This window comes from Rhinoderma darwinii, chromosome 4, assembly GCF_050947455.1.
Source record: "Rhinoderma darwinii isolate aRhiDar2 chromosome 4, aRhiDar2.hap1, whole genome shotgun sequence".
Taxonomy (NCBI): Eukaryota; Metazoa; Chordata; class Amphibia; order Anura; family Rhinodermatidae; genus Rhinoderma; species Rhinoderma darwinii.
In genome coordinates, this window is record NC_134690.1 from 403,008,970 (window position 1) to 403,153,148 (window position 144,179).

A 144,179-nucleotide genomic window follows, 5' to 3' on the forward strand; every position below is an offset into this window, starting at 1 on the left:
ATTAATACAGCTATTTAATGGTGATTGGGCAGTTATGTAAAATTTTTGTCATCTTAACCCCCCCTCCCCCATCCGAGCTTACAATGACAGTAGGTAATACTATACTATCTATAGCAATCTTTTCTCAACAGCTTATTTAAGCTTTCTCAAACAGTTATTTAATAGTGGCATTGTTTTGGCACTGTATGGCGATATTATTTTATATTCTACATGTCATAGAATGCCCAATAGTAATCTCATAGAGTGCCAAGAATGGCCACCACATAGTAAACACATAATACCACCATATACTGAGTGCTACGTCCATGGTCGCTGACCACGAACTCCTCCCATCCTGTCGACGCCCTTCTCTCCAGAGATGTCTGCACATGTGGCCGTTCTGTTCCGCAGTGACTACTAGGGTGCGCTCGCGAGCTCAGTCCAGCCTTGGAGCCAGAGCGCACACCTGTGTGAGATTGAGCTGATTGCTCCCAGATCACCCTGGACTATAAGAAGGGCTCTGCCCCTTACTGCATTGCCTGTGCATTGTTGTCGTTACCTAAGTTTGTCTCTGCAAATGGTCTCCTAAGTGTCTCCAGTTCCCAGTGTTCCCGTTCCTGCTACCTGTATCCCGTGTTATCCTGGTCCAAGTGCCGTATTCAGTTGGAGTCGTGCTGCGTTGACTACCTTGCCTGTCCTGCTTCACCACGCCTGGTGCCTGCCTGCTGCCTAGTCCCATCCGAGCCTGTCTTGCTACTGTCTGAAGCTACCGCAGGTACCCTATGTGAACTATAGACTTTGACCTGTGTCCTGTTGGCCAGCTGCCATACCGTTAATGCGGTACGGCCCAGTGGGTCCACGCACCCTTCGTGACACTGAGCTTACAATGACAGTAGGTAACACTATATTATCTATAGCAGTCTTTTGTGAACAGCCTTTTAGTGATATTATGTAGACACTTTTATTTGAGCATTCTATAGTGGCATTGTTTGGGCACTGTATGGTAATATTATTTTAGATCCTACATGTCATAGAATGGCCAAAAGTAATCTCATAGAGTGCCAAGGACCACATATAGTAAACACAAAATAAGTAGAAATCTCACAGAGTGCCCAGAAAGACCACCATATAGTAAACAAATAATAGCGCCATATATTAAGTTTAAAATGACAGTAGGTAACACTATATTATCTATAGCAGTTTTATTCTCATCAGCCTGATAGTGATATTATGTAGAATAGAATGCCCATTAGTAATCTCATAGAGTGCCCAGAAAGGCCACCATATAGTAATTACCTAATGAGCTTATAATTACAGTAGGTAATACTTTACTATCTCTAGTCCTTGCTCATCAGCCTTATAATGATATTACAGGTGGGATCTTCCTTAAGTTTCCTCTTATCTCAACATATCCTGAGATGTGTGGCGCGAGATAATCAGCTTTAAAAAAAATATGATTTTGTGATACTCTGTCATGAGATGTCTATGCTTTATGGGACTGTATGTTGCCACCTAGTGGTTGTGATGTGAATTGCCGTCTTCTAAGGGTTTTTCTAGCATGTCACGATATTGTATTGAATTTTCATTTATTTCAATTTCATTTAGTTTCATGATAAAATGCAGTCCTTAACCAAATTCAAGCAAAGATAAGGGTGGACACATCTGTATTTAGGTAATATTATTTGAGCATTGTATCGTGGTATTATTTGGCCACTCCACGGTGATGTTATTTTATATCCTTCTTGCCATAGAATGCCCAATAGTAATCTTAAAGGTTGCCCAGAAAGGTCACTATATAACATTCACATAATACCGCCATATATTGAGCATACAATTGCAGTAGGTAACACTAGATTATGTATAACAGTGTTTGCTCAACAACCTTATAATGATGTTAATATTAGGAGCTGTTATTTGGGCATTGTATAATGGTATTACTTGGGCACTACATGGCAATATTACGTGGTTACTATATGGACATATTTGGGTGCTGTAATACAGTATTATTAGGTATTGAAACTTCTGATATCACTATGACACCTCAGAGGTTTTTGTAAATCATAGTGACACTTTATTCTGAGAATGGTTAAACATGCTGAGCAATTGTGTCTTAGTGCTCCTGCACACGACCGAGTTTGGGCAGTGAGAAAAGGTCCGCGTGTCGGCTGGATTTCCCGGCCGGACTCCTGGCATCATAGACATTTTATAATGCTAGGAATCTCTGCCTCCCCACGGAACTGCTGGACCTGCACCGCGGTCGGGCCAGGAAATCCGGAGGACAAACAGACCGTTTTTTACGGCCGAACTTGGTCGTGTGCAAGAGGTGTTAGTGCATTTGACATTTGCAGTCGGTGTGCAGTATTTTGCATTATTAATCAGTTTTGTGCATTATTGTGCAGTATTGTTCATTATCGTGCAAGAATTGAGCAGTATTGTGTAGTATTGTTTTGTATTGTGCAGTATTGTTCAGTATTGTGCAGTATTGTGCAGGATTGTTCAGTTTTGTGCATTATTGTTCACTTATGTGTAGTATTGTGCAGTATTGTGCGGTATTGTTCAGTATTGTTCAGTATTGTGCAGTATTGTTCAGTATTGTGCAGGATTGTTCAGTATTGGCAGGATTGTTCAGTTTTGTGCATTATTGTTCACTTGTGTAGTATTGTTCAGTATTGGCAGGATTGTTCAGTATTGTGCATTATTGTTCAGTATTGTTCAGTATTGTTCAGTTATGTGTAGTATTCTTCAGTATTGTTCAGTATTGTTTAGTATTGGGCATTTTTTAGCATTATTGTGTAGTTTTTTACATTATTGTGCACCAGACTTCTCTCCCTCTTCTTACATTTGTACAATGTGTTTCAGCGTGAGGGTCTTCGTCATTCCTCTTGTCTTCCATAGTAGATCTCCTCGTGCTCTTATGAAGATTATATGTTGCTGGTGGGGGGTAGAATGACCCGAGGCTCGTACGGTCTGATGAGCCAAGGCGTAATAGAGTTTGATGACTAGTATCGCATAATTATACATATGGGTTATGCAAAAAACCCAAAGGCTCAATGCAAGATTAATGGCGCAATATTGTAAATTACCATTATCTCGGATGCAGTTGGCAAACAATGCAATAGAGCAATGAAAAACAAATTGTTCCTAATGACGAGTTGCATAATAACTTGCACTAGACGTGAGATAATGTAAAGTGGGTATTAATGTATGTGATGTACCTTGCTCTCCGCAGAGATAGAAGGTCTCCCATGTATTATCACACATACATATACAATTCTAGATTCTCCCCAGCAATACTGAACCTATTAATACCACTGGGAAAGTCAATTCATTGTGCAAGACATGAAAAATGTACAAAGCAAAAAGGCATTTGCATGTTGTGATGAATTCCCTGAGTCTTAAAGGGGTATTCCTACAATAGGGATATGTATGGTATATGCACACAATGTCTGAAATATGGGGGTCCCACTTTCCGTGACCCTTGGTAAAGCAACCACCATATTCCGCATCCTGGTGGAGATTTCTTCGGATCTCTGTAACTTCCATAGACTTAACGTGTGCAATCTCCTTGTGCCATCTGATAGGACGTGGCGGCCACCTTACCTGGCCGCCACTTCCACCTTACCTGGCCGCCACTTCCACCTTACCTGGCCACCACTTCCACCTTACCTGGCCGCCACTTCCACCTTACCTGGCCGCCACATCCACCTTACCTGGCCGCCACATCCACCTTACCTGGCCGCCACATCCACCTTACCTGGCCGCCACTTCCACCTTACCTGGCCGCCACTTCCACCTTACCTGGCCGCCACTTCCACCTTACCTGGCCGCCACTTCCACCTTACCTGGCCGCCACTTCCACCTTACCTGGTCGCCACGTCCACCTTACCTGGTCACCACGTCCACCTTCCATGGCGGCCACCTTTCAAACCTTTGCCACAAGGTGGAACCCCATCTATAATGGCATATTATGTGTATGTGGCATATATTACTATGACATGTCAGGAGTTTTCTGTAATATTAAAGGAGATTTCCAACTTAGACATTTATGGTATACCCGTATATCCAGCTCTGGAACCCGTACCTATATAGGCAATGGGGCTCCCCCAACCCGCACTTTGCCTTATGCAACAGCCACTGGCCCCAATTTCCAGGCGGGAACCAGCATGTGAGCATCTCTCTCCATCCTACTCTATGGGTGTTACGTAAACAGTCGAAGACTGCGCGGCCCCCGCTCCACAATAACCAGCTGTTACGCGCGTCTATCAATGCCATATCCTGTGAATAGGCTATAAATGTCTAGGTTGAAAATACTCCTTGAATTTGTGACAATTTAAGGTTGGTGGAGGTCCCATGACAAGACAGTGAGTAGAACCCTTCCTCCTACTTGTCATAGAATGCCCAATAGTGACTTCAAGGAGTGCCCAGAAATGCCACCATATAGTAACCACGTAATACCGCCAATGTATAGAAGTATTATATCAGATTATTATTGGGCACTCTATGGCAAGTAGGAAACCAAATAATACCGCCATACACTTTACAAATCTCAAATAAAACAGTCTAAATAATAACATCGTATATAGGAATATCCTGTGGATATGTCATAAACTCCTATGGTAGGAAAACCCTATTAAGGAAAAACTATGGTTAAAAAGAAATAATCCTCGTTCCTATAGTGTCTGAAAGGTCTCATCGCCTGCGAGAAGAAAAGTCTTTGTGTTCCCTGTATTTATTGTTACAGTAAAGTCTCTACATAATAGCAGCTTGTAGCTGATATCTCTCTGACACCTATTTTCCCATGACAGCCAATATGTGTCAGGCTCCACCCCCTTATGCTATTTCTCCCTACTCAGCTTTAAGATGTCAGATGTATATGTCCTATGACAACTAAGCTCTGCACAGAGAAGGAAACATTATGGTAGTTGGAATTGATGCATAACTAAAGTAATAATATATATAATACATTTCACTTCTGACCATCAGTAGGGATCAATAGGGATCAATGGGATTGTGATGCCGAATTATTTTCCTTATGTAAATCTCAGCATGAATTTGACTATACCTAAGGGTCTCAAGCTGGTAATAGCCATGTAGAACTTCTTTCCTGCGATACAGTCACGGGGTAAATGATAAAATTCTAGTTTCTGGAAGTCGTCACTAGGGGGAGCTCACTACAAAATACTTATACAGCTCCCATTAAGTCTGTTTATAGTAAGCTCCCTCTAGTGGCGGCTGCAGGTAGTCAAGACATTTTCATGTAACTCTAAGGCTGTGTGAAGATAAGTAGAGGATTTGGAGCTCTGTATAAGGAAATAAAGAGCTCCAGCCCCTATAAAGATATATTATGAAATTAATTAGCACAGAATTTTAGACCTAAGAATATAATGGGATGAGAAGGTGAATGTAAAGGTGCACATACCCTTTAACATATAACGCACAGTGATATGACATTGTGTTTTCTCTAGTTTTCAATAGGATTGAAGTTTAACTTTGCTTCGCTCGTTGAGAACTAGACACAAAAGAAACATTGCATTGTCCAGTTCAGCTCTGCTACATCTGAAGTGAACAATGAAGTTAGATATCTTTTTTTTTCTAGCGCAATAAATTACACACTCCTGAAATTGAGACATGTTCTGTGCTAAAGCGATTTTATCCTCTAGTAAAGCCTTATTATCGACCGTCATTCATAGTTTGTTACCTGCATCTCACTGAGATTCGCACAATCGACTCGTTCTAGTGTTAAATTTCTCCTTTCTGAAGGTTCTTAATGACAAATTGGCATTAATTCACGCAGTGCTTGACACGTGAAGGGAGAGGTAAAAGTAGGGTCCGTCCTCTGTCCAGTGTGACCCAGTGACAGGACACAAGAGCAAGATTTAATAGTTAACGTCAACGTCCACCTTTTAACACAGGCCATTTTTTTTAAATCATTTTTAGGTCCAAAATTCTGTGCTGATATCTTTCCTAATATATATTTATAGTGGCAAAGAGCAAAAAAAGGTTGGGTCCAGCGCTGGTGTAGATAAAATGGAAACTGTTTCCAAGTTTTATCAGGTCATTTAAAAAGGATCAATAGGCTGAAATCCTAATGTGCAAGGAGGGATATCCATCCAAAGGGGAGCCTACGCGTTTCAGACGCCTCATGCGTCCTTAGTCATGGCTATTGTTAGTTGAACTGAGAGGCCTTGTTGGTTTATATATCCTGTATAACACCTGTACTCTGATTGCGTTCCAGGTCACGTGGAGCTTATGGAACGCAAACAGGAAGGGGTGGAGCTTACATCAGCTGTGCTGCGAATGTACGATGCGTCCTGCCGTGATTGGTAAGTAAAGATAGAAACAAGGGAGTGTATCATCTTAGATAGCTCTTGTCATGTGAAAAGTTGTATTTGTAATATAGTTGGGACAGGGTACTGTATTTATTTCTAATGGGCTATTCGGCAGTTGCAACAGGTGTATCAGTCCGTCGCTAGTTACAATTCATATTGTGCTATTTTAGGCAGTCAGTAATGCGTTTGGGATTGGAGTCTGATATAGGAAAAGAGTGTGGGGAAGGAAGAAAGGGATGGCTAAAAATATATATATATTTTTTTTACATGTCAAAAAGCATATGTTATGCATGTAAATTGTGGGTTAAAAATAGTGAATGAACTTGGAGAAGCAGATTCTGTGAAAAATCTTATAAATGGTATTGTCTATATGTACCATGTGGATTATGCACTTTCTGTTTCAAAGAGCGAATATATGGTATGTCGTTATTACTAAGGTGTGGCAAGTTTTAGTACTGGAACATTAGTTCCTTTTTCAAATTGAGACCATCAGGCAGGGGCGTAGCTAGGGGGGGGGGGGGGGGCAAGCGGGGCATGTGCCCCGGGCACAGTAAAGAGGGGGGCGCCAGCGCCCCCTCCTCCTGCACTATAATTGTACCTGTGTCGCAAGGACACAGGTACAATTAGAAGCAATGAAAGCCATTCAGCGCCTTTCCACGAATGAAGCGACTGGTACCTTTTGTACCAGTGACGCTTCCGTCGATGAAAGGCGCTGACTGACTGAAAGGGAAAGTCATCCTGCCCAGCCAATCAGCGCCTTTCATAGACGCCACGTTCAACCCCCTGGAGACCTGCGCAGAAGAGAGCAGGAAGAGAGCAGGTCTCCATGGATGCCGGACGGCGTGGGAGCGGGAATAAGGTGCGTTTGAATATTGTTGTTTTTTTTTGTTTTTTTTATTGTAATAGAAGTGTGTGGCTGCATCTGCGGGGGGACTTTGTCTACACGGGGGGGGGGACTTTGTCTACACGGGGGACTTTATCTACGGGGGAGGCTGTCTATCTACAAGGGGACTATATCTACAGGGCTGGGCTATATACAGGGGGACTATATCTACAGGGCTGGGCTATATACAGGGGGACTATATCTGCTGGGCTATATACAGGGGGACTATATCTACAGGGGGACTATATCTACAGGGGGCTATATACAGGGGGACTATATCTACAGGGGGGCTATATACAGGGGGACTATATCTACAGGGGGACTATATCTACAGGGGGGCTATATACAGGGGGGCTATATACAGGGGGACTATATACTGGAGTGGGCTGTCTATAGAGCACCATATACAGGGGTGGGCTATATAGTATATAGCCCACTGTAGATATAGCCCACCCCTGTATATGGTGCTCCATAGATAGCCCCCCCTGTAGATATAGCCCAGCCCTGTAGATATAGCCCAGCCCTGTAGATATAGCCCAGCCCTGTATATAGCCCCCTATGTATAGCCCACCCCTGTAGATATAGCCCCCCTGTGTATAGCCCACCCCTGTATATAGCCCCCCTCTGTAGATATAGCCCCCCTGTGTATAGCCCACCCCTGTAGATAGCCCCCCCTCTGTAGATATAGCCCCCCTGTGTTTAGCCCACCCCTGTAGATGTAGCCCCCCTGTAGATGTAGCCCCCCTGTAGATGTAGCCCCCCTGTAGATGTAGCCCCCTTGTAGATGTAGCCCCCCTGTAGATGTAGCCCCCCTGTAGATGTAGCCCCCCTGTAGATGTAGCCCCCTGTAGATGTAGCCCCCCTGTAGATATAGCCCCCCTGTGTATATCCCAGCCCTGTAGATATGGTCCCCCTGTAGATATAGCCCACCCCTGTATATAGTCCCCCTGTAGATATAGCCCACCCCTGTATATAGTCCCCCTGTAGATATAGCCCACCCCTGTATATAGTATCCCACAAATAGCTCCCCCTATAGTGCTCCACAGAAAGCCCACCCCTGTATATAGCCCCCTTGTACATGTAGTCCACCCCTGTATATAGTGCTCCACAGATAGCCCACCCTTGTATATAGTATATACAGGGGTGGGCTATCTGTGGAGCACTATATACAGGGGTGGACTATCTAGTGGAGCACTATATACAGGGGTGGACTATATGTACAAGGGGGGGGGGCTATATACAGGGGTGGGCTATCTGTGAAACACTATATACAGGGGTGGACTATATGTGGAGCACTATATACAGGCGTGGGCTATATCTACAGGGGGCTATATACAGGGTTGGGCTATACGTGGAGCACTATATACAGGGGTGGGCTATATCTACAGGGGGGCTATATACAGGGGTGGGCTATATCTACAGGGGGACTATATACAGGGGTGGGCTATCTGTAGAGCACTATATACAGGGGTGGGCTATATCTACAGGGGGCTATATACAGGGTTGGGCTATACGTGGAGCACTATATACAGGGCTGGACTATATCTACAGGGGGCTATATACAGGGGTGGGCTATCTGTGGAGCACTATATACAGGGGTGGGCTATATCTACAGGGGGCTATATACAGGGGTGGGCTATCTGTAGAGCACTATAGGGGGAGTTATTTGTGGGACACTATACAGGGGTGGTCTGTATGGGGGCACTATCTACAGGGGGCTCTATGGCAGGCACTATCTACAGGGGGCACAGTGTGTGTGTGGGACACGGTGTATGGTGCTATTATAATTAGAGGTGCAGTGTATGGCGCTATTATATTTAGGGGTGTAGTGTGTGGTATAATGATAACTTTATATTTATTTATAGGTGCAGAAATGTTGGAAAAGTGAGAAGCTGAAGACATCTGAGCGGTAAACTGCAGAAATGGGCTGTGACCGGGAGAAGTCATCATAGAGGTCTGGACCAAATGGAGAAAAAGAACTATAATCTGAGACGTCACCGGTGAGTCACTTAATGTAAATGTTTATTCTGCCTCTGATCAGCACTGTAGTCACTGTATGATCTGCAGCGAGATGATGGGTGGTGTGATTATGATAGGATTTATTTTTTGTGAAACGGCATCTCCCAGCATATCCTTATCATTGTTCAGGCCATGCTGGGAGCTGTAGTTTTACGCCGTACAATCCTATACGGCAGGGGTTGCACTAAATTGAGCTGTATTTGTTCTGGGGCTGTATACATGTATCGAGCTTGCTTCTGGTGTTGTGTATAGAACCATATTGCTTGTGAAATGTACAAATAATTTTATGCTCGCGTTACATAAAAAGAAATGACACGTCGATTGGTAGAGAAAACAAACACGGCGAGGGGGAAGGAGATGTCGGGAAAGAGGTTGGGGGGGGGGGCAAACTGAATCTTTGCCCCGGGTGCTGGAGAACCTAGCTACGCCTCTGTCATCAGGGACTCGTGTTTTGAGTCTGTAGATCCAGTAAGCTTCCCTTAAGTGGGTCTTATGTTTTAGATCACCCCCTCTTTTAGAAAGATGATTTTTTCTATTGCATAACATTGTAAAGTTTTGATTGCTCTGTTGTGGTGGTAAATTAAATGTTTTGCCGCATTTGAAATGTTACTGATATTCGGGTTTCTGACGTAGCTAAGATGTTCTAGTATTCTGGTCTTAAGTTTTCGATTGGTACATTCTACATATTTTAGGTGACACTCTGTACATTCAATCATGTATATGACAGATTCAGTGTTACAATTTATGTAGTTTTGTATTGTAAATGTGTCCGAATCAGTTGAATTGGAAAAAGTTTTTGTGGGGCGGGCATAGGAGCATACTTTACAGGGGTGTTGTCCACATTTATAAAAACCTTTACTTTCTAACCATGTTGTTTTAATTTCATTTGAAGTGAAGAAAGATGGAGAAAGAAGACTGTCAAGGGAGGGCGCTTTTCTGGCTAATACTCTGCATCCTCCCTTAAGAATGGATCGTAGATTATCATCTTCCATTAGGATGGGTAAGTATCTATTCACCATTTGTTTGATTTCTGAGAATTGGTTGCTCTGTTATATTTATATTTATAGTGGTTGGAGCTCCATTTTCCTGATACAGAGCTCCAAATCCCCTGCATAGACATAGAGTTACATGTTAAAATGCTGACTGTCTGCAGCCACCACTAGGGGGAGCTCCCTGCACTTTAATTTACTATTGAATGATTTGATGTATTAGCAGTTTGCAGTAAGTATGGGAGCTAAATAATCTGTCTGCAGTGAGCTCCCCCTAGTGGTGGCTGCAGACAGAAGATAGATAGATATGAGATAGATAGATATGAGATAGATAGATAGATAGATAGATAGATAGATAGATAGATAGATAGATAGATAGATAGATATGAGATAGATAGATAGATAGATAGATAGATAGATAGATAGATAGATAGATAGATAGATAGATAGATAGATAGATAGATAGATAGATAGATATGAGATAGATAGATAGATCTAGATAGGAGGAATATTAGGAGATAGGAGGAATATTAGTCTGGTACAAGGAGGAGCTCCATGAGCAGATCAAAGCCGTGAAGCGAGGAGACAGCCACATCTGGATAAGAATAGGCAGCTCCATCCTCACCTCTCAGTCTGACATGTATCTCTGCGCAACGTACATCGCACCGCCAGAGTCCCCGTACTCCAACCCAGACAGCTTTGAGATTATACAAAGGGAAGCAGCCCATTTCCAGACCCTGGGCAGCGTTCTCATCTACGGAGACCTCAATGCAAGAACGGGGAGAGATAAAGACTACCTGACCAATGATGGAAACATCTTCATCTTTGGAGCAGAGGCCGACTGTCATAACTCCCTACAGAAAGAGAGAAACAGCTATGACAGCACCGTCAACAAAAGCGGGAAAAAACTACTGAATCTATGTCGAAGCTTAGGACTCCACATACTGAATGGCCGCACCAAGGGAGACTCTTTAGGAAGGTATACACTAAACTCCCATGTAGGCAGCAGTGTAGTAGACTATGCCATCACGGACATGGACCCCGCAAACATTGGCGCACTCATAGTCACTCCACAAACGCACCTGTCAGATCACAACCAATTACTTCTATACATCAAATCCACAACCAAACCATCTGCACAAAAACCACATCAAACCGGCCTCTTCAACCTGCCCCCATCTTATAAATGGTCCAAAACGTCAACTATAAAATATAAAGAGACAATGAACAGACTAGAAGTGCAGGAGATGCTTCACAACCTCTACAACAAGGTGTATGAGACAAGCCCAGGAGGGGTCAATCAGGCCGTAAATGACCTCAATAATATATTCTATACCATGGCAGAGAAGTCTGACCTGAAAAGATGTGACTACAAGAGGCCACAAGAAATACATCCTAACGGTTGGTTTGACCGTGAGTGCAAAGAAGTACGGAAGACCCTAAGAAATGCCTCAAATAAGAAGCACCGAGACCCAAACAACACCGGTCTGAAGGAGGCCTACAGCAACATACAGAGGCTATACAAGACCATCCTCCGAAAGAAAAAACAAAGGCACATCTCCACCAAACTTACCCAACTCCAAGACGCCCTCAATGACAACTCGTTCTGGGAATTATGGAAACACATGGGCAAAAATTGCAAGAAAAACAACCTTCATATCCAAAATGGCAACATCTGGCTCCAATATTTCAGGGACCTCTACAAAGATATCCCGAAAGACGGACAAAGCCAAGAACAAAAACAAATAATATCAAAATTGAAGGCGATGGAGGAAACACTTAAAGATTCTCAAAACCCCCTGGACGCACCAATAACACTGCAAGAAGTAACAGAGAGAACCTCAGACATAAGGTGTAAAAAATCCAGCGGCCCAGACAGAATCTCACCAGAAATGATAAAACACAGCCCGCCAGAAATACAGGCCGCAATAGTAAAACTATTTAATATGGTGCTGAGTGCCGGCTACTTCCCGCAAATCTGGAACCAAGGCCTTATAACACCAATCCACAAGAGTGGGGACAGGTACGACCCGGCCAACTACCGAGGGATATGTGTCAGCAGCAACCTGGGGAAACTGTTCAGCAGCATCCTGAATAAGAGAATCCTCAGCTTCCTCACCCAGCACAATGTCCTCCACCAAAGCCAAGCTGGGTTCATGCCAAACCACCGCACCACTGACCACATCTACACCCTGCGCAGCCTCATCAAGAGCCACGTCCACAATACAAAGCATGGGAAGATTTACGCCTGTTTTGTTGACTTTAAAAAGGCCTTCGACTCAGTGTGGCACCCGGGCCTATTCCTGAAACTGCTGGAGAGCGGAATAGGAGGTAAAACCTATGACGTCATCAGAAGCTCCTACACAGACAACAGATGCAGCGTGAAGGTGAACGGGAGAAGAACGGCTGATTTCCAGCAGAGCCGAGGAGTCAGACAAGGCTGCAGCCTCAGCCCAACGCTCTTCAACATCTACATCAATGAACTGGCCACAGCTCTGGAATCCTCCTCAGCACCAGGTCTCGCCCTCCATGACACCCAGGTGACATTCCTGTTGTATGCAGATGACCTTCTGTTACTATCACCAACCGAGAAAGGTCTCCAAGACAACCTGCAAATCCTAGAAAAATTTAGCTCCACGTGGGCACTACCCATCAATGCCAAGAAAACCAACATCACGGTGTTCCAGAAGAGAAACTCAAAATCCCCCAGGCACCCGACCTTCACACTAAATAACGCCACACTCACAGCGACCGACAGGTACACTTACCTGGGCCTGGAAATCAACCAATCAGGAAGCTTTAAACAAGCCATAGAGATTCTGAAAGACAAGGCGTGCAAAACCTTCTATGCCATCAGAAGAAAACTCTATCATCTCAAACCACCAGTAACGGTCTGGCTGAAAATCTTTGACTCCATCATCTCCCTAATCCTCCTGTATGCCAGTGAAGTCTGGGGTCCGGACACATACCCAGACTGGTCAAGGTGGGATTCCAGCCCAACAGAAATCTTCCACCTAGAATTCTGCAAACACCTTCTCCAAGTCCACCGGAGCACCTCAAATAGTGCCTGTCGGGCAGAACTGGGCAGATTCCCACTACACCTCACAATCCAGAAGAGGGCGCTATCATTCTGGGCCCATCTACACGGCAGCAGGCAAAGTTCCTATCACCATAAAGCCTTGCTACACCAAGGGGTCCCAGGTAAACCAGGCCCCCCAGAACATCTCACCCTGACCCGGCCTGAAGAAAATGTCACTCAGCGCGGCCTCACAAAAGCCGAAATCAAGGAGACAATAAACAAAGGCCAAGAGGAGTATATCAGTGACTGGAGGAACGACATAAAGACATCCCAGAAACTGACAATATACCGGAGTCTACAGCGGGAATATAAACTGGCGCCATATCTGGAGAAACTGCCAAACCCCAGAGACAGACAGATCCTGAGCCGCTACAGACTGAGCGCCCACAACCTGCTCATCGAATCCGGGCGCCACAGACAAACCTACCAGCCCAGGGATAGATAGATAGATAGATAGATAGATAGATAGATAGATAGATAGATAGATAGATAGATAGATAGATAGATAGATAGATAGATAGATAGATAGATAGATAGATAGATAGATAGATAGATAGATAGATGATAGAGAGATAGACATGAGATAGATAGATAGATATGAGATAGATAGATAGATAGATAGATAGATAGATAGATAGATAGATAGATAGATAGATAGATAGATAGATAGATAGATAGATAGATAGATAGATAGATAGATAGATAGATAGAAGATAGATAGATAGAGATAGATAGATAGATAGATAGATAGATAGATAGATAGATAGATAGATAGATAGATAGATAGATAGATAGATAGATAGATAGACATGAGATAGATGATAGATAGATAGATAGATAGATAGATAGATAGATAGATAGATAGATAGATAGATAGATAGATAGATAGATAGATAGATAGATAGATAGATAGATAGATAGATAGATAGATAGATAGATATGAGATAGATAGATAGATATGAGATAGATAGATAGATAGATAGATAGATAGATAGATAGATAGATAGATAGATAGATAGATAGATAGATAGATATTAGATAGATAGATAGATAGATAGATAGATAGATAGATAGATAGATAGATAGATAGATAGATAGATATTAGATAGATAGATAGATAGATAGATAGATAGATAGATAGACAGATGATAGATAGATAGATAGATAGATAGATAGATAGATAGATAGATAGATAGATAGATAGATAGATAGATAGATAGATAGATATGAGATAGATAGATAGATAGATAGATAGATAGATAGATAGATAGATAATAGATAGATAGATAGATAGATAGATATTAGATAGATAGATAGATAGATAGATAGATAGATAGATAGATAGATAGATATCAGATAGATAGATAGATAGATAGAGATAGAGATAGATTTTAATTTAAATTGTTTTCAGTAAAGTTACTAAAAAATAACAGTGCAAAAACAATTACAATTATTCTTGTTAGACTTTATTAAATAAGTACCACACAACAGTGTATAACATTGGCATCTGTGATATAAACTTAAACACATTATTTTCGGTGATCAGTTAACAACATAAAAAAAAATGTCACTCTTGCTTTTTTTACTGCATTTAACCCGTATGAAAAATGAATACAAATTAAACGCTTATTTATGTACATGGAAAAATTGCGCCTTAAATGCTACAACTGCAAAAAAAACAAAAACGTATATAGCGATGCTGACATAAAAGTAAAACTGTTATGACTACAAATGCAGGATGGCAAAAAAATAAAATCATTTTTTTGGCCATCTGATCATGTAAAGAACCTACATTTCCCAGCAATTAAAGGGTTAAATTCAAACTTTGCGGCGCCTCTCTCCTTCTAAAGGAATTTCACTTTTTTTTTTCGATGTTCTTTGGTTCTATGTCAGTTTTACAAAAAAAAAAAAAAAAGTCTGCAAAAACTGACAAAACGTCCCTGGCAACAATATTATACTGTGTGAATGAAAGAAATGAGGCATAAGGGGCCACTAACTGCAACACCCAGGAGCCCAAGTACATACAGTATATCAGGAAATGGTTCAGCATGTTGAATATACATTGTATCTATTGGTTGTTGACTATACATTGTATCTAGTGACTGTGGACTATACATTGTATCTAGTGACTGGACTATACATTGTATCTAGTGACTGTGGACTATACATTGTATCTAGTGACTGTGGACTATACATTGTATCTAGTGACTGGACTATACATTGTATCTAGTGACTGGACTATACATTGTATCTAGTGACTGTGGACTATACATTGTATCTAGTGACTGTGGACTATACATTGTATCTAGTGACTGGACTATACATTGTATCTAGTGACTGGACTATACATTGTATCTAGTGACTGTGGACTATACATTGTATCTATTGGTTGTTGACTATACATTGTATCTAGTGATTGTGGACTATACATTGTATCTATTGGTTGTTGACTATACATTGTATCTAGTGATTGTGGACTATACATTGTATCTATTGGTTGTTGACTATACATTGTATCTAGTGACTGTGGACTATACATTGTATCTAGTGACTGTGGACTATATATTGTATCTAGTGACTGGACTATACATTGTATCTAGTGATTGTGGACTATACATTGTATCTATTGGTTGTTGACTATACATTGTATCTATTGATTGTGGACTATATATTGTATCTATTGGTTGTTGACTATACATTGTATCTAGTGATTGTGGATTATACATTGTATCTAGTGACTGTGGACTATACATTGTATCTATTGATTGTGGACTATACATTGTATCTATTGATTGTGGACTATACATTGTATCTATTGGTTGTTGACTATACATTGTATCTATTGATTGTTGATTATATATTTTATCTATTGGTTGTTGATTATATATTGTATCTATTGATTGTGGACTATACATTGTATCTATTGATTGTGGACTATACATTGTATCTATTGATTGTGGACTATACATTGTATCTATTGATTGTGGACTATACATTGTATCTATTGATTGTGGACTATACATTGTATCTAGTGACTGTGGACTATATATTGTATCTATTGATTGTGGATTATACATTGTATCTATTGATTGTGGATTATACATTGTATCTATTGATTGTGGATTATACATTGTATCTATTGATTGTGGATTATACATTGTATCTATTGATTGTGGACTATACATTGTATCTAGTGACTGTGGACTATATATTGTATCTATTGATTGTGGATTATACATTGTATCTATTGATTGTGGACTATACATTGTATCTATTGATTGTGGACTATACATTGTATCTATTGACTGTGGACTATACATTGTATCTAGTGACTGTGGACTATACATTGTATCTATTGGTTGTTGACTATACATTGTATCTATTGGTTGTTGATTATATATTTTATCTATTGGTTGTGGACTATACATTGAATCTATTGAATGTTGATTTCTATTTCATTCATTTTATAGTGATCTTACTCTTCAACAACGTCATAAAAATCTTCTCATCATAAAATAAATTCATCCTAAACACGGCTGTAAACTCTCATTGTGTTCTGAATATCATCGCTTCCAATATTATTGCAGATTATCTGCCAAATTAGTTTCAGGTCTCAAAAGTGCAACATTAATTGCCTGGATTTTGGCAGCCGAGCCGTCTGTCGATCTGTTATTCCAGCTCCTCAGTAGGAGCCGGTGACAATCTGAGATATTATTTACAAACTGTCTTCTGTTTAGAGCTGAATTTTTACACTTTTCTGCAGATATTGGGAAACATAATTGTGTAATATTTTATAGTGTCCATATCTGGATTTAGTGTCATTAATATATAAAATGACGGTGACGCTTCAGAGACATACAAACTGTATATTTATTCCTGCAATATAACGGTGTATGAATGGGGGGAGCAGAGGATGCCGTGGCACAGTAAGCAGCACACAAATGTAGGGGGGTCTCTGGTACAGAATTTTTATTAGGGCCCAGGAGCTTTAACGTGAGTTTCCACCCTTCAACGCAGGGGTCGGGAACGTCCAGTCCGCGGGCCATATAAGGCCCGTGCGATCATATGGTCCAGCCCGACCTCACTCAGACCACGCTGCCGCCACATCATTCGCTACTGGGCTCCCTGTAGATAATGCGCCACACAGTCCCCTGTAGATAATGTGCACACAGCCCCCTGTAGATAATGTGCCACACAGCCCCCTGTAGATAATGTGCCACACAGTCCCCTGTAGATAATGTGCCACACAGCCCCCTGTAGATAATGTGCCACACAGCCCCCTGTAGATAATGCGCCACACAGCCCCCTGTAGATAATGTGCACACAGCCCCCTGTAGATAATGTGCCACACAGTCCCCTGTAGATAATGTGCCACACAGCCCCCTGTAGATAATGTGCACACAGCCCCCTGTAGATAATGTGCCACACAGTCCCCTGTAGATAATGTGCCACACAGCCCCCTGTAGATAATGTGCCACACAGTCCCCTGTAGATAATGTGCACACAGCCCCCTGTAGATAATGTGCCACACAGTCCCCTGTAGATAATGCGCCACACAGCCCCCTGTAGATAATGTGCACACAGCCCCCTGTAGATAATGTGCCACACAGTCCCCTGTAGATAATGTGCCACACAGCCCCCTGTAGATAATGTGCCACACAGTCCCCTGTAAATACTGTGCCACACAGCCCCCTGTAGATAATGCGCCACACAGCCCCCTGTAGATAATGCGCCACACAGCCCCCTGTAGATACTGCGCCACACAGCCCCCTGTAGATAATGCGCCACACAGCCCCCTGTAGATAATGTGCCACACAGTCCCCTGTAGATAATGTGCCACACAGCCCCCTGTAGATAATGTGCCACACAGTCCCCTGTAGATAATGCGCCACACAGCCCCCTGTAGATAATGTGCACACAGCCCCCTGTAGATAATGTGCCACACAGCCCCCTGTAGATAATGTGCCACACAGTCCCCTGTAGATAATGCGCCACACAGCCCCCTGTAGATAATGTGCCACACAGTCCCCTGTAGATAATGTGCCACACAGCCCCCTGTAGATAATGTGCCACACAGTCCCCTGTAGATAATGCGCCACACAGCCCCCTGTAGATAATGTGCACACAGCCCCCTGTAGATAATGTGCCACACAGCCCCCTGTAGATAATGTGCCACACAGTCCCCTGTAGATAATGTGCCACACAGCCCCCTGTAGATAATGCGCCACACAGTCCCCTGTAGATACTGTGCCACACAGTCCCCTGTAGATAATGCGCCACACAGCCCCCTGTAGATAATGCGCCACACAGCCCCCTGTAGATAATGCGCCACACAGCCCCCTGTAGATAATGTGCCACACAGTCCACTGTAAATGTGCCACACAGTCCACTGTAAATAATGTGCCACACAGTCCACTGTAAATAATGTGCCACACAGTCCCCTGTAGATACTGCGCCACACAGCCCCCTGTAGATAATGTGCCACACAGTCCCCTGTAGATAATGTGCCACACAGTCCCCTGTAGATAATGCACCACACAGCCCCCTGTAGATACTGCGCCACACAGCCCCCTGTAGATAATGTGCCACACAGTCCCCTGTAGATAATGTGCCACACAGCCCCCTGTAGATAATGTGCACACAGCCCCCTGTAGATAATGTGCCACACAGCCCCCTGTAGATAATGTGCCACACAGCCCCCTGTAGATAATGTGCCACACAGTCCCCTGTAGATAATGCGCCACACAGCCCCCTGTAGATAATGTGCCACACAGCCCCCTGTAGATAATGTGCCACACAGCCCCCTGTAGATAATGCGCCACACAGCCCCCTGTAGATAATGTGCCACACAGTCCCCTGTAGATAATGTGCCACACAGTCCCCTGTAGATAATGTGCCACACAGCCCCCTGTAGATAATGCGCCACACAGCCCCCTGTAGATAATGCGCCACACAGCCCCCTGTAGATAATGTGCCACACAGTCCCCTGTAGATAATGCATCACACAGCCCCCTGTAGATAATGTGCCACACAGTCCCCTGTAGATAATGTGCCACACAGTCCCCTGTAGATAATGCGCCACACAGCCCCCTGTAGATAATGTGCCACACAGCCCCCTGTAGATAATGTGCCACACAGTCCCCTGTAGATAATGCGCCACACAGTCCCCTGTAGATAATGCGCCACACAGCCCCCTGTAGATAATGCGCCACACAGCCCCCTGTAGATAATGTGCCACACAGTCCCCTGTAGATAATGCGCCACACAGCCCCCTGTAGATAATGTGCCACACAGCCCCCTGTAGATAATGTGCCACACAGTCCCCTGTAGATAATGCGCCACACAGCCCCCTGTAGATAATGTGCCACACAGTCCCCTGTAGATAATGTGCCACACAGTCCCCTGTAGATAATGTGCACACAGCCCCCTGTAGATAATGTGCCACACAGCCCCCTGTAGATAATGTGCCACACAGTCCCCTGTAGATAATGCGCCACACAGCCCCCTGTAGATAATGTGCCACACAGCCCCCTGTAGATAATGCACAGATTTAATAATGTATAGACAGTATGCAGCAAGCTCTTAAGCTCCCTCTAGTGGTGAGTGCCGGCAGATAGACTTTTATCATGTCTATACAGAAGATTTGAAGCTCTGTAAAACAGAACTCCGAGCCGCATAAAGTTCTATTAAGAAATTAATCATCACAGAATTTGGGCATATTTAAATTAAGAAAAAAAAAGAAGATGAACATTCATGGTTGGAAATTCCCTTTAAAGGGACTGTCCAGCTTGGAAAACCCATTGTCATACCCCTTATTAGTGAATTATGAGTTAATAGGGGGGGTCCTCTGTTCAGGATCCTCATCTCTTGGTCAGAAAGGAGAGCGGTTACATAGAGCGTCTCTCTCTCTCTCTCTGGAGGACCCGTCCTGTATTACACACACAACACATTGATATGAATGGACACTGTGTAATACTTAATTTTCCCTGTGGTGGCGCTGCAGGGAAATTGAATACTTACTGCCAGATTTCCCTACACATTACAGCTGATCGCTGGAGGTCCCAGCAGGAGGACACTTTGTGATCACATTATTGTCAAGGGATTCTTCTAACAAGTAGGGATTGTCCAAAGCGGAGACCCCTTTAAGCTAGACCTCTGATTACATATGTCTTAGAACAGATACCGAATTTCTTACTTACTAAATTTTTTGAAGATGTGCGCCATTTGTGGACGCAAATTAGTGTTGTCCGTGTACTCCAGCCAGGAGGTAGCGTTGAAAAGTGTCTAATGCCCTGATTACATCACATTCAGCAGATTCACTCTTGTTCTTGTCTTTAGACCGCAATGAGGATCGGATCACGGCACAAGGGAAAGAGGAAACGGAATGTGATGTAACACGCAGCCAAATATATTATACCACGTGCGCCTATTGATGAAGTTGATGCAATTTGTTTCAAATTTCGTCACCCTATGATACTATTAATATATCGCCCTCATTGGGTTAACACTGAGGTATTGAGTTCTATAGGTGCCTGCTATGTATAATAATAGGGAGACGTCCAATACACAGCCCCCAAAAACATAATAACTATAACCTGAGAACATGTAACATGTTGTTATTTTGTTATTTTCTGTCTGTCCCTATAGCTGTTCCTCCTGGCACTTGAACTTCAGTCCTTCATACTTAGGGTATGTTCACACGGCGGGGGTCCGTAACGGCTGAAATTACGGGGATGTTTCAGCCTGAAAACATCCCCGTAATTTCAGCCGTACCGGCATGTGCAGGCGCTTGAACGCCGCGTCAATTACGGCCGTAATTAGCGCTGCTATTCATTGGAGTCAATGAATAGCGGCTCCAATTACGGCCAAAGAAGTGACAGGTCACTTCTTTGACGCGGGCGTCTAGTTACGCGCCGTCATTTGACAGCGGCGCGTAAATATACGCCTCGTGTGAACAGACAAACGTCTGCCCATTGCTTTCAATGGGCAGATGTTTGTCAGCGCTATTGAGGCGCTATTTTCAGACGTAATTCGGGGCCAAAACGCCCGAATTACGTCCGTAAATAGGCCGTGTGAACATACCCTAAATGATCCGCGCTTTTTTCTACTTAGTGGCTTAAATACCTAATTTTTCATCTAAAATCGGACTTGTTAGTATTAGAATTTGCTTCATTAGTTTGCTGTAATTAATCTCCTGATACTTCAGCTTCGCCTGTGACTAATTACTAGAATTATATGAGTCATGTGTAAACCTACATTGGTTCCATCAGTCGTGACAAGTGTTTAGCTCCATGGTGACGGAGTACGGGTTCTCCTCAAAATGATGAGGTAGCAGCACGAAGACGCTCCCTCTGAACATATTCCACTCCTTAAAAACCTCTGAAAACGAGAAACGTTTTTCAATAACTGCTTCATATTTAAGGTCCCGGTGTTATGGCAGGAAGAAGGGGAAGGGGAAAGTGAGCCCTAATCTACCCACCGCCCTGTCCCTGCCTACTTGCAACGACCCGCCCTAGGCGACGGGGTACAACTGGGCGGCGGTCCCTACGCTGACTAAGTGCAAGGGAATACAAACAGGGAACAAGCAAGGGAAGGGGCAGTAGCCCATGGAACACCGTGAGGAAACCAGAGTGGTCAACGAGCCAGTCAGAAACAGGATGTCACGAAGACTACGAACGCAGAGCAAGGAGCAGGAAGCAAGCCGGGGTCAGAGCGAAGCAGGATAAGCGGAAGCTGTAGCAAGGCTGAAGCAAGGCGGTAGCAGGCTGGAGCAAAGCTGTAGCGGGGCCAGGAAACCAGGAAGAATCACAAGCAATGAGGAAGAGAAAAATGCAGGTATAAATGGACTGGGGGCGGAGCTAACTCTGACTGACCAGGCCGCGATAGGCTCTCCCACTCCTGAGCCTGCCACCCTGATTGGTGGGAGCCGGAGTCAGTCTAAGAGGTCCGGCCTCAGGTGTCGATTGATTAATCCTGGGAGTATCCACAGACGTAGTGCCTGGCAGATCCTTTACAGTACCCCCCCTTTTATGAGGGGCCACCGGACCCTTACTAAGAGGACCTGGTTTAGTGGGGAAGAGAAGGTGGAACCTCCTGACCAATACCCCAGCGTGAACATCTCGAGCAGGTACCCAAGTCCTCTCCTCCGGCCCGTATCCTCTCCAATGGACCAGGTACTGGAGGGAACCCTGGATAACCCTACTGTCCACAATCTTGGCCACCTCGAATTCCACCCCCTCAGGGGTGAGAATGGGGACAGGAGGTTTCCTCGAGGGGGAACAGGACGGGGAGCAGCGTTTAAGGAGGGAGGCATGAAAGACGTCGTGTATGCGAAAGGATCGGGGCAGCTCCAGACGGAAGGATACAGGGTTGAGGACTTCAATGACCTTATAAGGCCCAATAAATCGGGGAGCAAACTTCCTGGACGGGACCTTAAGGCGCAAGTTCCTAGATGACAACCACACCAGATCCCCGACGACAAACCGGGGGTTAGCAGAACGTCTTCTATCAGCCTGAATTTTTTGTATGCTCTGGGACGCCTCTAGGTTCTTCTGAACCTGGGCCCAGACTGTGCACAGTTCCCGATGAACGACCTCTACCTCGGGATTATTTGAACTACCAGGAGAAACGGAGGAGAACCGTATATTAAACCCAAAATTACAGAAAAAGGGGGAGACCCCTGACGAGTTACTGACCCGGTTATTCAGGGAAAATTCGGCGAGGGGAATGAATGAGACCCAATCAAATTGACAGTCAGAGATGAAACACCTTAAATATTGTTCCAGGGATTGATTAGTCCTCTCCGTTTGGCCATTGGTTTCGGGATGGAAGGCGGAGGAGAAGGACACATCAATCTCCAACTTTTTACAAAAGGCTCTCCAAAATAAAGAAACAAATTGTACCCCTCTGTCAGAAACGATATTGACTGGGACCCCATGGAGACGCAGAATGTGTTTAACAAACAAAGAAGCTAACGTCTTGGCGTTAGGTAGTTTCTTAAGGGGCACAAAGTGGCACATCTTGCTGAAGCGGTCTACTACCACCCACACCACCGACTTGCCTTGAGATGGAGGCAAATCGGTGATAAAATCCATGGAGATATGGGTCCAAGGTCTCTGGGGAATGGGCAAAGAACGTAGTAAGCCCGCAGGTCGGGACCTAGGGGTCTTAGACCTAGCACAAACCTCACAAGCGGCGACGTAAGCCCTAATGTCTTTAGGCAACCCAGGCCACCAATAGTTTCTGGTAATGAGGTGTTTGGTACCCAAGATGCCAGGATGACCAGATAGTGCGGAGTCATGGTTTTCCCTGAGTACCCTTAGCCGGTATTGCAGGGGGACAAACAGCTTGTCCACAGGGAGGTTCCCGGGAGCTGAACCTTGATCAGCCGCAATATCAGAGACTAAATCAGAATCAGTGGCAGAAACGATAATACCGGGGGGTAAAATACAAGCAGGATCCTTCTCCGAAGGAGGATTGGCCATGAAACTACGTGACAGTGCATCAGCCTTAATATTTTTGGACCCAGCCCTATAGGTAACCAAAAAGTTAAATCTGGTAAAAAATAGCGCCCATCGAGCTGGTCTAGGATTAAGCCTCCGGGCAGATTCTAGGAAAACCAGATTCTTGTGGTCTGTAAGGACCGTTACCTGGTGTCTGGCCCCCTCCAGGAAGTGACGCCACTCTTCAAAAGCCCATTTAATGGCTAAAAGTTCGCGGTTGCCAATATCATAGTTACTCTCCGTGGGCGAAAACTTCCTGGAGAAGTAAGCACAGGGACGGAGATGGGTGAGGGACCTGGTACCCTGGGACAAGACAGCCCCCACTCCCACCTCGGACGCGTCAACCTCCACGATAAATGGCTCCCTTTGGTTGGGCTGAACCAGCACTGGGGCCGAGATAAAGCACTTCTTCAAGGGGTCTCAAAAGCCTGGACGGCCTCAGGAGGCCAGTGGAGGACATCAGCACCCTTGCGAGTGAGGTCCGTAAGAGGCTTAGCGATGACCGAGAAGTTGGCAATAAATCTCCTGTAATAGTTAGCGAACCCCAAAAAACACTGTAGCGACTTCAGGGAGGCAGGTTGGACCCATTCCGCCACAGCCTGAACCTTGGCAGGGCCCATGCGGAATTCATGAGGAGTGAGGATTTGACCCAAAAATGGTATCTCCTGTACCCCAAACACACATTTTTCGGTTTTCGCAAACAGATTATTTTCCCGGAGGACCTGGAGCACCTTCCTGACATGCTCCACGTGGGAGGACCAGTCCTTGGAAAACACCAGTATGTCATCAAGGTACACTACAAGAAAAATTCCCAGGTAATCTCTCAGAATTTCATTAATAAAATTCTGGAAGACAGCAGGGGCATTACACAACCCAAAGGGCATGACCAGGTATTCGAAATGACCTTCGGGCGTGTTGAACGCAGTCTTCCACTCATCCCCCTCTTTGATGCGGATAAGGTTATACGCCCCCCGTAGATCAAACTTAGAGAACCATTGGGCCCCCTGAACCTGATTAAAAAAGATCCGGAATCAAAGGAAGGGGATACTGGTTCCTTACGGTGACCTTATTCAAGTTACGATAGTCAATGCACGGCCTAAGACCACCATCCTTCTTCCCCACGAAGAAGAAGCCAGCACCTACAGGAGAAGTAGAGGGGCGAATGTAACCCTTGGCCAGGCATTCTTGGATATACTCCCTCATGGCTTCACATTCAGGACATGAAAGATTAAATATCCTACCCTTAGGAAGCTTAGCACCTGGTACCAATTCGATAGCGCAGTCGTAATCTCTATGAGGGGGCAACACCTCGGAGGCCTCCTTAGAGAAAACATCAGCGAAGTCCTGAACAAACTCAGGTAGCGTGTTCACCTCCTCAGGGGGAGAAATAGAGTTAACCGAAAGACATGACGTCAGGCATTCACTACCCCATTTGGTAAGCTCCCCAGTATTCCAATCAAACGTGGGATTATGCAACTGCAACCAGGGAAGACCTAATACCAGATCGGACGATAATCCCTGCATCACCAGTACAGAGCACTGCTCCAAATGCATGGAGCCAACAAGGAGTTCAAAAACAGGAGTATGCTGAGTAAAGTAACCATTAGCAAGAGGAGTGGTGTCGATACCCACTACCAGGACAGGATTAGGCAAATCAATAAAAGGCATCTTTAGAGACATAGCAAATTCCACAGACATGATATTAGCAGATGAGCCTGAATCCACGAAGGCACTGCCGGTGGTAGGCCGACCACCAAACGAGACCTGAAAGGGAAGCAAAATTCTATTGCGTTTCATATTAACGGGAAATACCTGTGCACCCAAGTGACCTCCCCGATGATCACTTAGGCGCGGAAGTTTTCCGGCTGCTTATTCTTGCGCCTGGGACAGGTGTTCAGTTGATGCTTGTCATCCCCACAATAGAAGCAGAGACCATTCTTCCTGCGGAACTCTCTACGTTGTCGGGGGGACACGGAGGCCCCGAGTTGCATAGGTACCTCCGAGTCTTCCGTGCAAGAGCGAGGAGACGGGACCTCGGGGGGAATCGCAGGGAAGTCAGAGGGGAAAACACTGAAACGTTCAAGCTGTCGTTCCCTGAGACGTCGGGCAAGTCGTACTGCTAAGGCCATAACCTGGTCTAGGGAGTCAGAAGAGGGGTAGCTAACAAGCAGATCCTTCAGGGCGTTAGATAAGCCTAACCTAAACTGGCACCTTAGGGCAGGGTCATTCCACCGAGAAGCTACGCACCACTTTCTAAAGTCAGAACAGTATTCCTCAACCGGTCTCCTACCCTGACGTAAGGTCACCAGCTGACTCTCGGCCAAGGCAGTCCTGTCAGTCTCGTCGTAAATGAGTCCGAGGGCAGAGAAAAAACGATCAACGGAGGAAAGTTCAGGGGCGTCAGGAGCCAAGGAGAAGGCCCACTCTTGGGGCCATTCCTGGAGTCGGGATATAATGATTCCCACCCGCTAGTTCTCGGAACTTGAGGAGTGAGGTTTTAGACGGAAGTAAAGTCTGCAACTCTCCCGAAAGGAGAGAAAGGTCTTACGGTCCCCTGAGAACGGGTCAGGTAACTTGAGGTCAGGTTCTAGAGGTGAGGCGAGGGGCACTACTATGGCAGCGTCAGGCTGGTTGACCCTCTGAGCCAGGGCCTGGACCTGTAGGGAGAGGCCCTGCATCTGCTGGGTCAGGGTCTCAAGGGGGTCTATGATAGAGTAGGAGAAAGGGTAGACTAGGTATAGGCTTGTGATTATGTTATGGCAGGAAGAAGGGGAAGGGGAAAGTGAGCCCTAATCTACCCACCGCCCTGCCCCTGCCTACTTGCAACGACCCGCCCTAGGCGACGGGGTACAACTGGGCTGCGGTCCCTACGCTGACTAAGTGCAAGGGAATACAAACAGGGAACAAGCAAGGGAAGGGGCAGTAGCCCATGGAACACCGTGAGGAAACCAGAGTGGTCAACGAGCCAGTCAGAAACAGGATGTCACGAAGACTACGAACGCAGAGCAAGGAGCAGGAAGCAAGCCGGGGTCAGCGCGAAGCAGGATAAGCGGAAGCTGTAGCAAGGCTGAAGCAAGGCGGTAGCAGGCTGGAGCAAGGCTGTAGCGGGGCCAGGAAACCAGGAAGAATCACAAGCAATGAGGAAGAGAAAACGGCAGGTATAAATGGACAGGGGGCGGAGCTAACTCTGACTGACCAGGCCGCGATAGGCTCTCCCACTCCTGAGCCTGCCACCCTGATTGGTGGGAGCCGGAGTCAGTCTAAGAGGTCCGGCCTCAGGTGTCGATTGATTAATCCTGGGAGTATCCACAGACGCAGTGGCTGGCAGATCCTTTACACCCGGCCCTTTAAACAGTTCCTGCAGAGACTGAGCTGGAACCATGATGATGATGATGGTGGTGAAGAAGATGATGATGATGGTGATGATGATGATGGTGATGGTGATGATGGTGATGGTGATGATGGTGATGATGATGATGGTGATGATGAGGATGGTGATGATGATGGTGATGATGAGGATGGTGATGATGATGATGATCGTGATGATGGTGATTATAATGATGGTGATGGTGATGATGATGGTGATGATGATTGTGATGGTGATGATGGTGGTGATGGTGATGATGGTGATGATGGTGGTGATGGTGATGATGATGATGATAGGTAAATGTGATAAAATGGGATGAATGCTTTTACAACTTCTTCAAAATAACTTCATTTTTGTGCCTTGTTGAAAAGGAAGTTGGTATAAATTGACTCTTTTAAAGGACACAAGAATCTAAAGTGTAAAACTCTCTCTACACCAAGCAAAATCAATGAACTTGTTATTTCTTGATAGAAAACACGTTTAGAAATTTTTTATCTTATCACTTCACTTGTATTTGGGAACATCTAAGAAATCTCTTACAACCCAGCTATAGCAATACATCTCTAAGGCTGTATTCACATCTGCGCTAGAGCACCGTTCCGACATTTCGTCTGAGCTTTCCGAAGGATTGGAGTCCTGACAGACACAAATGGAAACCAAAGTCTTTTGTTTTCATCGCCATTGATTTCAATGGTGACGGATCCGGTGCCATTGGTTTCTGTGAGTCTCAGTTGTGCAATGGTGATGGAAACAGAAACCTATGGTTTCCATTTGTGTCTGTCAGGGCTCCGTTCCGACGGAAAGCTCAGACGGAACGGTGCCTAGCGTAGATGTGAACGAAGCCTTATTTATTTTATGTCCTTAGGCTCTATTTGCACGACAGGGTCCGAGTGTCAGCCAATAAAAACAGCTGTTTTGGTCTGTTTTTCTTGGTCGTTTTGCATCCGTTCCGTTTTGGGCTGTGTTTCTGTTTTAACTGCCGATTGTGCTCCATTTTTTCCTTGTTCGTTTTAAAAACGGATGTAGGTAGAGCGCCCCACCACAGCCCCCCCGTAGATAATGCCACACAGCCCCCCGTAGATAGTGCCACATAGCCCCCCGTAGATAGTGCCACACAGCCCCCCGTAGATAGTGCCACACAGCCCCCCGTAGATAGTGCCACACAGCCCCCCGTAGATAGTGCCACACAGCCCCCCGTAGATAGTGCCACACAGCCCCCCGTAGATAGTGCCACACAGCCCCCCGTAGATAGTGCCACACAGCCCCCCGTAGATAGTGCCACACAGCCCTCCGTCAATAATGCCACACAGCCCCACCATAGATAGTGCCACACAGCCCCCCATAGATAGTGCCACACAGCCCCCCCATAGATAGTGCCACACAGCCCCCCGTAGATAGTGCCACACAGCCCCCCGTAGATAGTGCCACACAGCCCTCCGTCAATAATGCCACACAGCCCCACCATAGATAGTGCCACACAGCCCCCCATAGATAGTGCCACACAGCCCCCCCATAGATAATGCCACACAGCCCCCCCGTAGATAGTGCCACACGGCCCCCGTATATAGTGCCAGACAGCCCCCCCATATATAGTGCCAGACAGCCCCCCCATATATAGTGCCACTTGTAGATGGCACTCCCCCCTGTAGATAGCGCCACTGTAGCTCCCTGAAGGAGCGAAATCCCGAGGCCAGAGGGATTCCGCTCCTACAGGGAGCTACATTGGCGCTACAGGGGGGGTGCCATCTACAGGGGGGTGCTATCTACAGGGGACGCTAGCTACAAGGGGGCTCTGGCACTACCTACAGCAAAAAAATCTCCTTCTCTTCACATGCACTTCACACTGTGGGGAGGAGAGAGCGAGCGACAGAAAGTATGGCCGTCACGCAGATCACATCCAAGTGACTCCTATGCGGCCATGAGAATAGACCAAAATAAGGCATATTCCATTTTGTAATGGCCCAGTTTAGCGGGCCATCAAAAAATCGGCCGTGTGAACAGCCCCATTTGGGGTGTATTGTTTTTACTGCGGACGTGTGATGGTCGTTAAATAAATGGCCGTCACGTGGCCGACTATCCCTGCTGTGTGATTACGGCCTTACTGAAAGCAAATCTATTTGCTCCTCCTTATTGAAGCTCCTCCCCTGCGTCAATGTGAAGCAGCTATAATGGAAATCAGCTTTCCATGCACTGACATCCTGGTGGAGAGCTTGTGCTTCTATGCAGCAGCCAACCTGAACAATCAGAGCTGCAGTGTAAAATTTAGGGAAGGGAGAGAGCAGCAGCCGGAGCCTGTGATAAGACTAAACGTGCATTTCAGACTGTGTGAGACTCCAATAGATAATGCAGCTAAGCTGGAGTCATTGATCATAGCTGGTATGTAACGTGAAAAAAAATAAAATGGCAGGTAAGAAGTCCAAAACTCGACATGTACTTTAACCCTTTCACTAATGGAAATTTGGTGATCAGACAATTTTTGCTATTTTGCTCTGCATAAAGGCAAAGATCAGAGAAAACTTTGACCTCGGCCATTTAAACCATACAAAGGAAAGGGGAATCCCTGTGATGCAATCAGGGCCAGTACCTTGTATGAACAGCAGTAGCGTAGCTAGCGAGGGGGCAGGGGGCCCCTGGCTCACAGAGGGGGTGGAGCAAACTGCAATGATTTTGGGTGTATGTGCAGAGTAGGTTCCCACCTATGGAGGACACCTTGTCGTGGCAGGTGGGCTCACACAATTTGATCAAAATGTGCGCTAACAACCTCCCCAGTGTAAGTAGATTTAGCAGTAATGCATATTTATTTATATTTAGCGGCTTAGGTGACATTGGTGCTTGCAGTGTGCTGTCACCATTTTTTTGTGTGCTGATTGACGGGGCAAGTCATTCTGCCCTGCCAATCAAACCCTTTCAACGACACGCCGCTTGCGTTGTTCAGCCCCAGCAGACCAACTGAGAAGAGAGCAGGCCTGCATTGCGAGAGGACGGTGCGGGAATAGGATAAGGTGAGTATGTAAAGTATTGTTTTTTTTCACTTAAGTGTGAGTGGCATTATCTACAGGGGGAGCTATATGTAGAGCACTATCTATAGGGGGGGCTATATGTGGGGCATTATAAACAGGGGGGCTATATGTAGGGCACTATCTACAGGGGGGCTATACGTGGGACACTATTTACAGGGGGGCTATATGTGGGGCACTATCTACAGGGGTGGCTATATGTGGGACATTATATACAGGGGCACTATATGTGGGGCACTATCTACACGGTGGGCTATATGTAAAGCGCTATCTACAGGGGGCTACATGTGCGGCACTATCTACAGGGTGGCAATATGTGGGGCACTATCTACAGGGGGCTGTATGTGGGTACCATATATGAGGGACACTATCTACAGGGGGCTGTATGTGGGTACTATCTACAGGGGGATCTATCGGGGCACTATCTACAGAGGGCTCTTAGGTGGGCACTATCTACAGGGAGCACTGTGCGTGTGTGCTCATCTAGCAGAGCACACCTCTAACGCTGCCCGCCAGAGAGGAACAGAAGAAGCCTGCGTATTAGAAGAGAGGGTGAGCAAGCACCCCTCCTCAATAATGAATGTATACAGGGATAATGGCTGATAATACTAATAATAATAATAATAATAATAATAATAGTAATAATAATAATAGTAATAATAATAATAATAGTAATAATAATACTAATAATAGTAATAATAATAATAATAGTAATAATATTAATAATAATAATAATTTTGCCCATAAATTAAGTCATTTAGCAAACAATCTCTTACCGTTTTGTGTGTACAGCTCCTATACAGACCTTTATAATACAATGGTGGTACATGGTATGAAAGTAAAGGCATGCAGCGGTAGAGAAGGGCCTTATAGAAGCCATAGTAATAAAGAAATGGATAAAAAAGTGGATTTTCCCTCTGGCGCAGCCTTAGGTGATGAGTAAAAACGGGCTTTATTAGGCTATGTTCACACGGGGTATTTTGCCGAGTTTTTTGACGCGGAAACCACGTCGCAAAACTCGGCAAAAATGGCCCGAAAATGCCTCCCACTGATTTCAATGGGAGGCGTCGGCGTCTTTTTCCCGCGAGCAGTAAAACTGCCTCGCGGGAAAAAGAAGCAACATGCCCTATCTTCGGGCGCTTCCGCCTCTGACCTCCCATTGACTTCAATGGGAGGCAGAGAAAGCGTATTTCGCGCTGTTTTATGCCCGCGGCGCTCAATGGCCGCGGGCGAAAAACGGCGCGAAAAACTCCGCAAAAATCGGCATGCAGGGAGAGGAATATCTGCCTCAAAGTTCCAAACGGAATTTTGAGGCAGATATTCCTCCTGCAAAATACCCCGTGTGAACATAGCCTTAGAAGTACAGGTACAACAAAAAGTACCAAGATCGAACCGATCTCTTCCTCAGGCAGTGTTTGAAATTAGAGAACAGTCTCTGCTTTATATCACAGACGGGGAGTTAACTTGAGAACTGCACTGCCTGAGGAAGAGATCTGCTCGATCTCGAAACTTTTTGTTGTACCTGTACTTCTAACAAAGCCCGTTTTTACTCATCACCTAAGGCTGCGCCAGAGGGAAAATCCACTTTTTTATCCATTTCTTTATTACTATTGATACGTCGAGCCTGTTCACAGTCCTCGAATTGGATCCCCGACTGCACCTAATCCTAGCTGTCATCGCCACAAAAAGACCTTCCTTTCCTACTTCTGTGGATGTTATGCTCCTAGCATAACTCCGCAAGGTGAGCATACCTTCATACCATTTATCTGACCAGCAACCCCACTGGTTCATGCACTATTGTGCGCTTTGTGTTTTTCTTTTGTATTCTATTATAGAAGCCATAGGTTTAATACTGATAAATGGAAGGTTATGTAGATGGGAAGGGAGAATTCATGTCACATTCCTTATTAAATAGAGAAAACACCGGTTAACACTGACATGGAAAAGGGCTTAGGAGTTTTAGTTTACAGTAAAATAAACTGTAGCAACCAGTGTCAGGCGGCTGCTGCCAAGCCAAATAAGATCATGGGGGCATCACAAGGGGCAGAGATGTACATGACGAGAACATAGTTCTACCACTTTATGAACCCTAGTCAAACCGCACATGGCATATTGTGTACAGTACTGAGCGCCAGTGCACAAGACATAGCAGAGCTGGAGCACTGTAAAGCTGGTGACCATAGTAATACATGGAATAGTGTGTACAGTAATGAGCACCAGTGCACAAGACATAGCAGGGCTGGATCACTGTAAAGCTGGTGACCATAGTAATACATGGAATAGTGTGTACAGTACTGAGCGCCAGTGCACAAGAAAGACATAGCAGAGTTGGAGCATGTTCAAAGGCAGGTAACTATAGTGATAAATGGAATGGGCGGACTACAGTACCCAGAAAGATGATCAAAATGAGGTTTATTTCATTTAGAAAAAAGAAGACTGAGGGGCGACCTAATAACTATGTATAAATATATCACAAGTCAGTACAGAGACGTCTCATCATCTATATATACCCAGGACAGGAACTATAACAAGGGGGCAACCACAAAATCTAGAGGAAAGAAGGTTGTTCTACACACATAGAAGGGGATTCTTTACTGTAAGAGCAGTCACACTATGGAACTCTGTACTGTAAGAGTAGTCACACTATGGAACCTCTACTGTAAGAGCAGTCACACTATGGAACCTCTACTGTAAGAGCAGTCATACTATGGAACCTCTACTGTAAGATCAGTCACACTATGGAACTCTGTACTGTAAGAGTAGTCACACTATGGAACCTCTACTGTAAGAGCAGTCACACTATGGAACCTCTACTGTAAGAGCAGTCACACTATGGAACTCTGTACTGTAAGAGTAGTCACACTATGGAACCTCTACTGTAAGATCAGTCACACTATGGAACCTCTACTGTAAGAGCAGCCACACTATGGAACCTCTACTGTTAGAGCAATCACACTATGGAACCTCTACTGTAAGATCAGTCACACTATGGAACCTCTACTGTAAGAGCAGTCACACTATGGAGCCTCTACTGTAAGAGCAGTCACACTATGGAACCTCTACTGTAAGAGCAGTCACACTATGGAACCTCTACTGTAAGAGCAGTCACACTATGGAGCCTTTACTGTAAGAGCAGTCACACTATGGAACCCTCTACTGTAAGAGCAGTCACACTATGGACCCTCTACTGTAAAAGCAGTCACACTATGGACCCTCTACTGTAAGAACAATCACACTATGGAACCTCTACTGTAAGAGCAGTCACACTATGGAACCTCTACTGTAAGAGCAGTCACACTATGGAACCTCTACTGTAAGAGCGGTCACACTGAGGAACCCTCTACTGTAAGAGCAGTCACACTATGGAACCTCTACTGTAAGAGCAGTCACACTATGGGACCTCTACTGTAAGAGCAGTCACACTATAGAGCCTCTACTGTAAGAGCGGTCACACTATGGAGACTCTACTGTAAGAGCAGTCACACTATGGAACCTCTACTGTAAGAGCAGTCACACTATGGAACCTCTGCTGTAAGAGCAATCACACTATGGAACCTCTACTGTAAGAGCAGTCACACTATGGAACCTCTACTGTAAGAGCAGTCACACTATGGAACCTCTACTGTAAGAGCGGTCACACTGAGGAACCCTCTACTGTAAGAGCAGTCACACTATGGAACCTCTACTGTAAGAGCAGTCACACTATGGGACCTCTACTGTAAGAGCAGTCACACTATAGAGCCTCTACTGTAAGAGCGGTCACACTATGGAGACTCTACTGTAAGAGCGGTCACACTATGGAACCTCTACTGTAAGAGCAGTCACACTATGGACCCTCTACTGTAAGAGCAGTCACACTATGGAGACTCTACTGTAAGAACAGTCACACTATGGAACCTCTACTGTAAGAGCAGTCACACTATGGAACCCTCTACTGTAAGAGCAGTCACACTATGGAGCCTCTACTGTAAGAGCAGTCACACTATGGAACCTCTACTGTAAGAGCAGTCACACTATGGAACCTCTGCTGTAAGAGCAGTCACACTATGGAGCCTCTACTGTAAGAGCAGTCACACTATGGAGCCTCTACTGTAAGAGCAGTCACACTATGGAGCCTCTACTGTAAGAGCAGTCACACTATGGAGCCTCTACTGTAAGAGCAGTCACACTATGGACCCTCTACTGTAAGAGCAGTCACACTATGGAGCCTCTACTGTAAGAGCAGTCACACTATGGAGCCTCTACTGTAAGAGCAGTCACACTATGGAGCCTCTACTGTAAGAGCAGTCACACTATGGAACCTCTACTGTAAGAGCAGTCACACTATGGAGCCTCTACTGTAAGAGCAGTCACACTATGGAACCTCTACTATAAGAGCAGTCACACTATGGAACCCTCTACTGTAAGAGCAGTCACACTATGAAACCTCTACTGTAAGAGCAGTCACACTATGGAACCTCTACTGTAAGAGCAGTCACACTATGGAGCCTCTACTGTAAGAGCAGTCACACTATGGAACCTCTACTATAAGAGCAGTCACACTATAAAACCCTCTACTGTAAGAGCAGTCACACTATGGAACCTCTACTGTAAGAGCAGTCACACTATGGAACCCTCTACTGTAAGATCAGTCACACTATGGAACCTCTACTGTAAGAGCAGTCACACTATGGAACCTCTACTGTAAGAGCAGTTACACTATGAATCCTCTACTGTAAGAACAGTCACACTATGGAACAACTACTATAAGAGCAGTCACACTATGGAGCCTCTACTGTAAGAGCAGTCACACTATGGAACCTCTACTGTAAGAGCAGTCACACTATGGAACCTCTACTGTAAGAACAGTCACACTATGGAACCCTCTACTGTAAGAGCAGTCACACAATGGAACCTCTACTGTAAGAGCAGTCACACTATGGAGCCTCTACTGTAAGAGCAGTCACACTATGGAACCTCTACTGTAAGAGCAGTCACACTATGGAACCTCTACTGTAAGAGCAGTCACACTATGGACCCTCTACTGTAAGAGCGGTCACACTATGGAACCTCTACTGTAAGAGCAGTCACACTATGGACCCTCTACTGTAAGAGCAGTCACACTATGGAACCTCTACTGTAAGAGCGGTCACACTATGGAGCCTCTACTGTAAGAACAGTCACACTATGGAACCTCTACTGTAAGAACAGTCACACTATGGAACCTCTACTGTAAGAGCAGTCACACTATGGAACCTCTACTGTAAGAGCAGTCATATTATGGAGCCTCTACTGTAAGAGCAGTCACACTATGGAACCTCTACTGTAAGAGCAGTCACACTATGGAACCTTCTACTGTAAGAGCAGTCACACTATGGAACCTCTACTGTAAGATCAGTCACACTATGGAGCCTCTACAGTAAGAGCAGTCACACTATGGAACCTCTACTGTAAGAGCAGTCACACTATGGAACCTCTACTGTAAGAGCAGTCACACTATGGAACCTCTACTGTAAGAGCAGTCACACTATGGAACCTCTACTGTAAGATCAATCACACTATGGAACCTCTACTGTAAGATCAGTCACACTATGGAACCTCTACTGTAAGAACAGTCACACTATGGAACCACTACTGTAAGATCAGTCACACTATGGAACCTCTACTGTAAGAACAGTCACACTATGGAGCCTCTACTGTAAGAGCAGTCACACTATGGAGCCTCTACTGTAAGAGCAGTCACACTATGGAACCTCTACTGTAAGATCAGTCACACTATGGAACCTCTACTGTAAGAACAGTCACACTATGGAACCACTACTGTAAGATCAGTCACACTATGGAACCTCTACTGTAAGAACAGTCACACTATGGAGCCTCTACTGTAAGAGCAGTCACACTATGGAGCCTCTACTGTAAGATCAGTCACACTATGGAGCCTCTACTGTAAGAGCAGTCACACTATGGAACCTCTACTGTAAGAGCAGTCACACTATGGAACCTCTACTGTAAGATCAGTCACACTATGGAGCCTCTACTGTAAGAGCAGTCACACTATGGAACCTCTACTGTAAGAGCAGTCACACTATGGAACCTCTACTGTAAGAGCAGTCACACTATGGAACCTCTACTGTAAGATCAGTCACACTATGGAGCCTCTACTGTAAGATCAGTCACACTATGGAGCCTCTACTGTAAGAGCAGTCACACTATGGAACCTCTACTGTAAGAGCAGTCACACTATGGAACCTCTACTGTAAGAACAGTCACACTATTGAACCCTCCTCCAGAATGTTATGTTAATTCACTGAAAACTTCAAAATGGAACTGGATGCCTTTCTTGAATGCAATAATATTACAAGTTATTAGTACTAGATTACTGGAGATCGGTCGTTGATTCCAGGATTTATTCTGATTGTTAACCTTTGCCTCACCGGGGTTTTGCCTTTCTCTGCATCCACATTTTTTCAGCCTTACAAACTTTGTTACTATATTACAATGTTACAATGTCACTTAATTACTATGTTACTGTGTTACTATATTACTATGTTCCTATTTTACTATTTTGCTATATTACTATGTTGCTATATTACTATGTTACTATATTATTATGTTACTATTTTACAATGTTACTGTGTTACTATATTACTATGTTGCTATATTACTATGTTACTATATTACTATGTTACTATATTACTATGTTACTATATTACTATGTTGCTATATTACTATGTTACTATATTACTATGTTACTATGTTACTATATGACTATGTTACTGTGTTACTATATTACTATGTTACTATGTTACTATTTTACAATGTTACAATGTTACTATATTACAATGTTACTATATTACTATGTTACTATGTTATGGTGTTTTTATATTACTATGTTACTGTGTTACCATATTACTATGTTACTATGTTACTATTTTACATTACAATGTTACTATATTACTATATTACTATGTTATGGTGTTTTTATATTACTATGTTACTGTGTTACCATATTACTATGTTACTATTTTACATTACAATGTTACTATATTACTATATTACTATGTTATGGTGTTTTTATATTACTATGTTACTGTGTTACCATATTACTATGTTACTATTTTACATTACAATGTTACTATATTACTATGTTACTATATTACTATGTTACAGTTCTGTATAAAGCCCCATGCACACAACTGTAGAATTCATATGTAATTACGGACCCATTAATTTCTATTGTCTCCGACACCGTCCTGTATATTTACGGGGAGGTGTCCGTACTGTAGAAAGGCTCCGCAAAAGATAGAACATGTCCTATTTTTTTATTTTACGGACCGTGCTCCCATACTTTATATGGGAGCACGGCCCGCAAATACGGGTGTCTGTCAGCGGCCAGCCGTGCCATAATCCCAGACCATGATTACGGGCACGGTCATGTGCAGGGGTAGTATGTAGCTGTAATATTGCCAGGGGCACCAGCCCTAATAGTCCTCATAGCAGCAGAACTAATAACAGTCCTATTCGTCATATTTCCCTTGTAGTGTTTGCTTTATAATTACATCCTGACAGTGAATCTGCATTCATTAATGAGATGATATAATTCATTCTTCTGTTTCCAGGAGGGAAAGTAACCGCAGAACAACAATAAAACAAATGAGCGCCATCATCAACCTTTGTAGGCAAACTGCTAAGCAGATCGCGCTGAGTGTTCGCCACGTAGGAGGTGACGGATTGTAATATGTAAGATGTCAAATCAAATGAAAACTGGATAATTAGGCGAAGAAAAAAAATAAGAGATCACTGGTGTTTGTGTAGTAATTACAATGGAAGCCCCGAGCTCAATTATCCTCATCCAGTCGGGGTGATCGTGAAGACAGAACAGAACGGGGATGTAACATGACAGGATCAGTGGCGAGTGGGTGAGGAGAGAGAGTTACAAAACAGCAATGCATTCTGGGAAAAATCCTGAGAAAATCGTAAAAAACTAAAAGGAAGAAAACTTTATGATTGTTGTTTGTGATCCGGACTGAAGATACCGGAAAAATTGGCGGTGACTTAAAAAATATTCAATCTCTCTCTATGGAAGGGAAAGAAAACAAACAAAAAACCCGACAATAGTTGCGTCAAGTTTAGTGAGTCACATATTTTGACCCCCAATGCAGCAGAAACACAGGAGGTCTTAGGCGCTGTTCACACGCAAACTCAAAAACGTCTGAAAATACGGAGCTGTATTCAAGGGAAAATAACTCCTGATTTTCAGACGGTTTTTAAGCCACTCGCTTTTTCGCTGCGTTTTTTACGGCCGTTTTTGGAGCTGAGTCTATGAACAACGGCTCCAAAAACGGCTGAAGAAGTGACATGCACTTCTTTTTCGCGGCTGTTTTTTCCGCTGACGTTTTTTCCCATTGAAATCAATGGGCAGATGTTTGGAGGCTTTCTGCTTACAATTTTTCAGCCATTTTTCGGGCATTTACGGCCGTGTGAACATACCCTTAATATTGTGTGAAATAAAGACAGCGGAAATGCAAAGGAGATGAGCAGAAGATGCGCCAAAGTTATGACAGTGATGGACGATGTGATGGACATGGAGAATCTTGATAGACGTGTCGGACACTTTTCTGTAACTCACACGCAGTGGTTTCAGACGTAATTCGGGCCGTTTACGCCTCGAATTACGCCTGAAAAAACAGCACCATTACGCCTCCAAACATCTGCCCATTGCTTGCAATGGGATTTACGGTGTTCTGTTCCCACGAGGCATCATTTTACGCTTCGTTTTTAAAATACGGCGCGAAAAAAGACATGCAGGTCATTTCTTGGGACGTTTATGGAGCCGATAGTGACCGGTGGGGGCCTCAGTGCTCGGACCCCCAGCGATCAAAACTTCTGACATGTCAAAAGTTTTTTGGAAGTTTATTTACCCTTTAAGCAGTAATATAAAATCAACCCCGATGTTTATTAGAAAGTGTCAGAACTCTAGTCAGGCCCTGTTCACACTGAGTTTTTTTACAGACAGAAAAAATCTGCCTCAAATTTCCTTCAGGAATATAGTGGCAGATTTTGACCTACCTGCGCTTTTTTGCTGCGGTTTTCGCTGCATTTTTCGCCCCGCGGCCATTGAGGACTGCAGGAAGAAAATGTAGCGAAAAACGAGGGACGCAGATCAAATCCGCCACATCTGAACATGCCCCAATTGTCCACACAGAAACAAACAGTCCAGTGCAGGATCACATGCAGATGAGCGATGCTCCTGAGGCACATACAGTTTATACAAGCCACCAAAGGCAGCAAAAACTCCGGTAATGTATTGCTAATATTTAGATGGAGGTCACAGATGTTAATGTCTCTCTCCTCTCCTCTGGCCGTGATTCATTTGTTTTTAGCAAATTTATAGAATTTCTGAAGCTTTTACCTTGGGTCACAGTAAATTGTTGGGGCCGCTGGTAATTAGCATTCTGCATAATGATGACAAATTTACTGTGACCTGCGTCGTACCTAATAACAAGTGAAAATGAGAAAAGTGACAAAGAAATCCACAGGTATAATGTATTGTAATGTACTGTTATTGCAGCCCGGGTAATTGGGTAGATGCTGCTGCCGCATTTCATCCTCAGGTAAAGTGAACAATTAAACTTTCCGTTCCCAGACAGTAAGCAGAGATCTTGAAAATGCAAAGGAATTGATACATAAAGTATATTAGAAAACAATTGAACTTTTTATCATATAGTAAAGGTATCATCCCATTAGAACACATGAATGTCATGGGTGAACCCCCTCTAGTCAAAGCAGAGAGGGTCTCCAGCTCCGCGGGGCTATGTATTACATGCTTGTCTATTCATTTAAACAGGTACCATATTATACCACATTTCTCCTGCAGAGGTCACTGCAGGAGAATTGTGAGGCCATCTGTAGCTTCTCTAGGGGGATGCCATCTTCCGGACCCGCAACGATCAGCTGATCATCAAAACCAAAGGGGTTGGTCATAAACTTCAGCATTTGAAACACAAATTGTATAACATGTTAAGCCTGCTCTGCCCCTAAAATACCCTGAGCACTGGCCTTTTACAGAAATTTGTATAAATCCCACACTTTTTGAAGTCAGTTTTGCTGGACCGTCTTTTTAGGCATGTTTCTAGAATGTTTGGGTTGTCCAAATGAGACACAACCTTTTAAGCCTTTAATGCAGTATGATGTCCATCTACGTCATGCAATGTCTTGTGTTAAGTTACCATGCCGTATATGTATGTCATGAGTACAGAAGCCGTGCCCGTGCGATCAACAGCGGGTGCCTGCCGGCAATTGACAGCCAGGGTACCGCTAGAAAGGCACCGCAGTCACATCATCTAAGGTGTTTGACAGAGAAAGCAAGCTTCTTCTGTCAGCCAATCAATGTCCCGTCATACGATCACAGGCGATCACAGGCGATCGCAGGGTGCAGATGGGTTACCAAGGCAACCAGGAGCCATATGGAGGCAATAAAGTTTTGGAATAATACGTATTCCAAAGCATTATATTTGCAATCAAATGATCGGTGCTTTAATTCCCATAGTGGGACAAAAAAATTATATTTAATACATTTAATAAAGTTTTGTTAAAAAAGAGAAGTTCCCAAAAAATAAAACGATGGAGAATTTGCTGTTTTTTTTCTTACAGTTTTTTTTTATTTATTACCCCCCACCAATTTTTTTTCAAAAAATTAGTCAATCAATTATTTGTACCCCAAAATTATACCAATAAACACTACAGCCCATCCCGAAAAAAAATACTTTTTTTTTAATATAGGAAGTTATTTATTGTGCAAAAGTAATAAAACGTGAAAGAAAACCTTTGGTATCACCAGATTCATATCACCGAGTAGAAGAAAGATAAAGTGTTTACCATTAAACAATGGGGGGGACACAAAAAACTACGGCAGAATTGCTGTTTTTTCTTAAATTCCACCCCCTAAAAATGAATAAAAATGAATCAATAAATTATATTTCCTCAAAAATTGTGAAAATACAACTTGTTCCGCCAACAAATCCTCACACAGCTACATCGAAAAATGAAACCGTTAGGGCTCTTGAAAAAAATTGCTTGTTCTTTATGGCCCAAAATAGTCTGTCCCTAAGGGGTTAACGGGTTGTCTCTTCAGGACAACCTCTGCCGTATGCCCTCTTACAGATATGGATGTCAAGGAGGGTGGTCTTCGCTTAGGACCCCCGTCTATTAACAAGAGCGGAGAGAAGCTGCAATTGTCTCTGGCAACTTGAAAAGTCCATGTATTAGATGGAAGGCCATTTGTTTAAAGCTTTATGAAGCGGGACTCGTAACAACCGGCGGAATACCGGGTCGGCTTCAATATAAAAAGAGGTTGTCATGTTAAGACAATCCTTACTGGTCAGAAGGTACCTGGACAATAAGCAGATCACAAAGAGTCCCCCTGCGATCAGCTGTGATCTGTAGGGAAACCTGGCAGTAAGTGTTAAATATCCCTGCAGCGCCACCACAGGGGAAATGAAGTATTACACAATGTCCATTCATATCAATGTCTTGTCTGTGTAATACAGGACGGGTCCTCCAGAGCGAGACAATCCAATTAACTCTCGTAAACCTTGGTGAATAGATTGTCCCATTGCATTCGGCTGGTGAATATGTGACATCTATATTTTCTATTTATATTATTTCTTATATAAAATCCTATTGGTTACTAGAAAAATATTCTCAGGTAACTTCCCTCACGTCCCGTGACAAGGCATAATTATATATTATATTGTTTGTAGTCTTTGTGGAGCTCCATGTCCTAGAAGGTGAAGGTTTTATTGATGTTGCTCATTCACCAGTCATCAGAGTCGCACCAGATCCAGACGGCGTTTCCCGGATTCAAGGTGCGCTACGTTGTTATGTCTGTGCGCGTTCACTGCTGGGAATTGTATATTATTTTCCTACAATTAATTTCTCTATTCCATACCGGGATTGTAATGTCACATTTTATTATTTATTGTATCTCCAGGGTGATGCGCTTGTTGTTTATGTTATTAAACAGAAGGGCCCAAAGGTAAAGCTGTGTATATATCTTCTTGACCTAGATCCTTACTAGTGAACACTGTATATTAAATATTCCTCTGTCTTATTTCATGGCATGTGCCTGCATCTAAAGAACAAGCAGAAATCTTCTGACAACAGTCTATTTTATGAAGTCTTTTTTATTGATTATTTATTATGAAGCGTTACTTGCTGTAACAATGTAACATAGTTTGTAACGCTGAGAAAAAACCATAAGTCCATCCAGATCAGCCTATTATCTATCTAGAGAAAGGCAAAAAAAAACAAAAGGCAAAAGTCAATTTTCATAATCTTAGGATGGAAAAAAAAATATTCCCGAGTCCAATATCAGAATAAATCATTGGATCATTGACTCATCTCCAGTTATCTAGTAACCACAACTTGTAATATTGTTACACTCAAGAAAGACATCCAGACCCCTTTAGAAGATTTTTACTGAATTTCCCATAACAACTTCCTTTGGCAGAGGGTTCCATAGTGTGACTGCTCTTACAGTAGAGGTTCCATAGTGTGACTGCTCTTACAGTAGAGGGTTCCATAGTGTGACTGCTCTTACAGTAGAGGGTTCCATAGTGTGACCACTCTTACAGTAGAGGTTCCATAGTGTGACTGCTCTTACAGTAGAGGCTCCATAGTGTGACTGCTCTTACAGTAGAGGCTCCATAGTGTGACTGCTCTTACAGTAGAGGTTCCATAGTGTGACTGCTCTTACAGTAGAGGTTCCATAGTGTGACTGCTCTTACAGTAGAGGGTCCATAGTGTGACTGCTCTTACAGTAGAGGTTCCATAGTGTGACTGCTCTTACAGTAGAGGTTCCATAGTGTGGCTGCTCTTACAGTAGAGGTTCCATAGTGTGACTGCTCTTACAGTAGAGGGTCCATAGTGTGACTGCTGTTACAGTAGAGGGTCCATAGTGTGACTGCTCTTACAGTAGAGGGTTCCATAGTGTGACCGCTCTTACAGTAGAGGTTCCATAGTGTGGCTGCTCTTACAGTAGAGAGTTCCATAGTGTGACTGCTCATACAGTAGAGAGTTCCATAGTGTGACTGCTCTTACAGTAGAGGTTCCATAGTGTGACTGCTCTTACAGTAGAGGTTCCATAGTGTGACTGCTCTTACAGTACAGAGTTCCATAGTGTGACTGATATTACAGTAGAGGGTTCCATAGTGTGACTGCTCTTGCAGTAGAGGGTTCCATAGTGTGACTGCTCTTACAGTAGAGGTTCCATAGTGTGACTGCTCTTACAGTAGAGAGTTCCATAGTGTGACTGCTCTTACAGTAGAGGTTCCATAGTGTGACTGCTCTTACAGTAGAGGTTCCATAGTGTGACCCCTCTTACAGTAGAGGTTCCATAGTGTGACTGCTCTTACAGTAGAGGCTCCATAGTGTGACTGCTCTTACAGTAGAGGCTCCATAGTGTGACTGCTCTTACAGTAGAGGTTCCATAGTGTGACTGCTCTTACAGTAGAGGTTCCATAGTGTGACTGCTCTTACAGTAGAGGTTCCATAGTGTGACTGCTCTTACAGTAGAGGCTCCATAGTGTGACTAATCTTACAGTAGAGGTTCCATAGTGTGACTGCTCTTACAGTAGAGGGTTCCATAGTGTGACTGCTCTTACAGTAGAGGCTCCATAGTGTGACTGCTCTTACAGTAGAGGCTCCATAGTGTGACTGCTCTTACAGTAGAGAGTAGAGGTTCCATAGTGTGACTGCTCTTACAGTAGAGGTTCCATAGTGTGACTGCTCTTACAGTAGAGGTTCCATAGTGTGACTTCTCTTACAGTAGAGGTTCCATAGTGTGACTTCTCTTACAGTAGAGGTTCCATAGTGTGACTCCTCTTACGGTAGAGAGTTCCATAGTGTGACTGCTCTTACAGTAGAGGCTCCATAGTGTGACTGCTCTTACAGTAGAGGCTCCATAGTGTGACTGCTCTTGAAGTAGAGGGTTCCATAGTGTGACTGCTCTTACAGTAGAGGCTCCATAGTGTGACTGCTCTTACAGTAGAGGTTCCATAGTGTGACTGCTCTTACAGTAGAGGTTCCATAGTGTGACTGCTCTTACAGTAGAGAGTTCCATAGTGTGACAACTCTTACAGCAGGGGTTCCATAGTGTGACTGCTCTTACAGTAGAGAGTTCCATACTGTGACTGCTCTTTCAGTAGAGGTTCCATAGTGTGACTGATCTTACAGTAGAGGTTCCATAGTGTGACTGCTCTTACAGTAGAGGTTCCATAGTGTGACTGCTCTTACAGTAGAGGCTCCATAGTGTGACTGCTCTTACAGTAGAGGTTCCATAGTGTGACTGCTCTTATAGTAGTTGTTCCATAGTGTGACTGCTCTTACAGTAGAGAGTTCCATAGTGTGAATGCTCTTACAGTAGAGGTTCCATAGTGTGACTGCTCTTATAGTAGTTGTTCCATAGTGTGACTGCTCTTACAGTAGAGAGTTCCATAGTGTGAATGCTCTTACAGTAGAGGCTCCATAGTGTGACTGATCTTACAGTAGAGCCTCCATAGTGTGACTGCTCTTACAGTAGAGGTTCCATAGTGTGACTGCTCTTACAGTAGAGGTTCCATAGTGTGACTGATCTTACAGTAGAGGTTCCATAGTGTGACTGCTCTTACAGTAGAGGGCCCATAGTGTGACTGATCTTACAGTAGAGAGTTCCATATTATGACTTCTCTTACAGTAGAGGTTCCATAGTGACTGATCTTACAGTAGAGGCTCCATAGTGTGACTGCTCTTACAGTAGAGGTTCCATAGTGTGACTGCTCTTACAGTAGAGGTTCCATAGTGTGACTGATCTTACAGTAGAGGTTCCATAGTGTGACTGCTCTTACAGTAGAGGCTCCATAGTGTGACTGCTCTTACAGTAGAGGTTCCGTAGTGTGACTGCTCTTACAGTAGAGGTTCCATAGTGTGAGTGCTCTTACAGTAGAGAGTTTCATAGTGTGACTGCTCTTACAGTAGAGGCTCCATAGTGTGACTGCTCTTACAGTAGAGGTTCCATAGTGTGACTGCTCTTACAGTAGAGGTTCCATAGTGTGACTGCTCTTACAGTAGAGGCTCCATAGTGTGACTGTTCTTACAGTAGAGGTTCCATAGTGTGACCGCTCTTACAGTAGAGGTTCCATAGTGTGACTGCTCTTACAGTAGAGGTTCCATAGTGTGACTGCTCTTACAGTAGAGGTTCCATAGTGTGACTGCTCTTACAGTAGAGGGTCCATAGTGTGACTGCTCTTACAGTAGAGGCTCCATAGTGTGACTGCTCTTACAGTTGAGGCTCCATAGTGTGACTGCTCTTACAGTAGAGGTTCCATAGTGTGACTGCTCTTACAGTAGAGGCTCCATAGTGTGACTGATCTTACAGTAGAGAGTTCCATAGTGTGACCGCTCTTACAGTAGAGGCTCCATAGTGTGACTGATCTTACAGTAGAGGCTCCATAGTGTGACTGCTCTTACAGTAAAGAATCCCCTTCTACGTGTGTAGAACAACCTTCTTCCCTCTATAATTAGTTGTCACCGTATAAATAGATGATGATACGTCTCTGTACTGACCTGTGATATATTTATACATAATTATTAGGTCGCCCCTCAGTCCTCTTTTTTCTAAACGAAATAAACCTCATTTTGATCATCTTTCTGGGTACTGTAGTCCGCCCATTCCATTTATCACTATAGTTACCTGCCTTTGAACATGCTCCAACTCTGCTATGTCTTTCTTGTGCACTGGTGCTCAGTACTGTACACACTATTCCATGTATTACTATGGTCACCTGCTCTACACTGCTCCAGCTCTGCTATGTCTTTCCTGTGCACTGGCACTCAGTACTGTACACACTATTCCATGTATTACTATTTTCACCTGCTCTACACTTTTCCAGCTCTGCTATGTCACGCGCTCAGTACTGTACACAATATTTAATGTGCGGTCTGACTAGAGATTTGTAAAGTGGTAGAACTATGTTCTCATTATGTACAACTTTGCCTCTTTTGAATCCCCCATGATCTTATTTGCCTTGGCAGCAGCTGCCTGACATTGACTGTCACTAAAAATCTTAAGTCCTATGCCAGTGTTACCTTCCCATGAAGTATGTAACGGTGACATGTATTTTCCCTTCCCATGTACACAAGTTACACAACCTTAGGATTTTTGTGTTAAACCTTATTTGCGACTTCTCTGCCGAACTCTCCAACTCCTCCAGGTCCATTTGTAACAGAATACTGCCCTCCTTTGTCTTCTGGTTTGGTCCCTATATTTGAATATCAGACTGGTCTCTATATAATTATTATTATTCTTATTATTTTATTTTATTTTTGGGGGATTTAAATGATTCCTTAAAATAAAATAAAAAATAATCGATATATTTTTTTTTAAAATAAATAATAATAATGTACATAATATAAGTGTTGTATAAAAAAATATTACATAAATGACATTAGGAATACGGAACTTCTGAGGCAGCGGTATACTCCAATGCTTTATTACATACTGGATCCCCTGTGGGGACCAATCATAGAACTGCTAGATTATCTATTCAGTCGGATGCACAAACGTCTGATATCTACTCTGCACTCTGCACTTTAAGGCCTCATGCACACGACCGTAATAACGGGCTCATAGACTTCTATTGGCCACGGGTACCTTCCCGTTTTCTTACGGGAAGGTGCCCGTGCCGTTGAAAAAGATAGAACATGTCCTATTTCAGGCCGTAATAACGGCACGGACAGTCCATAGAAGTCTATGGAGCTCTCGTAATTACGGGTGACTATGTGTGTGCACCCGTCATTACGGCAGCGTTGCTAGGAGACGTCAGTAAATAGTCACTGTCCAGGGTGCTGAAAGAGTTAAGCGATCGGCAGTAACTGTTTCTGCACCCTGGACAGTGAATTCCGATCAGAATATAGATCAACCTGTAAAAAAAATAGAAGTTCATACTTACCGAGAACTCCCTGCTTCTGTCTCCAGTCCGGTCTACCAGCCGTTGCCTTGGTGACGCGTCCCTCTCGACATCCAGCCCGACACCCGTGGATGACGTTTCAGCCCATGTGACCGCTGCAGCCAATCACAGGCCAATCACAGGCCAATCACAGGCTGCAGCGGTCACATGGACTGCCGCGTCATCCAGGGAGGTCGGGCTGGATGTCAAGAGAGGAACGCGTCACCAAGACAACGGCCGGTAAGTATGAATTTCTTTTACTTTTACCTCGGAAAGGGCTGCCCCTTCTCTCTATCCTGCACTGATAGAGAGAAGGGGCTGCCAATTAGTGCAGTGAAATTTTGCATCGAAAACGTGTCCAGTAAATACTGGTGCATAACGGGTCGAATACGTGTGACACCGAACCCGTATTTACGCCAGTATTTACGGGTGGGAAAAAATACGGTCGTGTGCATGAGGCCTAACACTGTGTTTTCCCCAATGTGCATTCTGTTGTATATTGATATTGAATATCTGTGTAATATTTTCTCCTGCTCGGCGATCCTTTTTTCATCTGGGTAGATTCATTTTTAAAATTATTTGTGTATCTCATTTTTTAGAATTGATGAAATAAAATGTTATATTTGATTTATAGACTCAGTGTTCTCTCTTTTTGGTATTATATATAAGGAGTACAGTCATGTTACCTAAGGGAAATAATAATGTAACATTGTGCATATCTATGCCCTGTGGATAGGTTGTACTATCTATCTATCTATCTATCTATCTATCTATCTATCTATCTATCTATCTATCTATCTATCTATCTATCTATCTATCTATCTATCTATCTATCTATCTCATATCTATCTATCTATCTATCTATCTATCTATCTATCTATCTATCTATCTATATCTATCTATCTATCTATCTATCTATCTATCTATCTATCTATCTATCTATCTATCTATCTATCTATCTATCTATCTATCTCATATCTATCTATCTCATATCTATCTATCTATCTATCTATCTATCTATCTATCTATCTATCTATCTATCTATCTATCTATCTATCTATCTATCTATCTATCTATCTATCTCATATCTATCTATCTATCTATCTATCTATCTATCTATCTATCTATCTATCTATCTATCTATCTATCTATCTCATATCTATCTCATATCTATCTATCTATCTCATATCTATCTATCTATCTCATATCTATATCTATCTATCTATCTATCTATCTATCTATCTATCTATCTATCTATCTATCTATCTATCTATCTATCTATCTATCTATCTATCTATCTATCTATCTATCTATCTATCTATCTATCTATCTATCTAAAGCAGAACAGCTACAAAAATCATCTCCTGCTTTGGACAGCCCATTGATGTCCCTGAGAACTGTGCAATGCTGCATTTCCCCTGTGGTGGCGCTGCAGGAGAATTAAACACTTGCTGTCAGGTTCGCTCTCAGATCACAGCTGATCGCTGGGGTCTCAGCTGCAGGAGATCCTGTGATCAGCTTATCTGTGGGGATTCTTCTACTAAAAAGCAGGTGAACACGAGGTGCAGAGAAACAAGGACTCTGGTCAACAATACAAACCAGTATTGTGTTCTGTATCATGGACTCAGTAAAATAAAACCTCCTTGTGTCTCCATATGGAAATAACCCACGGTTATTCATGGTACACACAAGAAGATATTTTATGGCTTTTAATTCAACTCTGCTTCATCTGCATCCAAAGTAGATTGTTCTACAGCTTAGCGGGTAGCACTTCTGATCTGACCAGGACGACTCCATGGAGTTTTTATGTTCTCCTTGTGCTTGCATTGCTTTCCTCAGACCCCTCATATAGGGACATTACAGGGACAGGGACCTATGTGATTTATTCCTTCTGTGCTGACAGTGGGAATACATCGGGTCGTTTTGATAATAATTTTTCTGTTATTTTCCTCGTTTGGTAATCAGATGAAATGAGTTTATTTTTATTATATCATCAGGCAAAATGTTTGCAGAAATAAAAAAATCAAATTGTTGTGTTTCGTCCGTGAGCAGTAATATTTCCCAGCAGCCGCCGCCGCCGCCGCGTCGGTAATGACTGAATTTATTTCTGTATTTATTAATAAAAGCTTTCCAGCCGAGTTCCTCTAATTCAGCCAGAAAGCCATTTTGGTGACCAGATGCGTACACCTGTTTAAATCTGGGGCGCCTCAGCAAGTCGCCAAACGACCAGGGAAAGAAAAACACATAATGTTCTATTAAAATTCTGACCTTCTGCAAAAAATGCATTATGTAAAGTAAACAGCAAAGCTCCTGAGCGCGAGTACAAAGTCACGGGAAATATACTCCCTCCGTGTGATGCAGCGACCGCGCTGCTGCTGCCTGGAGATACCAGAGGACTTACTAATATTAGGTAGAACCCAGGGGGTGCACACTATTTTATACTACACAGGGCAGGTTATAAGGAGGGCACATGGGGCTTGTGTCTCATGGGCTTTCAGCACCTTGGAGATTGAGGGGGACTCTATCACCGGCCCTCCATTTGTTAAAGAAGCAACAGGGTTCTAGAGAACTGGTTGTCCAGGAGGCGCCAGAGAACCTTTAGCTCCATGCCCCGCCAATCACCTTGTAGGCCACAAGCCCCCTCTTTCCATACAAGCCTATGTAATGTGATCATGGCAATAATGTGGTACCATATTGTGCAAAGATATCTCTCAGCAGACCCATTTCATTGTCCAGCCTATACCGGAAGCTGTAGTTTCAAAGAGGCTTTCAAATATTAGTTGTGGGGCCGAGAATTTTCTAGTATCAGTCACTCTTTATATGGGTAGTGTATACACCGCTGACCTCTGGGACCACCACTCTTAGGAAAATGGTGGTTCACTGATGGGCGTTATTCCAATCGAAATCAAAACTATATTCGGTGTGACCACCCTTTGTCTACAAAACAGCATCAATTCTTCTAGGTAAACTTGCACACGGTCATGAATTTGGTAGGATTATAGTCAGGTGTTGATTAACCAATTATACCACACAGTTGATAATGATCATCATTTTAATATGTAGATTGAAACACAGTCATTAACTGTAACAGAAACAGCTGTGTAGGAAGCTTAAAACTGGGTGAGAAACAGCCAAACTCTGCTACAAAGGTGAGCTTGTGGAAGACAGTTTCATGTCACAGGTCCATTATAGCAAGACTGAGCACAGCAACAAGACACAAGGTAGTTATATTACATTAGCAAGGTCTCTCCTAGGCAAAGATTTCACAGCAGACTGGGGTATCAAGATGTACTTTTGAAGCTCGTTTGAAGAAGCACAAGGAAACGCTCAACGTTGAGGACTGTAGATGCAGTGGTCAGCCAAGGAAACTCAGTGCAGCAGATCAAAGACACATCATGCTTACTTCCCTTCTAAATTGGAAGATGTCCAGCAGTGCCATCAACTCGGAACTGGCAGAAACCAATAGAGGGTCCTGGAGAGCGATACAATAATGAGGGTCTGCAGGCAGCAGTGAAGCATTGTGGAGGGTCCTGGAGAGCGGTACAATAATGAGGGTCTGCAGGGAGCAGTAAAGCATGGTGGAGGGTCCGGGAGAGTGGTACAATAATGAGGGTCTGCAGGTAACAGTGAAGCATGGTGGAGGGTCCTGGACTGTGGTACAATAATGAGAGTCTGCAGGCAACAGTGTAGCATGTGTGATGGTCCTGGAGAGTGGTACAATAATGAGGGTCTACAGGCAGCAGTGAAGCATGGTGGAGGTTCCTGGAGAGCAGTACAATAATGATGGTCTGCAGGCAGCAGTGAAGATGGTGGAGGTTCCTGGAGAGCAGTACAATAATGATGGTCTGCAGGCAGCAGTGAAGCATGGTGGAGGTTCCTGGAGAGCAGTACAATAATGAGGGTCTACAGGCAGCAGTGAAGATGGTGGAGGTTCCTGGAGAGCAGTACAATAATGATGGTCTACAGGCAGCAGTGAAGATGGTGGAGGGTCCTGGAGAGCGGTATAATAATGATGGTCTGCAGGCAGCAGTGAAGCATAGTGGGGGGTCCTGGAGAGAGGTACAATAATGAGGGTCTGCAAATTTTCTGTGCCGTGAAGCCAGCACTTCCTGGTTACAGTCACATGATACACTTAGTGTACCATGTGACCGTGATGTCACGTGACACGTCTTCCAGCCAGTGCATTGGATGAGCCGGTGCGGAGGACTCCAGGTGAGCTGCAGAGTCTGTATTGTAATGTAATGTATTGTGTTGTGTTGTATTGTGTTGTGTTGTGTTGTGTTGTATTGTGCTGTCTGTGTTTGCGGTGAAGAGGGGTGGACCCGTTGAATTACAGCCCCCGGTTCACTTTTCACCACATACTACACAATACAACACAATACATTACAAACTGTGGGTCGCAGCCTCCTGGGGTGTCATGTGAAGTCCTCTGGGGGGTCGCGAATCACTCACCAACGGCTCCTTGCTCCAGCATTCACTGTACCCCGAGCAGCTTAACGCAGGCAGGCGTGATGTAGCGTCATCATCACGCCTGTCTGCGCCGAGTCACCCATAGCACACACCGGAGGAGGCGAAGGATCCTCCACCCGGCATGGGAACGGGGATAGGTAAGTAATTATGTTATTTTTATATTATGCACATATGGGGGCCTTATACTGTATGGGGGCTGATATGGGGGGCATTATACTGTATGGGGGCTGATATGGGGGGCATAATACTGTGGGGGCTGATAAGGGGAGCATTATACGGTATGAGGCATTATACTGTGTGGGGGCAACTATGGGAGCATTTTACTGTGTGGGGGCATTATACTATGGGGCTGTTGGGCAAGGCGGCTGGGCATGGGGTCTGGTGATGGTTGTGTTGGGAAGGGGTAGGAGGTCCCAAGCTGAATTCTTGCACCCGGGCCCATGAGCCTTTAGTTATGCCCCTGATGTGGCCCCCACAGAGCCCTGATCTCTACATCATGGAGTCTGTCTGGAATTACAGGAAGAGACAGGAGGATCTGAGGAAGCGACATCCACAGAAGATCTGTGCTCATTTCTCCAAGATTGGAACAACCTCCCGGCCGAGTGCCTTCAAAAACTGTGTACAAGTACCTGGAAGAATTGATGCTGTTTTGAAGACAAATGGTGGTTACACCAAATATTGATGTGATTTAGATTTTTCTTCTGTTCATTCACTTTGCATTTTGTTAATTGATAAAAAAAACAAAAACTATTAACTCTTCTATTTTTGGAAGCATTTTTACTCTGCAGCATTTTTCCACGACTGCCTAAAACTTTTGGCAGTACTGTGTGTGTGTGTGTGTGTGTGTGTGTGTGTATATATATATATATCTTGGAGACAGCATATCTTTAAAATTAGAGCCCTATAGCTACACCACTGGACAGTATTAGATACAGCAGCTCAGCAGGCAGTTTGACACATGATAGACTTAGATACAGGGCCCAGAAAATAGTATCACACATGATAGGCTTGGATACTGGGCCCAGAAAACAGTATCACACATGATAGGATTAGACACAGCATCTCAGCAGATACTATCACACATGATAGGATTAGATACAGCAGCTCAGCAGACGGTATCACAGATGATAGGATTAGATACATCAGACAGTATCACACATAATAGGATTAGATACAGCAGCTCAGCAGACAATATTACACATGATAGGATTAAATAGAGTAGCACAGCAGACAGTATCACACATGATAGGATTAGATACAGCAGACAGTATCACACATAATAGGATTAGATACAGCAGCTCAGCAGATAGTATCACACATGATAGGATTAGATACAGCAGCTCAGCAGACAGTATCACACATGATAGGATTAGATACAGCGGCTCAGCAGACAGTATCACACATGATAGGATTAGATACAGCGGCTCAGCAGCCAGTATCACACATGATAGGATTAGATACACAGCTCAGCAGACAGAATCACACATGATAGGGTTAGATACAGGGCCCAGCAGACAGTATCACACATGATAGGATTAGATACACAGCTCAGCAGACAATATTCTCATACTTACCCTCCACACCCCTAACTTTGGGCCTCTTCATGTCAAGGCGCACCGTGGGTCTTGACGCCATTCAGTGCCATGACGTTGTGTGTGGTGCACATCATTTTGTGACGTCATGACGGTGACTCAGGAGTGAGGCGGGCCGGTATACTGTTAATGTAGTTACATAAGCCTCAGTTATTACGTTAACTGTGTATAGATGGGGTGCGGAGGATTATGGACCCCCTGGCTTCAGGGTCCAGTCACACTTGCGACCGCTGCGACCCCAATAGCTACGCCAATGCTTAGTAACATTGAGAACAGTTAAGAGATTCATAGTAAAGTCCCTGGTTTTTCAAGGCAGTTAAAGTTTGCTTGCTCCCCACTCAAGTTGCGCCTGAGGTCTAGTCCTTTGGGGCCGCCTATGAAATGGAGGCTTTGGGCAATTGCAGTTTGTCACCACATAAGACAGATCATGGGCATCACATGAAACTCACAATTCATGCACAAAAATCTCATAATTTGTCCCCAGCCGTTCTGCCCAAACAGTGGGATCAAATTCTAATATAAAAGTAAATATGAAATTAAAGGAAGAATTTTGTGGCAAATGTTGATGCTTAAAGGGGAACAATATTTATTAAATGTGGTGTGAGTGCAGGATGGGTGTTATTCTTTAAAGGGGTTGTCTGCTCCAGGCCATCACTATACTGTACATATGATCAGGACATATGGATATAATAGAGGCAAAGTCCTCCACTGAAAGTTGTGAAAGTTTTTGGTACAGTTTTTAAAGGGGTTGCCTCATGAACACAACCCCAGTCCATATGTCCTATTAAGGCATTTGAACATCATAGAATGTCTCCCATATAGGACCCCCCTATAGGACCTCCTATAAGAGTTAGGATGGAAAGTCACTCTGTAAGAGTGGCTCCCATTCTGGAGGACTCAAGCTATCCTTCTAAATGACCGCCTTGTAATACTACATTTCACCCACAGTGACCACGGCAGGGTGTCACGGCGCGGGGTGTGGACCCACTGGGCCGTACCGCGTAGCGGAGTAGCAGCTGGCCAACAAGCTACAAAACAATGTCTATAGTTCAGAACGGGTACCCGAGGCAATGTAGACAGTAGCGGGAGCACGACTTGACTTTCACAGCAGGTGGCACCGTGGGTGCAGCGGAAGACACGACTTGACTGTATCAGCAGGTGGGACCGTGGGTGCAGCGGAAGGCACGACTTGACTTTCACTCGTAGATACGATAGCACGGGATACAGGGTTCAGGCAGCAGGAACGGGTAACACTTGGAACTGGAAAACACTGGCAGACCATTTGCAAGACAAACTTATGTATACAACAACGCTCAGGCAAGGAACCAGTGGGCAGAGCCCCTTTTTATAGTCCAGCAGCCATTTGGGCTAATTATTGATGGGTGACAGCTGGACGCGTACTGGCCCTTTAAGGCCGTGCACGCGCGGGCGCGCGCGCGCCCTGTGAGAATCAGTACGAGGACCCGGAATTGAGTGCCGGCATCTCCCTGGAGGGAGCAGACGCCGTGAAGAGAGATGTCCATGGCCGGGGCCGTCAAGAGGTAAGTCTGAACGACGACCCCCGGCCATAGACGTAACAGTATCCCCCCTTTTACGCCCCCCTCTTCTTGGGACCGGGGCGGGAAAGAAATTTCTTCACGAGGACAGGAGCATCAATGTTCTCCTCTGGCTCCCAAGACCTCTCCTCTGGACCAAATCCCCTCCAATCCACCAAATAAAACGTCCTTCCTCCTACTTTCTTGGTGGCCAGGATCTCCCTCACTTCGAAAGTTCCAGATGAACTGCCAGGAGCCACTGCGGAACTAGGAGTCCTGGAGTAGCGGTTCAGGACCAGGGGTTTTAGCAAGTAGACGTAGAAGGAGTTAGGGATCTTGAGGGAAGGAGGCAGTCAAAGCTTGTATGACACAGGATTGATCTGTAGTAGAATCTCAAAGGGTCCAAGGAACCTGGGAGCAAACTTGCAAGATGGCACCCTCAGCCGGATATTCCTGGAAGACAGCCAGACTTAAGTACCTGGAAGAAACTGGGGAGGGTCTCGTCTTCTAGTGTCTGCCTTTCTCTTCATGCGGTCCACCGCCAGCAGAATAGAAGATCGTGTCTGCTGCCATATCTGCAGAAAGTTCCTGAATTTAGAGTCGGCTGCAGGCACTTGAGACATAGTAGAGCCGGGCAGGGGTATTCGAGGATGTTGGCCGTAGACTGTGAAGAACGGACTGGAGGTGGTGGACTCACTGGTATGGTTATTATAAGACAACTCCGCCCACAGGAGCAGCTGCACCCAGTCATCATGTCTTCTGGAGACAAAGTGCCGCAGGTAGTTCTCCATAATTTGGTTAATCCTCTCAACTTGTCCATTGGACTGAGGATGGTAAGCTGAGGAGAAGTCTAACTTTACACCGAGTAGGCCCCAGAGTGCTCTCCAGAACTTTGATGTGAATTGGACCCCTCGATCCGAGACAACATGCAGGGGTAATCCGTGCAGACGGAATATGTGTTGCATGAAGAGATCAGCCAGTCAAGCGGCAGAAGGCAGGCCAGTCAGAGGAACAAAATGAGCCATTTTAGCAAAATGATCCACCACCACCCAGATCACACTGCATCCCGCAGAGAGAGGCAGATCTGTGACGAAGTCTATAGCAATATGCCGCCAGGGGGCATCGGGCACAGGCAGTGGTTGGAGCAGACCGGCTGGTCTGGAGTGGGCAACTTTGTTTGCTGCACACACCGTACAGGAGGAGACAAAGTCCATGACGTCTTTGGGCAGCGTGGGCCACCAGAACTGACGGGCAATTAGGTCTTGGGTCTTACGGGCACCCGCGTGACCTGCCAGCTTGGAACTGTGACCCCAGCGAAGGATTCTTCTTCTGTCTGCCAGCCGTACAAAAGTCTTTCCCGGAGGAATGTCTCTAACCTGCAGAGGGTTAACAGAGTAGATGCAGGAAGGATCTATAATATTCTGTGGGGACTCCACAGTGTCCTCTGTCTCAAATGACCTAGACAAGGCATCGGCCCTCACATTCTTGTCGGCAGGTCGGTAGTGCAAAAAACAATGACCACCTGGCTTGACGAGGATTCAGCCGTTGAGCATTCTGTAGGTAAGTCAAGTTCTTGTGGTCCGTGAAGACCAGAATAGGATGAGCTGCACCCTCCAGTAGGTGTCTCCACTCCTGCAGGGCCAGCTTGATGGCCAGTAACTCCCGATCTCCAATCGAGTAGTTGCGCTCTGCAGAAGAAAACAGCTTGGAGTAGTAACCACATACCACCGTCTTGCCTTTTAAACCTCTGTGGAAAAATAGTGCACCGGCATCAACAGAGGAAGCATCCACGTCAAATGAAAACTGTAAGGATACATCAGGGTGGGGGAAGTATAGAGGCTGACGTGAAGGCCTTTTTTAAGGTTTCAAATGCGATTTCCGCCTCTGGAGTCCATACCTTGGCATTCATACCTGTTAGGGATCTGCCAGGTACTACGTCTAGGTATACTCCTGGGATTAATCAATCCACACCTGAGGCCAGACCTGTTAGACTGACACCGTCTCCCACCAACCAGGGTGGCAGGCTCAGGAGTGGGAGAGCCTATCGCGGCCTGGTCAGTCGGAGTTAGCTCAGCCCCCTGTCCTTTATTACCTTCCGTGTTCTCTTCCTCAGTGCTTGTAATTCTTCTGTATTCCTGGCTCCTCTGCTGCTTGCTCCAGCCTGCTTCTGCCGTGCTTCTGCCTTGCTGCAGTTCCGCTTAACCTGCTTCGCTTTGCCCCTGGCTTGCTTCTTTCTCCGTGCTCACGTTGGTATACTCCACTTCATCCTGGTCCTGACTATTCATTCACCGCTCCGTTTCCTCGCGGCGTTCCGTGGGCTACTGCCCCTTCCCTTGCGTGTTCCCTGTTTGTTCTCCCGTGCACTTAGACAGCGTAGGGACCGCCGCCCAGTTGTACCCCGTTGCCTAGGGCGGGTCGTTGCAAGTAGGCAGGGACAGGGCGGTGGGTAGATTAGGGCTCACTTTCCCTTCATGGTAGTAGACCGCTTCAGCAAGATGTGCCACTTTGTGCCCCTTAAGAAGCTACCTAACGCCAAGACGTTAGCTTCTTTGTTTGTGAAACACATCCTGGGTCTCCATGGGGCCCCAGTCAATATCGTTTCTGACAGAGGGGTACAATTTGTTTCCTTATTTTGGAGAGCTTTTTGTAAAAAGTTGGAGATTGATCTGTCCTTCTCCTCCGCCTTCCATCCCGAAACTAATGGCCAAACGGAAAGGACTAACCAATCCCTGGAACAATATTTAAGGTGTTTCATCTCTGACTGTCAATTCGATTGGGTCTCATTCCTTCCCCTTGCTGAATTTTCCCTGAATAACCGGGTCAGTAACTCGTCAGGGGTCTCCCCGTTTTTCTGTAATTTCGGGTTTAACCCAAGGTTCTCCTCCGTTTCCCCTAATTGTTCCAATAATGCTGAGGTAGAGGATGTTCATCGGGAACTGTGCACAGTCTGGGCCCAGGTTCAGAAGAACCTAGAGGCGTCCCAGAGCGCACAAAAGATTCAGGCTGATAGTAGACGTTCTGCTAACCCCCGGTTTGTCATCGGGGATTTGGTCTGGTTGTCGTCCAGGAACTTGCGCCTTAAGGTCCCGTCCAGGAAGTTTGCTCCCCGATTTATTGGACCTTATAAGATCATTGAAGTCCTCAACCCTGTATCCTTCCGTCTGGAGCTGCCCCCATCCTTTCGCATACATGACGTCTTCCATGCCTCCCTCCTCAAACGCTGCTCCCCGTCCTGGTCCCCCTCGAGGAAACCTCCTGTTCCCGTTCTCACCCCTGAGGGAGTGGAATTCGAGGTGGCCAAGATTATGGACAGTAGGATGGTCCAGGGCTCCCTCCAGTACCTGGTCCATTGGAGAGGATACGGGCCGGAGGAGAGGACTTGGGTACCTGCCCGTGATGTTCACGCTGGGGTATTGATCAGGAGGTTCCACCTTCTCTTCCCTACTAAACCGGGTCCTCTTAGTAAGGGTCCGGTGGCCCCTCATAAAAGGGGGAGTACTGTTAGGGATCTGCCAGGTACTACGTCTAGGTATACTTCTGGGATTAATCAATCCACACCTGAGGCCAGACCTGTTAGACTGACACCGTCTCCCACCAACCAGGGTGGCAGGCTCAGGAGTGGGAGAGCCTATCGCGGCCTGGTCAGTCGGAGTTAGCTCCGCCCCCTGTCCTTTATTACCTTCCGTGTTCTCTTCCTCAGTGCTTGTAATTCTTCTGGATTCCTGGCCCCTCTGCTGCTTGCTCCAGCCTGCTTCTGCCGTGCTTCTGCCTTGCTGCAGTTCCGCTTAACCTGCTTCGCTTTGCCCCTGGCTTGCTTCTTTCTCCGTGCTCACGTTGGTATACTCCACTTCATCCTGGTCCTGACTATTCATTCACCGCTCCGTTTCCTCGCGGCGTTCCGTGGGCTACTGCCCCTTCCCTTGCGTGTTCCCTGTTTGTTCTCCCGTGCACTTAGACAGCGTAGGGACCGCCGCCCAGTTGTACCCCGTCGCCTAGGGCGGGTCGTTGCAAGTAGGCAGGAACAGGGCGGTGGGTAGATTAGGGCTCACTTTCCCTTCACCTCCTTCCTGCCATTACAGGTAATGGATACGATCTGTTGAGCCGCTGTATCTAAGTCTCTCATGTGTGATACTGTCTGTTGAGCTGCTGTATTTAATCCTATCATGTTTGATACTGCCACCTAAACCGCTGTACCTAAACCTATCCTGTGGCGTAGCTGTTTTTTTGTGGTGGGGTGCAAAACTTATGTATTGGGGCTTGTGCCCCTGATCTCTTAAGACCCTATCCTTGTCTCCGGCTGCTAGTGCGGCATTGATTGGTCACTTTAGAGACCCAGAGATGTAGCTTAAGATAACGGACGGGCCTCTGCCATTGGCCATGAAAAGAAGTTGTGCGTGGGCTGGGGTGGACCAAGCTGAACTTTTTCATCGGGGCCCATAAGCCTTTAGCTACGCCCCTGTATCCACGGGATAGGTCATGAGTATATCAACGGTGGGGGTTTTAGACCCGGACCTTGCACCGATCAGCTGCTTTTACTGCCTGCCCAACTGCAGCAAGGCAGAAGCACGGCAGAAGCAGGCTGGAGCAAGCAGCAGTGGGGCCAGGAATCCAGAAGAATTACAAGCACTGAGGAAGAGAACACGGCAGGTAATAAAGGACAGGGGGCGGAGCTAACTCTGACTAACCAGGCCGCGATAGGCTCTCCCACTCCTGAGCCTGCCACCCTGGTTGGTGGGAGACGGTGTCAGTCTAACAGGTCTGGCCTCAGGTGTGGATTGATTAATCCCAGGAGTATACCTAGACGTAGTACCTGGCAGATCCCTAACAATATCCTTCTTAGTGAGGGTGGAGATGGGGGCTGTCAAAGAAGAGAAGTTGGGAATGAACAGTCTGTAGAAGTTGGCGAATCCCAGGAAGCGTTGTATGGCCCTTAAGCCTTGGGGACGTGGCCACTCCAGGACAGCCTTAACCTTTTCAGGGTCCATCTTGAGACCCTGATCAGAGATGATATAGCCCAGGAAGGGCTTCTCCAACTTGGCGTAAAGATGATTCTCCCTTAATCTAAGCAACACCTGGCGGACATGGCTTTGATGAGTCACAAGATCTGGGGAAAAAATCAAGATATCATCGAGATACACCACAACACAGACAAAGAGGAGATCACGAAAAATGTCATTCACAAATTCTTGAAATACTGCGGGAGCTTTACACAGGCCGAAGGGCATGACCAAATATTCGCAGTGTCCATCATGTGTGTTAAATGCAGTCTTCCACTCGTCTCCCTGACGGATCAGGATTAGATTGTAAGCCCCCCGCAGGTCAAGCTTGGAACATTTTTTCGCCCCCCCCCGTATACGATCAAAGAGCTCCGAAATCAACGGCAAAGGGTACCTGTTCTTCACCGTGATCTGATTGAGGCCTCGGTAGTCAATGCAGGGTCGAAGGGATCCATCCTTCTTTTTGACGAAGAAAAACCCGGCTCCGGCCGGGGATGAGGACTTTCGTATGAAGCCCCTCTCCAGATTCTCTTTAATGTAGGCCAACATAGACTGGGTCTCTGGCAAGGAGAGAGGGTATACTCTACCGCGACGAGGGGACGAATCAGGAACCAAGTCAATACGACAATCGTATTCTCGATGTGGTGGCAATATCTCTGCCTACTTTTTGTCGAAGACATTAGCGAACTGAGTGTAACAAGGACTGATGCGGAGAAGGCTGGGATGGATGGACATGACCCAGACAGCGGTCTAGACACTTGGGGCCCCACTGGAGAACCTCTCCGGAGTTCCAATCCAGGACTGGGGCGTGAAGACGGGGCAAAGGCAAACCTAGCAGCACGGGGTTGACGGCCTTGGACAGGACATACAGGGAGATGAGCTCAGAATGAAGAGCTCCCACTTGGAGTCTCAATGGCTTGGTCACAGACAATACTGGGTCGGGCAAAGGCAGTCCATCTACCGAGGCAACAATCAATGGTCTCTCCAGCAAAACAGTGGGCAATTGAAGAAGATCCACAAGGTCTTGACAGATGAAATTGGCTGCGGAGCCAGAGTCCAGTTAGGCGGAGACTGGATGAGGTCTCTCGCCAGCGACGATGGTCACAGGAATAAACAGCTTGGAAAAGAGTTCTCTATAAAGTGCAGTAGCGCCCATGGTGGTCTCTCCAACCAATCCCAGGCAGTGGGGATTTCTTTGGCCTCTGGGAACACAAACGCACAACATGGACAGTGAGGCCGCAATATAGGCAGAGTCCAGAGGTGTGCCTGCGCTGTTTTTCTTGATCGGACAGTTTAAGCCGATCCACCTGCATCGGAAACCTCGGGCATAGCAGAAGAACAAGGCAAGAGGGGTTGCTGGAAGTTGGGCGCCAGTCTAGGAAGACGTTTCTCCTGTAGAATCTCTTGGGATCTCTCTCTGAGCCTTATGTCCACACGGGTAGCCAGTAGAATCAGGTCATCCAGGGCAGCTAGGAGATCTCAAGCAGCCAGTTCGTCTTTGATCTAAGGCGATAGGCCAAGCCAAAAGGATGCTACCAAGGCCTCATTGTTCCAGGACAATTCTCCTGCCAGAGTCCGGAACTGGATGGTGTATTCGCCCACGGAGGCGTCCTCCTGAAGCAGGTTAAAGATAGCAGTGGCTGCCGATGAGGCTCATCCAGGCTCCTCAAATACGTAACGGAACAACCGCACAAACCCCTGGAAGTCTCGGGTCCCTGTCGTTCCCAGATTGGATTTGCCCACACCAGGGCCTTGCTGGCAAGTAGGGATATAATGAAGGTGATCCTGGCTCCGTCCGAAGGAAATGCTCAGGCGTGCAGAGTGAAATGGATTTGGCATTGATTCAGAAACCCCCTGCACGAACTGGCATCTCCATGGAACCAAGGTGTCAATGGCAGCGAGAACCGAGAGTCCGAACTGGGGCTGTTAGGAGGTGTAGCAGGATGAGGAGCTTGAATAGGAGTGGTGACGGAAGTAACTAGCGCACCTAGATGCTGTGCCATGGAGTCTACTGCCCAATGAGTTGATCCTGTCGTGCTTGCAGATCCTGCAGGTCCGCCTGCATGGCTTGGGAGGATGACAGGCTCTTGACTTGGCCAGCGGGGTCCATGGCCTGAGCGTACTGTCACAGCGCGGGGTGTGGACCCACTGGGCTGTACCGCGTAGCGGAGTAGCAGCTGGCCAACAATATCTATAGTTCAGAACGGGTACCTGAGGCAATGTAGACAGCAGCGGAGGCACGACTTGACTTTTACAGCAGGTGGCACCGTGGATGCAGCGGAAGACACGACTTGACTGTATCAGCAGGTGGGACCGTGAGTGCAGCGGAAGGCACGACTTGACTTTCACTTGTAGATACGATAGCACGGGATACAGGGTACAGGCAGCAGGAACGGGAAACACTGGGAACTGGAAAACACTGGGAGACCATTTGCAAGACAAACTTAGCTATACAACAACCAGTGGGCAGAACCAGTGGGCAGAACCCTTTTTATAGTCCAGCAGCCATTTGGGCTAATAATTGATGGGTGACAGCTGGACGCGTACTGGCCCTTTAAGGCCGTGCACGCGCGGGCACGCATGCCCTGCTGGAATCAGTACGAGGACCCGGAAGTGAGTGCCGGCGTCTCCTTGGAGGGAGCAGACGCCGTGAAGAGAGATGTCCATGGCCGGGGCCGTCAAGAGACAAGTCTGAACGACGACCCCCGGCCATAGACGTAACACAGGGTAAGGGCTCGTGCACACGACCGTAGTGGTGTGCACGGCCCGTGATTTGCAGCTCAGACAGCCGCGGAGTGTCACCCGCGAGCCGCCCGCAAATTACGGGCTGTGCACATGGCCGTGTACATTTATTTCAATGACCCCGGACCACAAAACGCGGCCATAATAAGACATGTCCTATCTATTTGCGGTGTGGGCTCCTGGGCAATGCACGGACCGTGGAAACCACGGTCGTGTGCATGGGGCCCATAGAAATTAATGGGACCGCAATTCACCTGCAGATTTGTGGGTGAATTGCAGCCGAAAAACAGGTTTGTGTGCATGAGCCCTAAATGTCTGGTTAGTGGTGGGTTCACCTGGCAAAATCCGGCAATCAGTTGATAATAGTGACCAAAAAGGGGGTTGACTCTGATGAGATAACACCTTTGATGCAGTTTTTGAGCCAAACACAGTAGTGGACACAAAAGCAGAGCAGAAGTATCAGTCAGTCTCTTTTTTATACTTTTTCTTCCTCTTGGATTCCCTACTTTCTGTAGCTCAAAAACTGCACTAAAAACTTCATTAAGGACGACATGTGTAAAACCAGTCGCATGGACTTCTGCGTACCCCTTAGGGCACATTCAGACGCGGCGGACAGTCCGCAGTGGAATTCTCCAACAGCCGTTTTTACATTTGTTTCAATACATTTTTAGGCAAGTTAGTTCAGATGTGGCGGAAAACTCCGCTGCGGACCATAGGCTGCGGTGCAGAATTTTCCCTCCCAGCATGCACTGTCCGTTGCGGAGAAGAAGCGGAATTTCACTGTGGATTTCAGCCTTTGCAATGCAAAAACTGAAATCTGTGGCAAGTCCACTGTTTTCTGCAATGTCTGAATTATTGATGAAATATGCAAATGTTGGTGCAGATTTGTTGCGTAAATGCCCCAAATCTGCACCAACATTTGCAGCGGAAAAATTCTGCCACGTCTGAACGTGCCCTTAGGCTATGTTCACACGCTTAACAAAATACGGCTGAAAATACGGAGCTGTTTTCAAGGGAAAACAGCTCCTGAGTTTCAGCCGTTTTTTAAGCAACTCGCATTTTTCACAGCGTTTTTTTATGCCCGTTTTTGGAGCTGTTTTTCCATTGAGTCAATGAAAAACTGCTCCAAAAAGTGACATGCACTTCTTTTTAAGAGGCCATTTCTTAAAACGGCTGAGCAGAAAACAAAGAGTGGGAACGGAACGCCGTTTTTCCCCTTGAAATCAATAGGCAGATGTTGTAGGCATTCATCCCCCGCATTTTTACGGCCCAAAAAACAGCTGAAAATAGCCCGTGTGAACATACCCTTAGGTTGCCCTATTTTGAATAGCGGTACAATACAGTCCTTTACGCCGCCGTAGCTGAAGCCACTGCAGACCACAGGTAAAAAAAAGTTTTTGATTTATTTTTTAAATACCAAAAGTGTTATTGTGGATTGAGAGTCCCCAATGCTGTGAAGGGATTTCCTGTTGCAAAGATGCAAAATTCCAAAATGGCAAAACATGTATCGTGGTGTCTGTCTGTATAAATAAAAAACAGAGCAAAATAATAATACTCATCAACTATAAAAAAAAAAAATCACTACAATAAAAATGTTATAAATGAAAAAATTATAAAAAAAAAATATAATTTCATTCTTTGTGGTGTTCAGTTATTCAGGTCACATCTGAACACTCTTACCAAACCCACAAACCTGTTTTTATTGATTTGATCTTGCCGAGCTCGGATCCTCAATCTAGTGTAAACAAAAAGACAATTTTGTAGAGACGTTCTTATATATTTCCTTCTTAGCTTCCATTTCCTGAAGGATTCTGTATGTGATGGTATATTTTTTTTAATAAAGTATCAATAAAAGTATGCCCCGATGCCCCAGAAGAAGCCAAGAAGGCAAAACCCAGTATCGGGCACCTGAATGGCGTTCCACTGAGTTTTTAGAGCTTTTAACTTGAATCTTGTGAGTGTAATAAAATCTTCATTTTTAACTAAGAATTGTGTCGGTTTACACTTTGTTGGACCCCGTATGGCCCTGTTCACACTGAGTATTTTGCAGGCAGAAAATTCTGCCTGGAAAAATGAAAAATCAGCTCCGCGTTTTTTGAGGTGTTTTTTTACCTCTTTCTTCAACAGGTAAAGGAAAGAACCGCGAGGGTTTCTTGCCATAAAACACGTCAAAAAAAGCTGCAGCCGTTCGAGGTGTTTTTTTTTTCCGTCTCCCGTTGATTTCAATGGGGCTTTTGAGGCAGAAAACGCCTCAAGATAGGGCATGTCACTTCTTCCCGCAAGCGTTTTTTCCCACTCGCGGGACAAAAATGCCTCCACCTCCCATTGAAAACAATGAAAGGCAAAAAACCTCAGTGTGAACAGGGCCTATATGTGTTATTTTTATTTAGTGACGAATAAATATAGCATTGTTGTACATACACACATAGACTCACTCACATACACCATAATGTAGATGGCACAGCTCTTGTGCATGTCGGCATTTAGGAATTCTGTCTTTCCATCCGTCCTTAATTGCCAAAAATGAGGACAGAACACAGCTCAGCTAAGAAGTTTTGAGGAATGTTTCCCTTCTCCCCTATTCCAATTTTTAGCAATTAAAGTATTGAATTCCCCAATGAATTCCAAATGGCCACTCCAGCTTTATGACCCACAGGTCCGAAACATGGCCGCAAGACCCGAACCCCATTAGCCAAACTAAGATCTCTATATTGTCCTATTGTGATCTGAGTTTTGCTCAATAGAACCATAGGGGTCTAGGTGTTGCTGACATAGTATGGTCCCTTAAATGGGAAACCAGCTATAGGAGTTCATGAACACAAAACAGGATTGGCGAATGTTATTTTCCTAACTTTTTGGGTCCAAACGCAGGAGAAAACTGCCAATAAAGAGCAGAGCTCTCAGTGTCAGAAAATTATGTGCAGAGTGAATGCAGGGGGCGGGCAGAGCAGGACATCTGTAAGGTGCAGCTTCAGCCAATGACTGCAGAGCAGGAAGTCTGTAAGGTGCAGCTTCAGCCAATAACTCTAGAGGAGGAAGTGATTTTAGCGAAGGGGGTGTAGTTTTGGCATTTTATGCTATATACCCCAATAACAGCAGTAGTTATTATTTCCTGTTTTGTTAAGTGAACACTGCACTTGGTAAACTTGCATTGGGGAACCAGAGTGAAAGAATTAACGGCTCTGATATGTTACATGACTCTAGTAGCTCTATTTTCCAAATTATGAACATATGCCAGGAGTTTAAGATGAAAAAATAAGATGTATTGTCACTGACTAAGTGGCTGTGGCCTCTTCTGGCCATTGGGCACTGCCCTAATGCCCGAATGCTTAGTCTGATCCTGGTACTTGTCACATTAGGGGGGGGGGGGCGTGTTACAAATTTAGCATTGAGCCTCAGGAGCCCCAAGTTACCCCTCTGACCATCTGTATATATAAAAGTTTTGAACTTCAGCCAAGGAAAGACAAAGTTAGAGCATCTGGATAGTATCTGTCAAGGTTAAAGTGACCTTGACTAACGCTGCGCTGTTTATCATCACTTATTTGTAATTAAGTTCATTTCTAGCCGCAATTTATCACTTTTCTGCTTTCACCTGGAATAACCTCGTTTTAATGAAAACATTACTTAAGTTACTTTTCTTTTATTGGAATCTACATCTTAGTCCCACAAATTAAATTAAAAACAATTGGGTATTCAATTAAAGCTTCTTTAAATCATAGCAGTGTGAAGAGTGCGGATTAAGAACATCAATAGTGCGTTTAGCAGAATGACACGATCGTCAGAGAGCAAATCAATCATTATCAGTTTATTAACGCTCGTTCCGGAACTATTTAGAGTCGGCAAGGTCTGTTATGTATTGTGTATGTAGTCGACATCTGACGTCCCTGGACTATAGATAATATGAATATAAAGTGACGCCATTGTAATTACCTTGAATTCTAAAAGCGAAGGAAATGAAAGAAAGAGAAAGTGCATCTTCTTAACCCTCTCCCGACCACTTCACGGAAATTGCGAGGACATACCACAGACTCCGTGCCAGACCACCATTCATTTACTTGCTACCTTTGATCGCACTGCGCAATCCAGCCCATAGTGACATTAGTAGGATCGGTCTCACCCACTGCCATATCCTGTACTGTGACAGGGAACTGAAATATTCAGTTCCCCATCACTAAAAACCCCTGTTCCCAAAGGAATAAGCGCTACTTTTGCATTTAGGGAGTTGCCAGGGCACCCTATGAAATCATTAATGATGTCACGGGGATTCCCTGTGCAAAAGGGTCTCAGAGGTATGGAGGGAAGATGCAGGCTTTGTCTACACTGCATGTCTGGGTATAAAGATCACTGTTACCACTTTTATCAGTGATCTGTATATGAGGATAACATCATACCTCCCAACTTTTGAATTCGGAAAAGAGGGACATATTTAAGCCACGCCCTAACCACGCCCAATATCCCGCATAAACACATCAAATCACGGCCAGATACTTCTGCAAATAACGAGTGCACATTCACACTGCGGATCTCTGGACTATCTGGATATCACAGATATTATGGATCCGGTTATATCGTCTTTGTGTTACTTTTCCTGTCTTGGGTAGAACATTTGCTCATCACGGCGGCAGCAGCTGCAGGACAAACCAAAAGGCTGAGAACAATGAAATTCAAGAGGGAGACCCTGTGGTGGATGACTTTTCAATTGACAAGTATCAGAGTTACATGATGGGGATTTTTTTTTTCAGTTGTGTAACTCTGCTGCCGGTCAATGGAAAAATCATCCACACACAGCCCCCCTGTAGATAGCTCCACACACAGCCCCCCTGTAGATTGCTCCACACACAGCCCCCCTGTAGATTGCTCCACACACAGCCCCCCTGTACATAGCACCAGACACAGCCCCCCTGTAATAGCTTCAGATACAGCCCCCTGTAGATAGCTCCAGGTACAGCCCCTCTGTAGATAGCTCCACACACAGCCCCCCTGTAGATAGCTCCACACACAGCCCCCCTGTACATAGTGCCAGACACAGCCCTCCTGTAGATAGCGCCACACACAGCCCCCTGTATATAGCTCCACACACAGCCCCCCTGTACATAGTGCCAGACACAGCCCTCCTGTAGATAGCGCCACACACAGCCCCCTGTATATAGCACCACACACAACCCCCCTGTACATAGCGCCACACACAGCCCCCCTGTACATAGCGCCACACACAGCCCCCTGTAGATAGCACCAGATACAGCCCCCTGTTGATAGCTCCACACACAGCCCCCTGTACACAGCTCCACACACAGCCCCCCTGTACATAGCGCCAGACACAGCCCCCCTGTAGATAGCTCCAGACACAGCCCCCCCTGTAGATAGCTCCACACACAGCCCCCCTTTAGATAGCACCACACACAGCCCCCCTGTTGATAGCACCACACACAGCCCCCTGTAGATAGCACCACACACAGCCCCCCTGTAGATAGCGCCACACACAGCCCCCAGGGGATAGCTCCACACACAGCCCCCTGTAGATTGCTCCACAAACAGCCCCCCTGTAGATTGCTCCACACACAGCCCCCCTGTACATAGCACCAGACACAGCCCCCTGTAATAGCTTCAGATACAGCCCCCTGTAGATAGCTCCACACACAGCCCCCCTGTAGATAGCTCCACACACAGCCCTCCTGTAGATAGCGCCACACACAGCCCCCTGTATATAGCTCCATACACAACCCCCCTGTACATAGCGCCACACACAGCCCCCCTGTACATAGCGCCACACACAGCCCCCTGTAGATAGCACCAGATACAGCCCCCTGTTGATAGCTCCACACACGGCCCCCCTGTACACAGCTCCACACACAGCCCCCCTGTACATAGCGCCAGACACAGCCCCCCTGTAGATAGCTCCAGACACAGCCCCCCCTGTAGATAGCTCCACACACAGCCCCCCTTTAGATAGCACCACACACAGCCCCCCTGTAGATAGCACCACACACAGCCCCCTGTAGATAGCACCACACACAGCCCCCTGTAGATAGCGCCACACACAGCCCCCCTGTAGATAGCGCCACACACAGCCCCCAGGGGATAGCTCCACACACAGCCCCCTGTAGATTGCTCCACAAACAGCCCCCTGTAGATAGCGCCACACACAGTCCCCCTGTAGATAGCGCCACACACAGCCCCCCTGTACATAGCTCTACACACAGCCCCCTGTAGGAAGCGCAACACAACCCCCTTATACTTTGTGCCACAATCCCGCCAGAACGGAGAGCGGTAGAGGTAGCCGGCCCTACTGCTGCCACTCTCCGCTCTGCTTTGACGTCACTCACCGTCAGAAGAAGGCATGAGTCTTCTCAGCGGCGTTCTCACTGGTGTCGATGCCATCCCGGGAGTGGACTGGTCCAGTCACCTGACCTGTCACCTGACCGGTAAGGTCAGATGACAGGTCAGGTGACTGGACTGGTCCACTCCCGTGCCGGCATCGATCCCAGTGAGAACACCGCCGCAAGACTCCTGCCTTCTTCTGATCGCTGATGCAGTCGTTTGGCATGCAGGAAGCCTGTCAGCAGCGATCAGCTGTTTTGATACAGTTGCAGCGCCCAGCGGGACATTTTGCAGACCGCCTGGGACGGCGGGACCCCAGTGAGAAACTAAGACTGTCCCGCTGGATCCGGGACGGTTGGGAGGTATGTAACATAGATAATGTGGTTCCTGCCAACCTCAGCCCCCAAAGTAAAAAAATAATAAATTAATATAGTAAAATGTAAAAAAATAAAAATAAATGAGAAAATCTAATAAAACAATGAAAACAGTTAATATAAAAACTCCCCCCAACCCAAAAAAAGCAAACACCGCCCAAAACCACATGTTCCAATATTAGACAATCTGCATGACTCAAACACATTTTGCATGGGTGTCGGGTGCTCAGACATTAATACGTCCTGTCAGGCAGAATGTATGTTACCCCAAACATAAAAATATCACCCCCCCCCCCCCCCGCCACCAAATTTTGCATCTACACTGAACCAGAATTGAATCCAGAAGAGGAGACACTTTTTGGCCTTTCTTTATATATTTTGTCTGTTTAGGTCGAGTTCCTGGTTTTGGCTTAACAAATACATCTGTAGCAAATCTGAACTGTGTGAACAAGGCCTAAGAGGAAAACACGTCTGTGGTCTGATGTGACCAATATTGAGCAGTTTGGTCATAAAACTCCAGTATAAGGCCGGATTCACATGAGCGTGTGCGTTTTGCGCACGCAAAAAATGTGGCATTTTGCGCGCGCAAAAGGTCCATAAAAGCTCCATGTGTCATCAGCATATGATGCGTGGCTGCAGCCGCCATCATTATGACTCTGTTTTTCTGTTTTCATTCATAGTTTTGACTACTATAGCGCGCATCACGCGCGTCACACGGAAGTGCGTCCATGTGCCGTGCGCGGGTTTAACACACCCATTGACTTCAATGGGTGCGTGATGCACGAAAAACTGGCAAATATAGGACAGGTCGTGAGTTTTACGCAGCGGACATACGCTGCATGAAAATCACGGACAGTCTGAACGGCCCCATTGATTAACATAGGTCCATGCGACGCGCGTGATTTTCACGTGCGTAGCATGGACGTATTATACGTTCGTCTGAATAAGCCCTAAGAGATAGATAGATAGATAGATAGATAGATAGATAGATAGATAGATAGATAGATAGATAGATAGATAGATAGATAGATAGATAGATAGATATTACACCGTGTTGAGGTTCTGAACTCCAGATACAGCGTGGATGATGAGGATTATATCATCATCATCATTGAGATCCTCACCATCTACACCGTGTTCCAAATTATTATGCACATTGGATTTAAGTGTCATAAACATTTAATTATTAGTTTTTCAATGAAACTCATGGATGGTCTTGTGTCTTAGGGCTCTTTGGATTGTTGTAATCAATCTCAGACACCTGTGATAATTAGTTTGCCAGGTGTGCCCAATCAAAGGAAAACTACTTAAGAAGGACGTTCCACATTATTAAGCAGGCCACAGGTTTCAATCAGTATGGGAAAGAAAAAGGATCTCTCTGCTGCCGAAAAGCGTGAAATAGTGCAATACCTTGGACAAGGTATGAAAACATTGGATATTTCAAGAAAACTTAAGCGTGATCATCGTACTGTGAAAATATTTGTGGCTGATTCAGAGCACAGACGGGTTTGTTCAGATAAAGGCATAATGAGGAAGGTTTCTACCAGACAAATGAATAGGATTAGGAGAGCAGCTGCTAAAATGCCATTGCAAAGCAGCAAACAGGTATTTTGTGCCTCTAGAGTCCCGCGAACCTCAAGGTGTAGGATCCTCCAGAGGTTTGCAAGTGTGCATAAAGCTATTATTCGGCCACCTCTAAACAGTGCTCACAAGCAGAAACGGTTGCAGTGGGCTCAGAAATACATGAAGACTCATTTTCAAACCGTGTTGTTTACTGATGAGTACCGTGCAACCCTGGATGGTCCAGATGGATGGAGTAGTGGATGGTTGGTGAATGGCCACCATGTCCTAACAAGGCTGCGACGTCAGCAAGGAGGTGGCAGAGTCATGTTTTGGGCTGGAATAATGGGGAGAGAGCTGGTAGGCCCCTTTAGGGTCCCTGACGGTGTGAAAATGACCTCTGCAAAGTATGTAGAGTTTATGAATGACCACTTTCTTCCGTGGTACAAAAAGAAGAACCGTGCCTTCCGTAGCAAAATTATCTTCATGCATGACAATGCACCATCTCATGCTGCAAAGAATACCTCTGTGTCATTGGCTGCTATGGGCATAAAAGGAGAGAAACTCATGGTGTGGCCCCCATGTTCCCCTGACCTCAACCCTATTGAGAACCTTTGGAGCATCCTCAAGCAAAATATCTATGAGGGTGGGAGTCAGTTCACATCAAAACAGAAGCTCTGGGAGGCTTGTGCTGTGCAGGTGATATCAGAGAAGGGTCCTGTGTAACATGTAACTTGTCCTGTGCAGGTGATATCAGAGAAGGGTCCTGTGTTACATGTAACTTGTCCTGTGCAGGTGATATCAGAGGAGGGTCCTGTGTAACATGTAACTTGTCCTGTGCAGGTGATATCAGAGGAGGGTCCTGTGTAACATGTAACTTGTCCTGTGCAGGTGATATCAGAGGAGGGTCCTGTGTAACATGTAACTTGTGCTGTGCAGGTGATATCAGAGAAGGGTCCTGTGTAACATGTAACTTGTGCTGTGCAGGTGATATCAGAGAAGGGTCCTGTGTAACATGTAACTTGTGCTGTGCAGGTGATATCAGAGAAGGGTCCTGTGTAACATGTAACTTGTCCTGTGCAGGTGATATCAGAGAAGGGTCCTGTGTAACATGTAACTTGTGCTGTGCAGGTGATATCAGAGGAGGGTCCTGTGTAACATGTAACTTGTCCTGTGCAGGTGATATCAGAGGAGGGTCCTGTGTAACATGTAACTTGTGCTGTGCAGGTGATATCAGAGAAGGGTCCTGTGTAACATGTAACTTGTGCTGTGCAGGTGATATCAGAGAAGGGTCCTGTGTAACATGTAACTTGTCCTGTGCAGGTGATATCAGAGGAGGGTCCTGTGTAACATGTAACTTGTCCTGTGCAGGTGATATCAGAGAAGGGTCCTGTGTAACATGTAACTTGTGCTGTGCAGGTGATATCAGAGAAGGGTCCTGTGTAACATGTAACTTGTCCTGTTAAGTTTTTTTTTGATTGAAAGAGCTTTTGATTTCTGTAAATATGACCTCCTGATGCTGCAAATTCTACAAATGACCATTTTAGTCTCTTTACAACCTGTAAAATGTTTTGATCCCTGTTGTGCATAATAATGTGAAGCATTTTGAGTTTTTTACTTCTAAAAAAAATCTGCTATCATTAGGAGATTTGTTCAATAAAATTTGCATTATACTCCAACGGTTGATGCTGAAGATTATACTGACTGTCATTGCATCGACTATTTAGGAAAATCAGCGAAAAATAACATTTGCATAATAATTTGGAACGCGGTGTAGATAGATAGATATGAGAGAGATAGATAGATAGATAGATAGATAGATAGATAGATAGATAGATAGATAGATAGATAGATAGATAGAGATAGATAGATAGATAGATAGATAGATATATAGATAGATAGATAGATAGATAGATAGATAGATAGATAGATAGATAGATAGATATGAGATAGATAGATAGATAGATAGATAGATAGATAGATAGATAGATAGATAGATAGATAGATGTAATTCAGATTCTACACACCCTTTGTGTTACCTCCTCCCCATACATATTTTATATTTTATTCCTTCCCCAGGACAATAGGCGTTTAAGCATGCGGATATAAATCATGAGGGCAACCAAGTCAGAGGATGACACGATCACAACTTATGTAGCCAAGTAGAATAGTGGGCAAGAGAAAATACATACTCAGAACAAATCCTCCATATACTATACTATATATAGAATATACTACCAATTACATTCCATTTTTTCCCATAGGGATCAGTATTAGGGCATGGACAGAAAACTTCAGGAACTTCTATTTTTTTGACAGGTTGCTGTATATTGGGATCGGTAGTCACTGTCCAGGGTGCAGAAACAGTTACTGCCGATCGCTTAACTCTTTCAGCACCCTGGACAGTGACTATTTACTGACGTCTCCTAGCAACGCTCCCGTCATTACGGGAGCCCCATTGACTTCCTCAGTCTGGCTGTAGACCTAGAAATACATAGGTCCAGCCAGAATGAAGAAATGTCATGTCAAAAAAGCAAGACGCATCCGCAGCACACATAACATGTGCATGACAGCTGCGGACTTCATTGCGGAATTTAGAATCTCCATTGAAGTCAATGGAGAACTTCCGCAATGAGTCCGCAACCAGTCCGCCACTGGTCCGCAACATCCATTGTATGCTGCAGACCCCAAATTCCGCACCGCAGCCTATGCTCCGCAGCGGAAACTAACACAACTAAAAAGCTGTGGAAGGCAATGGAGAAACGGGTCCTCTGCGGATTTCCAGAGTAATTACGCCACGTGTTGTCATAACCTTATAGTAGTTATATTCTTGTATATAGGGGGCAGTATTATAGTAGTTATATTCTTGTATATAGGGGCAGTATTATAGTAGTTATATTCTTGTATATAGGGGGCAGTATTATAGTAGTTATATTCTTGTACATAGGAGCAGTATTATAGTAGTTATATTCTTGTATATAGGGGCAGTATTATAGTAGTTATATTCTTGTATATAGGAGCAGTATTATAGCAGTTATATTCTTGTATATAGGAGCAGTATTATAGTAGTTATATTATTGTATATAAAGGCAGTATTATAGTAGTTATATTCTTGTATATAGGGTGCAGTATTATAGTAGTTATATACTTGTATATAGGAGGCAGTATTATAGTAGTTATATTCTTGTATATACGGGCAGTATTATAGTAGTTATATTCTTGTATATAGGGGGCAGTATTACAGTAGTTATATTCTTGTATATAGGGGGCAGTATTATAGTAGTTATATTCTTGTATATAGGGGCAGTATTATAGTAGTTATATTCTTGTATATAGGGTGCAGTATTATAGTAGTTATATTCTTGTATATAGGGGGCAGTATTATAGTAGACATATTCTTGTATATAGGGGGCAGTATTATAGTATTTATATTCTTGTATATAGGGGGCAGTATTACAGTAGTTATATTCTTATATATAGGGGCAGTATTATACTAGTTATATTCTTGTATATAGGAGGCAGTATTATAGTAGTTATATTCTTGTATATAGGGGCAGTATTATAGTAGTTATATTCTTGTATATAGGAGGCAGTATTATAGTAGTTATATTCTTGTATATAGGGGGCAGTATTATAGTAGTTATATTCTTGTATACAGGGAGCAGTATTATAGTATTATAGTAGTTATATTCTTGTATATAGGAGCAGTATTATAGTAGTTATATTCTTGTATATAGGGGGCAGTATTATAGTAGTTATATTCTTGTATATAGGAGAGGTATTATAGTAGTTATATTCTTGTATATTGGGGGCAGTATTGTAGTTATATTCTTGTATATAGGGGGCAGTATTATAGTAGTTATATTCTTGTATATAGGGGGCAGTATTATAGTAGTTATATTCTTGTATATAGGAGTAGTATTATAGTAGTTCTATTCTTGTCCATAGGAGAGGATAGACGTGTGCTTGTGAGCTCCCTGTTAGGACTATGCATGGCTTCTGACCCAGGTGGAGGGGAGGGGTCCTGGGCTGATGATCCTGGGAAAGCCCAGAGTCTGGAGTTTGGCCTGCAGCATGGAGATGGTGGAGGTGATGATCTGGAAATGGTGGCTGGTGAGTCAACTGAATCTCATGATGTTGGTGAATTGTGCACAAAAATGACAAAGAAAAATATCTTTAAAATCGAAATGCAAGTTCGCAAATTGAGAACTGAAATTAACCAAGAGACTGATCCAAAGGCAAAGCTGATGAAATGTGAGTGTCTGGATGTTTGCACACGTCAGCTGGTGATATTGAAGGAGAGATTGCAGAAAGAATCATGCACAGTACCCAAAATAAAGAACTGGGCAATTGAGAACAAAAGGGAGACCAGAGCCCAAACTGTGAAGAGAAAAAATATCATTGCAAAAAAAGACACTGACTATAATGCTGTGTATAATATTGTGGAGCAGGGAAACCCTGGAAGATATGAGTGTGCAGTGGCTGGAGGTTCACAACTCCCATCATGTGTGGGGTCTGTGCAATCAGCCAACACAAATGCTGCTAAAGCTGCAGAGAAATGTGTGCCAGCTGACGAGGGGTTAACTGCAGTAGACTCTATATGCAGTACTGATGAAGTGAATGCGAGTGGCACTCCTGGGAGTGAGCAAGAAAGTGCCTCATGTCCTGATATTATAAGTGAGACCTCGCTCAGCGCGGTGATTGACAGTCTGATATCTGATGAACCAGCGGCACAGGCTGAGGCGGACATTGCAGACCCTGTTCTGGAGGTTCAGCCGTCCGCAGTGTCAGTGAATGGAGTGCAGGTTACACAGCGATCAGGAGCAGACACAGGAGGATCTGCAGTACAATCAGCTGAGGAGAGGTCCAGTCCTGACCCACCTGCTGACAGACCTCAGTACAGGAGACTGTTCTCCAGCGTCACAAGACCGACTAACCCCCCACCTCAGAGGAGGAACGCGGTCAGAATCAGGTACTCAGGACCAGAGGAAAACCTCCCCTCCAGACTCTACATTGGGAAAGTTTTGTTAAAGGAGTTTATGAAGTTTAAAGCTTCTGAGGTGTTCGCTCTGATCCACGTTCCCTCCAGCAGGAATTATGACATCAGTTTCAAGCTGCAATATAGTCTAGACTTGTTCTGGAGTATTTATAATGATACAAAGGAGCACGCGATGTGGGAGCATCTACATGTCATCCAGCTGACTAAACCCCAGGTAGTCACCGCCACCGTCCTGTTCCAGTCTGAGGTGGTGGCTCTTGCAGATTTGCAGCACAGGTTGAGCAGATATTGTGAGGTGAAGAGACTGCCAACAAAGATCTATGATGAGGAGGAGATCTGGAATGGAGGATATTCTGTCAAGATCCAGCTGGTTCAGGAGAATGGAGTGACCAAACATCTGCCGCACTCCTTCTACCTGGGCTCGGAGAGAGGCGTATGTTACTACCCTGGTCAACCGCGACTGTGCCATAGATGTGGGGGTAGACACCTGGCATTCAACTGTTCCCGTATTAAGTGCTCACTATGTGGTCAGTTTGGGCATGTGAAGGACGATTGTACAGGGCCTGTCATCTGTAACCTGTGCTTAGGACCTGGACATACATTCCGGGAGTGTCCACATGCAGAACATAATAAAGAGGAGACCTTTAAAGAAGCCATGGAGGAAGAGCAGGAGGATGTCTCCATATGTGTAGATACAACCCCAGAACCTGGAAGTACCAACGATGATGTGAGCCAAAGTACCAGAGACCCTGCTCCAGAGACAAATGTCCCATCTGTGGATGATGCACAAGTGTCACCAGCCACTGAAAATAGAGGTCATGCTAAAAGTAAAATATCCAGTCACTCTGTCACCAAACATCTGCCCGACACCAGTAAGGAACCAGCTGATCCAGCCACAGCGACCAGTAAAAAACCAGCTTGGCCAGCCGCAGCGACCAGTAAAAAAACAGCTGATCCAGCCGCAGCGACCAGTAAAGAACCAGCTGATCCAGCCGCAGTGGCCAGTAAAAAACCAGCTGATCCAGCCGCAGCGACCAGTAAGGAACCAGCTGATCCAGCCGCAGCGACCAGTAAGGAACCAGCTGATCCGGCCGCAGCGGCCAGTAAAAAACCAGCTGATCCAGCCGCAGCGACCAGTATGGATGAGGAGGGATTTCAGACGGTTAAAAGGAGAAGTAAAACAGATGATTCTTCTAGGAAAAAAATCACTGCTGCAAAGAAATCACCGGAGTCTCCAGTGCTGGCGATAACTGGGGGACGTTACTGTGCGCTGGGGGAAGATGACCAGGAAGAAGAAGCAGAGATGGAGCAAGTCTCCTCACACAACCCAGATGACGAACCTCAGGATGAAGATGCTGACCCCTCAATGTCCATCAAAAGATGGGGTGTTACAGGACATAGCAGTGGAAGAAGGAAAAAAAGTAGGAAAGACATGTAACCAGGATGAGGCTGAAAATCACCTCCTATTAATATGAACAGTGTGAAGAATAGGAGCAGGCAGCAGGCGATATTTCAGCGTCTGACTGACGACAAAACCAATGTCATCTTTATACAAGAGACTTATCTACAGAGTAATGTCCCTGCAGTGTCCCTGCAGTAACCACATCTAGTGGGACAGTGAAACTCTCAGCTGCTGTATGGAGACTTCTACCCCGAACTCCGTTTATATCATAGAGGTTCACTATATGTCATAAATGTGGTGACCGTGTCCCATCTGTGGTGTGCGCGATGCAGCCCGGTTATCAATAAAGAAGAACTCTCCTGTAATACTGTCTAGAATAATATCATGAAAAATAGTTGAAACAATCTATACTGGAGCAATATTCATATATTATGGTTTGTTTAATGATTGTGATGTTATTAGGAGACGTACGTTTATTTTCTTTATCTGTTATGAGTGTATTGCAAAGGTATTGTAATATTTTGTTGCAAGTTTTCAAATAAAAAAGATAATTATAGTATATAGTTATATTCTTGTATATAGGGGGCAGTATTATAGTAGTTATATTCTTGTATATAGGGGGCAGCATTATAGTAGTTATATTCTAGTATATAGGGGCAGTATTATAGTAGTTATATTCTTGTATATAGGGGGCAGTATTACAGTAGTTATATTCTTGTATATAGGAGCAGTATTATAGTAGTTATATTCTTGTATATAGGGGGCAGTATTATAGTAGTTATATTCTTGTATATAGGAGCAGTATTATAGTAGTTATATTCTTGTATATAGGAGCAGTATTATAGTAGTTATATTCTTGTATATAGGGGGCAGTATTATAGTAGTTGTATTCTTGTATATAGGAGGCAGTATTATAGTAGTTATATTCTTGTATATAGGGGGCAGTATTATAGTAGTTATATTCTTGTATATAGGGTACAGTATTATAGTAGTTATATTCTTGTATATAGGGGGCAGTATTATAGTAGTTATATTCTTGTATATAGGGTACAGTATTATAGTAGTTATATTCTTGTATATAGGGGGCAGTATTATAGTAGTTATATTCTTGTATATATGAGCAGTATTATAGTAGTTATATTCTTGTATATAGGGGGCAGTATTATAGTAGTTATATTCTTGTATATAGGGTACAGTATTGTAGTAGTTATATTCTTGTATATAGGGGGCAGTGTTATAGTAGTTATATTCTTGTATATAGGAGGCAGTATTATAGTAGTTATATTCTTCTATATAGGAGCAGTATTATAGTTGTTATATTCTTGTATATATGGGGCAGTATTATAGTAGTTATATTCTTGTATATAGGAGGCAGTATTATAGTAGTTATATTCTTGTATATAGGGTACAGTATTATAGTAGTTATATTCTTGTATATAGGGTGCAGTATTATAGTAGTTATATTCTTGTATATAGGGTACAGTATTATAGTAGTTATATTCTTGTATATAGGGGGCAGTATTATAGTAGTTATATTCTTGTATATAAAGGCAGTATTATAGTAGTTATATTCTTGTATATAGGGGGCAGTATTATAGTAGTTATATTCTTGTATATAGGAGCAGTATTATAGTAGTTATATTCTTGTATATAGGAGGCAGTATTGTAGTAGTTATATTCTTGTATATAGGGGGCAGTGTTATAGTAGTTATATTCTTGTATATAGGGTACAGTATTATAGTAGTTATATTCTTGTATATAGGAGGCAGTATTATAGTAGTTATATTCTTCTATATAGGAGCAGTATTATAGTAGTTATATTCTTGTATATATGGGGCAGTATTATAGTAGTTATATTCTTGTATATAGGAGGCAGTATTATAGTAGTTATATTCTTGTATATAGGGTACAGTATTATAGTAGTTATATTCTTGTATATAGGGGGCAGTATTATAGTAGTTATATTCTTGTATATAGGGTACAGTATTATAGTAGTTATATTCTTGTATATAGGGGGCAGTATTATAGTAGTTATATTCTTGTATATAGGAGCAGTATTATAGTAGTTATATTCTTGTATATAGGGGGCAGTATTATAGTAGTTATATTCTTGTATATAGGGGACAGTATTATAGTAGTTATATTCTTGTATATAGGGGGCAGCATTATAGTAGTTATATTCTAGTATATAGGGGCAGTATTATAGTAGTTATATTCTTGTATATAGGGGGCAGTATTACAGTAGTTATATTCTTGTATATAGGAGCAGTATTATAGTAGTTATATTCTTGTATATAGGGGGCAGTATTATAGTAGTTATATTCTTGTATATAGGAGCAGTATTATAGTAGTTATATTCTTGTATATAGGAGCAGTATTATAGTAGTTATATTCTTGTATATAGGGGGCAGTATTATAGTAGTTGTATTCTTGTATATAGGAGGCAGTATTATAGTAGTTATATTCTTGTATATAGGGGGCAGTATTATAGTAGTTATATTCTTGTATATAGGGTACAGTATTATAGTAGTTATATTCTTGTATATAGGGGGCAGTATTATAGTAGTTATATTCTTGTATATAGGGTACAGTATTATAGTAGTTATATTCTTGTATATAGGGGGCAGTATTATAGTAGTTATATTCTTGTATATATGAGCAGTATTATAGTAGTTATATTCTTGTATATAGGGGGCAGTATTATAGTAGTTATATTCTTGTATATAGGGTACAGTATTGTAGTAGTTATATTCTTGTATATAGGGGGCAGTGTTATAGTAGTTATATTCTTGTATATAGGAGGCAGTATTATAGTAGTTATATTCTTCTATATAGGAGCAGTATTATAGTTGTTATATTCTTGTATATATGGGGCAGTATTATAGTAGTTATATTCTTGTATATAGGAGGCAGTATTATAGTAGTTATATTCTTGTATATAGGGTACAGTATTATAGTAGTTATATTCTTGTATATAGGGTGCAGTATTATAGTAGTTATATTCTTGTATATAGGGTACAGTATTATAGTAGTTATATTCTTGTATATAGGGGGCAGTATTATAGTAGTTATATTCTTGTATATAAAGGCAGTATTATAGTAGTTATATTCTTGTATATAGGGGGCAGTATTATAGTAGTTATATTCTTGTATATAGGAGCAGTATTATAGTAGTTATATTCTTGTATATAGGAGGCAGTATTGTAGTAGTTATATTCTTGTATATAGGGGGCAGTGTTATAGTAGTTATATTCTTGTATATAGGGTACAGTATTATAGTAGTTATATTCTTGTATATAGGAGGCAGTATTATAGTAGTTATATTCTTCTATATAGGAGCAGTATTATAGTAGTTATATTCTTGTATATATGGGGCAGTATTATAGTAGTTATATTCTTGTATATAGGAGGCAGTATTATAGTAGTTATATTCTTGTATATAGGGTACAGTATTATAGTAGTTATATTCTTGTATATAGGGGGCAGTATTATAGTAGTTATATTCTTGTATATAGGGTACAGTATTATAGTAGTTATATTCTTGTATATAGGGGGCAGTATTATAGTAGTTATATTCTTGTATATAGGAGCAGTATTATAGTAGTTATATTCTTGTATATAGGGGGCAGTATTATAGTAGTTATATTCTTGTATATAGGGGACAGTATTATAGTAGTTATATTCTTGTATATAAGCAGCAGTATTATAGAAATTATATTCTTGTATATAGGAGGCAGTATTATAGTAGTTATATTCTTGTATATAGGGGGCAGTATTATAGTAGTTATATTCTTATATATAGGGGTAGTATTATAGTAGTTATATTCTTGTATATAGGAGCAGTATTATAGCAGTTATATTCTTGTATATAGGGGGCAGTATTATAGTAGTTATATTCTTGTATACAGGGGGCAGTATTATAGTAGTTATATTCTTGTATATAGGGTACAGTATTATAGTAGTTATATTCTTGTATATATGGGGCAGTATTATAGTAGTTATATTCCTGTATATAGGAGCAGTATTATAGTAGTTATATTCTTGTATATAGGGGCAGTATTATAGTAGTTATATTCTTGTATATAGGGAGCAGTATTATAGTAGTTATATTCTTGTATATATGGAGCAGTATTATAGTAGTTATATTCTTGTATATAGGGGCAGTATTATAGTAGTTATATTCTTGTATATAGGGGACAGTATTATAGTAGTTATATTCTTATATATAGGGGTAGTATTATAGTAGTTATATTCTTGTATATAGGAGCAGTATTATAGTAGTGATATTCTTGTATATAGGGGGCAGTATTATAGTAGGTATATTCTTGTGTATAGGGGCAATATTATAGTAGTTATATTCTTGTATATATGGAGCAGTATTATAGTAGTTCTATTCTTGTATATAGGGGCAGTATTATAGTAGTTATATTCTTGTATATAGGGTACAGTATTATAGTAGTTATATTCTTGTATATAGGGGGCAGTATTATAGTAGTTATATTCTTGTATATAGGGTACAGTATTATAGTAGTTATATTCTTGTATATAGGGGGCAGTATTATAGTAGTTATATTCTTGTATATAGGAGCAGTATTATAGTAGTTATATTCTTGTATATAGGGGGCAGTATTATAGTAGTTATATTCTTGTATATAGGGTACAGTATTGTAGTAGTTATATTCTTGTATATAGGGGGCAGTGTTATAGTAGTTATATTCTTGTATATAGGGTACAGTATTATAGTAGTTATATTCTTGTATATAGGAGGCAGTATTATAGTAGTTATATTCTTCTATATAGGAGCAGTATTATAGTAGTTATATTCTTGTATATATGGGGCAGTATTATAGTAGTTATATTCTTATATATAGGGGTAGTATTATAGTAGTTATATTCTTGTATATAGGAGCAGTATTATAGTAGTGATATTCTTGTATATAGGGGGCAGTATTATAGTAGGTATATTCTTGTGTATAGGGGCAATATTATAGTAGTTATATTCTTGTATATATGGAGCAGTATTATAGTAGTTATATTCTTGTATATAGGGGCAGTATTATAGTAGTTATATTCTTGTATATAGGGTACAGTATTATAGTAGTTATATTCTTGTATATAGGGGGCAGTATTATAGTAGTTATATTCTTGTATATAGGGTACAGTATTATAGTAGTTATATTCTTGTATATAGGGGGCAGTATTATAGTAGTTATATTCTTGTATATAGGGTACAGTATTGTAGTAGTTATATTCTTGTATATAGGGGGCAGTGTTATAGTAGTTATATTCTTGTATATAGGGTACAGTATTATAGTAGTTATATTCTTGTATATAGGAGGCAGTATTATAGTAGTTATATTCTTCTATATAGGAGCAGTATTATAGTAGTTATATTCTTGTATATATGGGGCAGTATTATAGTAGTTATATTCTTGTATATAGGAGGCAGTATTATAGTAGTTATATTCTTGTATATAGGGTACAGTATTATAGTAGTTATATTCTTGTATATAGGGGGCAGTATTATAGTAGTTATATTCTTGTATATAGGGTACAGTATTATAGTAGTTATATTCTTGTATATAGGGGGCAGTATTATAGTAGTTATATTCTTGTATATAGGAGCAGTATTATAGTAGTTATATTCTTGTATATAGGGGGCAGTATTATAGTAGTTATATTCTTGTATATAGGGTACAGTATTGTAGTAGTTATATTCTTGTATATAGGGGGCAGTATTATAGTAGTTATATTCTTGTATATAGGGTACAGTATTATAGTAGTTATATTCTTCTATATAGGAGGCAGTATTATAGTAGTTATATTCTTCTATATAGGAGCAGTATTATAGTAGTTATATTCTTGTATATATGGGGCAGTATTATAGTAGTTATATTCTTGTATATAGGGGTAGTATTATAGTAGTTATATTCTTGTATATAGGGGGCAGTATTATAGTAGTTATATTCTTCTATATAGAAGCAGTATTATAGTAGTTATATTCTTGTATATAGGGGGCAGTATTATAGTAGTTATATTCTTCTATATAGGAGCAGTATTATAGTAGTTATATTCTTGTATATAGGGGGCAGTATTATAGTAGTTATATTCTTCTATATAGGAGCAGTATTATAGTAGTTATATTCTTGTATATAGGGGGCAGTATTATAGTAGTTATATTCTTCTATATAGGAGCAGTATTATAGTAGTTATATTCTTGTATATATGGGGCAGTATTATAGTAGTTATATTTTTGTATATAGGGGCAGTATTATAGTAGTTATATTCTTGTATACAGGGGGCAGTATTATAGTAGTTATATTCTTGTATGTATGGGGCAGTATTATAGTAGTTATATTCCTGTATATAGGAGCAGTATTATAGTAGTTATATTCTTGTATATAGGGGCAGTATTATAGTAGTTATATTCTTGTATATAGGGAGCAGTATTATAGTAGTTATATTCTTGTATATATGGAGCAGTATTATAGTAGTTATATTCTTGTATATAGGGGCAGTATTATAGTAGTTATATTCTTGTATATAGGGGACAGTATTATAGTAGTTATATTCTTGTATATAAGCAGCAGTATTATAGAAATTATATTCTTGTATATAGGAGGCAGTATTATAGTAGTTATATTCTTGTATATAAGCAGCAGTATTATAGAAATTATATTCTTGTATATAGGAGGCAGTATTATAGTAGTTATATTCTTGTATATAGGGGGCAGTATTATAGTAGTTATATTCTTATATATAGGGGTAGTATTATAGTAGTTATATTCTTGTATATAGGAGCAGTATTATAGCAGTTATATTCTTGTATATAGGGGGCAGTATTATAGTAGTTATATTCTTGTATACAGGGGGCAGTATTATAGTAGTTATATTCTTGTATATAGGGTACAGTATTATAGTAGTTATATTCTTGTATATATGGGGCAGTATTATAGTAGTTATATTCCTGTATATAAGAGCAGTATTATAGTAGTTATATTCTTGTATATAGGGGCAGTATTATAGTAGTTATATTCTTGTATATAGGGAGCAGTATTATAGTAGTTATATTCTTGTATATATGGAGCAGTATTATAGTAGTTATATTCTTGTATATAGGAGGCAGTATTATAGTAGTTATATTCTTGTATATAGGGGGCAGTATTATAGTAGTTATATTCTTGTATATAGGAGGCAGTATTATAGTAGTTATATTCTTGTATATAGGGGCAGTATTATAGTAGTTATATTCTTGTATATAGGGGACAGTATTATAGTATTTATATTCTTGTATATAAGCAGCAGTATTATAGAAATTATATTCTTGTATATAGGAGGCAGTATTATAGTAGTTATATTCTTGTATATAGGGGGCAGTATTATAGTAGTTATATTCTTATATATAGGGGTAGTATTATAGTAGTTATATTCTTGTATATAGGAGCAGTATTATAGTAGTTATATTCTTGTATATAGGAGTAGTATTATAGTAGTTCTATTCTTGTCCATAGGAGAGGATAGACGTGTGCTTGTGAGCTCCCTGTTAGGACTATGCATGGCTTCTGACCCAGGTGGAGGGGAGGGGTCCTGGGCTGATGATCCTGGGAAAGCCCAGAGTCTGGAGTTTGGCCTGCAGCATGGAGATGGTGGAGGTGATGATCTGGAAATGGTGGCTGGTGAGTCAACTGAATCTCATGATGTTGGTGAATTGTGCACAAAAATGACAAAGAAAAATATCTTTAAAATGGAAATGCAAGTTCGCAAATTGAGAACTGAAATTAACCAAGAGACTGATCCAAAGGCAAAGCTGATGAAATGTGAGTGTCTGGATGTTTGCACACGTGAGCTGGTGATATTGAAGGAGAGATTGCAGAAAGACTCATGCACAGTGCCCAAAATAAAGAACCGGGCAATGGAGAACAAAAGGGAGACCAGAGCCCAAACTGTGAAGAGAAAAAATATCATTGCAAAAAAAGACACTGACTATAAGACTGTGTATAATATTGTGGAGCAGGGAAACCCTGGAAGATATGAGTGTGCAGTGGCTGGAGGATCACATCTCTCATCATGTGTGGGGTCTGTGCAATCAGTGAACAAAAATGCTGCTAAAGCTGCAGAGAAATGTGTGCCAGCTGACGAGGGGTTAACTGCAGTAGACTCTATGTGCAGTACTGATGAAGTGAATGCGAGTGGCACTCCTGGGAGTGAGCAAGAAAGTGCCACATATACTGACATTGTAAGTGAGACCTCGCTCAGCGCAGTGATTGACAGTCTGATATCTGATATCTGATGAACCAGCGGACATTGCAGACCCTGTTCTGGAGGTTCAGACGTCCGCAGTGTCAGTGAATGAAGTGCAGGTTACACAGCGATCAGGAGCAGACACAGGAGGATCTGCAGTACAATCAGCTGAGGAGAGGTCCAGTCCTGACCCCCCTGCTGACAGACCTCAGTACAGGAGACTGTTCTCCAGCGTCACAAGACCGACTAACCCCACACCTCAGAGGAGGAACGCGGTCAGAATCAGGTACTCGGGACCAGAGGAAAACATCCCTTCCAGACTCTACATTGGGAAAGTTTTGTTGAAGGAGTTTATGAAGTTTAAAGCTTCAGAGGTGTTCGCTCTGATCCACGTTCCGTCCAGCAGGAATTATGACATCAGTTTCAAGCTGCAATATAGTCTAGACTTGTTCTGGAGTATTTATAACGATACAAAGGAGCACGCGATGTGGGAGCATCTACATGTCATCCAGCTGACTAAACCCCAGGTAGTCACCGCCACCGTCCTGTTCCAGTCTGAGGTGGTGGCTCTGGCAGATTTGCAGCACTGGTTGAGCAGATATTGTGAGATGAAGAGACTGCCAACAAAGATCTATGATGAGGAGGAGATCTGGAATGGAGGATATTCTGTCAAGATCCAGCTGGTTCAGGAGAATGGAGTGACCAGACATCTGCCGCACTCCTTCTACCTGGGCTCGGAGAGAGGCGTATGTTACTACCCTGGTCAACCGCGACTGTGCCATAGATGTGGGGGCAGACACCTGGCGTTCAACTGTTCCCGTATTAAGTGCTCACTATGTGGTCAGTTTGGGCATGTGAAGGACGAGTGTACAGGACCTGTCATCTGTAACCTGTGCTTAGGACCTGGACATACATTCCGGGAGTGTCCACATGCAGAACATAATAAAGAGGAGACCTTTAAAGAAGCCATGGAGGAAGAACAGGAGGATGTCTCCATATGTGTAGATACAACCCCAGAACCTGGAAGCCCCAGCGAGGATGTGAGCCGAAGTACCAGAGACCCTGCTCCAGAGACAAATGTCCCATCTGTGGATGCTGCACAAGTGTCACCAGCCACTGAAAATAGAGGTCATGCTAAAAGTAAAATATCCAGTCACTCTGTCACCAAAACATCTAAAAATCTGCCCAACACCAGTAAGGAACCAGCTGATCCAGCCGCAGCGACCAGTAAGGAACCAGCTGATCCAGCCGCAGCGACCAGTAAAAAACCAGCTGATCTAGCCGCAGCGACCAGTAAAGAACCAGCTGATCCAGCCGCAGCGACTAGTATGGATGAGGAGGGATTTCAGACGGTTAAAAGGAGAAGTAAAACAGATGATTCTTCTAGGAAAAAAATCACTGCTGCAAAGAAATCACCGGAGTCTCCAGTGCTGGCGATTAACGGGGGGACGTTACTGTGCGCTGGGAGAAGATGACCAGGAAGAAGAAGCAGAGATGGAGCAAGTCTCCTCACGCAACCCAGACGACGAACCTCAGGATGAAGACTCTGACCCCCCAATGTCCACCAAAAGATGGGGTGTAACGGGACATAGCAGTGGAAGAAGGAAAAAAAGTAGGAAAGATCTGTAACCAGGATGATGCTGAAAATCACCTCCATCAATGTGAACAGTGTGAAGAATAGGAGCAGGCGGCAGGCGATATTCCAGCGTCTGTCTGACGACAAATCTGACATCATCTTTATACAAGAGACTTATCTGAAGAGCAATGCTCAGGTGTACGCAGCCAAGAGGGACTGGAGACACGGACCATCATTCTGGTCCTTTGGACTGGAACGAAATGATGGCGTAGGAATTCTATTTAATAATAAGGACGTACAAGTGGAGAAAGTCCTGGAGATCTGCTCCGGCCGCTGCCTGATGCTGGACTTTACCCTGGACACTGTACATTATAGAGTCATTAATATCTATGCCCAGCAAACCAGGAAAGAGAGGAGGGAATTATTCCAAAATATTAAGCCCTATTGTTTTACTTCTAAGGTCTTTATTTTGAGTGGTGACTTCAATAGTGTCTCCAGTAATGTGGATCGTTCCAGTAGTCACAAAAGATTGAGATATGATGAAAATTTTCTCAATAGTCTAGTCCAGCAGGCTCATTTAGTGGACCCCTATGGTCTACATTGTAGTCGTAAAGCTTACACTTATCATAAGGGAGGTCATGCAAGCAGAATAGACCGTGTGTACATTAAGAAAGAATTGAAGTGTTCTCAGTATAGGATAAGTCCTATAGAGTTCTCCGACCATTGTATGGTGAGTGTAACGCTGGATCTGGACGATGCTGTGGTCTATGGTAAGGGCTACTGGAAGGTAAATAGCTCTGCGCTCCAGGATCCACAGTTTAAAGAGTCCTTTATCACATTTTATAATGACCGGAGAACTACCCAGTGTATGTGCGATGACACAGCGGAGTGGTGGGAGGACATGAAAAGAGAGATCAAGCAGTTTATTATAAGAGCTGCAAAGAGACGGAGTAATATGGAGTATATGAGGTATTCTGCCCTGAGACTGCTGCTGAGCCGTCTATATAGTAAGATGAATAATGGAGAGCAGGTAGACGGCGAGAGCGTCCGCCACATAAAGCAGAAGATGAGACAGCTGCAGTATGATCGCCTCTCTGAAGGCAGAAGGCCAGTTTGATAGTTGGGGGGTTCATACCCCAGATCCCTTTATTGCCTGTAAGAACCGGGTTAGTAAGAAACTTCTGGTGAGTCTATTAGATGAGAACGGGATGGAGCAATCAGAACAGAAAAAACTTCATAAAATCATTGGAAATTATTATGGAAAACTGTTTGAAGGGAGTCAGATTAGAGATGACGACATAAAAGCCTATCTGAAGAGTGTGACCCTGCCAAAATTAGATCCAGCGCAGGCAGATAGCATGGCTGACCCTATATCTGAGGAGGAGGTAAAGAGGAGCATTGACTCCTTAAAAACCAAGAAGAGTCCTGGTCTGGACGGCCTGACCAGCGAGTTTTATAAGGAGTTCAGGGATTTATTGGCCCCTGACCTGGTGCAGGTATATAATGATTGCCTCTCTGCTGGGAAACTTTTACAATCGCAGTATAAATCTGTTCTAGTTCTCCTAGCAAAGAAGGGAAATCTGAAAGATTTAAAAAATTGGCGTCCATTGTCCCTGCTGAACACGGATTATAAAATCCTGGCCAAGATCTTATATTACAGGCTGAGTGAGGTGGCGAATGATCTCATCATCCCTAATTAGACGTGTGGTGTGAAAGGCCGGACTATAGAGGACTCCTTGCTGCGGATGAGAGAATCCATGACTTATATTAAGCAGCATGAGGTGGGGACATATATAGTAGGCTTAGACCAGAGTAAGGCCTTTGATAGAGTCCATCATGATTTCCTGTATCAGGTGTTGTTGGAGTACGGCCTTCCTGCGCAGTTTGTACAATGGCTGCAGGTTCTGTATAAGGAGGCAGTTAGCTGGCCTCTGATTAATGGTCACTTGGCAGACGCCTTCAGTATAAAGTCGGGTGTGCGGCAAGGCTGCCCTCTCAGCCCATTATTATATGTGTTTAGTCTGGATCCATTTTTAAGGAAATTGCAGGATAATAAAAAGTTTATGGGGTTGAAATGTCATTTGCAGAATAAAGTAAAGGAGATAAAGTTCTGCGCCTATGCGGATGATGTGACGGTCATGTTGTCTTCTGCTGGTGACTGTGCAGCTCTACAGCAAGATAGCCAGGTTCTCACAGGTGTCTAATTCTGCTGTGAATATGGAGAAGAGCGAGGCCTTGTGGTTGGGAAGTGACAGCGATGTCTTCTCGGTGCCCTTCAGAACAGTTCAGGAGAAGATAAAGATTTTGGGGGTTGTGTTTGGAGCTGTGGATGAAGGGAAGGTGAACTGGGAGGAGAAGTTAGCGCTGTGTGAGCAGAAGGTGCTGAGCTGGAAGCACTGGCCGCTGACGTATCAGGAGAAGGTCCGCCTGGTGAAGAGCTTCCTCCTCCCGCTCTTCCTATATATCAGTGTGGTGTTTCCAGTACCGGATACTTTACTTCCCAGACTGACAAACGTTTTCTTCCGCTTCTTGTGGGGTAACAGGGTCAATGTAGTCAGGAGGAACATTGTCTATCTCCCTCATAAGGAAGGTGGTCTCTCCATGCCCTGCCCGGAGCTCTTCTTTAGTCTGATGTTTCTGATCAAGAATTTTTTATTTTGTAAGAATGCTGAGGTGAAGCCATGGGGCAGTTTGTTTAAAAGTCAGATGCAGCAGTTTGTGTCTGTGTGGTCAATAGGTGACCCCATAAAGAGGATCTCAGGGCGCATTAAGAATAACGTGTCTTGGTATGGAGTCAATATAATCAGGAAGATCATTAAATGGAAGATCTTATATGATGATGTCAAGTTACTCCATAGGAAGGAGTTGTACAAGAAGCTCCTTAGATGTCAGTTTACTGTCCATATACAATTGAGGGAAGCCCCGAGCCTTGATATAAGACAGGCTGCAAAAATCCTGGATGACTCTAGAGTTCCTCCGCACATGAGGGACGTGGCATGGTTGGGATTCCATGGCAAAATGTATGTTAGAGCCAACCTTAAGTGTAGATACGTGTTGGACAGATTTTGTCCTAGAGAAGAGTGTCCCCAGATACTAGAGACCATGGAACATCTACTGTTAGAGTGTCCTTTCAGTATACAATTATGGGAAGCTGTGTCCCTGTCCCTGCAGTTACCACATCTAGTGGGACAGCCATACTCTCAGCTGCTGTATGGAAACTTCCAGCCTGAACTTAGTGTGTATGATAGAAGTTCATTATATGTCATAAATGTGGTGACCGTGTACCATCTGTGGTGTGCGCGATGCAGCCTGGTCATCAATAAAGAAGAACTCTCCTGTAATACTGTCAGGCAGAATATCTTAGAAAGTCTTAAGACTGTGTATAGGAAAGATATGAAAAATAATTTGAATTTATACTGGAGGAATATTAATATATCATGCTTTGTTTAATATTTGTGATGTTATTAAGAGACAAGTTTTGTTCTATATTTGTCATGACTGTCTTGTAAATACATTGTAATATTTTGTTGCAAGTTTTCAAATAAAAAAGATCATTATAGTAGTTATATTCTTGTATATAGGAGCAGTATTATATTAGTTATATTCTTGTATATAGGAGCCAGTATTATAGTAGTTATATTCTTGTATATAGGGAGCAGTATTATAGTAGTTATATTCTTGTATATAGGGGGCAGTATTATAGTAGTTATATTCTTGTATATAGGGGGCAGTATTATAGTAGTTATATTCTTGTATATAAGCAGCAGTATTATAGAAATTATATTCTTGTATATAGGAGGCAGTATTATAGTAGTTATATTCTTGTATATAGGAGCAGTATTATAGTAGTTATATTCTTGTATATAGCGACAGTATTATAGTAGTTATATTCTTGTATATAAGCAGCAGTATTATAGAAATTATATTCTTTTATATAGGAGGCAGTATTATAGTAGTTATATTCTTGTATATAGGGGGCAGTATTATAGTAGTTATATTCTTGTATATAGAGGGCAGTATTATAGTAGTTATATTCTTGTATATAGGGGGCAGTATTATAGTAGTTATATTCTTGTATATAGGGGACAGTATTATAGTAGTTATATTCTTGTATATAAGCAGCAGTATTATAGAAATTATATTCTTGTATATAGGAGGCAGTATTATAGTAGTTATATTCTTGTATATAGGAGCAGTATTATAGTAGTTATATTCTTGTATATAGGGGGCAGTATTATAGTAGTTATATTCTCATATATAGGGGTAGTATTATAGTAGTTATATTCTTGTATATAGGAGCAGTATTATAGTAGTGATATTCTTGTATATAGGGGGCAGTATTATAGTAGGTATATTCTTGTGTATAGGGGCAATATTATAGTAGTTATATTCTTGTATATAAGCAGCAGTATTATAGAAATTATATTCTTGTATATAGGAGGCAGTATTATAGTAGTTATATTCTTGTATATAGGGGGCAGTATTATAGTAGTTATATTCTTATATATAGGGGTAGTATTATAGTAGTTAAATTCTTGTATATAGGAGCAGTATTATAGCAGTTATATTCTTGTATATAGGGGGCAGTATTATAGTAGTTATATTCTTGTATACAGGGGGCAGTATTATAGTAGTTATATTCTTGTATATAGGGTACAGTATTATAGTAGTTATATTCTTGTATATATGGGGCAGCATTATAGTAGTTATATTCTTGTATATAGGGGGCAGTATTATAGTAGTTATATTCTTCTATATAGGAGCAGTATTATAGTAGTTATATTCTTGTATATATGGGGCAGTAATATAGTAGTTATATTTTTGTATATAGGGGCAGTATTATAGTAGTTATATTCTTGTATACAGGGGGCAGTATTATAGTAGTTATATTCTTGTATATAGGGGCAGTATTATAGTAGTTATATTCTTGTATATAGGGAGCAGTATTATAGTAGTTATATTCTTGTATATATGGAGCAGTATTATAGTAGTTATATTCTTGTATATAGGGGCAGTATTATAGTAGTTATATTCTTGTATATAGGGGACAGTATTATAGTAGTTATATTCTTGTATATAAGCAGCAGTATTATAGAAATTATATTCTTGTATATAGGAGGCAGTATTATAGTAGTTATATTCTTGTATATAAGCAGCAGTATTATAGAAATTATATTCTTGTATATAGGAGGCAGTATTATAGTAGTTATATTCTTGTATATAGGGGGCAGTATTATAGTAGTTATATTCTTATATATAGGGGTAGTATTATAGTAGTTATATTCTTGTATATAGGAGCAGTATTATAGCAGTTATATTCTTGTATATAGGGGGCAGTATTATAGTAGTTATATTCTTGTATACAGGGGGCAGTATTATAGTAGTTATATTCTTGTATATAGGGTACAGTATTATAGTAGTTATATTCTTGTATTTAGGGAGCAGTATTATAGTAGTTATATTCCTGTATATAGGAGCAGTATTATAGTAGTTATATTCTTGTATATAGGGGCAGTATTATAGTAGTTATATTCTTGTATATAGGGAGCAGTATTATAGTAGTTATATTCTTGTATATATGGAGCAGTATTATAGTAGTTATATTCTTGTATATAGGGGCAGTATTATAGTAGTTATATTCTTGTATATAGGGGACAGTATTATAGTAGTTATATTCTTGTATATAAGCAGCAGTATTATAGAAATTATATTCTTGTATATAGGAGCCAGTATTATAGTAGTTATATTCTTGTATATAGGGGGCAGTATTATAGTAGTTATATTCTTATATATAGGGGTAGTATTATAGTAGTTATATTCTTGTATATAGGAGCAGTATTATAGTAGTGATATTCTTGTATATAGGGGCAGTATTATAGTAGGTATATTCTTGTGTATAGGGGCAATATTATAGTAGTTATATTCTTGTATATATGGAGCAGTATTATAGTAGTTATATTCTTGTATATAGGGGCAGTATTATAGTAGTTATATTCTTGTATATAGGGGACAGTATTATAGTAGTTATATTCTTGTATATAAGCAGCAGTATTATAGAAATTATATTCTTGTATATAGGAGGCAGTATTATAGTAGTTATATTCTTGTATACAGGGGGCAGTATTATAGTAGTTATATTCTTGTATATAGGGTACAGTATTATAGTAGTTATATTCTTGTATATATGGGGCAGTATTATAGTAGTTATATTCCTGTATATAGGAGCAGTATTATAGTAGTTATATTCTTGTATATAGGGGCAGTATTATAGTAGTTATATTCTTGTATATAGGGAGCAGTATTATAGTAGTTATATTCTTGTATATATGGAGCAGTATTATAGTAGTTATATTCTTGTATATAGGGGCAGTATTATAGTAGTTATATTCTTGTATATAGGGGACAGTATTATAGTAGTTATATTCTTGTATATAAGCAGCAGTATTATAGAAATTATATTCTTGTATATAGGAGGCAGTATTATAGTAGTTATATTCTTGTATATACGGGGCAGTATTATAGTAGTTATATTCTTATATATAGGGGTAGTATTATAGTAGTTATATTCTTGTATATAGGAGCAGTATTATTGTAGTGATATTCTTGTATATAGGGGGCAGTATTATAGTAGTTATATTCTTGTATATAGGGGCAGTATTATAGTAGTTATATTCTTGTATATAGGGGACAGTATTATAGTAGTTATATTCTTGTATATAAGCAGCAGTATTATAGAAATTATATTCTTGTATATAGGAGGCAGTATTATAGTAGTTATATTCTTGTATATAGGGGGCAGTATTATAGTAGTTATATTCTTATATATAGGGGTAGTATTATAGTAGTTATATTCTTGTATATAGGAGCAGTATTATAGCAGTTATATTCTTGTATATAGGGGGCAGTATTATAGTAGTTATATTCTTGTATACAGGGGGCAGTATTATAGTAGTTATATTCTTGTATATAGGGTACAGTATTATAGTAGTTATATTCTTGTATATATGGGGCAGCATTATAGTAGTTATATTCTTGTGTATAGGGAGCAGTATTATAGTAGTTATATTCTTGTATATATGGAGCAGTATTATAGTAGTTATATTCTTGTATATAGGGGCAGTATTATAGTAGTTATATTCTTGTATATAGGGGACAGTATTATAGTAGTTATATTCTTGTATATAAGCAGCAGTATTATAGAAATTATATTCTTGTATATAGGAGCAGTATTATAGTAGTGATATTCTTGTATATAGGGGGCAGTATTATAGTAGTTATATTCTTGTGTATAGGGGCAGTATTATAGTAGTTATATTCTTGTATATAGGGGCAGTATTATAGTAGTTATATTCTTGTATAAAGGGGGCAGTATTATAGTAGTTACATTCTTGTATATAGGGGGCAGTATTATAGCAGTTATATTCTTGTATATAGGGGGCAGTATTATAGTAGTTATATTCTTGTATACAGGGGGCAGTATTAAGTAGTTATATTCTTGTATATAGGGTACAGTATTATAGTAGTTATATTCTTGTATATAGGGTGCAGTATTATAGTAGTTATATTCTTGTATATAGGAGCAGTATTATAGTAGTTATATTCTTGTATATAGGGGGCAGTATTGTAGTTATATTCTTGTATATAGGGGGCAGTATTATAGTAGTTATATTCTTGTATATAGGGGGCAGTATTATAGTAGTTATATTCTTGTATAGAGGGCAGTATTATAGTAGTTATATTCTTGTATATAGGGGGCAGTATTATAGTAGTTATATTCTTGTATATAGGAGCAGTATTATAGTAGTTATATTCTTGTATATAGGGGGCAGTATTATAGTAGTTATATTCTTGTATATAGGGGTAGTATTATAGTAGTTATATTCTTGTATATAGGGGTAGTATTATAGTAGTTATATTCTTGTATATAGGGGGCAGTATTATAGTAGTTATATTCTTGTATATAGGGGGCAGTATTGTAGTTATATTCTTGTATATAGGGGGCAGTATTGTAGTTATATTCTTGTATAGAGGGCAGTATTAGAATAGTTATATTCTTGTATATAGGAGCAGTATTATAGTAGTTATATTCTTGTATATATGGGGCAGCATTATAGTAGTTATATTCCTGTATATAGGAGCAGTATTATAGTAGTTATATTCTTGTATATAGGGGCAGTATTATAGTAGTTTATATTCTTGTATATAGGGAGCAGTATTATAGTAGTTATATTCTTGTATATATGGAGCAGTATTATAGTAGTTATATTCTTGTATATAGGGGCAGTATTATAGTAGTTATATTCTTGTATATAGGGGACAGTATTATAGTAGTTATATTCTTGTATATAAGCAGCAGTATTATAGAAATTATATTCTTGTATATAGGAGGCAGTATTATAGTAGTTATATTCTTGTACATAGGAGGCAGTATTATAGTAATTATATTCTTGTATATAGGGGTATGTATATATGTAGTTATATTCTTGTACATAGGAGGCAGTATTATAGTATTATATTCTTGTATATAGGGGTAGTATTATAGTAGTTATATTCTTGTATATAGGAGCAGTATTATAGTAGTTTTATTCTTGTATATAGGGGGCAGTATTATAGTAGTTATATTCCTTGTATATAGGAGCACTATTATAGTAGTTATATTCTTGTATATAGGGGCAGTATTATAGTAGTTATATTCTTGTATATAGGAGCACTATTATAGTAGTTATATTCTTGTATATAGGGCAGTATTATAGTAGTTATATTCTTGTATATAGGAGCAGTATTATAGTAGTTATATTCTTGTATATAGGAGCAGTATTATAGAAGTTATATTCTTGTATATAGGGGCAGTATTATAGTAGTTATATTCTTGTATATAGGGGCAGTATTCTAGTAGTTATATTCTTGTATATAGGGGGCAGTATTATAGTAGTTATATTCTTGTATATAGGGGGCAGTATTATAGTAGTTATATTCTTGTATATAGGGGGCAGTATTATTGTAGTTATATTCTTGTATATAGGGGCAGTATTATAGTAGTTATATTCTTGTATATAGGGGGCAGTATTATAGTAGTTATATTCTTGTATATAGGGGCAGTATTATAGTAGTTATATTCTTGTATATAGGAGCAGTATTATAGTAGTTATATTCTTGTATATAGGGGGCAGTATTATAGTAGTTATATTCTTGTATATAGGGCAGTATTATAGTAGTTATATTCTTGTATATAGGAACAGCTTTATAGTAGTTATATTCTTTTATATAGGGGACAGTATTAGGGCATGACCACACGTGGCGGAATTGCTCTGGAATTCCGCTGCAGACAAGACAACGGCCGGTAAGTATGAATTTCTTTACTTTCACTAGGGAAAGTGCTGTCCCTTTCTCTCTATCCTGCACTGATAGAGAGAAGGGAAGCCCTCTTCCCCTGAATATGCAACGGCCAGTCCGCATCAATTTAATACCCATTTTAGGCAGAGCTGCAACGCAGATTCTGTGCGGCATTGATGCAGACAGTGGCGGAAGAACTCCGCCACGTCTGGGCATGTCCTTATAGTATTTTTTTTTATACCCTAGTGAAAAGTGATTTTAAAATAGTTTTTTCTTTGGCTGTACCTTGGCCATCAGAGATTCCTGTATATTGTGGTGGGCAGCATTTGACACCATTATTTCTGTCAGTGCCTTCGTTTTGGCGCGACTGGTCAGTTTTTTTATCAGTATCCGGTGACAGATCTTCTAAGAGATCACCAATCAATCTTAATTAAATAGAAGAGATTTTCTCTCTAAGCAGCGGTTGAGCACAGACATGACGTCGTGCAGCTGGGACTCTTTTTTTTTTCTGTACTCTCGGATATGTAATTCAGAATTAGCAGTAGGAGTTCCCGCAGCATCAAGACAATGCAGCTCAATAAAATAATTAGTACGTGAAACTTTTAAGTGGCAGGGAACTCGTGGAACAAAGAGAACTCCGCAAGAATAAATAAAACACAGAGAAAATGTTATATTCCGACTAATGTGATGGGAGAGTTTATTCTGGTGTTTTATAACATGTAATAAGATTATGGACATTATAAGACATGATAAGCTGCTATACATGGACCTCGGGTGTATCACAGATCTAGTGAGGATCCGGTCATGACCAATGGCGATTCATTATGGTTATCCATTGAGGTATTAACCCCTAGAAGCATTACTGGTAGAATAAAACAGGGGTCTATCTATAGGGGGTCCACATATATCAGTTTCACCTGGGTCATGTGTTTGAGGGAGCCAAAAGGCTCCTCTGCCACATAAGTAGAGATCAGTATCATAAATGACACATGGTAGGGGGCCTGTTATAGATTTGGCATTGCAGTCAAGAATTTACACCTCTGGAGTAGAATATGGTGCCTCTGTAACCCGTAATATTGAACCGTAAGGACTCTGCATACTGCTATACAGGCCCCGTGCACACAGCTGGCCATACATATTAGATAACCGTTGACTGAACCTACTGATTTTTTGCAAAATCTTCTGACTATCGAATGTGTAGGGGATGCCGACCCTCACCCAATGACAGATGTTAAAATAAAGTTGGATCAATTTCCCCATGTGGTCCGTGCTCCGGTCCCGAGTCCTGACCGTGACAGCAGCCTTTTAACATGTACAATTTTGGCAAAATGTGGGCCAATGAACCATTTTCTGACTGTGATTTCTTATCAGGACAGGATTATAAGGAGGGCACCTGCTGCACGTGCCCTGGTGTCTCCACCACCTTGGGGACCATGTCTGTTAATCCGTAAGAGCCCTTCATAGGGTGATACTCGAGCGGCAAAAAAAGGAGTGGTCTTTCCGAGGGGTGTGGCTTATAGAAAAGGACATGTCTAAAAATATTTATACCCACTTTATTAATATCAGACCACACACCCTAAATATATTCGATCCATAGACCAGATTTCCTAAATGTATTCAGACCCCAGACCCTCTATATTACCCACTATATTAATTTCAGACCCCAGACCAGAACCCTAAGGGCACGGCCAGACGTGGTGGAATTGCTGTGTAATTCTCCTGCGGCCGTTTTTTACATTTGTTTCAATACATTTTTAGGCAAGTTAGTTCAGACGTTGAAGAAAACTGCGCTGCGGACCATAGGCTGCGGTACAGAATTTTCCCTCCGCAGCATGCACTTTCTCTTGCGGAGAAGAAGCAGAATTTCACTGCGGATTTCAGCCTTTGCAATGCAAAAACTGAAATCTGTGGCAAGTCCGCTGTGATATCCGCAACGTCTGAATTACCTGTCAAATATGCAAATGTTGCTGCGGATTCGTTGCGTAAATGCCCCAAATCTGCACCAACATTTGCAGCGGAAAATCTCCGCCACGTCTGAACATGGCCTAACTTAATTCAGACCACGAGATCAGACAAATAAAAAATATTCAGACTCCTGACCGTACTATATACGTATTCTCCTCGCTCCTGGATCTTGTTTTCGCTTGAAGCAGCCAAGCCCATGAATTGGGTCCGATGATTCACGCTACATCCTGACGATGGAAAATAGAATTACATATGCAATAAAAACAGATTAAAAAGAATTCAGATCAGTATTGATGTATAATTAGTAAAAAATATATAATATACAAAGAGGTGACGCATTCCCTTTAATAAACTGGAACAAATCTGTATAAAAAAAGTCACAAGTCGCCGTGTCAGCCGGTAACGTTCTGTTCCTACAAAATTCACAGATCATAAGAATTAGGAGGAAAAAAATCATTTTTAGAACATTTTTTCTACCCCCACCCTCCCTCTTCATTATTTGTCGTTAGCTGGAGGATTCATATTTCTCTCCGTTTCTCATTGCGCTGTAATTTTCGTAGCATATTGTACTGTTTTAGGTTTTGTTAGTTGCTGATTTACAGCACAAAGTGACCTGTTGGTGCCGAGCGCCGCACAACGACTTGTCTCACACGTTCCCAATGAACAATAATCAGCTTCATTTGCAAATACCTTTTATTTTCCTGTTGCGTTGAGACCTTTATAAAGATAAGGCCACATGGAGCGTCCCTGACACGGTCGTAACGCGGCCAACAACCGCGCTGACACTATGCAGGAGCGACTGACAAATACCTCGTTAAGAGGTATTCCGGTGACATACGCACGCGCACTGCCGCTCCATTCATTCTCTATGGGAGCGCCGGAGATAGCCGAGTGCAGTGTTCGGCTTTTTCCGGCACTGCCATAGAGAATAAATAGGGGGTAATATAACTCATTTGAAAAGAGTCAAATCTTCGTTCCTCAAGTCTCTCCGAGTTTACTCCGCCTCCTTACTTTTGATTGACAGCTCCTCGCCTTCCCCCAGCACACAAAATCCAGCGCTTGTGCATTGATGTCCTCTTCTGGTGTGCGCACAAAGGGACACCGGATTATTACGATAAAGGGCGCGAAATGTTTGCAGACCGTTATTTACAGTCGGAGGAGGAGTTTAGGAGAGGGGATAACGGCAATGAACTTTTGATAGCAGCGGCCAGTGAGGGATAAGTAAAGCTCAAGGGCACAGCCAGACGTGGCGGACAGTGCGCAGTGGAATTCTCCAACGGCCGTTTTTTACATTTGTTTCAATACATTTTAAGACGAGTTAGTTCAGACGTTGCGGAAAACTCCGCTGCTGACCATAGGCTGTGGTGCACAATTTCCCCTCCCAGCATGCACTGTCTGTTGCGGAGATGAAGCGGAATTTCACTGCGGATTTCAGCCTTTGCAATGAAAAAACTGAAATCTGTGGCAAGTCCGCTGTGATATCTGCAACGTCTGAATTACCTGTCAAATATGCAAATGTTGCTGCAGATTCGTTGCGTAATTGCCCCAAATCTGCACCAACATTTGCAGCGGAAAAACTCCGCCACGTCTGGCCGTGCCCCAATAGGTGAAATGCTGGTGACAAGTTCCCTTTAAAGGTTTCTTCTGTGACCAGATATGATTTAATGAGGGAAAATAAGGGTATGTTCACACGGCTTATTTTCGGCCGTTATTCGGGCCGAAGAGTCGGAAGCAGAACGTCTCCAAACATCTGCTCATTGATTTCAATAGGAAAAACGGGCGTGTAAAAAAACGGCCTGAGAAAAAGAAGTGCAAGTCACTTCTTGACACGTTTTTGGAGCCGTTTTTCATTGACTCTATAGAAACACAGCTCCAAAAACGGTCGTTAAAAACGCTGTGAAAATCTCGACTTTGAATTAAAAACGGCTGAAAATCAGGAGCTTCACTTGAAGACAGCTCCGTATTTTCAGAAGTTTTTTTCTTTTTTGTGTGCACATACCCTTAATTTCCTGCTGAGTTGAGACCTTTATAAAGGTTTCTTATGTGACCAGAGATGATTTAATGAGGGAAAATTAGGGTATGTTCACACGGCTTATTTTCGGCCATTTTTCGGGCCGTAAAAGGCTAAAAAACTACCTGAAAATCGGAAGCAAAACTCCTTCCAACATCTGCCCATTGATTTCAATGGGGAAAAAAGCCTTTTGTTCGGATGGGGCATTTTTTTACGTGGTCGTTTTGAAAAATGGCCGCGTTAAAAAACGCCTGCAAAAAAGAAGTGCATGTCACTTCTTGAGCCATATTTGGAGCCATTCTTCATTGACTCTGTAGAAAAACAGCTAAAAAAACGGCCGTAAAAATCGCTAAGTTATTAAAAAACGGCTGAAAATCAGGAGCTGTTTTTCCTTGAAAACAGCTCCGTATTTTCAGACGTTTTTTGCTAAGTGTGTGAACATCGCCTAAGACGACTGTCGGCTATGACAGTCAAATCTCATCTACTGTGGGGCCATTAGGGAGGTCTCTTGTCTGTAGTATCACAGTTCACGTCTACACCGAAGTATTTCATCTCCTGGAACGTTTGTTGATTTGAACCTACACACTAATGCTACATGTCTGAATCTAATAACACAATACGCTTGACTTGGACAAGAGATCTATGAGATCTATAATAATATAACGCCCTAATAACGGTGTACAGAGGAAGCCGTCACTCAAATGTGAGGAAGGGGGAAGAGGCAGGAGCAGCATTAATACGCCGGACCACGGCTTAGGAGTTCAGCATATTGTTTGCACAGGGTTCTTGAGCCTGAATGTACATAATAAAGATGAGCAGTCCGGATTTGGGTGATTCAGACTGTGACCGACAGGCGGAACTACCACATTGGTGAGGTTTTGGGAAATTATTTACTTCCCACTCCTCACTCCTGGGGACCATTCCTCCTCATTTCCGGGAGCCACATAGCAAGAGTGTTGAGTGGCCCAGGATAAATAGGACTTCAGCAAAGAGTGGTAAGTATCGTATTTTTCGGACTATGAGACGCACCCAGATTTTAGACAACAGAAATTAGGAAAAAATGATTTGTTAAAAAAAGAATTTGTTCCGTTTCACCACATTCTGAGAGCCAGAACTTTTACATTTTCCATCGTTTCAGCGGTGTGAGGGCTTATTTTTTGCAGAACGAGCTGTACTTTTTATTGCCACCATTTTTTGGTACGTACGATTTTTTGATCACTTTTTATTTCATTTTTTTTAGCCCTATGGTGACCAAAAGTCAACGATTGTCGGGTTTTCAATTTTATTTTTTACGGTGTTTACCGTGCGAGTTAAATAATGGTATATCGTAATAGTTCAGACGCAGAGATACCAATTTTTTTTTTACATTTTAATATTTTTTATTTTTTTTATGCTCCTGAAAATTGATCTAACTTTCTTTTACACATTTTATTACTTCCCCTAAGGGACTTGAACCAGCTGGTACAACACACAGCAATACGTGGATGAGTTACGGAAACAGCGTAAGGGCATGCCCACACGTGGCGGATTTCCTCCGCAACTGTCCGCATCAATGCCGCACCTAATCCGGGTTGCGGATTACGGCTGCGGATCTGCCCAAAATGTGCAGTAAATTGATGCGGACTAGCTGCTGCGGACTGCGGGAAAAGTGCTTCCCTTCTCTATATTCAGTGCAGGATAGAGAGAAGGGACAGCACTTTCCCTAGTGAAAGTAAAAGAAATTCATACTTACCGCCCGTTGTCTTGGTGACGCGTCCCTCTTTCGGCATCCAGCCCTACCTCCCTGGATGACGCGGCAGTCCATGTGACCGCTGCAGCCTGTGATTGGCCTGTGATTGGCTGCAGCCGTCACTTAGACTGAAACGTCATCCTGGGAAGCCGGACTGGAGACAGAAGCAGGGAGTTCTCGGTAAGTATGAACTTCTATTTTTTTACAGGTAGCTGTATATTGTGATCGGTAGTCACTGTCCAGGGTGCAGAAACAATTACTGCCGATCGCTTAACTCTTTCAGGACCCTGGACAGTGACTATTTACTGACGTCTCCTAGCAACGCTCCCGTAATTACGGGAGCCCCATTGACTTCCTCAGTCTGGCTGTAGACCTAGAAATACATAGGTCCAGCCTGAATGAAGAAATGTCATGTTAAAAAAGCAAGACGCATCCGCAGCACACATAACATGTGCGGATTCAATTGCGGAAGTTTGACTCTCCATTGAAGTCAATGGAGAACTTCCGCCATGAGTCCGCAACCAGTCCGCCACAACTCCGCAACATCCATTGTATGCTGCGGACACCAAATTCCGCACCGCAGCCTATGCTCCGCAGCGGAATTTTCCGCATCGTCTAAACAAACCCTACTAAATAGAAGTGGAAGTCAATGGAGAAACGGCTCCGCTGCGGATTAACGCTGCGGAGCGTCCGCAGCGGAATTCAAGAGCAATTCCGCCACGTGTGGCTTTGGCCTAACTCGCTGAACTACGCTGTTTCCGTAACTCCCATAGTAGTGAATGGCAGTTACAGAAACAAAGCAGCATGCGAGCTACGTTGTTTCCGTAACTACTATTCAGTTCTTTGGGAGTTACGGAAACAGCGCAGCTCAGCGCGTTACGTCGTTTCAGTAACTCGACATATAATCAAGTGGCCGGGACAGCACAAAAAGCTAGAACGCGGTTTAGGGACCCTGTTCTAGAGATAGGTGCGGGTCCCAGAGGTGGGACCCGCCTCTATCTGACATTTATGACATATCCTGTGGATATTTATGGTCTTTTTTTTTTTTTTTAAATAATATTTTACATTATTTATTTCAATAAAATGAATAACAGAAAAAACAATCATATCAATATAAGGTCACAAGGATACATATTCTCTGATCCCTGATGATAATTAGAATACATTGAACACCCCCCTCCCCTCCGTTTTTTGGGCGCACAGAAAAAATAACATATTGTGGTTTTAATCGAAAAAATTATATGTCTTGTTTATCAAATAAACATTTCATCAGTTTTTCCCATGGTTCCCTCTGATAAATATGTAGCCGTTCTAATGTAGTAAAAAACTTTAAGGCTGGGTTCACACGTGGCAGAATTTCACTTAAATTCCGCTGCGGACACTCCGCAGCGTTAATCCGCAGCGGAGCCGTTTCTGCATTGACTTCCACTTCTATTTAGAAGTGTTCGTTTAGACGATGCGTAACATTCCGCTGCGGAGCATAGGCTGCAGAGCGGAATTTGGTGTCCGCAGTATGCTCTGTCTGTTGCGGAGCAGTGGCGGACTCATGGCGGAATTTCTCCATTGACTTCAATGGAGATTCTAAGTTCCGCAATGAAGTCCGCAGCTGTCATGCACATGTTATGTGTGCTGCGGATGCGTCTTGCTTTTTTGCCATGACATTTCTTCATTCTGGCTGGACCTATGTATTTCTAGGTCTACAGCCAGACTGAGGAAGTCAATGGGGCTCCCGTAATGACGGGAGCGTTGCTAGGAGACGTCTGTAAATAGTCACTGTCCAGGGTGCTGAAAGAGTTAAGCGATCGGCAGTAACTGTTTCTGCACCCGGGACAGTGACTACCGATCCCAATATACAGCAACCTGTAACAAAAATATAAGTTCATACTTACCGAGAACTCCCTGCTTCTGTCTCCAGTCCGGCCTCCCAGGATGACGTTTCAGTCTAAGTGACGGCTGCAGCCAATCACAGGCCAAGCACAGGCTGCAGCGGTCACATGGACTGGCGCGTCATCCAGGGAGGTCGGGCTGGATGCCGAAAGAGGGACGCGTCACCAAGACAACGGCCGGTAAGTATGAAATTCGTTTACTTTCACTAGGGAAAGTGCTGTCCCTTCTCTCTATCCTGCACTGATAGGGAGAAGGGAAGCACTTTTCCCGCAGTCCGCAGCAGCTAGTCCGCATCAATTTTCTGCACATTTTGTGCAGATCCGCAGCCGTAATCCGCAACCCGGATTAGGTGCGGCATTGATGCGGACAGTTGCGGAGGAAATCCGCCACGTGTGGTCATGCCCTAACAGATTTAAAAACTCACTGTCAGCTGGTTTGTGGGTTTTACCCAAACATTTAAAATAGTTTTTTTCACTGTCAATATTAATAGCATAATAGTTTATGGTCTTAAATCAATACATTTTGGTGTCTGGTCTATTATGTTAATTTTTTTTTAAAGGTTTAGTCTGGGGTCTAAATACATTTTGGGGTATGGTCTGATGTTGAAAATCCTTTTAGGACTCGTCTAGGGCAATAAATAAATACATTTGGGATCTAGTTTACTAAGTATATTTTTGGGGGCACATAGGGCAGCAATGTTTATCTCTGGGCACAGAACACCTCACATACTCTAGTACATTAGGGGGCAGTATTATAGTAGTTATATTCTTGTATATAGGGGCAGTATTATAGTAGTTATATTCTTGTATATAGGGGCAGTATTATAGTAGTTATATTCTTGTATATAGGGAGCAGTATTATAGTAGTTATATTCTTGTATATAGGGAGCAGTATTATAGTAGTTATATTCTTGTATATAGGGGCAGTATTATAGTAGTTATATTCATGTATATAGGGGCAGTATTATAGTAGTTATATTCTTGTATATAGGGGGCAGTATTATAGTAGTTATATTCTTGTATATAGGGGGCAGTATTATAGTAGTTATAGTCTTGTATATAGGAGCAGTATTATAGTAGTTATATTCTTGTGTATAGGGGCAGTATTATAGTAGTTATATTCTTGTATATAGGAGGCAGTATTATAGTAGTTATATTCTTGTATATTGGAGCAGTATTATAGTAGTTATATTCTTGTATATAGGAGCAGTATTATAGTAGTTATATTCTTGTATATTGGAGCAGTATTATAGTAGTTATATTCTTGTATATTGGAGCAGTATTATAGTAGTTATATTCTTGTATATAGGGACAGTATTATAGTAGTTATATTCTTGTATATAGGGGCAGTATTATAGTAGTTATATTCTTGTATATAGGGGGCAGTATTATAGTAGTTATAGTCTTGTATATAGGAGCAGTATTATAGTAGTTATATTCTTGTGTATAGGGGCAGTATTATAGTAGTTATATTCTTGTATATAGGAGGCAGTATTATAGTAGTTATATTCTTGTATATTGGAGCAGTATTATAGTAGTTATATTCTTGTATATAGGAGCAGTATTATAGTAGTTATATTCTTGTATATTGGAGCAGTATTATAGTAGTTATATTCTTGTATATTGGAGCAGTATTATAGTAGTTATATTCTTGTATATAGGGACAGTATTATAGTAGTTATATTCTTGTATATAGGGGCAGTATTATAGTAGTTATATTCTTGTATATAGGGGCAGTATTATAGTAGTTATATTCTTGTATATAGGGGGCAGTATTATAGTAGTTATATTCTTGTATATAGGGGGCAGTATTATAGTAGTTATAGTCTTGTATATAGGAGCAGTATTATAGTAGTTATATTCTTGTGTATAGGGGCAGTATTATAGTAGTTATATTCTTGTATATAGGAGGCAGTATTATAGTAGTTATATTCTTGTATATTGGAGCAGTATTATAGTAGTTATATTCTTGTATATAGGAGCAGTATTATAGTAGTTATATTCTTGTATATTGGAGCAGTATTATAGTAGTTATATTCTTGTATATTGGAGCAGTATTATAGTAGTTATATTCTTGTATATAGGGACAGTATTATAGTAGTTATATTCTTGTATATAGGGGCAGTATTATAGTAGTTATATTCTTGTATATAGGGGCAGTATTAGAGTAGTTATATTCTTGTATATAGGGGCAGTATTAGAGTAGTTATATTCTTGTATATAGGGGCAGTATTATAGTTGTTAGAATCTTGTATATAGGAGCAGTATTATAGTCGTTATATTCTTGTATATAGGGGACAGTATTATAGTAGTTATATTCTTGTATATAGGAGGCAGTATTATAGTAGTTATATTCTTGTATATAGAGGGCAGTATTATAGTAGTTATATTCTTGTATATAGGGGGCAGTATTGTAGTAGTTATATTCTTGTATATAAGGGCAGTATTATAGTAGTTATATTCTTGTATATAGGTGCAGTATTATAGTAGTTATATTCTTGTATATAGAGGGCAGTATTATAGTAGTTATATTCTTGTATATAGGAGGCAGTATTATAGTAGTTATATTCTTGTATATAGGGGGCAGTATTATAGTAGTTATATTCTTGTATATAGGAGGCAGTGTTATAGTAGTTATATTCTTGTGTATAGGAGCAGTATTATAGTAGTTATATTCTTGTATATAGGGGCAGTATTAGAGTAGTTATATTCTTGTATATAGGGGCAGTATTATAGTAGTTATATTCTTGTATATAGGGGCAGTATTACAGTAGTTATATTCTTGTATGTAGGGAGCAGTATTATGGTAGTTATATTCTTGTATATTGGAGCAGTATTATAGTAGTTATATTCTTGTATATAGGGGCAGTATTATAGTAGTTATATTCTTGTATGTAGAGGCAGTATTATAGTAGTTATATTCTTGTATATAGGTGCAGTATTATAGTAGTTATATTCTTGTATATAGAGGGCAGTATTATAGTAGTTATATTCTTGTATATAGGGGGCAGTATTATAGTAGATATATTCTTGTATATAGGAGGCAGTATTATAGTAGTTATATTCTTGTGTATAGGAGCAGTATTATAGTAGTTATATTCTTGTATATAGGGGCAGTATTAGAGTAGTTATATTCTTGTATATAGGAGCAGTATTATAGTAGTTATATTCTTGTATATAGGAGCAGTATTATAGTAGTTATATTCTTGTATATAGCTGACAGTATTATAGTAGTTATATTCTTGTATATAGGGGGCAGTATTATAGTAGTTATATTCTTGTATATAGGGGGCAGTATTATAGTAGTTATATTCTTGTATATAGGGGCAGTATTATAGTAGTTATATTCTTGTATATAGGGGCAGTATTATAGTAGTTATATTCTTGTATATAGGGGCAGTATTATAGTAGTTATATTCTTGTATATAGGGGGCAGTATTATAGTAGTTATATTCTTGTATATAGGGGCAGTATTATAGTAGTTATATTCTTGTATATAGGGGCAGAATTATAGTAGTTATATTCTTGTATATAGGGGGCAGTATTATAGTAGTTATATTCTTGTATATAGGGGCAGTATTATAGTAGTTATATTCTTGTATAAGGGCGGGTTCACACATGGCGGAATTTCACTTAAATTCCGCTGCGGACACTCCGCAGCGTTAATCCGCAGCGGAGCCGTTTCTCCATTGACTTTCACTTTAATTTAGCAGTGTTCGTTTACACGATGCGTACAATTCCGCTGCGGAGCATAGGCTGCGGAGCGGAATTTGGTGTCCGCAGCATGCTCTGTCTGTTGCGGAGCAGTGGCGGACTCATGGCGGAATTTCTCCATTGACTTCAATGGAGATTCAAAGTTCCGCAATGAAGTCCGCAGCTGTCATGCACATGTCATGTGTGCTGCGGATGCGTCTTGCTTTTTTAACTTGACATTTCTTCATTCTGGCTGGACCTATGTATTTCTAGGTCTACAGCCAGACTGAGGAAGTCAATGGGGCTCCCGTAATGACGGGAGCGTTGCTAGGAGACGTCAGTAAATAGTCACTGTCCAGGGTGCTGAAAGAGTTAAGCGATCGGCAGTAACTGTTTCTGCACCCGGGACAGTGACTACCGATCCCAATATACATGTATCTGTAAAAAAAAATGAAGTTCGTACTTACCGAGAACTCCCTGTTTCTGTCTCCAGTCCGGCCTCCCAGGATGACGTTTCAGTGTAAGTGACGGCTGCAGCCAATCACAGGCCAAGCACAGGCTGCAGCGGTCACATGGACTGCCGCGTCATCCAGGGAGGTCGGGCTGGATGCCGAAGGAGGGACGCGTCATAAAGACAACGGGCGGTAAGTATGAATTTCTTTTACTTTCACTAGGGAAAGTGCTGTCCCTTCTCTCTATCCTGCACTGATAGGGAGAAGGGAAGCACTTTTCCCGCAGTCCGCAGCAGCTAGTCCGCATCAATGTACTGCACATTTTGTGCAGATCCGCAGCCGTAATCCGCAACCCGGATTAGGTGCGGCATTGATGCGGACAGTTGCGGAGGAATTCCGCCATGTGTGGTCATGCCCTATAGGAGCAGTATTATAGTAGTTATATTATTGTATATAGGGGGCAGTATTATAGCAGTTATATTCTTGTATATAAGAGGCAGTATTATAGTAGTTATATTCTTGTATATAGGAGGCAGTATTATAGTAGTTATATTCTTGTATATAGGGGGCAGTATTATAGCAGTTATATTCTTGTATATAGGGGTTAGTATTATAGTAGTTATATTCTTGTATATAGGGGCAGTATTATAGTAGTTATATTCTTGTATATAGGGGATAGTATTATAGTAGTTATATTCTTGTATATAGGGGATAGTATTATAGTAGTTATATTCTTGTATATAGGAGCAGTATTATAGTAGTTATATTCTTGTATATAGGAGTAGTATTATAGTAGTTATATTCTTATATATAGGAGGCAGTATTATAGTAGTTATATTCTTGTATACAGGGAGCAGTATTATAGTAGTTATATTCTTGTATATAGGGGCAGTATTATAGTAGTTATATTCTTGTATATAGGAGTAGTATTATAGTAGTTATATTCTTGTATATAGGAGGCAGTATTATAGTAGTTATATTCTTGTATACAGGGAGCAGTATTATAGTAGTTATATTCTTGTATATAGGAGCAGTATTATAGTAGTTATATTCTTGTATATAGGGGATAGTATTATAGTAGTTATATTCTTGTATATAGGAGCAGTATTATTGTAGTTATATTCTTGTATATAGGAGTAGTATTATAGTAGTTATATTCTTGTATATAGGAGGCAGTATTATAGTAGTTATATTCTTGTATACAGGGAGCAGTATTATAGTAGTTATATTCTTGTATATAGGGGGCAGTATTATAGTAGTTATATTCTTGTATATAGGAGTAGTATTATAGTAGTTATATTCTTGTATATAGGAGGCAGTATTATAGTAGTTATATTCTTGTATATAGGGGGCAGTATTATAGTAGTTATATTCTTGTATATAGGAGCAGTATTATAGTAGTTATATTCTTGTATATAGTGGCAGTATTATAGTAGTTATAGTCTTGTATATAGGAGCAGTATTATAGCAGTTATATTCTTGTATATAGTGGCAGTATTATAGTAGTTATATTCTTGTATATAGGGGCAGTATTGTAGTAGTTATATTCTTGTATATAGGGGCAGTATTATAGTAGTTATATTCTTGTATATAGGAGCAGTATTATAGTAGTTATATTCTTGTATATAGGGGGCAGTATTATAGTAGTTATATTCTTGTATATAGGGGCAGTAGTATAGTAGTTATATTCTTGTATAGAGGGGCAGTATTATAGTAGTTATATTCTTGTATATAGGGAGCAGTATTATAGTAGTTATATTCTTGTATATAGGAGGCAGTATTATAGTAGTTATATTCTTGTATATAGGAGCAGTATTATAGTAGTTATATTCTTGTATATAGGAGGCAGTATTATAGTAGTTATATTCTTGTATATAGGAGGCGGTATTATAGTAGCTATATTCTTCTATATAGGAGGCAGTATTATAGTAGTTATATTCCTGTATATAGGAGCAGTATTATAGTAGTTATATTCTTGTATATACGGGGCGGTATTATAGTAGTTATATTCTTGTATATAGGGGCAGTATTATAGTAGTTATATTCTTGTATATAGGAGGCAGTATTATAGTAGATATATTCTTGTATATAGGGGCAGTATTATAGTAGTTATGTTCATTGTATATAGGGGGCAGTATTCTATTAGGTTCAATGTATTATTTTGGTTATACATGGATTTTTAACTGTACTTCCAGCATTAACCAGATAAGCTACATAAGTGTATAATTAGGTGGGGTGTTGGAATTTTATAATTTCACAGAAATGACTGGAAAAAGTCTTCATCCCTGTCTTGGTATCATTATTTATTACACTGGAAACTTTACTTTTCTTCCTGTTTTCTTCCATTAAATGGTTCTTCTTGAGCTATAAAACATAGTAAAAGTATAAACCCCCCTGACTGGTGAAGATGCCATCCTGATGGCAAATGACGGAAGTTGTTTAAAAATCCTCTGTATTATCTTTTGTTCACAAAATCAATGTGAAATGAACAGAGTCCAAACAGGCTGCGGGTCGATATCTCAGTATAAGTGCGATTCCAATGTATTCTTCACAACGCGGCCGATCCGCTGCATCCCTGATCGCACAGTTATTAGAATATTGATCAACACCTTGTTGTTTTTTTCTTATAGAAGAAAGCGCTCGTTGTCTTTGATCTTTAAGCATAAAATAATGGACGATCGGATTAATCTCTTCACTCGTAAATATGGAGAGTGAAAACACCAAGTGTGATTTAAAGGAAACCAAGCCCCACTTTCACACATAGGATTAGCAACATCTTTCTACAGGTTAAGCAGAAAAATTATAATTAGGTAGAAGCCAATAAATAGGATTTACAAAATGTTACATTTTTGCATTTTTTTCTATTTATTTGTGGTTGTTTTGTAAATACAAAGAAGCAAAGTTTTGATTAAAAATGACTCACCGTTTTGTGTCTACACTCAATGCTGGAGTAAAAGGGAAGGCATATAAGACGTCTATCAACTACCCTCCTTGATGTGCATTCGGTGATCTTATTCAGCCTAGAAGAGGTGGAGAGGAGGTTGCGCATTCGTTCGACTCTCTATTGAGGTGTAAGGGAGTCACTTGCTCGGCTGTCTCCATAACTCCAATAGACTTTAGTGGAATCGGGCACGCACATGCTCGCCCCCCATTCCCATATATGACTGTTACAATGGGTCCGGTATGGTTATCGTTCAAGAAGTGAGATTAGGGCTCCCTGCTAAAACTCAGACTCAGGAGGCAACATTGCAAAGTTGTAGTCATTTTGTGCATTATATGGCGGCATTATGGCATGTTTACACCAAGCTATCATCATTACTACTTTATTGCTACCACTCATAATAATCAGCCAGTGTGTCAGGGATCATTAGGGTTGTTGTCACTCATATGTAAGAAGTACATGGCAGCAATGAGAGCCCTGACGTTATGGTAACCGGGTGACTTTAGGTTTGAGGAAGATGCTGCCCATAACCTGTTATATCTGCAGGGGTAAAAGTCCCATTAGGACAGTAAGTGACAGTGCGACAATTATGACCAATACAAGTGCCGTGGAGGAGAAGTTTGGATTATGGCCAATATTGGTAGGTTTAACAGTAAAGAATGCGAGGGCCTTAGAAGCCAGATTCAAGGGTCCATACCAGGTCCTCCTGATCTGGCCCACTGCAGTTAAGCCCGACATGGATCTACGCCTCGCACTGCAAGAGGGTCTCTTCCAAAGAATGACTATCACCATATACATTCTTATCCTTATTCGTGTTATTGCACAGAGTGCTGAGGGGGGACATGTAGCAATCACCCAGGCTGATGGGGTGACCACTTTTTGGTATAATTCTTCTAATACACATGTAGCTACATACCAGTTTGAATTTGAGTCTCTTATCCCAATTATTACCATTAATAAAAATGTAGACTGGATTAATTATATATATACTAAGGACAGAAGTTGTCAAACTAACCTAATCTGTTTTTATGAAGAGGTGAGCAGAAGTCTAGACAGAGGGGCCGATGTGGATTTAGTGTTTTTGGACTTTGCAAAGGCATTTGACACTGTCCCCCATAGACGCCTAATGGGTAAATTAAGGACTATAGGTTTAGAAAGTATAGTTTGTAATTGGATTGAGAATTGGCTCAAGGACCGTATCCAGAGTGTTGTGGTCAATGATTCCTTCTCTGAATGGTCCCCGGTTATAAGTGGTGTACCCCAGGGTTCAGTGCTGGAACCCCTATTATTCAACTTATTTATTAATGATATAGAGGATGGGATTAATAGCACTATTTCTATTTTTGCAGATGACACCAAGCTATACAATATAGTTCAGACTATGGAAGATGTTCGTGAATTGCAGGCAGATTTAAACAAACTGAGTGTTTGGGCGTCCACTTGGCAGATGAAGTTTAATGTAGATAAATGTAAAGTTATGCATCTGGGTACCAACAACCTGAATGCATCATATGTCCTAGGGGGAGCTACACTGGGGGAGTCACTTGTGAGAAGGATCTGGGTGTAATAATCTGCAGGCATCATATGTCCTAGGGGGCGCTATACTGGTGCATTCACTTGTTGAGAAGGATCTGGGTGTAATAATCTGCCGCATCATATGTCCTAGGGGGAGCTACACTGGGGGAGTCACTTGTTGAGAAGGATCTGGGTGTAATAATCTGCAGCATCATATGTCCTAGGGGGAGCTACACTGGGGGAGTCACTTGTTGAGAAGGATCTGGGTGTTCTTGTAAATCATAAACTCAATAACAGCATGCAGTGTCAATCAGCTGCTTAAAAGGCCAGCAGGATATTGTCGTGTATTAAAAGAGGCATGGACTCACGGGACAGGGATGTAATATTGCCACTTTACAAAGCATTAGTGAGGCCTCATCTAGAATATGCAGTTAAGTTCTGGGCTCCAGTTCATAGAAAGGATGCCCTGGAGTTGGAAAAAATACAAAGAAGAGCAACGAAGCTAAGAAGGGGCATGGAGAATCTAAGTTATGAGGAAAGATTAAAAGTACTAAACCTATTTAGCCTTGAAAAAAGACGACTAAGCGGGGACATGATTAACTTATATAAATATATTAATGGCACATACAAAAAATATGGTGAAATCCTGTTCCTTGTAAAACCCCCTCAAAAAACAAGGGGGCACTCCCTCCGTCTGGAGAAAAAAAGGTTCAACCTGCAGAGGCGACAAGTCTTCTTTACTGTGAGAACTGTGAATCTATGGAATAGCCTACCGCAGGAGCCGTCACAGCAGGGACAGTAGACACCGCAGGAGCCGTCACAGCAGGGACAGTAGACACCGCAGGAGCCGTCACCGCAGGGACAGTAGACACCGCAGGAGCCGTCACCGCAGGGACAGTAGACACCGCAGGAGCCGTCACAGCAGGGACAGTAGATGCTGCAAAAAAGGCAAAGATAATTTCCTAGAACCAAAAAATATTAGCTCCTATGTGTAGAGGTTTTTTGCTTCCCTTTTCCTGTCCCTTGGTTGAACTTGATGGACATGTGTCTTTTTTCAGCCGTACTAACTATGTAACTATGTATATATATATTACAACCAGCAGCGGTTTGTAAATTATACCTGAGATGCTTTACAAGAGTTAGCCGACCAACTAGGGCCCACCTCAACTGTGCCCACTATGTTTACACAAATAGACGAGGTGACACCGACAGTCCCTTTAAAGACAACCATCCTGTATCCTGAGGAGAATAGGGAAAGTTAGGACCATTCCGAAACCTTGGAAGTCCAGGTACAAAGGGGGGTCACTCATAAGGAGTAGCTTGTCTCAAGCTGGTGAAGAAATCCAAAACCCCTACCCGCCTGGTTCGAGTGGTCAGTAGTAGGTTGCTAGGCAAGACTGAGGGATAAAGTAATAATATTTTTAGGGGGGACTGTCAGGCATCATTAGCCTGTATATTGCTTGCAAAAACATTATTACTTTACATAAACTAAATATCAGTATATTTCACAAAGAATTTGAATGTATGCAACAAGATGGAGCCTGCATCAGGAACACACCTATGGAAGACACCGCCCCTGGAATGCAAGAGGAGTGTACAGATGAACTCACAACTGAATAGAGCCAATAGGGTTTAAGCACGTCCCACATCTCTAGGGAGGAAACTTGTAATTCTTTGTTTAATAAAGTTCAGTTGTACTTCCTACTTCACTGAGGGAGGATCTTAACCAACACTACTCTGTCTGGTATATTTCTTCCATGCATGCCCTCAGTTTCCAATTTACAGAGGTGGTTATTTGGTGTGGAAAAAACAGGGAAAGGAACCCTGTCAAGTGTAAATCATGCAAAAGCTCATCGATAAACCATAAAACAATTGTTTATTATTGGTCTTGATTGATAGTGCCGCCATAAAAATGATCAAGGGCACGAATGGTAAATGTAAATGCTGCTCGTAGCGATGTTCACACAAGGTATGACTGCCTAGCGCACGGCTCTTCCACCAGCTGTGAGGATTGTACTGTTAGCAATAACTATCAGATCCTTGGGAATTACTTTTGAAACCCTTTATGGTTCAAAGAGGGTTTAAAAGACCATCAATGTAAAGGGGCCATTTTTTATTTGTATCTTATGGTGGCATTGTTTATGTGTACAGGGTGGTGGTATTTATGTGTACAGTATATGGTGGCATTATTTCTGTGTACAGGTTGTAATTTCCTAGACTGTGGGCTTTCAGCTCCCACCTCCCCCTGACAGCCGCAGCCACGAGTCGGCAAGCGCTGGCCCCAGCCTCCACCTCAAGAGACGCCAGCGCTCGCGTACACTCACCTCTGCCGGATTCCGTAGGGTGCGCGCGCACGCTCGTGCCCGCTCTTAAAGGGGCAGCGCGCACACTGGACCTCATGGACGAACTTTGACCCGTGAGTACCCTGGACTATAAGAGGGGTCCAGCCCCCTAGTTCTATGCCTGAGTGTTGTTGTGTTCCCTATAGTTTTTCTATGTGATGGCCTCCTAGTGTGTTTTTTTGCTCCAGTCCCTGTCCCTGTACCTATACTAGTTTCCAGTTCCTGTACCTAGCAATCCATACATTCCTGGTCTAGCACTGAGCTGTGCCAAAGTCGTGCTGCGCTACATCCACGTCTGACCTGCTTCACCTCGCCTGACGTCCACCTGCTACCTAAGTCCCAGCCGAGCCTGCCCTGCCGCTGTCTGAGCTGCCACAGGTACCTATAGAACTATAGACAGTCACCTGCTCCCTGTTGGCCAGCTGCCTTACCGCCAAGGTGATATGGCCCAGTGGGTCCACAGACCCTTCGTGACACAGTGTGGGTATATTTCTGTGTACAGGTTTATGGCAGCATTATTTATTAGTATTATGGTGAACATATTTATGTGTACAGGGTGGTGGTATTTCTGTTTATATTATATGGTGGCATTATTTCTGTGTATAGGTATATGGCAGCATTATTTATTCGTATTATGGTCACAAGATTTATGTGTACAGGGTGGTGGTATTTCTGTGTACAGGTATATGGCATCATTATTTATTATTATTATGGTGACAGTATTTAGGTGTACAGGGTGGTGGTATTTCTGTGTATAGTATATGGCAGCATTATTTATTAGTACTGTATTATGGCATTTCTTTATACAGTATATGGTGGTATTATACATTAGCACCATATGGCATTATTATTTTTATGTCTAGTATAGGGATATTTCTGTGGACACTATATGCCAGCATTATTTATCTACACTATATGGCAGGATTATTTATGAGTACAGCATGGTGATATTTCTGTAAGCACTATATGGTGGCATTATTGATGTGTACAGGGTGATACCATTATTTATTAGTACTGCATGGCAGTTTTTTTTACATTATTCATGTGCTCTATGAGGGCATGTGTATTTTTTGGTTTTTGCCTCCCCACTTTGGTCAGTCATAGCTTTTTATTATGATGTCTAAGTCGTTTTTAGAGGCTTGTTATTTTTTTTATTTTTTTTACAGGATGAGTTGTAGGTTTTTTAGACATCATTTTAGGGTACATATAAGTTAATGTTTATTTGTATGATTTTGTCATAATGGCGGAATGCAAAAGAGAAAAACTATCCCACCCATTATGTTTATGATTTTTATTGTTTAACAATTTTTTTACTCAATAAAAATACTTTTTTAAATCCCATTAGGGCACTTTTACTTTTAAACATTTACATTATTACCAGTGCATATCGGATGTATCTGCTAGGGCATTCCTAAGGTATGTTATACAGGGACTAATACTGGGCCGCTCTGGGGCTATTATAAGGACTAAAAGTTTTGCACAGTCTTTGAATACAAAATTGGTAGTTTTATTAGTAGTTTCGATTGTAGAGCTTTTCCTAGCAGATCAGATCATTGGTAAACGTTCTCGATCATATTACTTGTTCTGTTAAACAATATACTAATATGTAGCGTCTATATAGCATAACAATGGTCTATAAAATAGAACTAAATGCATAAAACATATACTATTAGGAATAGGGTTACAAACCTAACGGAAGATTTCCCGGAAACGACGTCATACTGGTCAGTAATAATCTAAAATGTGATAGTACTAAGACCGGGTAATATGACCTATAAAGTTATAATATATTTATTTCAATTTTACTTATAGAAATAAATTTTACAGCTAATCAAAGTAAAATATAACAAGTGACATGGCGCGATGGACTATCGGTAAGTTTGACCAAGTGGAACGGTGGAGCAAAGAAAACGACAGCAAAGAATTACGAGATCGTAAAATGAAGACTGACCTGACTGCTTGGATCTGGGATTTATTCATATAATCGGCGTATGGTGAAATTAGATGTAATGGCTTGTGTAGGACCGCGCCATGTCTCAGGGAGAACCCTCAGGTTAAATATCGGTCGGTGGGTTGTCATTGGACCGGCAACATCTCATGGTATGTCGTGCGTTGCATCATGACGTGTCCTGCGTCTACTTCTATATATTGTATCGGATTTGAGGGCACATTGCATTGTTATGTGTACTATGTCTGTTACTAAGAAGTATATGGGGCTTGTGTAGCGTTGGCCGTAATAGGTGGAGATGGATGTTTTGGTCATGTGATGCGTGCGTAACGCCCTACAAACTTGCTGTCCAGTATGATATCTTCCATTAGTTTTGCAAACATATTACTAATGTCAGGGCGCGGGGTTTGGACCCTCTAGGCTGTACCGTGTAGCGGGGTAGCAGCTGGCCAAACAGGTACAATACAAAGTCTATAGTCCAGGAAGGGTACCTGAGGCAATGTAGACAGTAGCGGTGATTCAGGCTGAAGATAAGGCTCCGACAGTAGACGGACACCCGGTGGGGTGTGACCAGTAGAGGCAGCGGAAGACACAACTCGACTTCAACTCTAGACGTCACAGAGGCAGGAAAGCACGGGATACAGGGTACAGGCAGCAGGAACGGGGAACACTGGGAACTGGAAAACACTGGGAGACCATTTGCAAGACAAACTTTAGGTACACAACAACGCTCAGGCAAAGATCAAGAGGGCAGAGCCCTTTTTATAGTCCAACAGCATTCTGGACTGATTGAAGATTTCCTGCTATAGTGCGCACGCTGGCCCCTTAAGGCTGTGCACGCGCGGGCGTGCGCGCCCTGCAGGAGACAGTCACAGAACCAGGAAGTGAGTGCCGGCGTCTCACAGGAGGGAGACGCCGCAGAGAACTCACGTGTACCTGGCCGTGGCCGTCGGAGGGTAGGTCAGAACGATGGGCCGTGGCAATAGACGTAACAACTAATAGTACATGTAAAACTCTTGTGTTTAGCTCTATAGAATAGATCACTGCAAGTTTGAGGGAAATGCTGTATAGACGTTAAATACCACTGTTATACAGGTCTGACGAAGGTCATTTTGACCGAAAATGTTTACCAATAATCTGATCTGCGAGGAAAAGCTCCACGATCTAAACTACTAATCAAACAACCAATTTTGCTTTCCAAGAGTGTGCAGAACTTTGTGAATTATACTACAACTGGGTTGGGAACCTAAAGTTTGTACCTCCCATTTAATCGTCCCATTATTTTCTCAAACACTTTTTAAGGTCCCCGACTGCCAGTAATAAACCTTCAACCCTGGCAATGCCAGGCCCACCAGGAGCGGATATAGGGAGCCTCGTCAGCATTCATCGTGGTCCATTAGAGCTGGAGGGAAAACTTTCCTAGTGATCGTCAGAAACAACTTGATCACCATAAGGCTCTGTTCACACGCGGAGTCTAAAACCTCTGAAAATACGAAGCTGTATGCAAAGGAAAACAACGCCTGATTTTCAGATGCTTTTAAGTCGTTTTTGGAGCTATTTTCAGTGGCCTGCACTTCTTTTTCGCGGCCGTTATTTTCTGTGGCCATTTTTCAAAACGGCCACGTAAAAAAACGGCCCATCGGAACAGAACGCTGTTTTTTACATTGAAATCAATAGGCAGATGTTTGGAGGCGTTCTGCTTCCAATATTTTGGCTGTTTTTCGGGCGTTTACGGCCCAAAAAAAGGCCAAAAATAGGCCGAGTGAACATGCCATAACTGTACAGTGGGATGCGGGAAGGGGTTAAAGGGGTTTTCCGTGTTCATGAAAAAAACAAAACACTGCAATGACATTTGTACTTGATAATAAACACGTTCCTACCCTTGCATTATAATGACTTTGCTGCCGCTATCTGCATCCCCATCGCGCACCGTTTGTTTACATTGCGGGGCTGCATCTCCACCAGACACTGATGTGAGGCGCTGTAATGTACAGTGTACAGCGGGGACCGCGCATGCGTCTTCCTGCTGCTAAATTGACCGACCCCTGCATGGCACGTCACTAGTGACGTCTCGTATACTGGTTGAGTGACTAATGGCTCCTTCACTATAGGATAGATATACGGGATGTCACTAGAGCAGGATCTAAAGATTATGTCACCGGTCACGCAGTGAGAAACGGGGCCACTATTCTAAAGGTAAGTAAATTACAAAGTGTATCTTATCTCAGAAAACAACTTTAATGAAAGAATATTTGTTTCACTGGCTATGAACACCTTTGACATATTATTATTTTTTTTAATCCGTCAGGTCAACGGCACTGACGGGTTTAGTATTAGCGGGTCCTGTGGGTCACACGATATGTTATAAATGTCAGATAGATGCAGGTCCCACCACTGGGACCCGCACCTATCTCTAGAACGGGGCCCCCTAAACCCCGTTCTATCTTACCCGGCTCCGCTGTCTACCGGCCACTTACTTTTACATGGTCGAGTTACGGAAACAGCGTAAGGCTGAGTTCACACGTCGCGGATTTAACGCAGATTTTCAGCGCAGATTTTACACTTTGCAATGCAAAAGGGTGAGATCTGCGTCAAAACCGCAACAAAATCTGCAACAAATCCGCAACATGTGATCTCGCTGAGTTACGCTGTTTCCGTAACACACCCATGTATTGCAGCGTATTGTTACAGCGATCTAATGATCGCTGGTTCAAGTCCCCCCAGGGGAACTAATAAAATCTGTACAAAAAAAAAAAAGTTAGATACATTTTCAGCAGTGTCAAAAAATATTAAAACATTTCCCATTTTTCCCCAAGCACAATGTAAAAATGAAAAAAATAATAAAAAATGACGTAAAAGTCCGAAACTATTACAATGTAGCATTATTTGACTCACACAGTGAACGGCGTAAAGAAAATAAATGAAATAGCGCTAAAAATAATGAAATAAAAAGTGCTAAAAAAATCGTATGTACCAAAAAAATGGTGCTAATAAAAACGACAGCTCGTCCCGCAAAAAATAAGCCCTCACACCGCTCAATGCACGGAAAAATATAACTCATGGCGCTCAGAATGTGGTGAAACCGAACAAATAATTTTTTTTAACCAATAGTTTTTTCTTTGTAAAAGAAGTCAAATATGAGATTTTTTCCTATTTTCTGCTGTCCAAAACCTGGTGCGTCTTATAGTCCGAAAAATACGGTATTTCGAAAGTTGAACTAATCACACTGATAGATATTTTTATTAAAAATAAAAAAAAAGATTTGAAAGATGTACAGATGTAGCCATCTTTATCTTGACTCTGATCACTTGCTGCAGCGTGATATCCCGCAACAAAAGCCAATGAAAAGCCATTGAAAAAGTCAAGATAATCGATCCAGCCACTGTGTATTTAATGCGTTGTCAAGATAAAGATGGCTACATCTGTACTTCACCTTTAATGTAAAAAATAAGCCTCAAATACAATGCGCTTCAGGGTTTTATACACGAAAATCTAAAAAGTTCAGGAGGGGGGTAAATACTTTTCTCATTCATAGTATATACATCACCTTGGATAATGATATAAAAATCCAAGCAGACAATGATAAATTTACTCAAATATTGATTTTACTGATCTATTTTTTTTTTCTTTTATTTTCCCCAAAATATAATTTGACTACATTTTGATATTTACACCAAATTTCTCCAGACGCTGAGTAAATAATTCTACAGATAAGATGTAAAATTCCAATATTGTCCAGCAGAGGGCGAGGCCGTCACCGGGCACCCTGCCATTTACTGACTGTTCCCAGTAGAGTCCTAGAGGCGAGCGCCCCCCATCACCCCTCAGGTTCTGCATGAGTCATAGATTTCCATGATCAGATCCTGAACAAAGCCTTTCTCTCTACCATTGGATGGAAGTTTTATCGACTCATTTCTTCTGTCTCTTAAAATATTTAATAAAGAACACAAACAATCTGCAGCAAGCGGGTTTATTGAAGTCAGCAATCAGTGTGCGGTGGAACAATTACTCTGCAGGACTTGTATTTCCAGAATCCTTACCTACAGTAATAACTACTCTGGAGTATTTCCCATTGTAACCAGATCAGGTGAGAACCAACCTTGTTGTGGCAAAAGTCCCTACTGTGAGCGTCAGGGGTAAACAGGATTTTTAATGGAAGTTTACAAGTGCTTTGATGCCCACTCCAAAGACAGCAAAATGCCCTCAATCCATAAATTAAGATAAGACAATTCTGTATTATAGCAACTGCCACTAGGGGGAGCTCACTGCATTGGAATTTTTACAGCTCTCCTTGAATTTAATAATAAATTCATATGAGCTCCCCCTAGTGGTGGCAGAAAGAATATCAGTCTTTAACTTTTTTTTCCTTAAAGGGAATGTGTTGCTAGCAAAAAAATTTTTTTTTTAGTTAAACAATTAGTGTGTAGGTGATTAAACATTGTGCTAATTTTTTTTATTTTTTTCACGAGTCAGGAAATATTATAAATTAGATTCTAATTTATAATATTTCCCAGCACTGGTCACTAGATGGAGCAATTCCCAAAATTGCAGCATTGCATGTGGTAAAGCAACCACATTGCTTTATGCTGCAAAATTGGGTAAAAAGCCCTCGCTCTAGTGAGCTCTGAGAATCCCCCCCTCCTTTATCCTGGCTAGTGCCGGGAGAAACGAGGGGTTTGAACGGTCTAACCTCCTACACTGTGTGTCACCATTTTTTGAGCTAACACACAGTGTAGAAGGTTTACATACAGTAGTAAACACACACTGAAACACAAACATACATAGAATTCACTTACCTGCTGCAGTCGCCGCCGCTCCCTCCGGTCCGTCCGCTCCGTCTGCTGCCGCTGCTCCATGTGCACAAGTCCGGAAGCCGCGACCGGAAGTAGTAATCTTACTGTCCGGCCGCGACTTCCGGTCTACAGGAAAATGGCGCCGGACGGCGCTCAGTTCAACTTGGACTGTGTGGGAGCGGCGCATGCGCCGTTCCCACACAGACGGCGTACACCATAGTGGATGGAACGGGCCCCGTTCGCAGTCACTATGGGACTGTGGCTGCCGTACTCCATCTCTGTATGTGCCGTTAATCGACACATACAGAAATGGAAAAAAAAATGGCAGCCCCCATAGGGAAGAAAAAGTGTAAAAATAAAAAAAAGTAACACACAAACACACAAATAAATACAAAAGTTTTTTATAAAACAGACAAAAATAGAGAAAGAGACCTCCAGCTCACCTTAAATGTATGGTTCAGATCATCTCGCACGGATCCTCGTGTCGGCACACGATAGGTAGACAGCAATAGAAAAAAGAGGATTTGGATCCAGCGTGGATTTGTGGAATAAAATGGAACAATGTTCCAAGTTTAATGAAATTCGTAGATTAAAAAAGGAAAAAACCAGGATGGATGATTGAGAGTGTGCAATCCTGGTAGTGTGAGGAAAAATATCAGTAGTGAATGAAGCCTACGCGTTTCAGACGCTACACGCGTCCTTAGTCATGGCTGATGCACACTCTCAATCATCCATCCTGGTTTTTTCCTTTTTTAATCTACGAATTTCATTAAACTTGGAACATTGTTCCATTTTATTCCACAAATCCACGCTGGATCCAAATCCTCTTTTTTTTATAAAACACTAACATCAAACTGATCGAAAAAAAAATTTTGGGCGACACTATTCCTTTAAGTTCCTCAGAGGAGGATTTACAAATACTAGGAACCCCCCCCCCCCCTAAGTGCACCCCAAGAGTCAAACACTTTTTAAGGCTGCAATAAAATGTTGACATTGATTTAATTTTGCTCTTCTTGTTGATCTAGGGAGGAAACACAATCAGACTACACCGGGCTTGTCTGTATCCTGTAAATAAGGCCTGACTGAGAATGATCCGGACCTCTGGACTCATTATGGGCCCCTTACCTGCCACAATACAGTTTGTTGTTGTTGTTGTTGTTGTTGAAAAATTGTCAAAACAATTTCCATCATCATGTAAGACATAGAATTTAATTATAATGCACTGACTATAAAGTTTTTTTTTTTACCATTTTAGGATTTTTTTTTCATGGAGTTCCCAGCTTCCCATCATAGAGTTAAACAATAACATTCTGTTTGACTGCAGCCACCACTAGGGGGAGCTTACTGCATATGATTTTATACAACGGCTATTGAAATCTTTAATTGTTCAACTTTGTATAACAAAAATCGAGGTTTGACCTTTATAAAGACATATTGTGTCATTTCTGGTTGGTGGGTTATAGGTCCTGATGCCGTAGGCTCTCAGGTAACGCATGATTGTCCGAACTGTCTGTAACCATGGAGACACATAGCTGCATAGGAACTGTAGACACAAAACGAATGAAAAATTTTAATCTATTTCCATATTAGATCTTTTGGAGTGATAAAAATAATTACACAAGGGAACACACCATACGTTTTTTTTTTGCACAATACAATTTAAAGTATATGGTTGTTATGTTATGTTTATAATGAATGTTTTCCTTTTATCACTATACTAAAAGTTTAACAAGGAAAAAAAATAGTCATCTCTGAACCTGTGGCACCTTTTCTATCTTTAATAAAGTTCTTGTGCGGTGCGGATTCGCCTTGTGGAGATCCAAATGTTGTTGGGAGCTTTACAGGCAATGCTCCCTGGGAAAAGTATGCAAATTAGCTCTTCTCTAAAAGGAAGAAAACTGTTTCTCGAGTGCCACCTGTAGGTAACTAACCTGTAATTCTATGGCCGACCCATTAAAGAGCCTTGAAACAGGACTAGGGATTTCAGCCAGTCCAGAGACCCCCATCTATACACAGCGCTGTTTCAGAGGTTTCTGCTCCTCATCAGTACGGAGTAGGGTTCTGGTTGGCTGAATGAGATGCCAATGATGCAGCTGTTGGTAGGTATAGATTATCTTTGAGGAAATGCAGCTGATGCAGGGAGTCTTACAGGCAATGCACCCTGGGAAAAGTATGCAAATTAGCTCTCCTCCAGAAGGAAGACTACAGTCTCTCTAGTGCCACCTGTAGGTGACTACCCTCTAAGTCAATTTCCAACATCTCACCCAGCCAATTAATTATCCTACTCTGTACTGATGGGGAGAAAAAACTCCTGCACAGTGCTGTCTATAGATGGGTGTCTCTGGTTTGGCTGATATTCCTAGTAATGTTACACGGCTCTATAATGGGTCGGACATCGACTTAAAGATTAGTTCTCTACAGGTGGCAGTAGAGATACAGCTTTCTTCCTTCTAGAGGAGAGCTAATTTGCATCTCTAATTAAGAAAATTAATTTGTCAATACTTGGAGGCTAAACTGAGAAAGGTATCTGTTCTGCGCAAACGACTCGTCGAAAAAGTCTCTAGTCAATTTGTCATCTAGTATTGGATATTGGACTGAATCGAATTTATTTTCAAAGTGGTGACAGCTTAGAATAAGACATTGCACATTAGTCATTAGGCGGTTCTTTCTTAAAGGGGAAATCCAGTAAAAAGGACAGAGCATGGATACAGGTGAGAAGATCACATTGTTGAAGTGTGAGACTGAGATCACCAGATGGATAGGGCTCTACAGTATACTCAAAGGGGGTCTTCTAGCCGATAACATGTATACTCACTGCATAGTGGGGGTCTGACTGCAGGGTCCCTCCATTGATTACTAGAACGGGGACTCTGGTCCTCCACCCCCACTTGGCTGCTTCTTTAACTCCCGTAGAGATGTATGGAGCCGCAGCACACGTGCCTGACCACTACTCCACCCAACCTCTCATCTCCGTCATGCATGATCTCAATGTATCTTAATGGCAGGCAGATCGTGGAAACCTTCACAAATTGGCGAAACGAAAAAAAATGTTGATCCAATTTATTACTTCAACGCACACAACGGAATTGTTGCAGAAAATTTCTGCAGCAATTCCATTGAAAGTCAGAGTCTTGCCGCTGCGGCAAATACTTACCATTTCCTGTGGGTTTTTACGGCAGAAAATGGTGCATGTTTTGTCGCGTTTTTCCCAATGTTAGGAGATGGTGACGTCTCCTCCGAAAAATGCGGCAATTCTGTCCACTTTACATAGCAGGAATTGACATGCTGCGGTCTGAAAAATATGCACCGCAGGTCAATTTGTTCTCGTAATTTTTACTCAGCGTGTGGATGAAATTTGTTAAATGCCGTCAAAGTTACTCCACACAAAGTATAAAGCACCTGTAGTGCTTCGTCACACAATCATATCCCCATAGTGCCCCCACACAGTTTAATGCCCCCCATGGTGCCCCCAACACAATAGAATACCCCGTAGTGCCCCCACACTGCATAATACCCTCATAATACTTACGCACAGTTTTAAGCCCTCATATTGCCCCCACACAGTTTAATTCCCCCCATGATGCCCCCAACACAATAGAATACTCCCATAGTGCCCCCACATGGTATAATACCCTCATAGTGCCTACACACACACCGTATAATGCCCCCATAGTGCCAGACAAAAATTATTTAAAAAAATACTCAGCCCCGTTCCCACGACAAATGAAGGAGATCCCTCTGCAGGTCCCCTGCGGACTTTGCGGTGTGTCGTTTGGTGCAAACAAGCACAATGACATCACTCCAATGCTGCTGTCTCCACCAAGCCGCTCATGATAAGCATCACATGGTGAATTGTGGAGCAGGGAGCTGATGGCTACCTGCTCCACCATTGTATTCCCAGCACCACATCCCGTTGAGAATGGTGTTGCAGACAGCCGAAGGCTCTCGTTCACAGATATTTTTCTCCGATGATATAGACCGGGACAGGAAGAGGAAGTTACATGCAACAGACGGCTGACAGGAAGAAGCACAGAGGTACGGAACAGGTAAGTGCAATGTGATTCACTATGATATCTACAATAAGTGTCGGGGCACTACTCTGTGGCTGACATGATGAGGGTTTCTGTGAGACTAATACTATCGGCACTGAAATGAGCCTGACATAGGAACAATTATATGGTTGGCATCATTGGGACTACTATGAAGTTAGCATTATGGGTATTACGATACTACTGTGAGCATGGTGTTGAGGATGACCAGGAGTAGTGTCACCCGAATATTCAGGGATGGGGTAATTTGACGACTGGGGTTCCCTTTCACCCCCCCCCCCCACCTCTGAGAAAGTCTAGAATTACCCCTCAGGATGAGGAACCAGCAATAGCAGGAGGGTACATTTTAAACTTTGCCATGGCGTCCGCTCTCCTCTATTTATTTCCCCGTATTGTATTGTCTATAGATTTAATACAATTATGTTTTAAAAAAAAAAATATTTAAAATTGCTGGTATGTGGCAAAACTTGCGCCAAGTTCCAAAACTTTTGCAAAGCGTTTGCTCAGTGATTCTGTAACGGCTCCGAGTGAATTTTCCATATTAGTAGCTGTAATATTACAGGTAATGCGCTCATCATTTACCGGCATTCATTCTGCTGTATTAAGCAATACCCGGTACATCCCGAGACACTGAGAACAAATAGATTGTGCCACCAAAGTGTCTGCTCATCTGTGCGCGCTCATCTCCTGCCCCGTATTGATTGCCACATACATTTTGCTATTAATGGAAACACATGAAATAGCGATTGTGTCAAAATGTATTGAACTTCCGGACTTTATATGTTTTCCTCGGAGACCTTAATCTGCTTTACAAAGGAATTTATTCCAAACTGCGTCTCAACACATTCATAGTATCTTCGATTCACTTCTTTTTTTTTTTTTTACCGTTGTAGGTTTATGTAACATCTCTAGAATCTGGAGCGTGTCACCGTATCTGCACAGGTCGACATGCACTATATGGCCAAAGGTATGTGGCCCCCTGACAACGCACCTAGATAATATGGAGTTTGGCCCCTTTTGCTGCAATAACAGCCTCCACTCTTCTGGGAACGTATAGGATTATTTTGCTGGTTTAGGCCGAGCGGTGACAGTGTTGAGGCGCTGAGTCTAAAGACCCCCTGGTTTTCACCGGAGACCACCTTACTGCCCCATTATTAGTGGCTAGTAGGAGACAGGTAGATGTCTGCGGCGCCAAATCCAGATCCAAGAGAATAGTCAAAACAAAGACAAGGTCGGAAAAACAACGATCGTTCAGAAACAGAGTCACCAGCCAAAGTCGGTACACAAATAGTTAATCACAGGTACTGGAACAGGAGGACTGCAGTCAGGATGGGACATAATACGCTGGCAACCCTTCTGGTCACAGAGAGGCATGTGAAGGCAGCACATGTAGCACCACACGTCGACCACTGAGGGAGATCGGGCCCTGTAGTACCACAGGGCAACCACTGAAGGAGCTCCAGCATGTAGGATTGAACTTAGACCACTTGAGGGAGCTCTGGCATGTAGTACCACACGTCGACCACTGAGGGAGCTCTGGCATGTAGTATTGCACTTATACCACTTGAGGGAGCTCTGGCATGTAGTACCACACATCGACCACTTGAGGGAGCTCTGGCATGTAGTACCACAGGGCAACCACTGAAGGAGCTCTGGCATGTAGGATTTAACTTAGACCACTTGAAGGAGCTCTGGCATGTAGTATTGCACTTATACCACTTGAGGGAGCTCTGGCATGTAGTACCACACGTCGTCCACAGAGGGAGCTCCGGCTATGGAAATAGGTGAAAGATAAAGCCGGACATGAGAAGAAGGCGTTTGGCCCCGCTTTGTTACACTCAACCGAATTAAATTGATTCCTTAGTCTATTATTTCTCCAAGAATTTAAATGGGGATATAATGTTACTCAATGTCACATGTAGATACTCAGGGGCGTAACCTCAAGCTTCTGGGCCCCAATGCTAAATCTGTAACAGGGCCCCACCTACCATGAGCCATTTATAATACTGGTGTCTTCTTTTGAGGTAGAGGGGTCTTTGGGCTACTTCTGCACCCCCTATTGCTACGCCCCTGTAGATACTAGGTTATAATGCTCTGAAAGCGGCATGTATGGAGTAGTTGTGGAGTTCTGCTCTGGGGTGTCAGACTTCTGCTTCTTACCTTTTCATCACATATGGAAGGTGAGGATCTCAATGATGATGATGATATAATCCTCATCATCCACGCTGTATCTGGAGTTCAGAACCTCTTCGCACCTTCGGATCGATACGTTCCGATCACATTTTGCCGTTTCTGATTGATATAATAGATGTGGAAGAAAACACGTCATTAGCTGCAGTCATTCCAGGTTTATGAGCATAAGGGATAGAACGTGAGATCTTTTTGGCTTCAGTTCAGTGGGAAAAACTCGTCTAATTAACAACTTTGTTAAAACACATTAATAACCTTTCCAAGTCTTATTTTTAGCTTTTTGTAAGAGCTGATGAGCCGGATCCGAGAGAATCGAGCTTTTCTGAAATATTCTCGAAAGATATTGGATTATTATATTATATATATTGTGCGCGCCGACCTTCTGTGCCCGTTTATCGGTCCTGCAACGCGCCCCCCTTGACACTGTCCAGCGTCGTCTTTCCATGGTGCCCGCCGTAATCAGTCAGTGGGGCTGGTAGAAATGTTGGGAGCACACGAATGAAGTTGTGGGAAAGGGGGGTTAAGTAGGTGACAATGTTCTGCCTGGTTTGATCTTTCTCTGGCAATCGTAGGGACCTGATCATTACGGTACGATGGCGTTCTATTACGGACAGAAAATAGCGATTAGGAGGTAATGGTTCGTCTATTTGATAGAAAGGGTTAATAAAGGTGAAGTACATTTGGTGCGGCTTTCAGTGGGGGGGGGGGGGGGCATGAGTTTACTTATGTTGCCTTACGATTTCTGCTCCGGGAGCCGGTTTTCTATATAATCTAAGAACATGGACCTTTGTGTTATTTTTGCAGCGAGTTGATTTTGGAAATTTATTCCAAATATGTAACAAACGATCTGTGCGACCGGAATGAAACAAAACACAAATCCATCGGATTCAACGCTGCTGCTCACCTGCGTATAGCGAGGTGCGGGGACAATAAATAATAAGAAGCGCAGTTTATATGATTACATCCCGGCCTCGCGCTGTGACCTCTACAAATTGAAACGTCCCTTGTTCAAATGTAACTCGGAAGAGGAGAAAGTTCAGGCGGCAGCGGAAACCGTACAGAAGGCAAAAAATACAGAACGTAATTAGATTTCCACTCGGCTAAAACAAATGATAAGAAATGACGGAGAAATACCTGGAGGAGAAGGAGGAGCTCAGTGACTTTATGGGGTGAAGCGACTGCTGAGAAAGATATCAAATCAAGAACAATATCGTTAGGATTAGTGAACCGGGATCTGGATCTTTTCACTACTAAGTTAAAAAAAAATCAGCTCTGTCACAAGCAATACTGCTGTGTGATCCCATCCAAATACTGCAGTGACTACAATCAGTCAGTGACTAACCGGCTCGTTACATGTTCACATATTCATTCATAATAGCATAAGTCCCAACATTTGAATCCTCAACAGCGAAACATTGTAAATCCTGCCCCGATCCGCCCAAAAAACATCCAAGAAGCGCCAGATTTGGAAGGTACATTTGCATAAGCACCGCACCCTTTAACAGGGTCCTCCACTTTGGATTAGCTCCATTGGCAAACAGCTGATCCCCAAATTATAGTAATCTGCTTGATCCCCAGCGATCAGCTGCTTCCCTGGGGTGAAACCTGCTAGTAAGTGGTCAGATTCCTTGCAGCGCCACTTCAGGAGAAATGAAGCATTACACAGTGTCCATTGCCTGTGTAATGCAGGACAGGATTTAACAAGTGAGTAACCTTTTTTTTTTTTACATTTTATAACATTTACTGCAGTTAGATGAACTTGTAAAATGCTTAGACAATCCCTTTCATTTATTTATTCAGTGTTTCAGTCCTTCATTTATTTCTCATTTCCCTTCTTATAATAATATTTATTGGCATATATTATGATGATTTATTAATTTGTTCCTTACAATAATACAATAGTGTTTTTTTTACACTTGTACTCACTCACTCACTGACTCACTCACTCACTGACTCATTCATTCACTCACTCACTGACTGACTCACTCACTCACTCAATCACTCACTCACTCACTCTCATTCACTCACTTACTGACTCACACTCACTCTCTCACTCACTCATTCACTCACTCTCTCATTCATTCATTCATTCATTCATTCACTTACTGACTTACTGACTCATTCATTCACTCATTCACTTTCTGACTCACTCACTCACTCACTCACTCATTCATTCATTCATTCACTTACTGACTCACTCATTCATTCACAGACTCACTCATTCATTCATTCATTCATTCATTCATTCATTCACTTACTGACTCACTCAAAATCAACAAACACATGGAGGCATTACTCCTATGGTATTTTACACACTCAGTATTAGAGGCATTCCTCTCAGAATCAGCAGGCACATGGAGGCATTCCTCCTATGGTATATTACACACTCAGTGTTAGAGGCATTCCTCCTATGGTATATTATACACTCAGTGTTAGAGGCATTCCTCCTATGGTATGTTACACACTCAGTATTAGAGGCATTCCTCCTATGGTATATTATACACTCAGTGTTAGAGGCATTCCTCCTATGGTATATTAGACACTCAGTATTAGAGGCATTCCTCCTATGGTATATTATACACTCAGTATTAGAGGCATTCCTCCTATGGTATATTATACACTCAGTGTTAGAGGCATTCCTCCTATGGTATATTACACACTCAGTGTTAGAGGCATTCCTCCTATGGTATATTATACACTCAGCGTTAGAGGCATTCCTCCTATGGTATATTACACACTCAGCGTTAGAGGCATTCCTCCTATGGTATATTATACACTCAGCGTTAGAGGCATTCCTCCTATGGTATATTATACACTCAGCGTTAGAGGCATTCCTCCTATGGTATATTATACACTCAGCGTTAGAGGCATTCCTCCTATGGTATATTACACACTCAGTGTTAGAGGCATTCCTCCTATGGTATATTACACACTCAGTGTTAGAGGCATTCCTCCTATGGTATATTACACACTCAGTGTTAGAGGCATTCCTCCTATGGTATATTATACACTCAGTATTAGAGGCATTCCTCCTATGGTATATTATACACTCAGTGTTAGAGGCATTCCTCCTATGGTATATTATACACTCAGTGTTAGGGGCATTCCTCCTATGGTATATTATACACTCAGTGCTAGAGGCATTCCTCCTATGGTATATTAGACACTCAGCGTTAGAGGCATTCCTCCTATGGTATATTATACACTCAGTGTTAGAGGCATTCCTCCTATGGTATATTATACACTCAGTATTAGAGGCATTCCTCCTATGGTATATTATACACTCAGTGCTAGAGGCATTCCTCCTATGGTATATTACACACTCAGTGTTAGAGGCATTCCTCCTATGGTATATCACACACTCAGTATTAGAGGCATTCCTCTCAGAATCAGCAGGCACATGGAGGCATTACTCCTATGGTATATTAGACACTCAGTATTAGAGATATTCCTCTCAGAATCAGCAGACACATGGAGGCATTCCTCCTATGGTATATCACACACTCAGTATTAGAGATATTCCTCTCAGAATCAGCAGGCACATGGAGGCATTACTCCTATGGTATATTATACACTCAGCGTTAGGGGCATTCCTCCTATGGTATATTATACACTCAGTGTTAGAGGCATTCCTCCTATGGTATATTATACACTCAGTGTTAGAGGCATTCCTCCTATGGTATATTAGACACTCAGTGTTAGAGGCATTCCTCTCAGAATCAGCAGGCACATGGAGGCATTCCTCCTATGGTATATTATACACTCAGTATTAGAGGCATTCCTCCTATGGTATATTACACACTCAGTATTAGAGGCATTCCTCCTATGGTATATTACACACTCAGTATTAGAGGCATTCCTCCTATGGTATATTACACACTCAGTGTTAGAGGCATTCCTCCTATGGTATATTACACACTCAGTATTAGAGATATTTCTCTCAGAATCAGCAGGCACATGGAGGCATTCCTCCTATGGTATATCACACACTCAGTATTAGAGATATTCCTCTCAGAATCAGCAGGCACATGGAGGCATTACTCCTATGGTATATTATACACTCAGCGTTAGGGGCATTCCTCCTATGGTATATTATACACTCAGTGTTAGAGGCATTCCTCCTATGGTATATTATACACTCAGTGTTAGAGGCATTCCTCCTATGGTATATTAGACACTCAGTATTAGAGGCATTCCTCTCAGAATCAGCAGGCACATGGAGGCATTCCTCCTATGGTATATTAGACACTCAGTGTTAGAGGCATTCCTCTCAGAATCAGCAGACACATGGAGGCATTCCTCCTATGTTATATTACACACTCAGTATTAGGGGCATTCCTCCTATGTTATATTACACACTCAGTATTAGAGGCATTCCTCCTATGGTATATCACACACTCAGTATTAGAGGCATTCCTCCTATGGTATATTACACACTCAGTATTAGAGGCATTCCTCCTATGGTATATTACACACTCAGTATTAGAGGCATTCCTCCTATGGTATATTACACACTCAGTGTTAGAGGCATTCCTCCTATGGTATATTACACACTCAGTATTAGAGGCATTCCTCCTATGGTATATTATACACTCAGTATTAGAGGCATTCCTCCTATGGTATATTACACACTCAGTATTAGAGGCATTCCTCCTATGGTATATTACACACTCAGTGTTAGAGGCATTCCTCCTATGGTATATTACACACTCAGTATTAGAGGCATTCCTCTCAGAATCAGCAGGCACATGGGGGCATTCCTCCTATGGTATATTATACACTCAGTACCAGAGATATTCCTCTCAGAATCAGCAGGCACATGGGGGCATTCCTCCTATGGTATATCACACACTCAGTATTAGAGATATATCTCTCTGAATAAGCAAACACATGGAAACATTAATCCCAAAGAGCTACACATTCTGACTCTCCCTCTATTGTCGCTAAACGATGGTGTTGATATTGTATTGGTATTATAAGGGCTCGTCCTAACAAAGATTCTATATTAAAATAACAAAAAAAGTCAAAAGTAAGGGAGTCCATGGAGCAATATTTAAATCACTTTTGTATGTCCTGATAGGGTTTAGTTAGAATTCTTTTAATGTATAAAAATATAGATTGATAATCAATTGTCCTGTTAAAAATAGGAATAATTGCACAGTTAGTGGGAGTAGATCCTTTGGATTGTCTGCGTACGATCCTCGTGTTTGAATATAAAACTTCATGTAATACACCCCCCCCCCCCGTGTATATCTGCACAACGAGTTTTAGTACATTGCTGTATGCCATTGCCCTTGTTTTTCCACCTTACATAATAGTGAAGGATTATTATATAGGAGCAGCTTGTATATATGTACATGACCTGTAAGTAAAAAGCAGAGTATGAAGAGGATCATGGGATAATTTTGGCTTTTATATTTTCAAAAGGAAAAAAAAGTCATACCATGAGTCTGCCATAAAGGGGAAGGGTGATCAGGGACGACACATTTCTCTAAAAGTGGATCCCTTAACTGCTATTGGTTTGACGTTGGCTAAACTGAGGTGCGGAGTCTAAGGAATCACCCCTCCTTCACCCCAGAAACCCCCCAAGAGGGTACGTCTTTGCCAGTCAGATTCCCAGGTCGCGGTCCACAATGTAGCAACCAATTGGTAACGGTTGTGCTCTAGGCGACTTGGGAACAAAGCAGAATCAGGTCAGGATGCCACAATCCAGAGGAGCCGACGAAGACGTAAACAGAAAACGGGCCAGGAGGCTAATCCAGGAGTTTGTACGACAAGCACCGGGTCATATAGACAAATCCAGTGACAAGGGTATCTACTGTAGGTAGATCTTCTCTTTTAAGGCTCACGTGACGTCATTAGAGTGCAATGAGCCTGTGGCTGCGAGCAGGAGAGGGGTGAGATGAGTAACACCTCGGTGTCTCTGTGACTAAATGATACCTCTGTAGCTGCTAAAAATGGCTGCTGCAACTTCCTGGACCCAACAAGGAGTATAACTGGCTGATATAAGTGAAAAATAGCACACAGCGATAGAACAAGGCGAGTTCTCAGCCCAGACATACTCTCATTTTACCAAGGAGACAGTGATATTTAATATTCATGCCATTGAATTCACCCATCGATAGTCAGTTGACCTTGATGTCAGCTCATAAACTGCCGATAATTCTCTGTGTATTGCAAAATCAATTATAAAAACACAATAAACGTAACAAATCACTGACACGCGGGGAAAAAAGGGAGCGGTGAGCGGTGATGTACAGCAGACTTGGATGAGATGAAGCCGCATTGTCTCTGTCTCTGAGCAAAGACGTCTAGGAAGGTGACGCTCCCGCTGCAAGAAGGGATTTGTCACCATAGGAGAATGGCTTCACTGGGAGAGATCAGAGGATTCCCCGAATTATCTTCTATTTCTGAATCCCCTCCCCCTTCTTGCCTGTTACATTGTGTCATGAAATGCTTAACTTGAAATGACCTATAGTATTTCCATATCATCAGAATTCAGCAGTTCATGGTTGCGATGATAAAAATAGCTCCAAGACCTTTATATGACTTCCACATAGTGCGCCGGTGGAGGACGACCTAACGGTTAATTGGCATGAGGCAGCAGGTTACTTCTCTGATGCGACAATGCCGACCCTGGAACAATACACACAGCTGTGGGTCATATTGACTGAACATCCAAGATCAAAGGTCACATTTTTAAAGGGGGGTTTCCAAGCTCCTTCTTACATATAGTGGAGATGGCAAAATTCCCCCACTCCTAAATTTAGCAAACGCACAGAAATTTAAGTAAAAATGTTATCCCAGGATGGGCTAATGAAGGGGTTAATGGAATTGGTGTAGGACAGGATAAGGTACTTATATCTAATGACATTTATTTGACTCTAAATAGGTCCGAAATTGTTTAAAGGGATCAGAGACTTGATTTTATTAGACAGCGCTGCTACCCACCATACAGTCATAGACCTACATGATAAAATTCTGGCTGCCTGTAGCCACCACTAGGGGGAGCTCACTTCATAAGGGCTTTTACAGCTTCCATTGCCCTGTCCATGTATGATAAGTCCATAGGCAGTGAGCTCCCTCATCTTCTTATGAAGAGCTTAGAGAGGGTTTCTATGTACCAGGACACCCCCCCCCCCCCCAAAGTGCACCCCTGCCCCCTACTGTTCACATGAAAAGAACTGTCAGGCATTGCATTAGCACTAATGCTCAAATATTGGACATAGTTTCAATGGTTGACAGAAAACGTTTATTGTATGTGACTACACACGACTGAGACTCCTATATATATATATATGTGTTATCCAGCCTGATTAGGGGTGTTTAACCGAAACATTGCTACAAAAAAATGTTTTAAAGCTACACAGTGTGGATTTATTCTAACATGAACACCTAATAAAATTTTGTGCACCCATGATATTACATTATTTGACTGTGCCAACCTCTAAACATCATGATATAGTTTATACACAGTAAAAATGTACTAAGCAAGCTGAGTAACTTTTATAAATACATTAATTCTCTAATCTCACTATTCTGCTGGTGGAGTCACTGTGTACATACATTACTTATCCTGTACTGATCCTGAGTTATATCCTGTATTATACTCCAGAGCTGCACTCACTATTCTGCTGGTGGAGTCACTATGTACATACATTACATTACTTATCCTGTACTGATCCTGAGTTATATCCTGTATTATACTCCAGAGCTGCACTCACTATTCTGCTGGTGGAGTCACTGTGTACATACATTACTTATCCTGTACTGATCCTGAGTTATATCCTGTATTATACTCCAGAGCTGCACTCACTATTCTGCTGTTGAAGTCATTGTGTACATACATTACATTACTTATCCTGTACTGATCCTGAGTTACATCCTGTATTATACTCCAGAGCTGCACTCACTATTCTGCTGGTGGAGTCACTGTGTACATACATTACATTACTTATCCTGTACTGATCCCGAGTTACATCCTGTATTATACTCCAGAGCTGCACTCACTATTCTGCTGTTGAAGTCATTGTGTACATACATTACATTACTTATCCTGTACTGATCCCGAGTTACATCCTGTTTTATTCTCCAGAGCTGCATTCGCTATTCTGCTAGTGGAGACGCTGTGTACATACATTAGTTATCCTCTAAGGGTATGTTCACACGGCAGCGTCCGTAACGGCTGAAATTACGGGGCTGTTTTCAGGAGAAAACAGCCCCGTCATTTCAGCCGTAACGGCATGTGCAGGCGCGTGAACGCCGCGTCCATTACGGACGTAAGTGGAGCTGGTTTTCCATGGAGTCCATGGAAAACGGCTCCATTTACGTCTGAAGAAGTGACATGACACTTCTTTGGCGCGGGCGTCTATTTACGCGCCGTCTTTTGACAGCGACGCGTAAATATACGCCTCGTGTGAACAGACAAACGTCAGCCCATTGCTTTCAATGGGCAGATGTTTGTCAACGCTTTCAAGCCGTATTTTCGGGCGTAATTCCACGCGTAAAACGCCCGAATTACGTCCGTAAATAGGCCGTGTGAACATACCCTAATAATCCTGCAATGCAACCTGTTTTACACTCTGGAGTTGCAACCATCCGGTTTTTCAGGGTTTGGTTGCTTATTTCCAGTGAAGGGTTAATGCTATAGCATACGAAGGCATTTTACACCATTGTAGCTCATAACTTTGTGGCTACAGTTTGGGGTTCCACTCTTTACTGTTCCAACATGACTTCGCCCCAGTATACACAGCGAGCTCCATAAAAACTTGGTTGGGTGAGTTTTTAGTGGAGGAAGTCGAGTGGCTGCACAGAGCCCGGACCTCAACCACATCTAATACCTTTGAGACGAATTTCAACGCTGTTTGTTAGCCGGAGCTCCTCATCCTACACACTGCCAGTAGGTGGGATGCTCAAGGGTCCACATACTTTTGGCCAGATAGTTTGCATTACCATCTCTTTTCTACTTATCTGGATTCCATCACCTAATTCTCCTAATGTCTGTGACCACAATAGAAGATCAATGTCTGTGGCACAACTTATGTCTAGTAGAGGACCAAGCAAGAGTCAATGAACAGATAGATTTGAAGCTCCATCAAAATCAGTCAGGTCCATAGTAAAACTCTACTCAGACCCTACCTGAACCCCTGTCGCTGCCACATCTACCTGAACCCCTGTCGCTGCCACATCTACCTGAACCCCTGTCACTGCCACATCTACCTGAACCCCTGTCGCTGCCACATCTACCTGAACCCCTGTCACTGCCACATCTACCTGAACCCCTGTCACTGCCACATCTACCTGAACCCCTGTCGCTGCCACATCTACCTAAACGCCTGTCGCTGCCACATCTACCTGAACCCCTGTCGCTGCCACATCTACCTGAACCCCTGTCGCTGCCACATCTACCTGAACCCCTGTCGCTGCCACATCTACCTGAACCCCTGTCGCTGCCACATCTACCTGAACCCCTGTCGCTGCCACATCTACCTGAACCCATGTCGCTGCCACATCTACCTGAACCCATGTCGCTGCCACATCTACCTGAACCCGTTGCTGCCACATCTACCTGAACCCCTGTCGCTGCCACATCTACCTGAAGCCCTGTTGCTGCCACATCTACCTGAAGCCCTGTCGCTGCCACATCTACCTGAACCCCTGTCGCTGCCACGTCTACCTGAACTCCTGTCGCTGCCACATCTACCTAAACGCCTGTCGCTGCCACATCTACCTGAACTCCTGTCGCTGCCACATCTACCTGAACCCCAGTCGCTGCCACATCTACATGAACCCCTGTCGCTGCCACATCTACCTGAAGCCCTGTCGCTGCCACATCTACCTGATCCCCTGTCGCTGCCACATCTACCTGAAGTCCTGTCGCTGCCACATCTACCTGAACTCCTGTCGCTGCCACATCTACCTCAACCCCTGTCGCTGCCACATCTACCTGAACCCCTGTCGCATCCACATCTACCTAAACGCCTGTCGCTGCCACATCCACCTGAAGCCCTGTCGCTGCCACATCTACCTGAACCCCTGTCACTGCCACATCTACCTGAACCCCTATCACTGCCACATCTACCTGAACCCCTGTCGCTGCCACATCTACCTGAACCCCTGTCACTGCCACATCTACCTGAAGCCCTGTCGCTGCCACATCTACCTGAACTCCTGTCGCTGCCACATCTACCTGAACGCCTGTCGCTGCCACATCTACCTGAATCCCTATCGCTGCCACATCTACCAAAACCCCTGTCGCTGCCACATCTACTTGAACCCCTGTCGCTGCCACATCTACCTGAAGCCCTGTCGCTGCCACATCTACCTGAACCACTGTCGCTGCCACATCTACCTGAACCCCTGTCGCTGCCACATCTACCTGAACCCCTGTTGCTGCCACATCTAGAAGAGATGACTGCACATGCGCCTGGCCCTCTCCACTGAACTCTGTGGAAGTCTTCAAGATACGTAGCTGTGCCAAGGACTCCCTTAAACGTTAAACAGAGACCCACACACATGCGTATATGAATCACATAAACAACACAAAAATTTGAACAGCACATTCCAACAAAGTGAAACAAGACATGTATACAGGTGCCAGAACGCCTGTGACTGCAAATATACAGCACACAAAAAAATGGCGACAGCGCACTGCGAACACTAATGTCACCTAAGCCTCTAAATATAAATAAATATGCATTACTGCTAAATAAAGACCCCCTAAACTAATACAGACCCCTAAATACAGACCCCATAAACTAATACAGACCCCAGACCAGACCCCTAAATACAGACCCCAGACCTCAAACTAATACTGACCCTCTAAATACTGACCCCAGACCCTTTAAACTAACACAGACCCCTAAATATACAGACCCTAAACACCTTAAACTGATACAGACCCGAGACCAGACCCCCTAAATACAGACCCCTTAAACTAATACAGACACCAAACCTCCTAAATATGGCAAAATTGCGGCAAAAACACGCCAAAACTACAATGTACTTTGGGTGGCCATGGGACCCCCGGGAGCCACGGTCCCCGGGCGGCCGCCCAAAACGCCATATGATAATCCGCCATTGTATATACATCCCCTGAACTAAGCTCAGTACATATATACAGCAGCACAACCAAGCTCAGTACATATATACAGCACCACAACCAAGCTCATTACATATATACAGTACCAGAACAAAGCTCAGTACATATATACAGCACCAGAACAAAGCTCAGCATATAAATACAGCCCCAGATCAAATACAGCTCAATTCAGTGCAACGCCTGCCGTATTGGTTTGTACGGCGTAAAACTACAGCTTCCAACATGGCCCGAACAATGGTGAGGATATGCTGGGAGTTGTTGTTTCACAAAAAAGAAAAAAAATCACAATCAAACCACCCATCATCTCAATGCTATTTTTTCTCATTCTGTCAAGACCACTCATGGACTAATGTCGGTCTCTCTATGACTATGGGCCCCCTGTGTTACATTATTATACGTTAATGTGAGAGCATTTTTGCTTTTTTAACTTGTTTCTTTTTGTGTTTTTTTTAGCAAATTGTGACATTGAATTCCAAACAGAACTTAGAAGAGCAGTAAATAAGCCCGGAGCTGAGAACACGGAGCGACCACGCTGTCCATTAAACCTCAGTAAACAAGAATTCGCTTAAATGATGAATCAGAAAACTTTTATTGTGACTAAAGTATCCGAGGCCTCTACGGCGCTGGGCGATAACATTCGATTCCATTTTATTACAGCTATGAAAGCCAACACAGATTTTTGTAAGGTCACACCAGCCATGAATAATAGATATGTTTTTATTTTATTTTCTGTTCATAAATCTGAATTAAACATTTATGGGATGTTTCCACAAAGTCATTCTGAAATCTGATGACCGGATCAAAATCTGGTTAATTATTATCCAAAGACGAAGATAATTTAGAAATGTCTGGAAAATAAAATGATTCATTTTTTGTTGTTTATTTTAGAAAATTAAGGTACAATAAAAATATTGCCCTTGTCCGATAGGCAGCAGTCATGCACCTCATCATCAAGCGCTCGTCCAAAACATCTATAACTAATAGTTTGGTTTTCCTTGTTTCACCGCTTACCTTACATTAGGAAATATATGGGGATAAATAAAACATTTTTTTAAAATAAAATAAAAATATTATTCTGCTTTTGATTACTTTTGCTATTTTTTAAAGATGAACCTCCTTCCCTCCACCAGGACATTAAAAATGGCTCGTGGCTGGGTCTTCCAGCATGACAATGACCCGAAACATACAGCCAAGGCAACAAAGGAGTGGCTCAAAAAGCAGCACATTAAGGTCATGGAGTGGCCTAGCCAGTCTGCAGACCTTAATCCCATCGAAAACTTATGGAGGGAGCTGAAGATCCGAGTTGCCAAGCGACAGCCTCAAAATCTTAATGATTTACAGATGATTTGCAAAGAGGAGTGGGCCAAAATTCCATCTAACATGTGTGCAAACCTCATCATCAACTACAAAAAACGTCTGACTGCTGTGCTTGCCAACCAGGGTTTTGCCACAAGTATTAAGTCTTGTTTGCCAAAGGGATCAAATACTTATTTCTCTGTGCACAATGCAAATAAATATATATAATTTTGACAATGTGATTTTCTGTTTTCTTTTTTATATAATCTATCTCTCACTGGTAAAATTAACCTAGCCTAAAAATTCTAGACTGTTCATGTCTTTGACAGTGGGCAAACTTACAAAATCAGCAATGGATCAAATACTTATTTCCTTCACTGTATAGCCCACTTTAGATAGAGCTATATATATATATAGCCCCCCCCCTGTATGTAGTGCCCCACATATAGCCCTCCCTGTAGATCATGCCCTACATATAGCCTCCCCTGTAGATTGTGCCCCACATATATATCCCTGTTGATAGCACTCTACATATAGCCCCCCTGTAGATAGAGCTATATATATATAGCACCCCCTGTATATAGTGCCCCACATATAGCCCTCCCTGTAGATCATGCTCTACATATAGCTCCCCTCCATCGATAATGCCCCTCACACTTTTAAGTTAAAAAAACAAAAATGTTACATATTCACCTTATCCCGTCCCTGCGCCGTCTTGTGTCAATGCAGGCCTGCTCTATTCTGAGCAGGTCGGGTAGGACTAAATGACACTTGCATCGATGAAGGGCGTTGATTGGCAGAGCATAATAACTTGCCCCGACAATCAGCGCCTTTCAATAACGGAAGCGGCGATTCTGCCCTGCCAATGACTTGCCCCATAGGTACAAATGGTGCAGGAGGGGGTGGCGGCGGCTGGCTTCAGTTGCGCCGCCGCACGCTCAGAGAGACAGCAGGCCGCTGTGTGGTGTGGGCATGGTGGGAGCGGCGGTCATAGTGGGGGCATTAATGGTGGACACCAGCTCCTCAGTGGGCCCGGGGCCACCGCCCTCCCATGCCCCCTGCAAGCTACGCTACTGGCAAGCAATAAAAATAGCATACCATAGCAATGCAGCATACTGTAGCAAACCTGGCTATATATATATATATATAGAGAGAGAGAAACAGCGTGGAATATAGTAACGGCACCAGGACTCCAAGACAGATGAAAAACAGGGTGGATTTATTCACCTCAAGACACAGCAACGTTTCGGTTCAACAGGAACCTTTCTCAAGCTATGACAAACTCACAATGGTGTCAAGTATAAATAGAGGGAACATACATCAGCTAACAATCAAGTTATTAAATGTACAAAGCCCATTACATATGTGAAAACAATATCCAACAACATTATAAATATTAGTGCAAAAGTGCATCTCTTTACATTAAAAAAACAAGTATACATAGTGTTACATTTATATTTAAATCCCGTTTAAACAACATAAATAGCCAGCGTGTGGAGTAGGCGCGCATCCACTGCGCATGCTCCAAGATGGCGTCCAAACCGGATATTCAATCCGGTGGAACGCATCGAGTGGAGCAGTTGTCACTGCGCATGCGCGGACACGGAACATGCATTCCAGCCATGACACGCAAGTGACAGTATCAACACAACCGCGCATGTCCGCGCATGCGCAGTGACAACTGCTCCGCTCGATGCGTTCCACCGGATTGAATATCCGGTTTGGACGCCATCTTGGAGCATGCGCAGTGGATGCGCGCCTACTCCACACGCTGGCTATGCGGACATTACAGGCTGACTTCTTACTGTAAGTGTATTCATTTACACCTGGATACAATTGGCCGCTGCCTCCTTCTTTATCAGTCTAATTATCCTTATTTGTCACTATTTATGTTGTTTATACGGGATTTAAATATAAATGTAACACTATGTATACTTGGTTTTTTAATGCAAAGAGATGCACTTTTGCACTAATATTTATAATGTTGTTGGATATTGTTTTCACATATGTAATGGGCTTTGTACATTTAATAACTTGATTGTTAGCTGATGTGTTCCCTCTATTTATACTTGACACCATTGTGAGTTTGTCGTAGCTTGAGAAATGTTCCTGTTGAACCGAAACGTTGCTGTGTCTTGAGGTGAATAAATCCACCCTGTTTTTAATCTGTCTTGGAGTCCTGGTGCCGTTACTATATTCCACGCTAGTTCTCTATCCAAAAAGAAAGGGAACTGATTCATCCCCTGGTGACGAGCACATGGCCGGATTTCCTGGAGTTGTGGTGTGCTGTGTTTACCTGCTCTTGTTTCGTGTGTATATATATATACTTCATACAGGCAGGAATTAATACGAAGGTCAACAGACATGATAGATGATAGATAGATAGATAGATAGATAGATAGATAGATAGATAGATAGATAGATAGATAGATAGATAGATAGATAGATGATAGATAGATAGATAGATAGATAGATAGATAGATAGATAGATAGATAGATAGATAGATAGATGATAGATAGATAGATAGATAGATAGATAGATAGATAGATAGATAGATAGATAGATAGATAGATAGATGATAGATAGATAGATAGATAGATAGATAGATAGATAGATAGATGATAGATAGATAGATAGATAGATAGATAGATAGATAGATAGATAGATAGATAGATAGATAGATAGATGATAGATAGATAGATAGATAGATAGATAGATAGATAGATAGATAGATAGATAGATAGATAGATATGAGATAGATAGATAGATAGATAGATAGATAGATAGATAGATAGATGATAGATAGATAGATAGATAGATAGATAGATAGATAGATAGATAGATAGATAGATAGATATGAGATAGATAGATAGATAGATAGATAGATAGATAGATAGATAGATAGATAGATAGATGATAGATAGATAGATAGATAGATAGATAGATAGATAGATAGATAGATAGATAGATAGATAGATAGATAGATAGATATGAGATAGATAGATAGATAGATAGATAGATAGATAGATAGATAGATAGATAGATAGATAGATAGATATGAGATAGATAGATAGATAGATAGATAGATAGATAGATAGATAGATAGATAGATAGATATGAGATAGATAGATAGATAGATAGATAGATAGATAGATAGATAGATAGATAGATAGATAGATAGATAGATAGATAGATAGATATGAGATAGATAGATAGATAGATAGATAGATAGATAGATAGATAGATAGATAGATAGATAGATATGAGATAGATAGATAGATAGATAGATAGATAGATAGATAGATAGATAGATAGATAGATAGATATGAGATAGATAGATAGATAGATAGATAGATAGATAGATAGATAGATAGATAGATAGATAGATAGATAGATAGATAGATATGAGATAGATAGATAGATAGATAGATAGATAGATAGATAGATAGATAGATAGATAGATAGATAGATAGATAGATAGATAGATAGATATGAGATAGATATGAGATAGATAGATAGATAGAGACACGCAGAGCAGAGACATGGAGGAAACCCCCTGCCTCACACAGAGACACGCAGAGCAGAGACATGGAGGAAACACCCTGCCTCACACAGAGACACGCAGAGCAGAGACATGGAGGAAACCCCCTGCCTCACACAGAGACACGCAGAGCAGAGACATGGAGATGCTAAAGACCCTGCTCAGCACTCTATGTAAAAAACTAATGTGACTGTACAACACGAGAACATCTACAACACATCCAACAGTCACATCTCCAGCCCGTCCTACACAGCGCCGCTCATTACAAGGTATATGGACACACAATGACGTCCTTTATAATCAGCAGCTGGAATATTCAAGGCCTCAACGCCTCAGCCTTTGGATGCAAAATTAACGATCCAGACTTCATCCAAAGACTGAAAAATATCGATATACAAATCCTCCTGGAAACATGGACTAGGACAGAGAATGAGTCCCTGGTGCCCACTGGATACAGGG